Raw genomic sequence first — 144179 nt, 5'->3', positions numbered from 1 at the left:
CCCCTTGATTTAAAGGCTGTTTAATACTGAACCCGTTTTAATGTGCAAATATATGGGCAGAGGATCGTTGCAAATATATTTGTTGAATCTATCAATTGACAGACATATCCCTTGATTAGCACCATGTTGCATAGCTATATGGACAATGAGTCTGTCAGTCTGTTCTCTATGATATTTGTCGGTCTGTATGTCAAGCACAACCTGCTGCCCATCTGTCAATCTTCCTGCCATGATTTCAGGCAGCGGTGAGGAGAAGAGGTCATATCATAGCAAAAGCCCGAAAAGGCAATCCAGCCCATTTTAAATATTTTACACTATTTTAAATGAGGGTTATGAATGATAGATCACAGGGCAGAGAGAAACTATGAACCTGAAGATTCTCTAATGACCTCAAGCTGTCCATCTCAGAACTCATCCAACCAGTCCAGCCTTCTGATTCTGATTTAGAATCTCACAGTGTTCTGTGTGTACACCAGAAAGATCACCCATTAGACTGATAGAGCAACCCTTTCAATTAGCAGAGAAAATCACTGCACAAACAGGAGAGCTTAAAATGGAGTTCGTTTTCATTAGTTTCATTACAATTTCATTGCTTTGCCCTTGGTTACAATTTGTATATTTCGGTCAAAGTTATGAAACTCTCCTTGCATTATTCACAACCATCAAGGAAAATTGCACATACGCATAAAACATGAACCTATAACTATCAGGGCCGACTCCAGGCATAAGCGACATAAGTATTTATTTTTTATTATAACTCAGTCGGGGTCTCAACTTACTGTTGAGTGTTAGAATAGTAGAAAATGTGGTTGTGCATCAGCAGTTTTTCTATTGTTATGTCAGTCACCGATAGTCACTCAATTACCCATGTCAAGGTAACCATTTTTAGATTGGTAAATTAGTCGATCTGTAATAATCATGGCCAAATACCGACCGGGCACGCAGATATCATTACCATGACATAAGTCGTGGCAAAAAAAGCGTAGAATTGCAGGAAATTAGCTTTAAAACCAAATCTCACTTACGGGCCCCCAAAACTCAGACCAGAGTTACGTGCACGTAAATGGAACTTTATTCCCTTTTTATGCTGTTCTCTCTCTACCTGTATTCTGACCGTGAATTTGAGGTAACGCATGTGACAGGCAGCTATTCATTTCTTTGGGGTGGAGATCATAGAAATGTAGGTGTGGCAGAGTTGTGTCTACAGACATGCCATATTCTGACCTTTACTTGATCCCCTCATAATTCCTCCACCTTTACGTACAAGGAAACCATGAATAAAGTCGAACACCTGTCGGTTTCAAGTGGAAAAACAGCTACTTTTTCCGATAGAAATAACACAATTTTCAATGCGCTGGAATCTATAAATTGATAGGAGCTAGGTAAATGAGTAATCTGTTTGGAAAAGGAAATTGTAAATACAAATAGAAATGATTTTAGATGATTTTTCCTTATGATCGCTAGAGATGAATGTGAAACCAGTCATATGGAAGCAAACTGAAAATCATATCAACATGGCAATCATTTCAGCCCCTTTTACACAGTGATGTAGGCTATAAATAGCTCTGCCGTTATTCCACATTTTAATTGAATGTCCTGAATTTGGAACCCCAAGCTTCTGTTGCCCCGAACCTGGCTACCGAGTTTATTTATGCGCTGTTTTACCCACTTTATATGTATAACAAAGAAATAAACGCAACATGCAACACTTTCAACGACTTTACTGAGTTACAGTTCATATAAGGAAATCAGTCAATTGAAATAAATTCATTAGACCCTAATCTATGGATTAGGTTTCACATGACTGGTCAGTTTCACATGACTGGGCAGGGACGCAACCATGGGTGGGCCTGGGAGGGCATAGGCCCACCCACTGGGGAGCCAGGTCCAGCAAATCAGAATAAGTTTTTCCCCACAAAAGGGCTTTATTACAGACAGAAATACTCATTGGTTTCATCAGCTGTCCTGGTGGCTGGTCTCTGACGATCCCGCAGGTGAAGAAGCCGGATGATGAGGACCTGGGATGGCATGTTAACACGTGGTCTGCTGGCTGTGAGGCCGGTTGAACATACTGCAAGATTCTTTAAAACGAAGTTGGAGGCGGCATATGGTAACATGCCAGTTGCACGCTCCCTCATAACTTCTGTGGCATTGTGTGACAAAACTGCACATTTTAGAGTGGCCTTTTATTGTCTCAAGAAAATGTCATATTTTCAGGTTGTAGGTTATAATTAATGTTGATAGAAGGGTGATACCCATTCAGAGATCTTTTTTTCATTTGGAAAAAAGTCCATCCTCTGTCCTCTCTCCTCTGTAAACCCGAAACCAATAAGTGGACGGTCAAATGGTCGAGGAGTGTGTCAATTCGTTAGTAAGTACGAGGAGTGTGTCAATTCGTTAGTAAGTAAACGGAAGACGGTCCTCCCCTCCTCGATAGCCTCCTTTTGGTGAGAAACCACAAGTGTATCCTACTGCAGAATAGTTTTGATATCTGCCACACCCCTTTGAATCAGCTGTTTTCTCTCTTATTTTGGGATCCACCCATTTGAACTGATGCGCGAGTGGGGAAGGAGCTTCTCATTTCATACAAGCTCATTTTCATCCTGTTCAATCTCCCTGCTGCCTCTCCTCAATTACCTTTGACCTTTTTCAAAAGAATGCGAGAGAGGACAGAGTTGAGCAAATCTAATTGAGAACAGGCCACAGTGTCTATAAAATCCTCCAAATCCACCACTGGGTGGCACCAAATTCCAAAAATATAATCTAAGTATAGGGAGGGTAGTTACTTGCCCTTGGGAAAGACAGTATGTTCCCAATGGCCATGTATGTTGGCATATGCAGGTGCAAACCTCTGAGCTTACCCATCTGAGTACCCGAAACCTGCAAGTAATGTTTGGAATCGAAATCATTGTGCATTAATCCCAACTCGAGGAGAGAGGGGATAGCCTCAGCCGGTCTAGGGTCTGGGTATTTTTAGAAGACTTTTCTAATTGCTTTCAGGCCTAACTGTGTCAATGTTGGCATACAATGAATCTTGTCATATGAAAATAAATTATAGATAAAATGTCTCGGTGCTCGTCGTGAACATAACACAACAAGTTGGAAATCGTAAATTCAACAATGAGTGGTTTGGAAGGAATCAGTGGCTAACTGCAAGCATTACAAGGCAATCACTAGCCTGCTATTCAGTGGAGTGGGTGTGTGGTCCAAGTTTGTGTTTAAGGGTCTCTTTTCCAAGCTTAAAGGGATAAATATTCACATGCAACACCATGGGCCAGAAAAGGTTGAATTCAGAATGAGTGAATTAGTTATTTACATCGTTGTTAATTTACCGTAAAAACATTTTTATTCATTGTGGGGAAACTCTTTTGACGCAATGCAGGTGAGCGCCACAGTTATTACCTCAGCTCAAGGACAGAGAAGAAGACAGCTGGCTGTTTCAACCCCGGGCTTTTTGTTAAAAGAGGTGAGCTTGGTTTTGCATTGTAGGCTAAGATAATGTTGGCACAAGCATGTTAAGACAACAACAGAGCTATGACGGTTTGTTTAGGCTATTATTAGCCTAAAAAGTTGAATACATTGTCCATGCTGTCAATCCAGCATGACTTCTGCAACCTTCAAAACAACTGGAAACTCGGAGCTGGGAAATCTCAGACTTCAGTGAGTTAAAAAACTTGCTCCAACTGGGAAATGTTGTTTTGAAAGGTCATCCAACTCGGAATTCCAAGTCGGGAACTCTGGCCTCTTTCTAGAGCGCCGACCTGAAGATCACTGATGTCATTATTCTACCATGGTTTTTTTTTGGAGTTCCCATTTGTCTTGAAAGCACCATCAACCAGAGAATGTCAGACCTTGATGACAACATTTTCCCTCAAGAAGGACCGCCGCGCCATCTTCCTGTTCAAATGCGCACTGCACAACAAGATGAGTCCAAAAATGTATTGCATGCTGTTGCATAAATGATGTAATATGCCAGGGAGATATGTATACTGTAGCTAAGAAAGTAATAGTAAGTGTATGTTGTGTAGTAAGCCCATGAGCCTGATGATAATTTGGTCCCTTTCCCCCTCATAACTTAGCCTACTGTTCTGACTTGGTGGTGCACATGTAGCCTATAAACTGTTTCAGAGAAATGTCCTCATCGAATATTGTAAGAGCTTTCATTGTCTGCTTATATGCCCCCTTCATTTACAATGCATCCGGAAAGTATTCAGACCCCTTTTTTTCCACATTTTGTTACATCGCAGCTTTATTAAAGAAAATGGATTCAAATGGATGCCATTTTTTCCTCATCAATCTACACACAATATCCCATAATGACGCAAAAACAGGTTTGTATCAATTTATTTTATTTTATTTTAAAAAATCAAAGAAACTGAAGTATCACATTTGCATATGTATTCAGACCCTTTACTCAGTACTTTGTTGAAGCTCCTTCAGCAGTGATTACAGTCTTCTTGGATATGACGCTACAAGCTTGGCACAGCTGTATTTGGGGAGTTCTCCTATAATTCTCTGCAGAACCTCTTAAGCTCTGTCAGGTTGGATGGGGAGCCACTCTGTCAGGTTGGCTGGGCCACTCAAGGACTTTGAGAGACTTGTCTCGAAGACACGTTGTCTTGGCTGTGTGCTTAGGGTCATTGTCCTATTGGAAGGTGAACCGTCGCCCCACCTGGAGCTCCTGAGCGCTCTGGAGCAAGTTTCCATCAAGGATCTCTCTGTACTTTGCTCCGTTCATCTTTCCCTCAATCCTGACTAGTCTCCCAGTCCCTGCCGCTGAAAAAGATCCCCACAGCATGATGATGCCACCACCATGCTTCACAGTAGGGATGGTGCCAGGTTTCCTCAATATGTGATGCTTGGCATTTAGGCCAAACAGTTCAATCTTGGTTTCATCAGACCAGAGAATCTTGTTTCTCATGGTCTGATTCCTTTAGGTGCCTTTTGTCAAACTCCTAGCAGGCTGTCATGTGCCTTTTACTGAGGAGTGGCTTCCGTCTGGCCACTCTACCATAAAGGCTTGATTGTTGGAGTGCTGCAGAGATGGTTGTCCTTCTGGAAGGTTCTATCATCTCCACAGAGGAACTCTGGAGCTCGGTAAAAGTGATCATTGAGTTCTTGGTCACCTCCCTGACCAAGGCCATTCCCCTCCCTGACCAAGGCCAGCTCTTCGAAGAATCTTGGTGGTTCCAAACTTCTTCCATTTAAGAATGATGGAGGCCACTGTGTTCTTGGGAACTTCAATGCTGCAGAAATGCTTTGGTACCCTTCCCCAGATCTGTGCCTTGACACAATCCTGTCTCTGAGCTCTACGGACATTTCCTTTGACCTCATGGCTTGGTTTTTGCTCTGACATGCACTGTTAACTGTGGCACCTTATATAGACAGGTGTGCGCCTTTCCAAATCATGTCCAATCAATTGAATTTACCACAGGTGGACTCCAATCAAGTTGAGATCAATGTTGAGTCTCATAGCAAAGGGTCTGAATACTTATGTAAATAAGGTATTTCTGTTTTTTTAAAACCTGTTTTCGCTTTGTCATTATGGGGTATTGTGTGTCGATTGATGAGGGCAAAAATATATTTCATCCATTTTAGAATAAGGCTGTAACATAACAAATATGGAAAAAGTGATGGGGTATACTTTTCAAATGCACTGTATCCTATGGTCCTGACTTGTGTACAGGGAGAATACTGTAAGAATGGCCCATGTTCTGAATTCTGTAGCTGTATATTTCAAAAGTGCTGAATAAATAGTTTTATTCACTATGTCCGTCCTAGCTCGCTCATTAATATCTTAATCTAAATTATGGATTGCCTCTTATCCACTTGTCGTCCCCTTATTCCATAGCTTGTACATCTCAATTGTCAGTAGAAACCACATTTGTTTAAGCAAGTCAGCCATATCTGCTATGTTTTTTTTAAAGGTAGTATATGAGGCTGATGATCTGTTTCGCTGCCAGACAAGGTTCCGCTGACAGCCAGGTGTAGCAGTGGTAAGGATCCACTCTAGTTGGGACAGCTTTATATAGGCCCTAACTGTTTATGGGCACCGTTTGTCATCATTATAGAGCAATTAATGTATTGTTTAGTGTTGTGTAGAGGCTTTGTTGGCATGCATCTAAAAATATATATATATATTTTTTGCCCCACCAAGATTTGCATGCTAAAATCGCCACTGTCTACATCAATAGAGAAAGCATTGCTCCAGGGGTAACTCTAACTCTTTAAAATGAAGGGCCCAAGCCTTTCGTACGCACTTCTCATTAGTTTTTTTTTCAGACTTACACTACCGTTCAAAGGTTTGGGGTCACTTAGAGATGTCCTTGTTTTTGAAAGAAAAGCAAATTTTTTGTCCATTAAAATAATATCAAATTGATCAGAAATACAGTGTAGGCATCGTTGATGTTGTAAATGACTATTGTAGATAGAAAATTGCAGATTTTTCATGGAATATCTACATAGGCGTACAGAGGCCCATTATCAGCAACCATCACTCCTGTGTTCCAATGGTACATTGTGTTAACTAATCCAAGTTTATAATTTTAAAAGGCTAACTGATCATTAGAAAAACCTTTTGCAATTATGTTAGCACAGCTGAAAACTGTTGTTTTGATTAAAGAAGCAATAAAACTGGCCTTCTTTAGACTAGTTGAGTATCTGGAGCATCAGCATTTGTGGATTCGATTACAGGCTCAAAATGTCCAGAAACAAAGAACTTTCTTCTGAAGCTCGTCAGTCTATTCTTGTTCTGAGAAATGAAGGCTATTCCATGCGAGAAATTGCCAAGAAACTGAAGCTCTCGTACAACGCTGTGTACTATTCCCTTCACAGAACAGCACAAACTGGCTCTATCCAGAATAGAAAGAGGAGTGGGAGGCCCCAGCGCACAACTGAGCAAGAGGGCAAGTACATTAAAGGGTCTAGTTTGAGAAACAGACCCCTCACATGTCCTCAATTGGCAGCTTCATTAAATAGTACCCACAAAACACCAGTTTTGAGCAAGACCAACCTGAAGAGAACTGCTGCGACTAACACATCATTGAAGACCGAAACAACTACTCAAACAACGAAAAAATGGCTGCCGCGTCGGAGGCCTTGTCTATGACCACGCTTGTAACTGAGATAGCTAAACAAAGAAGTAGCCTAAAAGAGGATATGGTTCCTCTCATCAGCACTTCGCTGGCACCTCTCCAAACTTCCACTGACGCTTTTTGAGAAACAGTCAACACGTTTGGGCGACGCCTCACTACACTAGAAGGTTTCTCCACTGAAAAGACAGAGTGGATTGCCGAGCTAGAGGCAGCTGTCTCACATATGAAAACGGCCAACACAGCTCTACTTTCCAAGGTAGATTCGTTGGAGAATTATACCAGAAGGGAAAACATCCGGATCGTTGTCGTCATAGAGGGAATTGAGACTGGTGTCAAATTTGTCTCCGACATGCTGGTGGAAGTGATGGGTAACGGTGTCTTTGACAAGCCGCCGGAGCACGACTGAGCACACAGATCCCTGGCCCCCAAACCCAACTCAGGGGAGCGGCCTAGGGCGATCATAGCGTGCTTTCATCCTTACTAAGACAAGGAAAGTGCAATGTGCTGGGCGAGGGAGCATCAACCAAAAATTATGTGGCAAAGATAAACTATTCTTCCCAGACCTGAGTGCCAATCTTGTGAAGAAAATAGCTGAATTCAAGGACATCAAAACCTGTCTCTACAAAAAGGGGATAAAGTTTCAGCTCCTACACCCTGCACATCTTCATGTCTTTTATGAGGGAGATACCCTAACTTTTGAGACACAGGCCAAGGCTAAAGCATTCTATGTCCGGCGCATAGAGTAAAGTTGATAGAGAAAGCAGCTTGCCTGGCTAGCCATGGTGGGAGGAATATGTGACTGGCTACTTTACTAGCTGGCAACGGACTGATTTTCATGACATCCACTTGGATATTACTTTTCACATGAAAGCAATGTTGTTGTTTTTCTCATTCCGGGAGCACATCTTTATTTTGTTTTATTTGACTGAGATTAGTGGCAACGTTAGCTAATACATCACAATCAAATTGGCTGGATAGCGAGAGCTGGCTGGACACACTTGACTGTTTACTATCTGGCTGGCTAGCTAACGACACATTTAAAAATATATATTTTTTTTTACATGGCAACAAGATGAATGCTTAACTCCAGGAGCACACAGGGATATCTGTATTACATCTATACTTGGCTGAGAAGATTTTCAGAACATTGGCCTGACTTGCTAGCTTAGCTAGCTACGCACATCAAAAACCAGAGTGCTCAAGCACTGACTGGGCTACTTGAATCTGGCGGTGGATTTAGATAAGCACTTCTCCACCATTACTAGCGGCTAGCTAGCTGAGATATAGCTTGACATTTGGACAACTACCTAGATAGCTACATTTTGAATCGACTGTAAGTAACATTGGCTGGCTGACTACCTTAGCTGGTACTAGTAACACGTTAAATATCCAACGTGAGTTTGTTTTTGTTTGAACTAAGTTGGCATTAGCTAGTCATTTAACTTTACCTCTCTAAAGACTATTTGCTAATGCTACGATCTCAGGGTTTGACTCTGGTTACTTTCTTGTTTGCATTTGCTTTCATGTGACTGTAATGCCTCTGTTTGATACCGAGATTCATTGACATTGAAGTTGGAATATTTTGACGTTTGTGAGGTGCGTTCCCTGCTGTAGTCTTTGTGGTCATGCTGCTCCTGAGTATCATATTTACTCCCTGTGGTTGTGGACACAGTTGCGTGGTGAGGCTGCGGGAGCGTGGCGTGGAGCATGCCCCTAACACAACCCATGGGCCGAAGTCTTGACCAACAAAAGCATATTATTTGGCTAATTGCGTTTGTTAAAGCCAATGGAGGATGTAACTGATCGACTAGAGGGACACTGTTAATATTTGAGTTTAAACAATTTAAAACTGACGTTCTTAATAATTCTGTTAATAATTGGGAGCCCTCTTGTGTAGGCTAAGTTAAGGAACAGATGGTTAATCGGGAGTTTGACCCTATTTGGGGAAGCCTTAGAGGCGAGCATAGGACAGTAAGTCAGAACAGCAGGCTAAATTATGAGAGGGAAAGGGACCAAATTATTAGGGTGAGGCACATGGGCTACTAACAGCTTACTACACAACATACACTTAGTATTACTTTCTTAGCTACCGTATACATTTCTCCCTGGCATATTACATCATTTATGCAGCAGCATACAATACATTTTTGGACTCACCTTGTTGTGCTATGCTCACTTGAGCAGGAACTTGGTGCGGGGGTCCTTCTTGAGGGCAAATTTGTCATTCTCTGGATTGATGGTGCTTTCAAGATAACTGGGAACTTGGAAAAAACAAGGTTGAATCAGGACGTCAGTCATCTTCAGTTCGGAGCTTCTAGGAAGAGGCTCGAGATCCAGACTTGGAATTCTGAGTTGGATGACCGTTCAAAAACATATTTTCCCAGTCGGAGCTTGTTGAAGTATGAGATTTCCCAGTTCCGAGTTTCATGCTGGATTGACGGCATGGCCAATGTATTCAAGCTTTTAGGCTAATAGTAGCCTTAACAAACCGTTATCCGTTGTCTTTACATGCTTGCGCCAACATTATCTTAGCCTATATTGTTGAGCATTTGACACGAAAGTGCAAAACCCAACCCAAACTAATTTGATCAACATCAACGCCGGCTGCAGTGCTGACCTCCTTTGTCCTGCATTTTCCACGGTGTTGAAACGGCCAGCTGTCTTTTTCCCTGTCCTCGAGCTGACTTAATAACTGCGACACGCATTGGCGGGACATCAGAAGAGTTTCCCCTTTCAAACAGAGAGACCACGTTCATACTGAATAAAAACGGGTTTACGGTAAATTAACAATGATGTAAACAACTCATTCACTCGTGTTGTATTCAACCTTTTCTGGCCCATGGTGTTGCATGTAAATGTTTATCGGTGGGACGGTTGAGCTAACATAGGCTAATGTGATTAGCATGAGGTTGTAAGTAACAAAAACAATTCCCAGGACATAGACATATCTGATATTGGCTGAAAGCTTAAATTCTTGTTAATCTAACTGCACTCTCCAATTTACAGTAGCTATTACGGTGAAAGAATACCGTGCTATTGTTTGAGGAGAGTGCACAGTTCTGAAATTGAAAATGTATTAATAAACCAGTTAGGCACATTTGGGCAGACTTGATGCAAACGTTTGAACAGAAATGCAATGGCTCATTGGATCAGTCTAAAACTTTGCACATACCTGCTGTCATCTAGTGGCCAAAGTCTAAATTGCGCCTTGGCTGGAATAATACATTATGGCCTTTCTATTGCATTTCAAAGATGATGGTACAAAAAAAAGCATGTTTTTTTCTTTGTATTATATTTTACCAGATCTAATGTGTTATATTCTCCTACATTAATTGTAAAAATTAAAAAAATCAAACTTCATATTGTTTCCTTTCAAATGGTATCAAGAATATGCATATCCTTGCTTCAGGTCCTGAGCTACAGGCAGTTAGATTTGGGCATGTCATTTTAGGCAAAAATGGGGGGGGGGGGGATATCCTTTTTAAGCTTGGAAAGAGACCCTTAAACCCAGACTTGGATCACACACCCACTCCATTGAATAGCAGGCTAGTGATTGCTTTGCAACACTTGCAGTTAGCCACTGATTCCTTCCAAACCACTCATTTTTGAATTTGTGATTTCCAAATTGTTGTGTAATGTTTATGTCCAATGGCCGATGAGCACCGATATGTTTTATCTACAATTGATCTTAGATTGTCAACTTGATTCATGATGATGACTGCTTGTCTAGCTTTCTAGCTAAGATTTTGAAAGTATGATGTTGACATGATTAGTCCAATCAAAGCTACGGTAGATACAGTATAACGTGATTTGACATCATTTTATCTGTGGCCAATGACCTTGAGCCTTCTTGGATGGGCACATCTAATGTAACTCCATGGCAGCACCCAAGGGGCTTGAATTTTTGAGCTCTATCCGTAGATTTTCCAATCATGGCATAACTACAGTGCATTACCAACCCCTACGCTCCGTATTTTCGTCTGGCTTCCCTACTTCCATAGAAAACACTGAGCTACTGTAGGCTGAAACAGCGGCATTTTGGTGCTGCCTTAATCATTTTTGTATGTGGTTTTATTAACTTAATTATACTTTTTTTTACATTCTTTGCAAACTGATGTGTGACACGTATTAATGCCAAAATAACATGCAAAACCCGCAAAAACAGTATGCAGTACCAGTCAAAAGTTTGGACACACCTACTCATTCAAGGGTTTTTCTTTATTTTTTACATTGTAGAATAATAGTGAAGACATCAAAACTATGAAATAACACATATGGAATCATATGTCTTCAGCAATCTACACACACTACACCATAATGACAAAGTCAAAACAGGTTTTTATACATTTTTGCAAATGTATAAAACCAAAAAACAGAAATACCTTATCTACATACAGTGAGGGAAAAAAGTATTTGATCCCCTGCTGATTTTGTATGTTTGCCCACTGACAAAGAAATTATCAGTCTATAATTTTAATGGTAGGTTTATTTGAACAGTGAGAGACAGAATAACAACAAATAAATCCAGAAAAACGCATGTCGAAAACGTTATAAATTGATTTGCATTTTAATGAGGGAAATAAGTATTTGACCCCCTCTCAATCAGAACGATTTCTGGCTCCCAGGTGTCCCTAAGCATACAGCCAAGACAACGCAGGACTGGCTGCGGGACAAGTCTTTGAATGTCCTTGAGTGGCCCAGCCAGAGCCTGTACTTGAACGCGATCTAAAATCTCTTGAAAATAGCTGTGCAGCCATGCTCCCCATCCAACCTGAAAGAGCTTGAGAGGATCTGTACAGAAAAATGGGAGAAACTCTCCAAATACAGGTGTGCAAAGCTTGTAGCGTCATACCCAAGAATACTTGAGGCTGTAATCGCAGCTAAAGGTGCTTCAGCAAAGTACCGAGTAAAGGGTCTGAATACTTATGTAAATGTGATATCAGTTTTTTATTTTTAATACATTTGCAAAACAATTTGAAGCACAGCGAAGAGCTGCTGGCAAACGCACAAAGTGCTGTTTGAATGAATGCTTACTAGCCTGCTGCTGCCTACCACCGCTCAGTCAGACTGCTCTATCAAATCATAGACTTAATTAACACATAACAACACACAGAAATACGAGCCTTAGGTCATTAATATGGTAAAATCCGGAAACTATCATTTAGAAAACAAAACGTTTATCTTTCAGGGAAATACGGAACCGTTCTGTATTTTATCTAACGGGTGGCATCCATAAGTCTAAATATTCCTGTTACATTGCACAACCTTCAATGCTATGTCATAATTACGTAAAATTCTGGCAAATTAGTTCGCAATGAGCCAGGCGGCCCAAACTGTTGCATATAACGTTACCCTGACTCTGCGTGCAATGAACGCAAGAGAAGTGACACAATTTCCCTAGTTTAATATTGCCTGGTAACCTGGATTTCTTTTAACTAAATTGGAAGGTTTAAAAAAAATTACTTCTGTGTATTGATTTTAAGAAAGGCATTGATGTTTATGGTTAGGTACATTCGTGCAACGATTGTGATTTTTTCGCAAATGCGCTTTTGTTAAATCATCCCCCATTTGGCGAAGTTACATGTCTTTGTTAGGAAGAAATAGTCTTCACACAGTTCGCAACGAGCCAGGCGGCCCAAACTGCTGCATATACCCTGACTCAAGAGAAGAATGCAAGAGAAGTGACACAATTTTTCTAGTTAAAAGAAATTCATGTTAGCAGGCAATATTAACTAAATATGTAGGTTTAAAAATATATACTTGTGTATTGATTTTAAGAAAGGTGTTGATGTTTATGGTTAGGTACACATTGGTGCAACGATGGCGCTTTTTTCGCGAATGCACTTATAAAATCACCCGTTTGGCGAGGAGGCTATGATTCAATGATAAATTAACAGGCACCACATCAATTACATGCAATGCAGGACAAGCTAGATAAACTAGTAATATCATCAACCATGTGTAGTTAACTAGTGATTATGTTAAGATTGATTGTTTTTTTATAAGATACGTTTAATGCTAGCTAGCACCTTACCTTGGCTCCTTGCTGCACTGTCATAACAGCTGGTCAGCCTGCCACACAGTCTCCTCGTGGAGTGCAATGTAATCGGCCATGATCGGTGTCCAAAAATGCCGATTACTGATTGTTATGAAAACTTGAAATTGGCTCTAATTAATCAGCCATTCCGATTAATCGGTCGACCTCTAGTATTCTGACCTTGACTTAATCTGTTGGCCAGCAAGTAGGAGGATTTTCATTAGTTGAATTATATTTATTCAGCAAGCGCAAGGGAACCACAAACCTGTTATGCTCCTTCATAAGGTACGTCTGATGACCAACTACTGAGAAGTGCATAGGAAAGGTGTGTATAAGAAGGGCGTAATGTCCTAAACCGGAATCGGGCCCATTGTTAAATTATAGGTCAGAATAGGCATAGAGAGAAAAGTGCACAAAACAGGAATAACATTTCATTTAGGCGTGCTTACGTCTTCGTCGGGTCAGAATCGGGGCCTAAATTTGTTTACAAACTCATAGGCGTCTGACATAATTGTGAGATTGGGATTTTGAAAGGAGTCAATATACTCTGCCTCTCAACATGACTCACTTCCACAATCTGAAACAATTGGTCGACTGGTGGGAACTTCAAGAGGGGCCGTCCGTATACTGTATTTTACATAACAGATAAATCTTTCTGGCTCTGGGAGGGTCAGGACAATAAAGATACATTTTTTGTTTAGAGGATATGTACTTTTCTTCATATAATTTCTTGGAATCCTTCTCTGGGTTTTCAGCTGTAAGGAATGTGGCAAAGGCATATAGGGGCCGATTCCGACTTCGAAATGAACGCCTTTCCTACACACGCTTTCCTATGCATTTCTCAGTATTTGGTATTCAGACTAACCTTAATCAATTGTTAGCTCTGCTGCTGAAAACCCTCCCACTTGCTGGCCGACAGATTTTCTCATGGAGTTTTCATCATTCAATATGGTTTTCAGTAAAGACATCTTCAGCCATACCTTTAAATACGGTGTACCTTTTAGAGTGAATTTTGGCGACAGACTCGAGAGAACGGGTTCAGAATGTTAGGGAACAATGAAAGAACAATAAATACGTGCATATTCATCGCTGTTACAGCACCAAAAATATTCAGATTTTGTAGATTATTTAGGTTTAGGAAAGTATTTATGAATCACAAAAACTAGTTTGGAGAGCCTCTACACACGAAAGAAAGAAAACGTTGGATTCATTCTAAAATTTGCCACATTCAGTTCTTCAACCCATGGTAATGTTGGAATATTAGTGTACATAGAATTGTAATAGGGAGGATAGTCTATTCGTCTATTCCCGGCACTAACCATGGAACTGTATTTCTATTTATTATGTATCTCCATTAGTTCCTGCCAAGGCAGCAGCTACTCTTCCTGGGGTCCAGCAAAATTAAGGCAGTTTATACTATTTTAAAAACAGATTTCCCAACACACTGTGTGCCCTCAGGCCCCTATTCCACCACTACCACATATCTACAGTACAAAATCCATGTGTACGTGTGTGTATAGTGCGTGTGTTATCGTGCATGTGTCTGTGCCCATGTTTGTGTTGCCTCACAGTCCCCGCAGTTCCATAAGGTGTATTTGTATCTGGGGTTTTTTTGTCTAATTTTACTGCTGGCATGAGTTACTTGACGTGGAGATCCATGTAGTCATGGCTCTATGTAGTGCTGTGCACCTCCCATAGTCTGTTATGGACTTAGGTACTGTGAAGAGACCTCTTGTGGCATGTGGGGTATGCATGGCTGTCCGAGCTGTGCGCCAGTAGATCAAACAGACAGCTCGGTGCATTCAACATGTCAATACCTCTCATAAATACAAGTAGTGATGAAGTTAATCTCTCCTCCATTTTGAGCCAGGAGAGATTGCCATGCATATTATTAATATTAGCTCTCTGTGTACATCCTATTTTTGCCATTTTTGTGGCATCTGACCACACAACTGAACATTAGACCAGGTTCGACAAAACTAGGGCCTGTAGGACCTGCCTTGTTGATAGTGCTGTTAAGAAGGTAGAAACTAGGGCCTGTAGGACCTGCCTTGTTGATAGTGCTGTTAAGAAGGTAGAAACTAGGGCCTGTAGGACCTGCCTTGTTGACAGTGCTGTTAAGAAGGTAGAAACTAGGGCCTGTAGGACCTGCCTTGTTGATAGTGCTGTTAAGAAGGTAGAAACTAGGGCCTGTAGGACCTGCCTTGTTGATAGTGCTGTTAAGAAGGTAGAAACTAGGGCCTGTAGGACCTGCCTTGTTGATAGTGCTGTTAGGAAGGTAGGAACTAGGGCCTGTAGGACCTGCCTTGTTGACAATGCTGTTAAGAAGGTAGAGCAGCGCTTTACTATGGACAGACTTTTCCCCATCATAGCTACTGTTGTATCAATATATTTTGACCACGACAGTTTACAATCCAGGGTTACTCCAAGCAGTTTAGTCACCTCAACTTGCTCAATTTCCATATGATTTATTACAAGATTTTGTTTAGGTTTAGGGTTTAGTGAATGATTTGTCCCAAATACAATGCTTTAAGTTTTATAAATATTTAGGACTAACTTATTCCTTGCCACCCACTCTGAAACTAACTGCAGCTCAACTGTGTAATGACACGGCTAAGTATTACACCATGTGTGAGGTTCAAACTGTTATGGCTTGGTCTGTGCTCCGCTCTGCTCTATAACCATTTAATTAGCCTACATGTATTTTTTTATTTTATCAACAGTTACTAATGATCCTCAGCAACAACCACACAGCCGTGACAGTGTTTACAGGGGAAGCAAATGAAGGTAAACTAAACAATGTAATTAAATGGAATGATAATGTAGGCTATACCAACCGAAGGAGACGGTGGTTGTTAGGATTACTGAGGGTTGATACTGAGAGTGCCTAATATTTAACGTGATAGAAATAGGAGACAGAGAAAGTCGGGGGTAGCCTATAATTGAGACATTCGAGAGTGCCCATCCCTGCAAAGGAAAAGGCTGTGCAATTTAAAATCTGCATAATGGCACAGCATTTTATATACTTTACTGTGGGAAAGTTGATATGTTGATACGTTTCAGTTTGCTGCCATATGACTGGTTTCACATTTGTCTGTAGTGATTATGAGGTCAAATATAGCTTTAAAGGTCCTGCTCTTTCTCAAGACTCCTCCTCTTTCTCAATTTCCAAACAGCAATGGACTGGTTTCACATTCGTTTCCAGGGATCATAAGGAAAAACCATCTAAAACTATTTCTATTTGTATTTACAATTTCCTTTTCCAAACGGTTTTACTAATCTAGTAAAACTAGTTTTACTAAGCTCCTATCAATTTATAGATTCCAGCGCATGGAAAATTGTGTTATTTCTATCGGAAATAGATGTTTTTCCACTTGAAACCGACAGGCGCTATGTGTATTTACAATCCCGATCTCATTTATCTAGGTTTTATCAATAGCTATCAATTTATAAATTACAGTGTGAAAAAATTAAGTTGATGCTTTTACCTCTTGGAACCGGCAGTTGTTTAGCACCATAACCCGTGGTGTAAAGTACTTAAGTAAAATACTTTTAAGTATTACTTAATACTTATCTGTACTTTTCTTTATTACTTATATTTTTGACTACTTTTACTTCACTACATTCCTGTCACGCCCTGATCAGTTTCACCTGTCCTTGTGATTGTCTCCACCCCCTCCAGGTGTCGCTTATTTTCCCCAGTGTATTTTTACCTGTGTTTCCTGTCTCCCTGTACCAGTTTGTCTTGTATGTTTAGTCAAGTTAACCAGTGTGGTTTTCCTCTAACTCCTTTTCTATTCTCTTTTGCTAGTCCTCCTGGTTTTGATCACTGCCTGACCCTGGACTACTTTCCCACCTGCCTGATCATCCTGCCTGCGCTGACATTGAATCTGCCTGCCCTTCGGTACCTATTGGACTCTGAACTGGTTTTTACTTTTTGCCTGTACACAACCATTCTCTTGCCTACCCATTTTGGATTAATAAACATGGTAAGACTCCATCTGCCTCCTGTGTCTGGGTCTTGCCTTGTGCCTTGATACATTCCTTAAGAAAATTTACTTTTTACTCCATACATTTTCCCTGTCACCCAAAAGTCCTTGTTACATTTTGAATGCTTAACAGGACTGGAAAATTGTCCAATTCACGCATCCCTACTGCCTCTGATCTGGGGGAACTCACTAAACACAAATGCTTAGTTTGTAAATTGTTTGAGTGTCCCCCTGGCCATCGATAAATAAAACAAATACAATTGGCACAATTGGCCTAGCGTCGTCCGGGTTAGTTAGGGCTTGGCCGGTAGGGATGTCCTTGTCTCATCATGCACCAGCAACTCCTGTGGCGGGCCAGGCACAGTGCGCGCTAACCAAGGTTGCCAGGTGCACGTTGTTTCCTCTGACACATGGCTGGCTTCCGGGTTGGAAGCGCGCTGTGTTAAGCAGTGCGGCTTGGTTGGATTGTGTATCGGAGGACGCGTGACTTTCAACCGTCGTCTCTCCCGAGCCCGTACGGGAGTTGTAGCAATGAGAATTGGGAAAAATTTAGACTTACTGAAGTGACTAACTTTCTATTACGGTCTCTACTTTTACTCAAGTATGACTATTGGGAACTTTTACCACTGACCATACCCCACATACGTCACACAATATTCCAAATGAAATCAGTGCTCATGAGTGGGGCATCCTGTAGTGGAAATTTCCTGTATTACCAAATCACAAGAGCAAAACCCACACACAAGTCAGTTATCATAAAGTCCATCTTTAATGAGCTCCATCACAACCCTCTCAGATCAATTCAGTGTCCATAAATGAATTCTGAGTGCTTACACATTGCAACTGAGATCCTTTATAGCAACATGACAAATAACAGATCCCATCGCCAGACAGTATTTAGCTATAAATTATCGTTCAGTTTGGTCTCCTAAACTAAGCTCTTATCTCGTTCTTGGTACAAAAATAGTACCAAGACATTACCTCACCCAATAGTATATATATATATATATATCTCTCGTCAATTGTCATTTTAGACACTCCCAGCCCAAATACAACCCATCCTGGACAAGCTCACGGAGAGGAGAGTGAGCCTCTAGGTCAAGATAAGGGCAACCTCAGAGGGAACATAGAATGGTTCCAGACACTGCCATCCTCTCCCCGATGGGAAAAGTAGGGAGTGACTGGCACAGACATTGTGAAGCCAAGAGAATTGGTTCCCCCTCAAGCGTCCCTTCACATGGTTTAAAAGATATGTTTACATATGAAGACAAGCTTGACCTCTCCTTTTTCTGTGGCCCAAGTAACAACCTTGACAGAGAACAGATAACTGCAAACGGTCAACACTATAGTACAACAAAATATATTCTAAATAACAAGTATCGCACAAGCATATTATGAAAATAAAACATCTTATCTATGTTACCCAACTAATTCTGATTCTGCCACAACAGTCCACAGCTACAGTTGTAGTTTACATACTGTCACGACCATCTTTCTGGAAATGACTGGACCAAAGCGCAGCATGATGAGCGTACATTTATTTTTATTTGTAAAAAATGTCACCAACAAAACGACCGTGAAGCTTAACTTGGGCAATCATGCCACTAACAAAGTCAGCTACCCACAAATGCAAAAGGAAAAAAGGCTGCTTAAGTATGACTCCCAATCAGACTCCCGGACTGGGGACCATCGCTGGAGGCCCCCCGACTGGCCTGTGTAGCAGTCACAGGACTCACCAGGCTGGGGAGGCCTACTGGAGGCCTGGTCCTTGGAGGAGGCACAGGATGAACCAGGCTGGAGAGACCTACTGGAGGGCTGGTCCTTGGAGGCACAGGACTCCGCCAATCTCCCCATGTGACTGCGTCGATGACTTGCCTCCTCATACCGTCGCCGCTCCTCCTTTGCTGCCTTTAATTCCTCCTTTGGACAGCGATATTCCCCAGCCTGCCTCCAGGTTCCTTTACCATCCAGGATTTCTTCCCAAGTCCATGAGTCCAGAAAACACTGCTCCTCCTTCCCATGCTGCTTGGTCCATTTGTGGTGGGTAGTTCTGTCACGACCATCTTCCTGGAAATGACTGGACCAAAGTGCAGCGTACATTTTCCTTTGTTTTTAAATGTCACCAAAAAAACCAAATATGACGCTTACTAGGGCTATACAGGCCACTAACAAAGTCAGCTAGCCACAAATGCAAAAGGAAAAAAGGCTGCCTAAGTATGACTCTCAATCAGAGACAACGATAGACAGCTGCCTCTGATTGAGAACCACACCCGGCCAAACACAAAGAAATAGAAAACATAGAAATAAAGCAACTAGAATGCCCACCCTAGTCACACCATGGCCTAACCAACATAGAGAATAAAAGCCTCTCTATGGCCAGGGCGTGACACATACACTTAGGTTGGAGTCATTAAAACTTGTTTTTCAACCACTCCACAATTTTTTTTGTTAACAAACTATAGTTTTGGCAAGTCGGTTAGGACATCTACTTTATACATGACACAGGTCATTTTTTCCAACAACTTGTTACAGACAGATTATTTCACTTATAATTCACTGTATCACAATTCCAGTGTGTCAGAAATGTACATACACTAAAATGACAGTGCCTTTAAACAGCTTGGAAAATAACAGAAAATTATTTCATGGCTTTAGGAGCTTCTGATAGAGTAATTGACATAATTTGAGTCAAACATTACTTGACATCACGGGAAAATCAAATGAAATCAGCCAAGACCTCAGAAAATAATTGTAAACCTCCACAAGTCTGGTTCATCCTATGGAGCAATTTCCAAACGCCTGAAGGTACCACGTTCATCTGTACAAACAATAGTATGCAACTATAAACACCATGGAACCACGCAGCCATCATACCTGTACGCCAAGGCTGAGAAATGTCTGTTCTTCCAACAGTCTGTCTCTTTCCTAGGGTACCGCATTTCCACTTCAGGGGTGGAGATGGAGAGTGACCATTTCAGCCGTGCGTAATTGGCCAACTCCCACCATGGTAAAGGAAGTGCAGCGGTTTCTAGGGTTTGCCAACTTCTACCAGGGGTTTATCCAGGGTTTTGGTCAGGTAGCAGTTCCCATTACCTCACTGCTGAAGGGGGGACCATACTTCCGGCCTCCTGCCTGGTGGCACCGGGGGTGTTGGAGCTGGATGCGGACATCGAGCGGGCGTTACGCACAGAGCCCACTCCCCCCCAGTGTCCAGCTGGGCGCCTGTACGTTCCGTCTGCTGTCCGCGACCGTTTGATCTATTGGGCCCACACGTCACCCTCCTCTGGTCATCCTGGCATCGGTCATCCTGGCATCGGTTGCCTTAGTGGGATGTACTGGTGGGCCACCTTGGCCAAGGACGTGAGGGTTTATGTTTCCTCCCAGTGCAAGGCTCCTAGGCACCAGCCCAGAGGGAAATTACAACCCCTACCCGTTCCACAACGGCCGTGGTCGCACCTGTCGATGGACTTCCTGATGGATCTTCCTCCCTCACAGGGCAACACCCCGATCCTGGTTGTTGTGGATCAGTCCTGCTGTCTCCCTTTCCCCGGTCTGCCTACAGCCCTACAGACTGTGGAGGCCCTGTTCACTCACATCTTCCGGCACTATGGGGTGCCTGAGGACATAGTCTCTGATCGGGGTCCCCAGTGCACGTCCAGGGTCTGGAGAGCGTTCATGGAACGTCTGGGGGTCTAAGTAAGCCTCACCTCAGGTTTTCACCCCAAGAGTAACGGGCAGGTGGAGAGAGTAAACCAGGATGTGGGTAGGTTTCTGCGGTCATATTGCCAGGCCCGACCGGGGGAGTGTGCGGTGTTCATCTCCTAGGCAGAGATGGCCCAAAACTCACTCCGCCACTCCTCCACTAACCTTTCCCCCTTCCAGTGCGTACTGGGGTATCAGCCAGTTCTGGCACGCGGAGGAGACATGGAAAGCTGCCTATGTTCACCTTCAGCGGGTCGTGCTGCATCAGAAAGAGAACGCTTACCGTCGCCGCAGTGAGGCCCCGGTGTTCGCACCGGGGGACCAGGTCTGGCTCTCGACCCGAAACCTCTCCCGAAACCTGCCCTGCTGGAAGCTGTGTCCTCGGTTTGTGTGGCCATTCAAAATCCTGAGGAGACTGAGGTATGCTACAGGTTACAGCTTCCCCTAGATTACCGTATTAATCCCTCGTCCCATGTGTCTCCCCTCAGGCGGCTGGTCCACTCCAGGAGTCTGAGGTGCAGGAGGTTCCTCCGCCCCCTCTGAACATCGAGGGGGCCCCGACGTATGCTGTTCGAGCCATCCTAGACTCGAGGCATCGGGCAAGGGGCCTTCAGTACCTCGTAGAGTGGGATGGGTACAGTCTGGAGGAGAGATGCTGGGTGCCGGTGGAGGACGTCTTGGACCCTTCGTTGCTGCGGGAGTTCCACCGTCTCCATCCGGATCGCCCTGCACCTCGTCCTCTGGGTCGTCCCCGAGTGTTGGTGCGCTGCTGGAGCCGTGTGTCAAGGGGGGGGTTTCAATGTTCTCTACATACGGTATATAGTACTCTGTGGCTGCCTATATAGTCCCAAGCTCTCAATTTACTCACAGGTGGTATGGGCACTAAATGGATCTGGTCTAAACCCTACATTGGGGGTCGAGCTTTACATGGGGTCGAGTGAGGCGGGGTGTCTTCCAAGTCAACATTTTCCAAAGAGCCCATGGCTGGAGCGCAAGGAGTTGTTAAGAGGCTAGAGCCAAGACTAGAGTTAGAGTCAACATACTTGCTGCAACTATCTGGAGGGTTAGGGTTAGCATTAAGGGTCTGGAGTGAGCTAGTTTCCCCTGAGTGGTAAAGGTTATGATTAGGGTGAAGTGATGGCGCCGTAGGGGAAGGTTTCCGTTTTATCGGCTCTTAACCAACCATGCTATTTTATTTGTTCTTTCATGTTGTTTGCAACTTGTTTTGTACATAATGTTGCTGCTACCGTCTCTTATGACCGAAAATAACTTCTGGACATCAGAACTGCGATTGCTCACATCAAATTGGACAAGGAGTTCTTCTTCAATGAGACGGGAGACGGGAGGGATTTAATACAGACACCCGACCAGGACTGTTATTCGCTGGAGAAGGAAACAGAGATTTTGCGGAAAGATATCAGGGAGAATCAGGCGATGAGTGGCTAATCTGCCCTTGCCTTCCGTCCTGCTAGCTAACATTCAATCGCTGTAAAATAAACGGAACAAACTGAAAGCACGTTTATCCTACCAACGGGACATTATAAACTGTAGTATCTTATGTTTTACGGAATCATGGCTGAACGACGACATTAGGAACATATTATAGGTTATAGGCAGGTTATACACTCTATCGGCCTGACAGAACAGCAGCCTCTGGTAAGACACGGGGCAGGGGGCCTATGCATTTATGTAAACAACATCTGGTGCACGATATCTAAGGAGTCTCAAGCTATTGCTCGCCTGAGGTAGAGTATCTCATGATAACCTGTAGACCACACTATCTACCTAGAGATTTTTCATCTGTATTTTTTGTAGCTGTCTACATACCACCACAGACCGATGCTGGCACTAAAACTGCACTCAATGAGCTGTATACCGCCATAAGCAAACAGGAAAACTCTCATCCACAGGCAGCGCTCCTAGTGGCCGGGGAGTTTAATGCAGGGAAACTTAAATCAGTTTTACCTAACTTCTATCAGCATGTTAAATGTGCAACCAGAGGGAAAAAAAACTCTGGACCAAATTTACGCCACACACAGAGACACATACAAAGCTCTCCCTCACCCTCCATTTGGTAAATCTGACCATAATTCTAATGTCCTGATTCCTGTTTACAAGCAAAAATTTAATCAGGAGGCACCAGTGACTCGGCCTATAAAAAAGTGGTCAGATGAAGCAGATGCTAAACTATAGGACTGTTTTGCTAGCACAGACTAGAATATTTTCCGGGATTCTTCCGATGGCATTGAGGAGTATACCACATCAGCCATTGGCTTTATCAAGAAGTGTATTGAGGACGTCGTCCCCACAGTGATTGTACATACCCCAACCAGAAGCCATGGATTACAGGCAACATTCGCACTGAGCTAAAGGGTAGAGCTACCGCTTTCAAGTAGCGGGACTCTAACCCGGAAGCTTATGAGAAATCTTGCTATGCCCTCCGATGAACCATCAAACAGGCAAAGCGTCAATACAGGACTAAGATCGAATCATACTACACCGGCTCCAACGCTCGTTGGATGTGGCAGGGTCTGCAAACTATTACAGACTACAAAGGGAGGCACAGCTAAGAGCTGACCAGTGACACGAGCCTACTAGAAAAGCTAAATAACTTTGATGTTCGCTTCAAGGCAAGTAACACTGAAACATGCATGAGAGCATCAGCTGTTCCGGACGACTGTGTGATCACGCTCTCCGCAGCCGATGTGAGTAAGACCTTTAAACAGGCCGCAGGGCCAGACGGATTACCAGGACGTGTACTCCGAGCATGTGCTGACCAACTGGCAAGTGTCTTCACTGACATTTTCAATCTCTCCCTGTCTGAGTCTGTAATACCAACATGTTTCAAGCAGTCCACCATAGTCCCTGTGCCCAAGAACATTAAGGTATCCTGCCTAAATTACTACCGACCCATAGCACTCATGTCTGTAGACATGAAATGCTTTGAAATCAACACCATTATCCCATTAACCCACTCTAATTTGCATACCGCCCCAACAAATCCACAGATGTTGCAATCTCCATTGCACTCCACACTGCCTTTTCACACCTGGACAAAAGAAACACCTATGTGAGAACGCTATTAATTGAATACAGATCAGCGTTCAACACCATAGTGCACTCAAAGCTCATCACTAAGCTAAGGACCCTGGGACTAAACACCTCCCTCTACAACTGGATCCTGGACTTCCTGACGGGCCGCCCCCAGGTGGTAAGGGTAGGTAACAACACATCCGCAACACGGGGGCCCCTCAGGGGTGCGTGCTCAGTCCCCTCTTGTACTCTCTGTTCACTCATGACTGCATGGCCAGGCACGACTCCAACACCATCATTAAATTTGATGATGGCACAAGTGGTAGGCCTGATCACCGACAACGATGAGACAGCCTATAGGTAGGAGGTCAGAGACCTGACTGTGTGGTGCAAGGACAACAACCTCTCCCTCAACGTGATCAAGACAAAGGAGATGATTGTGGACTACAGGAAAAGGAGGACCGAGCACAATCACATTCTCATCGACGGGGCTGCAGTGGAGCAGGTTGAGAGCTTCAAGTTCCTTGGTGCACACCATGACAGTCGTGAAGAGGTCACGACAAAACCTATTCCCCCTCAGGAGACTGAAAAGATTTGGGTTAGGGCATAACCCTAACCCATTGAGAGCATCCCGACTGGCTGCATCACTGCCTGGTATGGCAACTGCTCGGCCTCCAACCGCAAGGCACTACAGAGGGTAGTGCGAACGGCAGTACATCACTGGGGCCAAGCGTCCTGCCATGCAGAACCTCTATACCAGGCGGTGTCAGAGGAAGGCCCTAAAAATTGTCAAAGACTCTAGCCACCTTAGTCAGACTGTTCTCTCTGCTACCACACGGCAAGTGGTACTGGAGTGCCACCAAGTCTAGGTCCAAGAGGCTTCTAAACAGCCTCTACCCCCAAGCCATAAGACTCCTGAACATCTAGTCAAATGGCTACCCAGACTATTCACATTGCCCCACCCCCCTCTAGTCTCTTTAATTACTTGTTACTTTTATTGCTGATTCATATCTGTAGTTTTTGAAACTGCACTGTCAGTTAGGGGCTCGTAAGTAAGTATTTCACCTGTTGTATTCAGGGCATGTGACTAATGAAATTTGACTTGAAAGCACCTTTTGAGTGTAACCTTAAGATACAAATATAGAACAAACAGTGACAATAGTCAGGTTAAAAAAATATTTTATTTAGTTTGAAACAAACATTTTACAAAACCACTCTTATTCACCATACTGTAGGCTATATCCACCAGCATACAAGCCGATTTTAAGCACTAAAATTGTTTACAGCCAACAATACAAGTGCTGTATATCTGTGAAGCTTTGAAAGTTGCAATCAATCATTGATTTCTTCTCACAAGGTGTATACAGAAGCTTCTCAAACAACCTGCAGTTACTGTCGAAGACATCTGCTCAGAGCGATCAATAACGACAGAAGTGCTGGGAGTCACTCATAACTACTCAACTAGTTATAACGATTGTTGACATGTAATAAATTCGTAAGGACTTGGATGATCTAAAACTCTGTCAAAAGGGCCTGTGGTCAAAAGTAGTGTACCACATAGGAAGTAGGTCACCGTTTGAGATGCACCCTTGAATACTCCAGATGTTATTACCAACTTAAAACAAGATATACGATGTGACAATGTCTTTGAGCCACAACAGGTGTCCATTTTGGTTTTGTGCTTTTCAACATGACATTGTCAGCTCAATTCATCTTTATATGCACACATTTTAATTACAGCTTAGCCAAATTGTACAATAAAAACTTGAGTAATACATTTGATTTTATTTGCAACAAGAACCATAACTAATCTAGGGGGAAAATACATTAGAACCGTGCCTGTAAAAGAAGTGGCCTATTTTAGAATGTTGGGCGTTGTCTGAAGCCTCTACAGTAGGTAAAAAACATTTTGAAAATACAACAAGAAAACGTTAAAAAGTCCCACCCCCAAACATGTGATATCATTGAAAAGCCCAGAATGTCCTCTCAAAGTTACAACAGGACTTAACACAGTGGCATGTACGGCCTCAGAGATACGGATCAACAATTACTGTCCATTAGAGTGGACAAAAATGAATTGCTGGGTCTCAGGAGGATGAAGACATTACAAGAAGTAGTACAGTGTTATTTGGGTTGATCCAGGACACTTGGGTTTAAAAACAGTAATGAGTACCCTGGTTATTGAAAGAGCAGCAAATAATTTAATAGAAAAATAATGTACAAAGCCATCAAGCACACATCTTTGTAGCTTTTAGAAGAGATACCAAAATCCAAACAGTGATTAGATCAAAGTGTGAAAACTCTCAGTCAGCACAAAGGATTTGGGATTCATTGTTCTATTGTGTCACACAAGATGGAGTCTCTAAAGGTCACAGTTCACAGGGTTCTTCTGTCCTGGTCCTGAGTGGAGGCTGAAACAGACAGATGAATGCCATTAATGATTAGGATAAAGGTTGTAACCGAATGTCAGTACTATAGAACTGCAATTTATTACTGCGCAGGAATAAGAGCAACTTAATGTAAAACGTTAGCGGAGGTTTTTTTTTTACACATAGATGTAACGTAGTTAATTGATCCAGTGGAGAAATGTACCTGTTAAGTCTCTGAACCGTCTCTTCGCCTCTGCTCTTTCTTCTGAATCAAAATACCACACTGTTACAGCATATCTGGAACAAAGCAAAATTCTAAATGATTAATACATAATTACACTGCATCTTTATCACATTATTATTATACAGATTTTCATAACAACAGTGTGATGCATCATACAGACCTTGTTGCATATGACGGCAGCACCTCGTGTGGATTCCTTCTATCTGACCAGAAGAACAACAGTCTGTCAAACAGGGGCTCAACATCTGCAACGTAGGATTTGCCCTCAGGAAAAATCCTAAGAATTCCTCCATGCTCCTGCAACATAACAATTACATATGGTTGACTTCAGCTTCACAGAACAAGAAGTTAAGCTAGAAAAGGCTTGGTATGCATTTTACAAAGATCAGAAGCCAAAGATGGTTTTCAAACAAGCGGTGGGCGTACTATTTTTATGGCAACATCTCACATTTTCATAGTCTAAAAATAAACCATGCTTAAATATAATGACGTTAATTATGTTATAGCGGGAACTAAACAATCGAAAAATACAAAAGTGACTTTCTTGGAAATGTAACTGTAATTTAAAAGGATTGGCGTTGATTGCACCTAAATTATTTTAGAATAGGTGACAATAAATATATGTAATAAGAATGTATACATGTAATAATGTTTAATATATATTCAATAAATATGTAAAAATAATAATACTTGTGTAGTTAATTTAATGATTATGGAATGCATGTGTAATGAATCTACCACTCCACCTCTGCGTTCCAGTTCTTGTTCAGGTAGTAGATACAGGTGACACAGCGACCGTCAGCGTTGGGATTGTCCACATGTTTAACATATCCCGTCCCATTTCCTGGATAGCACGCCACCATCGCCTGAAATAGACAAACACAAAACATCAATTCTGAGTCCATTCCACATTATATTTAGTATACTCGCTAATAATCATTAGATAATATGTAACAAACAACTGTAGTGTACCCAATTACAGAAGCCTTCGTGTGGGAAAGTATTGTGTATTTTTCAGTGGCCTTGGAATATTCTAAAAATACAGAAATAGCTTCTGCATTTCAGAGACAAAAATAGAACAAGACCAGATTTATGGGTAAATACCTTGGCTGCAAAAATGTCCTGTAAGCATTGCGTTGCGAGGGTGCGTTGTGGTTTCAGAAGGACTGGCCTACATGCATTCAGTTAGCAGTCCAAGGAAACACAATTAACCAAACTCGTCATTTATCTTGTGATAAGAAAGCCAAGAAAAGCCATCAAAGCCATGCTAATGAAAACGCTTGTGGTCAAGGGGCCAAGAGTAGACACATTGGATCAGATAGGTTTGCTAGAGGCCCAGTCAATGCAACATTTTGTCAAATGATATTTGATTTGGGCAACGTGCGATAGATATTTTGCATGTGTGATACAGTGCAGATGCAAAGGAACAGGATTGGACCCAAATATTTTGTTGAAACGTGATCAGATATTGGGATTCCACAATATGTGGCAGGTAGCTTAGCGGTTAGAGCATTGGGCCAGTTACCGAAAGGTTGCTAGTTTGAATCCCAGAGGCAAAAAAAAATGGAACTTAACCCTAACATTTCCATTTCACCAAACACTTGTACAGAATGTGTGCAACAGGACAAATATAAGCAACTCCTATTTGACCTTGTGGTTGTACAGCCCTATTCTTTCAGCTGTACCTTCCTAACCCTTAGGAAACAGGAGGTCCTGTTCGTGCCTATAGAGGTTTGACCTTCGACCCTCACATTACAGAAAAAGGTCACTGGACTCAGACTGCTTACACATTGAATTCAGCCACTGCGTTGCCTAATAAGTGACTTCCCTGAAGGTAGTGTGACAAGCACAGCGGTAGCTAAAAAAACTATGCATTTCCTTTCCAGTTGCTAGGATACAATGCAAAGGGACAAATCTGTGGTCTTATGTCAGGGAAAATTACATTTACAATTTAACAGCAACCTTTAGACATGCATCATATAAATCAAACTTTTCTCTCTCCTTTGATTACTGATCGATTGATGCATGCATACACCTACATAATAAATCTGCAATAAAATCACTCTTCAGAAGCAACATCACAAGGGCCTTATCTGGTCAAGTGATCCTTTAGTTCATTTGCACAGCATCATATCTCAGCACGTGCTGAGGAAAGGAGTATGACGACACACCCAGTGTTTACGGTCTACAGTCGGGGAACATATGCATGTACGCACAGTGTTGTCAAAGAACAGTGAAAACACGTGAAACAAGAGAGAAAGGAAGACAGCGAGGAAGGGGAAGTCCACACACAGAGCAAAGCTGGCAGGCTGCCAGGATGTTGAAGGTTTAATGACAGAGCTACGTGTGGAGCGTGAGCCAGCAGACTCCACATGTAGTACTGCTAGGTCTACCGACCTCTCCCCCCCCCCCCCCCGTTCTTCCCCTCCCTCTCACTCACTCTATACATCCATTGACTTAGATCTGTAAATTCTTTTAGAGATAACAGATTTATTTTTGCTCTTCTTAATTTCAAATCAAGGTAAACAACAGCTAGCTTTTGTTGTTACTTCTTATAATCAGTCCATCTGATCAATGGGTTGTCTACATAAGATTGGGAGCAGGATCCAGGCATGTGGGAAAGAGAGAAGGGCGTGATGGGATGTAAAGTGTGTGTCCCCCCCTTCCGTCTCAGTACTCAGCATCTATCCTGCAATAGTCTATGTGCTGGGGGGCTAGGGTCAGTCTGTCCTATCTGGTGTAATTATCTTGTATTATATGTGGGGTCATGTGTGAACTTAGAAATTAGAAGTAACATACCTCTCTCTGTGTCTGTCTGATTGACTAGGTCCGCTACGCTATGAAACCACACATTACCGGCCGCAATTGATATGGTGAAAACAATGTGTGGGGAATCAGAGGCACAGACACTCACATTAATACCTTTATCAGATAACACGGTTAAACAAATAATGCATGATATTGCTAGCAATCAAGAGGAAACGGACTGATCACCTCAAACTCCCCAGCTTATGCTCTCCAAATGGACGTTAGCTGTGAGGACCGAGATTGCCATGCATCGACTTTTGTTCGCTATACATGTCAGGGGATGCTATTCACAAGGACATATTGTTATTTCTCACGATTCCCAAGAATGAAACGGCCTATGGGATGTTCAGTGTGTTGCGTTATATCGTCGAAAAACTGATTCCATATGGGATCGAACGGTGGGCTTTTGCACAGATGGGCTCCGTCATGAGGACGGTGTGTAGGCCAAAGGGACTAAAAGATAATACCCTGCAGTCTCCCTCTGAGCATTAATGCCTGCGTTCAAAACAGCTGGAAACTCTGACATGGGAACTCTGAAATCTCTGACTTCAGTGCGTTCAATACAACTGGGAGTTCAGAAAGAAACGAGCTCCGACTGGGAAAGATTGGTATGAACCGTCATCTAACTCAGAATTCCAACTTGGGAACTGATTTTCCGACCTAAAGATCACTGACGGAAAAATAAGATATCAAATCACGACATCTTATTTTTCCAAGTTCCCAGTTGTCTTGAAAGCACCATAAAACGTATGGCAGGCTACCCTTCGTCAGCTCATATCTGTGTGAACCTGGATTCAGTACGCTCGTCTGCATTAAAACCAAATATCAACGTGACATGCATCAAGCACACCCATCTCATTAGTGGTGGTGAGATAAGATCCATTATGTCAGACTAATTAGCAATTGACTGGCCCCACATTAAAAGTATGTGATTGTGAGTTGAGAAGACAATCAGAAATACTGTTGGAATGTTTTTAAATTCACTGCCATAGCCCCAAATAAAAAAAACTATTTTCACATGGGTGGGGTTGCGAGAATTTTCAAATATCAAAATGGGGTCTTGGCCCCAAAAATTTTGCGAACTCTGTCTTGGAGACACACAATTATTATAAATGCATGAGGATAAAAATGAGAGTAATAAATACACAAAATTGTGGTTATCCAAAGTTCACTGACATTTAAATCAAAGACAGTACAGTATGAAGAGGGGCTAAAACTGCTTCTCCGATAGAAATCCCAGATCACACTTGTAGGGGATGTCAGCTAAGCTCATGCGTAGTAGAAACACATCGGGTCTAATGGTCGTCTCATGCCGAACTGTGCAGGCCGTAAAAATCAAAAGGGCCTCCATCGATATAGTTATTTTTGTACGAAAATGAAAGTGTCAATTTGTCACTTTCACAAGTTTGGAGTAATAAGATGTTCAACCACTTATGACATTGGCTCAAATCTAGGTTTTGCCTTTAGATTTAAAGAATGAATAACTAAGGAAGAATGTATCAATTCTCTCATTTACTTCTCAAACCCAGGCCTGGCCTGTTTTACAAAAGTTCCTGGAAGTCTTGCGATGTTGTGCCTCTGAGTTTAGAAACTCTGATAACGTTCTAGCCAGCCAACTTCAGCTAACTCAGATACATCAAACATTAATTTTCGTCAAAAACAACTAATATATATAAAAGATTTAATTAATTGTTATTTTAGAATGTAGGTAACAGCTGTATCCTGAATACAGTCACAGGTAAATGGCCTCGGGCCACACAACGCCATTTACCTGCGACTGTATTCGTGATACAGCACTACCTTGTGCCTTGATGCTTAATTATACCATGGCATTGTTGAATACCCGTTTCTGATTGACTTGAAGGGCATTCCAGAGCGTGCATTATTTCCCTATAATGCATGGTAATATTCAATGGTTATGAAGTTCATTCTTACATGTTCTTTGTTTGAGCTGCTTTTGAAAGCAAAAGTCAAATTGAAAACATTATTGGGGTTGTTGAATTCGACTTTCATAATAACAAGCTATGAGGATGGTTTCTTAGCTAGCAAGTCTGGTCAATGGTTATGTCCAAAGCAACTAACGTTACTGTAGCTATCTAGTAAACTTGCTAACTAGCTACTTCAGTTGGTGTTAAACACATTTCTAGCAGCAAATGTGTTCAATCATAGCCGTGTTAAAAGCGGGATAGTCTCGGTGCTCCATGCGTTCTCTGTTAAACAAAGCAATTCGGACGAAGGTTAGTGCCACTCCGCTACTCGTCGTGGAACACACCTTCCACAGTGTGCATTATTTTCCATTTAATGCATAACACCTCGATGATTATCCCTTAAATATCGTTCAACATTCATAGCTCTATATACAATATTAACATAATCAAATAGAATATAAGGACAAAGTGATCACATTTTTTTCCACCTTCAAACCAAGGAAATACACGTAATTTATGCACAATTGTCGCACAATTTACCTTTGATCTTTCTCGAATAATACTTTTCCCAAGTCGGCCGATGCAATGAGTAACCAACTTATCGATTAAAGTAAGGAGGATGTTAATAGCCTCGCACCCTCTTTCAACTCCACTGACCCAGGCTATCTTGTCACCCCGAATGTTCCTTTTGGAAATCCCACAACTCCGGTCAGGACCAGCTAGCTGTCCGTCCTGCAGAACTCCCGAGCTGTGCAGCTCTTTCACTTGGTCCAAAACAAAGTGTCCAACCAATTCTCCTAGGAAGTTATCCACGTAAAAGAATCCTTGGTCAAGTAGGGACGGGACAATCAGGTCCAGGGCTAACCGCTCCAAGTCTGTGTCCAATGCATGTTGCAGAAGAGGCATTTTCGCGATTTATGAAGAATTTAACTAAGCTTCTAAAGTTATGTTACTGAAACTGCCACGATAGTGTCAGTGCGTTAGGCTCACTGATACATATGTTTCAATAATTCAGCCCTTCTCGCTCTGCAGAAACGAGTACAATCTATTCTTAAGAGACGCAATTTCACAAGAGTTCTGTTCTGCAACAAAGTGTAAAGAAGCAGCGAATGAGAGGCACCTGCATATAAATACGGAACGTGCTGGATGTGTTGTAGAGGGGCGGAGGCAAGGACTTTCATTAATTGAAATAACTTTCTGCATAGTTCACGCTTTCAATTTGTCGTTTTCGTTAGGGATGATAAAATACAGATATTTATAAGTATTTTGGGGCTAATTGGCCTATGCAATTTATTTTTAAAATAATACATGTTTATTTCTGTGCAAGTGTGATGCCGCCATTGACGATTCCACCAGGCGCATGTAGCCCTCGAAGCCGCTTGATCGCTGCACTTTCTCTCCGCAGACAAAGATTTTTCTAACTAATCCAAGATAGACCACAGCCTGTAGCTTCCAAGAGGAGCAAATGAATCATTGCCGGCAGAGCAAGCGAAGAGATGGCAGAGCCATGCACGAGCTAGCGAGATCCTATTGGCGAGTTCTAATTTCAATTTGCATATTTCCGTTAGGGAACGCCTACTCTGTGAAGTGCGTGCAATAACTCAATTCGCCCTTGTACTCCTTTTAAACAACGCATTTAAAAAAAAACTTTGGCAAAGGGTAAAGTCTACAAAACTTTGTCCTGTTCCTAATATATTCTAGTTTTGGGAACAGGAAAATGTGTTGAGTGCAAATGTTGGGCTTCCTCTCATCACCATATATGGTAGTGAGTAGAAACGCCAAGAGGATGCTTCAGATTTATACATCCTGTGAAACATCTGACTGATTGTTCTAGCTGTGCTACAGAAGTTAAATTAACATGACCATAGTTCATGAGCCAGGGGGTCGGTCGGGCGGGCTCACTCGGGTAGACGATGTCTCATGGTAACCTATTTAAATGTTTATGTCCCTAGAGTTGGAAAATGTGTGATAGCAGTGCAGCAATAGTAACTTTCTGTGTATAACTCTTCTTTCATCCCTCCATCCATAAAATGTTACATGACAAACAATATCAGTATACAACAAGTTATTGCTTACTTATACCCTTTAATCATATATCAATGGAAAGCTTAGATTCACAGCTATCCATCAGACACATTTTCAGAATGTTCAGGTCAACAGAATTCTGACCTCTAGGGTAGGCTACATATCAGAATAATCTGTATTAATTGCTTTAAAACGGACACCCTGATACATTTTAAACTTTGTTTGACAAGTGGTTCTAAAAGGTAATTAAATTAGCTTTCAAATGATATTTAATATAACCAACTTTGAAAGCACCAGCTACAAACGTTGTTTAAAAAATCTCAAATGTTGTGCCTTGACATTAGAATGTTGGAAGTTTAGCCATAGAATTCCATGTAATGGGGCAGCTATGTTTTTGGATTGTAACTTTGGTGATAGAGGCACCAATTTGCACACACACACAGCTAGAACAGGGTTTTAAAAAGATTTGTAGATACAGGGCCATAACAGAATTCACGCATTAACCCCACAGAAGACTTTTTCCAATATGGCCACCAAACAACTCAATGGGGTCTTGTTGGACAATTTCACATTGTAATGGAATGTAGGCTACGGGCAAGTTTATAGTCCTCATAATGAAAACAGCTATTAGGATAACATTGTATATTATTTTAATCGGCTCACATCCATGACTATTCACCTGTCCATTTGACATGTTTGAAGATTAATATTGCAATTATTGATCATACATCTTTAGAAATCAGAAAAACTGACAGCTTTTTTGGCACATTCTTACCACAATTTGGTGATAATTTAACACCTGTATATATCTGGCTCATGTGAATGTGTATTCTACATTACTATGAACGTTTCAAGATATTTTGGGGCATACTACAATTTAGAGCTGGGATGATAAACCAAAAATGACTGACTACAACATTGCCTTCCTCTAACCGAGGCATTTTGCTTATGTCGGTAATTTCCGGTGATTTGGTCCCCTTTGTTCCTGATTATTTGGTCAACAGTAGCAGCCTATGCATTATGCTGATTCCTGCTATGAAAGTATCTGCCTGTCCCTGTTTCGCTAACGGCTACTGACACTCTCTCCCTCTCCCCACTGTGTGCAAGGAGGAGGGAGAGATGCATTCTGAGCACAAGCATGACCATTGCTCAAAATGCTATTGAGGGAAAAATACAGTTTTAAAAGCAAATACTGTCTTTCTAGTTACAGAGAGGAGAGTCACAGCTTTAAGTGAGTACAGTTGAAGTCGGAAGTTTACATACACTTAGGTTGGAGTCATTAAAAGACGTTTTTCAACCACTTCACACATTTCTTGTTAACAAACTATAGTTTTGGCAAGATGGTTAGGACTACTACTTTGTGCATGACACAAGTAATTTTTCCAACAATTGTTTACAGACAAATTATTTCACTTATAATTCACTGTATCACAATTCCAGTGGGTCAGAAGTTTACATACACTAAGTTGACTGTGCTTTTAAACAGCTTGGAAAATTCCAGAAAATTATGACATAGCTTTAGAAGCTTCTGATAGGCTAATTGACATAATTTGAGTCATTTGGAGGTGTACCTGTGTATGTATTTCAAGGTCTACCTTCAAACTCAGTGCCTCTTTGCTTGTCATCATGGGAAAATCAAAAGAAATCAGCCAAGACCTCAGAAAAAAAATTGTAGACCTCCACAAGTCTGGTTCATCCTTGGGAGCAATTTCCAAATAACTGAAGGTACCATGTTCATCTGTACAAACAATAGTACGCACTGGGGTTGCAGCATCATGTTGTGGGGGTGCTTTGCTGCAGCAGGGACTGGTGAACTTCACAAAATAGATGACATCATAAGGACGGAAAATTACGTGGATATATTAAAGCAACATCCCAAGACATCAGTCAGTCAGTCAGTCAAGTTAAAGCTTGGTTGCAAATGGGTCTTCCAAATGGACAATGACCCCAAGCATACTTCCAAAGTTGTGGCAAAATGGCATAAAGACAACAAAGTGAAGGTATTGGAGTTGCCATCACAAAGCCCTGACCTCAATCCTATAGAAAATTTGTGGGCAGAACTTAAAAGCGTTTACGAGCAAGGAGGCCTACAAACCTGACTCAGTTACACCAGCTCTGTCAGGAGGAATGAGCCTAAATTCACCCAACTTATTGTGGGAAGCTTGTGGAAGGCTACCTGAAACATTAGACCCAAGTTAAACAATTTAAAGACAATACTACCAAATACTAATTGAGTGTATGTAAACTTCTGACCCACTGGGAATGTGATGAAAGAAATAAAAGCTGAAAGAAATCATTCTCTCTACCACTATTCTGACATTTCACATTCTTATTATAAAGTGGTGATCCTAACTGACCTAAGACAGGGAATTTTTACTAGGATTAAATGTCAGGAACTGTGAAAAGCTGAGTTTAAATGTATTTGGTTAAGGTGTATGTAAACCTCCGACTTCAACTATATATAATGTATTTCTCACCTCTTAATATTGAGTTCATGGCACCACTTTACAACCGGAGTAGTTGTAGCCTAGGCCCATCACTGGAATGTTTGTGTAGGACATTAGCTTACATTTACTGATACATTTACAAATTAGCCTACATGGCTATCTAGCATCAATATCATATTTGGAGTTAGCAATCTAGCTAAATGTTTTGAGTTTCCACTTCCTCAGGTGGTGAATAGCCTATAGGCCAATATGCATAAAGATGCCTGCAAATTCTCTGAAGAGTCACAAATACATCTGATAATTCTGGATCCTATTTTGACAGATTGCACATCAAAATATCAATCATGCATTTCCTGGATATGATACAGTAGATTAAATAACTTACTTTTTGAATCATACGCTACCATCTCAGTTGTCTTACTTGGCACTGGAAAAAATGTGTCTAGAGCCCTGCCGCTAATGTAAGGTATTTGTCCATTACATTTTTTGTTGTTGCTATCGAGCAACATAGTTACATTTATCGCAATATGGCCATAACCCTGAGCTGCACACTCCACCCATTACCTACGACCTGAGCCTGAGAGGCTAGGGAGTACCATAAACCTGCCTCTCAAACTCTTTCTGACCTGCGTGACCTGCCGGACATCTGCCAAACCTCTTGACTATACAGGTCACCCAATACTTGCAGTCTCCCTCAGGCAGTGGCAGAGAGCAACATCTCTGTCTCTGCCCATCAACAACTGATCTCATTTATATCCCTGGACTTGTGGGATGGTGTGCATGCCCAAAAACCACTACCTTTCCAACTTTTATGTGTGTTAACTCTTGGACTGCTTTATTCCCCTCTAACCAGGGGCGGTGTCAGTGGGTCAAAAAACAGTCAAATACGTTGAGCTGGGTCGCTCTCTTTCAACCTCCCCCAAAATCATTTATTGTAATTTGTTGCTGATTTATCTTTATCGCAATAAAATGGGTCAATTTATCGCAATATGCATTTTTGTCCATATTACCCATTTCTACTACAATGTATTTCATACTGTATTAGCCATGCGAAATTGCCCAATATGGAGACCATATATGGGCATATGGATATATGGAGACCATATATGGGCATATATGTATCTACACATAAAACCCTGCTCTGGCTAGGTGTGCAATTTGGTGCCTCTGGTTACAATCCCAAATCATAACTGCCCCATGGCTAAGCTCCCAACATTATAATGTCAATGGCACAATACGGGCGATTGTTTTTATAATAGTGCTGGTTCTTTCAAAGTTGGTTATATTATATGTCATTTGAAAGGGAATGTCATGACCTTTTAGAACAACTTGTCAAACAAAGCTTAAAAAGCTTCAGGGTTTCCTTTTTAAAGCCATTCATACAGGTCATTCTGATATGTACCCTAGAGGAGACAGGTCAAAGTTCTGTTGACCTGAACATTCCCGAAAATGTGTCTGATGGATAGCTGTGAATCTAAGCTTTCCAATTATATATGATTAAAGGGTATAAGGGAGCAAGAACTTGTTGTATACGGACACTGTTTGTCATAGGGAAATATGAATTGGATGGAGGGATGAAAGAGTGACAACACACAGAAATGTGCCATTCCTGCACTGCTATCACACATTTTCCAACTCTAGACCTTCAAAAAATCGCTATGAGACATCGTTGGCCCAAGTGAGCCTGACAGCCCAGATTTTGGAGTCTGGCTCATGTCAACGTGATAGACAAACTCTGACTGTTTCAATGATGTATATAAATCATTGGACTGTTCCCATTCCCATGAAATAATAAATAATAATAATGCATGTATTATTAGGCATATTATTAATTATTACTATAGAACTATCAATATGAGACCAAAGACAGTGCAGGTCAATTGAATCAAATATGAATAGATGAAAATAATAGATTATTGTTTTTTTTCACCCGTTGCCCTTGTAGGGAATAGGTTCCCTTTCAGTCAGTCAATCGATATAACATACTATGGGGAGTCAACGAATAATCACATTCACTTGAAGAAAACTGAAATCACGTCCAACCGGCCAATGGATGCCGAGCCCACCCTCAGAAGCCCTGCCTTCCTGGCTATAATACCAGGGCTCGCATTCATTTCCTAAATTCTTTACTCTTCAACTCGCCTGAAGGAAGAACGTGTCATGCAATTTAAAAACTTTTCAAGAACACGAAGACTACGATATTTGGCTTGGACTTGGGTGTCTTATTGGGAGAGTGTGCACGTCTCCCTACATGTTGCGAGTTTTGGGACTTGGTATCTACATTAATGGGATACTGTATTAGTGTTTTGCTATATATTTACTGTAAATCACCATGCACTTGGTTAGGCTACTTTTTGGCCAGTCCTGCAAATTAACTTTGCATGCCTCACTTCCATTTAAACTTATAGGATACTTGAGATGTGCTTATTATTTTATAGCAAGTTACCGGCTACTGAGTTGCGTTGAAAATAGTGGAAACAACTTTTAATATGTTTCTAGAGCTGAACTGTATTTTGTCAGCAAATATATAACAACGAACCATATTCAGGAAGTACAAAGAAATTCCAATTCTAATTCAATTAATTTTCAATACTTTTGAATACCGGAAAATTACGAAGTGGAATTTGGTTTACTTTCTGAATTGACTAGAATTTAAATGAAATTGACCTCCACAGTGGTTAGCACACTTGGGACACAACCACACCTGGGATTTGAACTCACCACAGGAGGTTGGTGGCACTTTAATTTGGGAGGACAGGCTCCTGGTAATGGTTAAAGTCCGGTTGATAATGCGTCATAGATTATCCATTATATTGACCAGATACCCCAGTAGCAGCGCCAACAATGAAAATAAATGTCTTCAAAAATTAAAGTCTGTCGGGAGGAGGCAAGATCAGGTGGGATCATTCTAGCCAATGTTAGGGCAGATTAGAGCTTTGAAGGCCCGACGTACATTGGGTTAGGGCCGAGTAGGGCCTGTTTTTTCACCAATAACTAGGTTACGGTTAGGGCTTAGGTATCACTAAATTGATCACTAATATTTTGAAGCTGTGTCATTTGCTTGTGCTCTGCTGCGCTGCTCAGTCATATCTGTCTATGATCATAGCATGGTGTCAGAAGTGCTTCAACCTTGTCAAATATAAAACAGGAGAGATTATTTCACAGTTTGTGCACTCAGCACAAGTTTGTTGGAGTTTAGAGTGATGAAAAGTGTAACAGCTCACTGCTTTCTCATGCCTCTTCATTGAGCAGAGCAGCCCAAGCAGAGCCATTGATATGAATGCTCACCAATTCAGAGCTCCCATGACCAGAGTGCATGCAGAGCGAGCTCCCTGCACACAGCGAGTGAGTGACTGACAGAGGAGCAATTTATGGATTTACTAGTGGAGGAAGTGGTTTCGGGCAGGGCTGGGCTTTCATTTTGGCAGAAGCAATCGGGTCTGGGTAGGGTAGGGACTGAATTGTGTGGGCATGTGTAGGGCTCGGGTTTAAAATTCATCCCAGTGAAGAGAAATTGTAGAAAATGGCAGAGTTTATGATTTTGTGGCTGTGGTAACTAGTGATGACCTGGCACAATTCCGGTATCAAGAGTTTTTTCTCAAAGTTGCAGGGATGTCACGTGTCCTACTTATATCAGTACACTCGTAACACAGGCATTTGATTTCCATAAGGGGGCAATTTCTTTCACCGGAATCATATGTTGGGCTCCCGAGTGGCGCAGCGGTCTAAAGCACTGCATCTCAGTGCTAGAGGTGTCACTACAGACAACCTGGTTCAAATCCAGATTGTATCACAGCCAGCTGTGATTGGGAGTCCCATTGGGCAGTGCACAGTTGTCTGGGTTTAGCTGGTGTAGGCTGTCATTGTAAATAAGAATTTGTTCTTAACTGACTTGCCTAAAAATGTATATATCATGCAAATTTGTAACACAAAATGGATGATGGACATCCACAAATTAATATGTAACATATCTTACTAATTTGCATTTCACAGATTTACATTTACTATGTTATGTTTACCCCTGAGTCCAGGTTGGCCTAATGTGCATGACTAAGAAAGTCCCAGCACAACCTTACAGGTTACAGTCACATTTGAAGGCTCTGGCCAACAGTTGTGTCAGTGAAGCGTGTAGGTATGGATTCTGCTGAGAAGCAACAGAACAGGGTTGTGTTCAGTAGGACACCCCGTGGCAAAACGTTTTGCAACAAAAACTGTGTTCCATTGAATAGCAGTAACTATGTTAAAAAATGGGTTTCTTCTGCCTACTGAACATGACCTTACACAACCCAAGACAGGGATGTAATGTGAAGGGTGAACAGGTTTTGTTTTACATCAGCCTCCCTCCCTGTCCCTCCCTCGCCAACAGCTGAACTGCTGCTTTAGCTCACAGGGAGCTTAATTCTAATTGCAACACTGTCGGGCTGAGCACTCTATTTACACTAGACCTGAGAGTTATGGTACAAACTCCATGTACCGTGCAGAGTGTGTACGTGAGAACATCCTCATCCCCCAAGTTTAAAAAGTAACCAGCTGCTATTTTCATTTGGAGCCTGTGTCAGTGTTGAATGTGGTCATTGGTTATTCATTATTATAGCCACTCCCACCAACCTTTTGATTGATGACTGAGTGGACAACACAATATGCTGTAGGCATAGAAGACAGAAACTAAATACTGTTATCTTATTGCCTTCAAATCATTTATGAGGAATTATCTTTCGGATAAATCAAATGACAGAGACACAGGTAAATGCTCAATGGAATCGTGAATGAATGCCAAGAACTGTATTCATTCTCCTAACTTCACTAATTTCATACTCCAGACTTTTCTAGATGCACAGGAAATGACTAAGCAAAAATTCCCCACACTAAATACAGATTTATTTTAGAGTATGTGTCCACCGAAATGACACTTCTGAAACATTAACGTAAAAAAAAATGGTTTATGAGATTTAGGACTTAGAACACAGACATTTGGTCATTTTTGTTACATATATTACAGGAAAGAGAATATCACAGTAAGCTTCAGTAGTGCTCCCAAAATGTGGTTTTCCAGTCTGAGACTGCTCAGTTGCAAAACAAATATAACATTTTCGCTACCCAACATATCAACTCGAAAACTCTACAGATATGTATACAATCTCATACAATCTTATATACACATACGTGAGAAAATATGCCATCTGGGGCACAATTGCAGGAGAGAATAGATTTATAAAAAGGTACAGTTAATAATAAGGATATCTGTGCAATAGGAAACAAAACCATTACATTTGCTGAACAAACCCGCAAGGCAACTCAGAAGACAACAATGGTTTCATGTCCTAGAACATCAGATGTGCCACTGCACTCCTCTCTGTACTCCCCTCACCCCCTTCTGTCCAAGAACACTGTTCATGATGACCAGCACAGAATAAATAGTGCCAGGGAATGGAATGAGATCCTCTCTCTCTCTCTCTCGGTCTGTCCTCCAGGTCCACATGACATCCATAATTGGAATGATCATTCATTATAATTCCATGGGGACAGCAGTCACAGGCACACTCAGGCGTGGGTACGACTTGTGTCATTGAACCATCTCAAAGTAATGTAGTATAGCCATGATGTGCTGAGGCATGAACACGTACGTAACCCGCGTTCACTGCCATCCCTGCTACAGATATCAGGATGGAGTCTGAGAAACAAGGAAAGGAAACTGACCAATACTTATAACTATTATAGGCTAATCATATGGAATGAATAGGACCAGCAGGCTACAGTTTAGCACATTCAAATAGAAGGTAAATGTTATTAAACATTATACCGTCTATTCACGAAGCAGTCTGCCTCCCGAGGGGATTTTGCCCATGCTCCGACGCTGGCCAAATGCTTTGTCTAAAACCCAAATACACCTCGGACCTGATAGTCATTTTTGAAATTTTCCTGTTGAAAAGTGACATCCCAAGTAGCCTATAAATACAGTAAATTACTCACACTAAAAGGTAAACAAATATGTTTGAGCAATATGTTTTTGGGGATTTTTTGGCCCATCGATATTGCTGTAATTTTTTTGTCATTCAAATATCACATGAATACACATTAGATGAAAATTTGCTTTAAAACTGCAAAAAATTTCTTTGCAGCCCATGGCAAAATGTTTAGAATTGCAGGAAATAAGCTTTAAGCCTGCTAAATTCTCTCCACCAATAAGAGGGGTGTGAACAATTTGTCATGAACAATGCTTGTGCCCATAGAAGCAGATGTTGCTCGCAGGGCGGTGGGGGTTTCTGCTGCTCCAAATGAAATCAATAGTTGGTTATTTTGTTCATTAAACAGACAAGACACACTCCATCAGTCAACACCACAGGAGGTTGGTGGCCCCTTAATTGGGGAGGATAGGCTCATGGTAATATCTGGAGTGGAAATAGTGGAATGGTATCAAATACATCAAACACCTGGTGCATGCACAGACCAGCTGGCTGGTGTGTTTACGGACATATTCAATCTCTCACTATCCCAGTCTGCCGTCCCCACTTGCTTCAAGATGTCCAGGATTGTTCCTGTACCCTAAAAAGCTAAGATAACTGAACTAAATGACTATCGCCCAGTAGCACTCACGTCTGTCATCATGAAGTGCATTGAGAGGCTAGTTAAGGATCATATCACCTCTACCTTACCTCAAATCAAATCAAATCAAATGTATTTATATAGCCCTTCGTACATCAGCTGATATCTCAAAGTGCTGTACATTAACCCAGCCTAAAACCCCAAACAGCAAGCAATGCAGGTGTAGAAAAACTCCCTAGAAAGGCCAAAACCTGGGAAGAAACCTAGAGAGGAACCAGGCTATGTGGGGTGGCCAGTCCTCTTCTGGCTGTGCCGGGTGGAGATTATAACAGAACATGGCCAAGATGTTAAAATATGACCAGCACGGTCGAATAATAATAAGGCAGAACAGTTGAAACTGGAGCAGCAGCACGGCCAGGTGGACTGGGGACAGCAAGGAGTCATCATGTCAGGTAGTCCTGGGGCATGGTCCTAGGGCTCAGGTCCTCCGAGAGAGGACACCCTAGACCCATTTCAATTTGCTTTCCGCCTCAATTTTCAATTTGCTTTCCACAGACAATGCAATCACCATCGCACTGCCCTATCCCATCTGGACAAGAGGAATATCTATGTAAGAATGCTGTTCATTGACTATAGCTCAACATTCAACACCATATTACCCTCCAAGCTCATCATTAAGCTTGAGGCCCTGGGTCTGAACCCCACCCTGGGTCTGAACCCCACCCTGGGTCTGAACCCCGCCCTGGGTCTGAACCCCGCCCTGTGCAACTGGGTTCTGGACCTCCTGACGGACCGCCTCTAAGTAGTGAAGATAGGAAACAACACCTCCACTTCGTTGATCCTCAACACTGGGGCCCCACAAGGATGCGTGCTCAGCCCCTTCCTGTACTCCCTGTTCACCTGTGACTGCATGGTCATGCACGCCTCCAACTCAATCATCAAGTTTGCAGACGACACAACAGTAGTAGGCCTGATTACCAACAATGAAGAGACAGCGTACAGGGAGGAAGTTAAGGCCCTGGGAGTGTGGTGCCTGGAAAATAACCTCTCACTCATCATCAACAAAACAAAGGATCTGATCGTGGACTTCAGGAAACAGCAGAGGGAGCACCCCTCTATCCATTTCGACAGGACCGCAATGGAGAAGGAGGAAAAACCTCAAGTTCCTCGGCGTACACATCCCTGACAAACTGAAATGGTCTACCCACACAGACAGTGTGGTGAAGAAGGCACAACAGCGCCTCTTCAACATCAGGAGACTGAAGAAATTTGGCTTGGCACCTAAAACACTCGCAAACTTTTACAGATGCACAATTGAGAGCATCCTGTTGGGCTGTATCACCGCCTGTAACAGCAACTGCACCGACCTCAACCACAGGGCTCTCCAGAGGGTGGTGCGTTCTGCCAAACACATCACCGGGGGCAAACTACCTGCCCTCCAGGACACCTACAGCACCTGATGTCACAGGAAGGCCAAAAAGATCATCAAGGACAACAACCACCCAAGCCACTGCCTGTTCTCCCCCCTATCATCCAGAAGGCAAATTCAGTACAGGTGCATCAAATATGGGACCGAGCGACTGAAAAACAGCTTCTACAGTGCCTTGCGAAAGTATTCGGCCCCCTTGAACTTTGCGACCTTTTGCCACATTTCAGGCTTCAAACATAAAGATATAAAACTGTATTTTTTTGTGAAGAATCAACAGCAAGTGGGACACAATCATGATGTGGAACGACATTTATTGGATATTTCAAACTTTTTTAACAAATCAAAAACTGAAAAATTGAGCGTGCAAAATTATTCAGCCCCCTTAAGTTAATACTTTGTAGCGCCACCTTTTGCTGCGATTACAGCTGTAAGTCGCTTGGGGTATGTCTCTATCAGTTTTGCACATCGAGAGACTGAAATTTTTTCCCATTCCTCCTTGCAAAACAGCTCGAGCTCAGTGAGGTTGGATGGAGAGCATTTGTGAATAGCAGTTTTCAGTTCTTTCCACAGATTCTCGATTGGATTCAGGTCTGGACTTTGACTTGGCCATTCTAACACCTGGATATGTTTATTTTTTAACCATTCCATTGTAGATTTTGTCCCAGTCTCAGGTCTTTTGCAGACTCCATTCAGGTTTTCTTCCAGAATGGTCCTGTATTTGGCTCCATCCATCTTCCCATCAATTTTAACCATCTTCCCTGTCCCTGCTGAAGAAAAGCAGGCCCAAACCATGATGCTGCCACCACCATGTTTGACAGTGGGGATGGTGTGTTCAGCTGTGTTGCTTTTACGCCAAACATAACGTTTTGTATTGTTGCCAAAAAGTTCAATTTTGGTTTCATCTTACCAGAGCACCTTCTTCCACATGTTTGGTGTGTCTCCCAGGTGGCTTGTGGCAAACTTTAAACGACACTTTTTATGGATATCTTTAAGAAATGGCTTTCTTCTTGCCACTCTTCCATAAAGGCCAGATTTGTGCAATATACGACTGATTGTTCTCCTATGGACAGAGTCTCCCACCTCAGCTGTAGATCTCTGCAGTTCATCCAGAGTGATCATGGGCCTCTTGGCTGCATCTCTGATCAGTCTTCTCCTTGTATGAGCTGAAAGTTTAGAGGGACAGCCAGGTCTTGGTAGATTTGCAGTGGTCTGATACTCCTTCCATTTCAATATTATCGCTTGCACAGTGCTCCTTGGGATGTTTAAAGCTTGGGAAATCTTTTTGTATCCAAATCCGGCTTTAAACTTCTTCACAACAGTATCTCGGACCTGCCTGGGGTGTTCCTTGTTCTTCATGATGCTCTCTGCGCTTTTAACGGACCTCTGAGACTATCACAGTGCAGGTGCATTTATACGGAGACTTGATTACACACAGGTGGATTGTATTTATCATCATTAGTCATTTAGGTCAACATTGGATCATTCAGAGATCCTCACTGAACTTCTGGCGAGAGTTTGCTGCACTGAAAGTAAAAGGGGCTGAATAATTTTGCACGCCCAATTTTTCAGTTTTTGATTTGTTAAAAAAGTTTGAAATATCCAATAAATGTTGTTCCACTTCATGATTGTGTCCCACTTGTTGTTGATTCTTCACAAAAAAATACAGTTTTATATATTTATGTTTGAAGCCTGAAATGTGGCAAAAGGTCGCAAAGTTCAATGGGGCCGAATACTTTCGCATACTGTCGAATACTGTATCTCAAGGCCATCAGACTGTTAAATAGCCACCACTAGCACATTAGAGGCTGCTACCCTATATACATAGACTTGAAATCACTGGCCACTTTAATAATGTTTACATATTTTGCATTACTCCTCTCATGGTATCTTAGTCTATGCCGCTCTGACATTGCTCGCCCAAATATTAATATTTTCTTAATTCCAAATCAAATGTTCTTAATTCGCTACACACACAATAACATCTGCTGAACACGTGTATGTGACCAATAACATTTGATTTGAAATACATGCTTGTACACAATGTGAAGAAAAAAATACATCACTGCCCTGTATACCCATTCTTGTAAATTGGAGCTACTGTACATGATTGTCTGGGGCTGCTGTACAGAGAAGTCGGTCAGCTCACGGTCAGCTCCTCCAAGCTCATGTAATCTTTCTGGGGGTTTATCCCTAAGGCCCGGGTTCGAGCATGTGACAAGACGTTGACATTTCTGGATATGTCTCGTCTGTAACATGATAATAATACAAATCTGTCAATCAACCAAATGTATTTCTTAAAACCCATTTTTGCATCAGCAGTTGTCACAAAGTGTTTTACAGATACCCAGTCTAAAAACCTAAGAACAGTCAATGCATTTGCCGAAGCACAGCATCTAGGAAACACTCCATAAATGCCATGAAACTAGGATTAAAATGAGAGAGGAACCATATTCCGAGGACTGTGCAGAGTGCACATTTAAGAGTGCACGTGCCCCTTATTGTTATTCAAGATGTTCCGACCAGCAGGGTGGCTATAGAGTGGGCAAAAGTTCAACACTCAGGGGTCAATGTCATGTCATAGGTTCAGAGAGAGAGAGAGAGAGAGAGAGAGAGAGAGAGAGAGAGGATCTATTACATAAAGTTATGTAACACATTACAGTGGGAAGGTAAATAATGTGAACCCTTTAGAATTACCTGGATTTCTGCATAAAATTTGATCTGATCTTCATCTAAGTCACAACAATAGACAAATACAGTCTGCTTAAACTAATAATACACAAACAATTATAAGTTTTCATCTCTCTTTCATCTCTTTATTGATCACACTGTGTAAACATGAACCCTTGGATTTAATAACAGGTTGACCCTCCTTTGGCAGCAATAACCTCAAACAAACGTTTTCTGTAGTTGCAGATCAGACTGGCACGACGGTCAGGAGGAATTTTGGACCATTCCTCTTTAGAAAACTGTTTCAGTTCCACAATATTCTTGGGATGTCTGGTGTGAACTGCTCTCGAGGTCATGCCACAGCATCTCAATCGGGTTGAGGTCAGGACTGACTGGGCCACTCCAGAAGGCGTATTTTCTTCTGTTCAAGCCATCCTCTTGATTTTCATCTAAATAATGGGTTGTTTTCCTGATGCATCACCTAACTTCTGTTGAGCTTCAATTGGTGGACAGATACATTATCCTGCAAAATGTCTTGATAAACTTGGGAATTCATTTTTGCGTCGATGATAGCAAGCTGTCCAGGCCCTGAGGCACCAAAGCCGCCCCAAACCATGACGCTACCTCCACCATAGTTTACAGTTGGGAGGAGGTTTTGATGTTGGTGTGTTGTGCCTTTTTTTCTCCACATAGTGTTGTGTGTTCCTTCCAAACAACACAACTTTAGTTTAATCTGTCACAGAATATTTTGCCAGTAGCGCTGTGGAACATCCACATGCTCTTTTGCGAACTTCAGACGTGCAGCAATGTTGGACAGCAGTGGCTTCTTCCATGGTGTCCTCCCATGAACACCAATTTTGTGTAGTGTTTTACGTATAGTAGACTCGTCAACAAAGATGTTAGCATCTTCCAGAGATTTCTGTAAGTCTTTAGCTAACACTCTAGGATTCTTCTTAACCTCATTGAGCATTCTGCGCTGTGCTCTTGCAGTCATCTTTGCAGGACGACCACTCCTAGGGAGAGTTGCAACAGTGCTAAACTTTCTCCATTTACGGTGCCTTGCAAAAGTATTCATCCCCCTTGGCGTTTTTCCTATTTAGTTGCATTGCAACCTGTAATTTAAATGGATTTTTATTTGGATTTCATGTAATGGACATACACAAAATAGTCCAAATTGATGAAGTGAAATGAAGAAAAGAACAATAATTAATAATTTGTAAAAGAAAATGAAACGGAAAAGTGGTGCGTGCATATGTATTCATCCCCGTTGCTATGAAGCCCCTAAATAAGATCTGGTGCAACCAATTACCATCAGAAGTCACATAATTAGTTAAATAAAGTCCACCTGTGTGCAATCTAAGTGTCACATGTTCTGTCACATGATCTCAGTTGGGTTATAAAAAAATATCAGAAACTTTGAACATCTCACGGAGTACCATTAAATCCATTATTAAAAAATGGAAGAAGTGGCCGTCCGGGTGGAGCAGTGGTCAAAGGCCACTCCACAGAGCTGGGCTTTACGGACAGAAAAAAAGCAATTGCTTAAAGAAACGAATAAGCAAACATGTTTGGTGTTCGCCAAAAGGCATGTGGGAGACTACCCAAACATATGGAAGAAGGTATTCTGGTCAGATGAGACTAAAAGGAAAATATGATCCCTTTTTGGGGCACATGTTGACAAGGTGTTGGGGAATCACTGGAGGGGAATATTGACCAGCTGAGCATCTCAGTGTACAGCTCAATAAACACAATAGGCGTTTGTTATATTTCAGTCTTCTGTGATGTATTTAAAGTGTCATATTGGGATGCAAACTCAAAAATGAATACATTTAAATTATATCTGACATGTTAATGGTGTCTTCTTTTTTAAGTCCAAACCATGTGTGGTGTATACAGTTGAAGTCGGAAGTTTACATACACTTAGGTTGGAGTCATTAAAACTCGTTTTTCAACCACTCAACAAATGTGTTGTTAACAAACTATAGTTTTGGAAAGTCAGTTAGGACATCTACTTTGTGCATGACACAAGTCATTTTTCCAACAATTGTTTACAGACAGATTATTTCACTGTATCACAATTCCAGTGGGGCAGAAGTTTACATACACTAAATTGACTGTGCCTTTTAACAGCTTGGAAAATTACAGAAAATTATGTAATGGCTTCTGATAGGCTAATTGACATCATTTAAGTCAATTGGAGGTATACCTTTGGATGTATTTCAAGGCCTACCTTCAAACTCATTGCCTCTTTGCTTGACATCACTGGAAAATCAAAATAAATCAGCCAAGACCTCAGAAAAACAACTGTAGACCTCCACAAGTCTGGTTCATCCTTGGGAGCAATTTCCAAATGCCTGCAGGTACCACGTTCATCTATACAAACAATAGTACTCAAGTATTAAAACCATGGGAACACAGCCGTCATACCGCTCAGGAAGGAGACGCGTTCGGTCTCCTAGAGATTAACGTACTTTGGTGCAACAAGTGCAAATCAATCCCAGAACAACAGCAGAGGACCTTGTGAAGATGCTGGAGGAAACAGGTACAAAAGTATCTATATCCACAGTAAAACGAGTCCTATATCGGCATACCCTGAAAGGCCGCTCAGCAAGGAAGAAGCCACTGCTCCAAAACCACCATAAAAAGACAGACTACGTTTTGCAATTGCACATGGGGACAAAGATTATACTATTTGGAGAAATGTCCTCTGGTCTGAGGAAACAGAAATAGAACTGTTTGGCCATAACGACTATTGTTATGTTTGGAGGAAAAAGGGGGAGGCTTGCATGCTGAAGACTACCAAGAAACACTCTGCAAGCCCCTGATTAAGCCCACTGCTTTAAAAGGTTATTAAGGGAGCATAATTATCTGTTTAAGAAGTCAAGTAAAGGGCCCATCTTAAAGAGTATAATGACCTTTTCAAAGAGGAGGGAGCTAGGCGTCTGGAGTTATTATTTTTTTGATTGACTGAGACATCCACTGGCATCCCCCCGGACATCCACTGGCATCCCCCCAGACATCCACTGGCATCCCCCCAGACATCCACTGGCATCCCCCCGGACGCCCTTCTGGGAACTATTTTTAAAAGGGTAAAGGTGAAACAGTTGTAAAGCAGTTGTTTGAAAGACACCTGGGGATACACTTGTGTACATATAGTTCCCTTGTGTGTAAGGGACCCCCTAGATTAGCAACCTATTGACCATTAAATCTGGATAAACGAGGTGCATGAAAGACTTTCAACACCCAAACACGCACACACACACATCCCAAGAACCCAATGGCTCTTGTGTAGAGAGAGCGAGAGAGAGAAGCAGATCGGGGAGACATACAGAGACAGAGATTTCATTAAAGGTAAATTACATTTTCTTTAAAACTACAGATACCCTGGTTCGAATGCAGGCTGTATCACAACTGGTCGTGATTTGAGTTCCATAGGGCGGTCCACTATTGGCCCCGCATCATCTGGGTTTGGCCGGTGTAGGCCGACATTGTAAATAAGAATTTGTTCTTAACTGACTTGCCTAGTTAAATAAAGGTTATATGTACTTAAAAAATGTAAACCCATAGCTTGCAACCTGACACTACACCTGCAACCAAGCCCCACACACTAACATGCAAGAAGAAAGATGGGAGAGAGAGATTTATGTAATTGAAGGTAAATGCAATTTTCCTTCAAACCTTTTCATTTTCTTCTAAAACTTTAGTACAGACATTTAAACATACATATTACAATGATTAAAGTTTATTAAAAGTTACTTTGCAATATTTAACTATATCACAATTTTTTAAAATCTAAACCTTTATATAAATCATATATATTATTACACAATACCCTATAAATGTTTGTATAATAATTTTTTGTAGGAAAGACTTATTTTTCTAAATGTATTTTTCTTTGAAAATAATGCCTTGAGCTCGGCCCTCGTCTACTTGTAACACCCACAGCTTGACATCACCCCATGCAACCAGGCCCCACACACACACACCCAACGGGAAAGACTGTAATTCATTGAAGGTAAATAACATTTCCTTCCAAACCTTTAGTACAGACATTTAAACATACATATTACAATGATTAAAGTTTACTATGCAATATCAAATAATAAACTATGACACTGTGTATTACTAAACCTTTATATAGACCATACATGTTATACACATACACATTACATGTTAATTTTGTTGAAAAAAAAAAATTGTTTTTAAAGTAGAATGAGCATTTTCCTCCTTTTCGGGGGACTATCATAACCTGACACCAACCCCATCAGTCTCCAAATCCCTGTCTTCAAGCGGTGAGGACATCAGACATCGTCTCTTCCATGCAGGCTCTCCATGGTCTCCTATGGAGATATGTTCTATTGTTGATGACAGATCAACCTTCTTGCCTTTAAACCCAAGTTTTGTTTTCATGACAGAAGGGACCATCTTCGTAAATGTTCACGATGGTGGAAAAATTGTTGCACTCATTTAATCATATCAAACACTTTAAACCAATCTTGCCACCTGAAGCTAAAGACAGGCACAGAGTAGTGCAAGCATTTGAAAATACATACGAACTAACAGATTTGGTGGCATATGCGCTATTAAATTCAGAACAACCTAAAACTGTCACTGGAGTCTGGACTATACGCTACTGATTGCCTTCACTCATATCAATCACACCATTAAAACAATCAGGTGCATCACAAAGAATGTCATCAATAGTTTTGTTATTGTGGCCCAGACATGAAGGACACAATACACCTGTTTTCTGTAGTTTTCTGTGGTTTATCTCTCTTCAGGCTTCTTCTCTGTCATAGTGTTCACAGGACAAGTCTAAGACTTACTTATAACTCAGGCAGACCTACCGGGAAATTACTTTTTCCTGTTCATTCTACAAGGGGTCACAAGATCACTACACAGCAGCGCCGTAAATTCACTACAACAATTCCCAACTGTTTCAAATGTTCAACAAGGTCACTACACATCAATCACCAAGTCATTACTTTTTCTTTCAAACATGTGCTTTACTTCAAAGAAACAGCTGCACTATCAAGTTACATAAGCACACACTAAATGTCGTGAGAACATCCGGACAGGATGTAATAAACAGCCCAAACACAGGACACAGGAACAACTCACTCATTTTTTGACAGCAACCATCTACTATAGTCTCTCTGGCACCTGTTAGCTAGTTAACATTAGCCTTTTACATCTAGCTACATATTGAACTTCCATCCTCTCAGGCCAGGGGCACAACAAAGTAGGAATGAATGGCTGGATCAGAATCGCCGTTATAATTATTGGCCAGTACGCATGATTAAGTGAAACCACAATTCTAAATCCTTATCTCCATCCATGGCTAATTTACCTAGCTGGCTAGCTAGCCACCGGAGGACAACACAACAAGAGTTTGTCAATGACATATCATCTCAAGGGGATTTGATAGGAGTGACGCCAAAATCCAAGGTGGCTTCCCTTTTTTTGGTGCGCCAGGACCATTCAGTTGAGCTCGCTCAGTTCACCTCAATGCTGGTTGGCAAATTTGTTATACTTTAAAAAAAAAAAAAAATTTAATCAAGGGAGGCCAGATGCTCACTGGCAACAATGTCAGACAGCATCAGATAGATGGCCTACAGATACAGAGGGGCGCTGTTTCGCACGCGCTGATGTTTTCTCCTGTGAGATACATTCAGCCTCGGGAATTAAAGGAAAATTATGAAACACATGAAAGATTAAACTATTTATGTTTTGAATTTTTATTGGTACATTTTTGGGGGGAGCCTGGCTTCTCTTGGCATCCATGAATACACACCACTGAAAAAAAAACACTGCTTATCAGGCCTATGAAAGGGATAAAATCATTCTTCAGTCATAATTGTTCAGTGTTGTGATCAACAGTAGCCTAATTTGATAGTCATATCTTCCTCACCTCTTTTTGAGCAGTTTCCAACTTACTTGAGTAGCCTAACATATCAAATCAGTCTACACCAATGACTGCAGGCTACACGAGGTCTACACATGCACTTTTTATGCCAGATAAAGCTGATTAAAATAATCTTTGAAATCCATGAGATCGGAGTTCTACAATTCTCAATAGTTGCGCATGCACACGTTTAGGCCTGCAGGTGCGACAGATGCCGCATTCAAAACAACTGGGAACTCGGAAAAAACGAGCCACGACTGAAGAAAAAAAAACGTTTGGAAAGGTCATCCAACTTGGAAACTCTGGCATCTTTCTAGAGCTCCCCTTTACAACCTGATCACTGATGTCGGGATTTGACCAAGTGGAAAACCCTGGCCTCATCTTTCTACAAGTTTTTATGTCAGATATTACCGAGTTGTCTTGAATGCACCAACAGTAGGCTACACTGTGACCACCTAAGCTAGTAGCTACTAATAGCCTACTGTTATCGTTTCATAGTCTACTGTTCAGCAATAAAATGTTAACCAACAAATAGGCTACTTGCTAACTATTCGAAATTACAAGGCAAGGGGTTGTAGTTAGTTATCTATCCGGCTAAAATACCTAGTTGCCTAGTTATTTTCAAACTATTCTGGAACCAAAAAGGATACTGAAGATGGTTCTCACCCAGGGCTTCAACATGTATAAAGCCGTTACGAGAATATACTGGTAACACAACCAGGATATTTTCTTCCAGATAACTTCAAAACGCCGTAACTTGAAGTTGTATTTATTCTGTCTTTTTTGTGATTGCCGATTATTTCTTGGTAGATAAAGCAATCACTTTTGCATGTGAAATCACAGAATCGACTCTATCCTCAACATGCCAATTAAGTCCCTTTTGTTTTGAGCCAAATATCTGTGGGCTTCGAACAGGGCACCTAGCTCACATCCAGGAGGCAGCCCGGTTCCAAAACGAATGCAATCAACCGTCAACCGGTGCAGATTAATCCCCCCAGTGATGTTTAGCGGCTTTCTTTCTCAACCAATCTCGAAGCACATGAAAAAGCGACTCTAATCAGATTTACAAACGGTTATTGCGATCCGGAATCCTTGGGACGTCCATACTCTAACCAAAGACAGTACAGTGTGAAGATATACAAATCTTTGGTTCTACCTATAAAAAAAACAGAATAAATACCATAGGGGTAAACTTAATAAAATGTTGGAGGCCAATGCTTGTACATCAAATCTTTACATGATCTTTACACCCCTGTCTAATACCATAAAATGATGTACATTCAGACACCAAAAGTCTTATCAGGGATATCGCAACAGTGTATCTTCAGCAGTGGCTGGCGAGGATGTTAAAAAAGTGGTAGACCTCGTCCTTATCGAGCACTGCCACCTCAGTGGAGCACTCCGTACACTGAACAGGATGGTAGATCTCTTCTCCGCCCATCCCCAACACTGCTCCTGAATCTGTGGCTTCCATTGTGGTTGACGCTGTTGGCTCTGGTTGACGCCCTTTCCTCCTCTTTCTGCTCCTCAGATTTTTCTCATTGAGCGTTTTGTACCGTAAAATCTCCTCTTTGTTTACTGTACAATTCATGACAAACATGGCTCTGTATTGGGTCCTGTATTTGTCATGCCTGTAGACAAAAACAAACAAGAGGTCAATTGAGACAAATCCTTTCCAGAATTGCTCAACCTTTACAATTGTAGTGGGTGTAATGTTTGGCTGTGTAAAATGCTGTGAGTTCAGTTCAAGATGATATTCACAGCCAAATGAACTCTTTATTTCCTACCTTTGACAGTCGAGGCACAGCGTGGTCATGCATGCTGGGCAGTTAAGGACAGCATCGCTGCTTGGAAGCCCCTGGGACTGCCCTCTTCTGTTTCGTGAAGATTGCAATCTTCTCTTTTCATTGTACCTAATCAAATAGGCAATAGGGGAACATAATTGACATACAGTGCATTCAGTATTCAGACCCCTTGACTTTTTCCACATTTTGTTAGGTTAGATATTCTAAAATGATTTAAACTGTTTTTTTTCTCACCAATCTACACACAATACCCCATAATGACAAAGCAAAAACAGTTTTGTATACATTTTTGCAAATGTATAAAAAAATTAAATGAAATGTACATTTACATAAGTATTTAGACCCTTTACTCAGTACTTTGTTGAAGCACCTTTGGCAGTGATTATAGCTTTGAGTCTTCTTGGATATGACGCTCCAAGCTTGGCACAAGTGTATTTCGGAAGTTTCTCCCATTCTTCTCTGAAGATCCTCCCAAGGTCTGTCAGGTTGGATGGGGAGCATTTCTACACAGCTATTTTCAGGTCCCTCCAGGGATGTTCGATGAGGTTCAAGTCCAGGCTCTGGCTGGGCCACTCAAGGACATTCAGAGACTTGTCCCGAAGCCCCTCCTGCGTTGTTTTGGCTGTGTGGCTAGGGTCGTTGTCCTGTTGGAAGGTGAACCGTTGCCTCAGTCGGAGGTCCTGAGCACTCTGGAGCAGGTTTTCATCAAGGATCTCTCTGTACTTTGCTCCGTTCATCTTTGCCTCGATCCTGACTAGTCTCCCAGTCCCTGCCGCTAAAAAACATCCCCACAGCATGCTGCCACCCCCATGCTTCACCGTAGGGATGGTGCCAGGTTTACTCCAGTTTACTCTTTGGCATTCAGGCCAAAGAGTTCAATCTTGGTTTCATCAGACAAGAGAATATTGTTTCTCATGGTCTGAGAGTCTTTAGGTGCCTTTTGGCCAACTCCAAGAGGGCTGTCATGTGCCTTTTACTGAGGAGTGACTTCCGTCTGACCACTCTATCATAAAGGCTTGATTGGTGGAGTGCTGCAGAGATGGTTGTCCTTCTGGAAGGTTATCCCATCTCAACAGAGGAACTCTAGAGCTCTGTTTGAGTTTATTTTTTACAGGGACAGTGCACATTAATCAACGTTTCAGTAAAAGTGCCGGTTTTAGCCAGCCGGCTCATTTTCAACCGCAGTCCTTGGGCAGGTTATTAAAAACAATTACAATACAGACAATAAATGAGCAGTGAGCACACACAGAGCAACATAGGACAAGCAAGACATAGCATACAGACAGAGCAACATAGGACAAGCAAGACATAGCATACAGACAGAGCAACATAGGACAAGCAAGACATAGCATACAGACAGAGCAACATAGGACAAGCAAGACATAGCATACAGACAGAGCAACATAGGACAAGCAAGACATAGCATACAGACAGAGCAACATAGGACAAGCAAGACATAGCATACAGACAGAGCAACATAGGACAAGCAAGACATAGCATACAGACAGAGCAACATAGGACAAGCAAGACATAGCATACAGACAGAGCAACATAGGACAAGCAAGACATAGCATACAGACAGAGCAACATAGGACAAGCAAGACATAGCATACAGATAGAACAAAAACAAAATCCATTAAAGCAACAAAGTGTTTCCACACCTCACAAGCTACAGACAACAGACAACATGGAAAGCGGCAATGTCAGAGTGACTATCAGGTTCTTGCTCACCTCCCTGACCAAGGTCCTTCTCCCCCGATTGCTCAGTTTGCCCAGCTCTAGGAAGAGTTTTGATGGTTCCAAACTTCTTCCATTCAAGAACAATGGAGGACACTGTTCTTGGGGACCTTCAACGCTGCCAAAATGTTTTGGTACCCTTCCCCAGATCTGTGCCTCGACACAATCCTGTCTCTGAGCTCTACGGACAATTCCTTCGATTTCATGGCTTGGCTTTTGCTCTGACATGCACTGTCAACTTTGGGACCTTATATAAACAGGTAAGTGCCTTTCCAAATCATGTCCAATCAATAGAATTTTCCACAGGTGGACTCCAGTCAAGTTGTAGAAACATCAAGTAAGATCAATGGAAACAGTTCAATTTCGAGTCTCATAGCAAAGGGTCGGAATACTTATGTTAATAAGGTAATTCTATTTTTGGTTTGAATAAATCTGCTAAAATTTCTATGAACCTGTTTTCGTTTTTGTCATTATGGAGTATTGTCTGTAGATTTATTTATTCCATTTTAGAATAAGGCTGTAACGTAACAAAATTTAGAAAAACTCAAGGGTTCTGAATACCTCCTGAAGGCACTGTATGTGACTACAACCAACCCCACTCGTGGACTAAAAAGCACTATCAATGGAAATTCTCCACTGAGCATGCTTTACTAATCTGGGTCCGAGAAACCGACCTTAAATATTTGGATATTCTTTCAAACTTCACCCTGTTATTACACACAAAAACACTTTTGTAACATTTTGTATGATGGATGCATTGCTTACCTCCTCCTCTTGGCGTCCACCCATGCCTGATCCCGGTCATCCTCATCCGGGTCGTACAGTAGTTCATCGTTGGTGGGGATGGATCGCTGTTTCCTGCGTCTCTGACCCGAGGAACTGCCTGCAGAAGAGGATCAAACAATCGTATCGCATCATCTGTACAACAATAGGACTCTGTCCTTTTAAATCCAAGGTTAAGGCTTAATCTGTGCCCTCATAGTCAATGTTTGGTTTACAGATTAATTCTAGCTACACACTTACTTGGAGCAGTTTCCTCCTCGTCGGAATCAGAGTCAAAATAAACATTGTCATAAAGCTCTGGCTGTGGTAACCCAGGTGTTGCAGCATTGTCATTGGTACCCAAAGCCTCTCCTGGGATGGACAAATGGACACTGTTATTAGCAGTACAATATTATTATTATTAATTATTTATTTTTTATGAATTTTACCCCTTTTTCTCCCCAATTTTGTGGTATCCAATTGTTTAGTAGCTACTATCTTGTCTCATCGCTACAACTCACGTACGGGCTCGGGAGAGACGAAGGTTGAAAGTCATGCGTCCTCCGATACACAACCCAACCAAGCCGCACTGCTTCTTAACACAGCGCCATCCAATGTGTCGGAGGAAACACTGTGCACCTGGCAACCTTGGTTAGCGCGCACTGCGCCCGGCCCGCCACAGGAGTCGCTGGTGCGCAATGAGACAAGGATTTCCCTAGCGGCCAAACCCTCCCTAACCTGGACGACGCTAGGCCAATTGTACCTCCCGGTCGCGGCCGGTTACGACAGAGCCTGGGCGTGAACCCAGAGTCTCTGGTGGCGCACCTTAACCACTGCGCCACACGGGAGGCCCTAGCAGTACAATATTATTGATAGACAGGGGCGCAACTTTCACTGGGAACATGACCCCCCACATTCTGAAATATAATTTTTGTCCCTCCCAGTTTTATCATTGCATTGTGATACAAAAACAGGCATTGGTGTGCTGTGCTTTAGGACCATGCGCGGTAGGGTAGGTTGTTTGGTGGTTTCAGCCGGTTTGATTTAGGAATGCGTGGACACCACAGTGTGCGCGAACAGAGGCAGCTATTGTCTGTGTGTTGTGCTTCCCCCCCCCCCCAAATTGTAAAAGCAAGCTGAGCAGAAACTGGCTACTCTTTATTTGACTGAATGAGCTGGAAAGGTAACTGCTCTTTGACTTAACAGAAAAATAGTTATTTATTCCCAGTGCTGAGCTAGTAGTGTAACTGACATTTAACATTAGCTAATGTTCCATCTCGAATCGACTGACGTGTCTGAAGTGAATGAACTAACAGCCAGTTCAGCTCTAGCAATCTGTCATCTAACAGATGTTGTGTTTATGGAAATGTTCTGTAACCTTTGTTTCTTCCCGTTTCACCGGAAGTACATTAACTTGGCTCGTTTTCGCCAGTTGATGTACCGTTATGGCTGCCAAAAGTTGGCTAATGTTAGATATTATTTCCACCCCAATCATAGTCAGCATAGCAATGTAACGTTATAGATCTGTCATGGTGCACTGTTTGTATATAACACTATGCTCATGATATTTGTGCGTCTATCTCATCGTTATTCACGATTCATTCAGGATTATCCATAATCTTGGTGGCATCCACATTCATGTAGAAGTATTTAGAAACACATTCTATTCTTATGTAGAATACAAGTGACCCCCAAAGGGTCATAGATTGTGTAGAAATGCAGGAAATTAGCTTTAGATGCCCCCAGACCCCCGGCCAGTAATTGCAGCTGAAGTGTTCTCTCTATTCACAACAGAACAACAGTGTGCATTGCTGCCGCTGCCAGCCAAAAAGACACAAAAAAACAATTGATGCTAGAAGAAAACTCCCACCTGCTGGTGCTGTAGGTGGCGCCCATTTGCACTCCATAGTCTTGATGGTGGTGCTGAGCTCTGCCTCCATCTCTTTCTCAAACTCATCCCCACTGGAGGACTCACTCTCCCCAGTCAAGTATTCTCGGATGAGCTTCCTCTTCTGATCCGGGGTCCCGTTCAAGAGCACATCCAGTTCATCCTCAGAGCTAGAAATACAGCAACAAATTAGGAGGGTCTTGATGTCATACAGTTTTCATATTGAACAGTCATTGGTCAGATCCTGTTTGAACAACACTCACAACTTTGCGCCCTAATAATAAAATACTTCTTTATAACAGGACTGGGTTCAATTACATTTAAATCCAGTCAATTGTTGAAATGGAATTGACCCCAACCCTGCTTCACAGATCCAACCCCTACTTCACAGTGCCCAAGTAACGTTAATATTGAACGTTATGGGCCTTCAAGCGAATCAAGCTATAGAATATGGAAACAATACTGTACCCAAACATTTAACATTGAAATCGGTTTGCATGTTACTGTTCGGCTACTAACGTTAAGTAGATAGCATCACCAGCAACCATGCTTGCATTGGACGACCCGCTTGCGTTCTTAGTGTGCTAGCTAGCCAAACGCTACCTAACGTCAAACCATGCAACCACAATTACCTGTCCTCAGCTCTTTCTTCATCACTTGGCTCCTCTATCTCATATGAATCATACTCTATTTGTCTGTTCATTTTGTATTTTATGAATTCTAGCTAGCAAATGAAGTTACGAGAACGTTCGAAGTAAAGGTAAACAAAGGTGGAAACTTTATAAAGCTTCGTCGCCAGGACCTTGTAGCTTACTTCCTGATATTTCACATTACTTCCGATTTGCGCTTTTCAAAGTAAAAGTCCCAGGCGTTCAAAACTAGCAGGCAACTGTAGATTTTAGAAAAGGGAATTGCTCAAATACAGAGCCTTGTGTAAGTATTCACCCCCTTCCATTTATGAAATGGAGATTCCCCCCACACTGATCTACACAACATAATCCACACTTTCAAGATGAAAGAAACAACCTAGTACAAGCAGTTTAAAAAGTGTCAATCATCTTTTTATTCAACCTTAATATGAACAGTCGAAATGGAGTTTAATATGATATTGAAGGTACTTTTCCATTGGCTTCCCCTGGCTTTTCTTCCATGTTTCTCGGAGTCATAAAATATACAAAATTAAAAATGTTTACAACTAGATAGATGGACAACAAATAGCCTAGTCAAAACATTTCATGAAATATGTTCAGGACGGTTCTAAGGTAAACAGTATAATTTATTATTAATATTTTCATAATCATTTTAATCATCATCATCATCAGTACAACCATTTGTTTCAGCATTTCTCCATCTAAATAAATGGAAGCTTTGGTCACAGAAGGAAAAAAACATTCATATACAGTGCACTTAAAAAAAAAAACTGGGGAAAAACAAAAAACGTATAATTTTTTTATTTTTTACAATACTTGATAGGCTTACTCTACATTAAGGCAAACATACTGAAACATTACTTGTCTGTAATGAAAAAAAGAACATAACTTGTATGAAGTTACTGAAAAACAAAAGTATTAGTAAAAATTTAAACAATCATTAGCAGTACAGTGAGAACGAATACAACATGTACAAGGCTTTTAGTGACAATACACTTCAATAATAGTAAGAATGAGCTCATCTTGAACAAAGTAACTGAGCAGCATCACAGAAAAAAGTTTTACTGAAACTATTGGCCTCAAAGATTACACTAAACAAAATAATAACAAATCATCAATCTAGATTGGGAGAAGATTGGGAGAAGATTCCCATGGAAAATTATGATTGCTGTTAACAATGAAAAAGTTGACGTGATTTAACAAAGTTATAGGTTCTTGTGCTGTGTGGATATTGCAGGTATTCCACCGCGGCTTCCTCACGTTTTAGGGGGGTTGTGGGTGGAGTTCGGTGTCTCTGGTGATGACTACGAACAGACATCCTGAAAACAAACGGACACCAGATATGCTCTCTCTTCCATCTTCTCAGTGAAGACCAGACCAAAGCGGGGAAAGCTCTGTACAGTGAACCTTCAGTAAAGACCTAAGTGTCTCCTTTGAGGACCCCGACACAGCTTTGCAATAATTGTAAATTACCCTGTGGAGAAGTAGCGAGAAAGAGGATTAGCCTAAACCTGGGGAAAAATCAGTTTTGGAAGTCTTAATTATTGTATTTTTTTTTTTTTTTAACTAGGCAAGTCAGTTAAAAACAAATTCTTATTTAAAATGACGGCCTACACCGGCCAAACCCGGAAGACACTGGGCCAATTGTGCGCCACCCTATGGGACTCCCAATCACGGCCGGTTGTGATACAGACTTGATAGAATCGCTAATAGACAACCATGTATAATAAAAAATGACCTTAGCATGTTTGAGTTCCAGTTCGGCAAGTTCCACCAAGTTCTTTCTGAAGGCTGCTACTCGTCTCGTCTTGAAGTCTATAAGCTCTATTCCGGAATTGCAGAACATTATCAGATTTACCCCTCTACATCACTAATCTGGTTAAACTTCTCTTACATGCAAAACTTGGGAGTCTGATTTAATTTTCAACAGGGAGGGATACTTTTTGGAAAAGTATGAAATGCCTTGAATTATTAATACTGCTAAAAAGGTCCAATGCAGCGGTTTTTATCTCAATATCAAATCATTTCTGGGTAACAATTAAGTACCTTACTGTAACGGTTTTAAAATTAAAATTGTCAAAAAGAAACAAAAATAGCTTCTTAGCAAAGAGCAATTTCTCATGCAATAATTTAGCCAGGACTGTCAAAAAAAATAATATATATGAAGAAAGTGGATAAAGTACCTTGCTTTGCGGACTCTGAGATTTTCTCAAACTTCTGACAGCACACCTGCTGGCTGGTCTCTGCCTGAAGCACATCTTTGTTCTTTGCCCTGGCTTTGTCCAGAGCTTTGTTTGCATTCTCGTAATCTACCAGGGCCCTCCCTCGTCTATACAATAGATCCTGAAGAACAGCAGATTCCATAGAGCACATTAATACTAACACTACAACACTGTCTGATGAAAATGGTCAGAGAATACCTCTGATAACTGACCAGGGTATCTAATAACTGACCAGGGTAACTGACCAGGGTATCTAATCATAATTGATTGATGATTAAGAAAAGCAGGGTCATGTTAGGTACCTTAGCAGCTTGTGACTCCCTGAGATAATACTTCAGTAAGTCGGCAAGTTTCAGGTCCTCATCTGCAGCCACTCGAGCCTCTATTTTCTGTAGAGGAAGGGACACCAGCAGAAACTTGTGAACTTTAGACAAGATCTACTTTGTGACCAATCACCACCGGCCACCACAGGTCTAGTTTTTGGCTATAATGTATATAGTTATTGATCATAGCCTATGCTTCGGTGTTCATAGCTGGTACACAACAAATTGACAAAATTGCGTCACACATAGAACACAATATTAAAGAGAAATCCTCGTACCCGTGTTTTCTCAAACAGCTCAGAGACTTTCAAGAAAAATCTGGAAAACAGTAGGTTGCATTTGAGTTACTATAGTTTCTAGATTATATTTTTGAGTTATTGTAGATTGTTGGCAGCAGACAATGTATGGAGAGAAAATGGGAAACTCTTTGCATACTTGCACACATCTGTGGAGTCCTGGGTTCCTAAAGTGTACAGTGTGGAGGCGATTCTATTGATATCATCTGCAGCACCTTCAACAGAGGAACTTGCATTAGATCACATTACATTTCAAATAACAGCTCAACCCCCATACTCACACACACACACACACACACAGATGGTCGGTCAATCATGTACAAAATATATCAATAAAATGCAAGCAAACATATTTCAGAAAATAACCTACAATGATAAAACATCTGCAGCAGGACAATTTCAAATACGCAGGGAGTCACTTTTCAAACACAGTATCATTTTTTAATGCTGTGGAAATTAGGTTACATACATACATAGTTCCTACACAAAGCTGCGGACATGACAGATGTATTGTCTGATTCTTGGGAATGACAGAGGACTAGATTTCTGAGGGGAATTTGTTTCCTGAAGCTGTCAAAGCAGGATTTAGGTGTGAAAAAACTGGCAGAATATTATTTTTTTCAAAAGACTAAAGGGAACCTCATGGCTCTTACCTATTAAGATATAAAAATGTGGACAAAAAATATGGCTACAAAAAACCCAGGTAATTTGTGCTCAGCCAAAACATTTTTTAGGAATATGACAAAGTTTAGAATCGAGTCGGCTGTCATCCCCAACATTTTAAGACCGACTGACCGAACTACAAATAACCAAACAACTTACCCATTTCCATATTTGTCAGCGAATTAATATAAAACAGAAAATAGACTTAAAATACAAACGCACACCACAAGCACAAACAGGCTGATTTCCACAAACATTAAAACATGATACCAAAGTGACTCACCAACAGTTCACAGCAAAAAACGGCATTTCAAAACTTTCAATAGGAATGACTCTAATCAATCTCATTCTCAATAACTGATTAAAATCCATTTATATAGCAGAAAGCTTACCTAGCACGTGGAGATTATGAGATTGTGAGGAGACTTACTTTTGTGAGACCTGATCATTCTATCAGATTTGGAGGAGGCATCTTTGACACGATTATGGTACTCTAAAAGGAATATCTTCTCATGCTCATAGAAATCATCTACATCCTGAAATCCAAAAGACAATTATGTCAAAGTATGTACACATACTAACTGTTAAAGACTAAATACAAATCTGAAGATAGATTTTGACAACTGCATTTATACAAAATGTGAGCACCATTCATGATGCTAAACAATGTTTTTCAACCATTGCGTAAGTCGCAAAATACTTATGTTGTGATTTCATTCAAATATAAAACTCAAAGCAAGTTCAATCCCCATTGACTTGGCTGAATGGATTTACATAGAAAAGAGTGGAGGAATGGTTTACACAGAAAAGCAAACCCAACTCACCTTCACCCCTGCCACTAACACGCCGTCTGCTGACTTCACCACATTCTTGAAGAAATCTTCCATCTTCTCCCTCTTGTTTTTGCCTCGGACACTCAGCTGTGAACAAAAGAGGTCAAGTAAGGACAAACTGACAATGATAAAACTAAGACAAGGTAAGGAAATGACATATGTTTTCAGGCACATTCGACTAGCTTTTTGAGTTATCTAAAGTTAAAAGAAACGAGAGAGAGCGAGAGAGAGAACACAAGAGAGAGAGAGAGAGAGAGAGAGAGCGAGAGCTTGTCTAATAACATTTCCACAGCTACAATCGTCACCAAAATACAGTCAGGTTAAAAATGATTGCCACCCTTCATAAAGATGAGTAAATAATCTTTCCAGATCCTTGATATCCTTATTCTGAGCATATGGACTGCCCTCCTCAGTTCAAACCACTGTTTTCAATGGGATTCAAGTCCAGAGACAGATACCCATTGCAAAATGTTGATTTGTGAATTTTGCTGTGTGTTTGGGGTTTTTGGCTTGCTGGAAGATCCATTTTCTGCCTACTAGCAGAGACAGATTTTTGGCTAAAATGTCCTGGTACTGGGTGTTCTCCAAACGGCTTCTATCTTCAAGGCCACCAGACTGTTAAATAGCCATCACTAGCCGGCTACCACCCGGTTGCTCAACCCTGCATCTTAGAGTCTTGCTTCCCTATATACATAGAATCACTGGTCACTTTAATAATGTTTACATACTGCTTTACTCATCTCTTATGTACTATTGAAGTCGGAAGTTTACATACACCTTAGCCAAATACATTTAAACCCAGTTTCACAATTCTGACATTTAATACTAGTAAAAATTCCCTGTCTTAGGTCCGTTAGGATCACCACTTTATTTTAAGAATGTGAAATGTCAGAATAATAGTAGAGAGATTTATTTCACCTTTTCTGTCATCACATTTCCAGTGGGTCAGAAGTTTACATACACTCAATTAGTATTTGGTAGCATTGCTTTTAAATTGTTGAACTTTGGTCAAACATTTCAGGTAGCCTTCCACAAGCTTCCCACAATAAGTTGGGTGAATTTTGGCCCATTCCTCCTGACAGAGCTGGTGTAATGGAGTCAGGTTTGTAGGCTTCCTTGCTCGCACATGCTTTTTCAGTTCTGCCCACAAATTTTCTATGGGATTGAGGTCATGGCTTTGTGATGGCCACTCCAATACCTTTACTTTGTTGTCCTTAAGCCATGTTGCCACAACTTTAGAAGTATGCTTGGGTCATTGTCCATTTGGAAGACCCATTTGCGACGTTCCTGACTGATGTCTTGAGATGTTGCTTCAATATATCCACATAATTTTCCGTCTTCATGATGCCATCTATTTTGTGAAGTGCACCAGTCCTCCTGCAGCAAAGCACCCCCACAACATGATGCTGCCACCCCCGTGCTTCACAGTTGGGATGGTGTTCTTCAGCTTGCAAGCATCCCCCTTTTTCCTCCAAACATAACAATGGTCATTATGGCAAAACAGTTCTATTTTTGTTTCATCAGACTAGAGGACATTTCTCCAAAAAGTGCAATTGTCCCCATGTGCAGTTGCAAACCGAAGTCTGTCTTTTTTATGGTGGTTTGGGAGCAGTGGCTTTTTCCTTGCTGAGCGGCCTTTCAGGTTATGTCGATATAGGACTCGTTTTACTGGATATAGATACTTTTGTACCCGTTTCCTTCAGCATCTTCACAAGGTCCTTTGCTGTTGTTCTGGGATTGATTTGCACTTTTCGCACCCAAGCACGTTCATCTCTAGGAGACAGAACGCATCTCCTTCCTGAGCGGTATGACAGCTGCGTGGTACCATGGTGTTTATACTTGCGTGCTATTGTTTGTACAGATGAACGTGGTACCTACAGGGGTTTGGAAACTGCTCCCAAGGATGAACCAGACTTGTGGAGGTCTACAAATGTTTTACTAAGGTCTTGGCTGATTTCTTTTGATTTTCCCATGATGTCAAGTAAAGAAGCACTGAGTTTGAAGGTAGGCCTTGAAATACATCCACAGGTACACCTTCAATTGACTCAAATTACGTCAATTACCCGATCAGAAGCTTCTAAAGCCATGACATAATTTTCTGGAATTTTCCAAGCTGTTTAAATGCACAGTCAACTTAGTGTATGTAATCTTCTGACCCACTGGAACTGTGATACAGTCAATTATAAGTGAAATGTTCTGTCTGTAACAAGTTGTTGGAAAAATTACTTGGGTCATGCACAAAGTAGATGTCCTAACCGACTTGTCAAAACTATAGTTAGTTAACAAGACATCTGTGGAGTGGTTGAAAAACGAGTTTTAATGACTCCAACCTAAGTGTATGTAAACTTACGACTTCAACTGTATATACTATTCTATTCTACTATATTTTAGTCAATGCCACTCCGACATTGCCCGTCCTAATATTTATAAATTCCATTCCATTATTTTACTTTTAGATGTGTGTATTGTTGTGAACTGTTAAGATACTACTGCACTGTTGGAGCTAGGAACACAAGCATTTCGCTACACCCGCAATACCATCCGCTAAATATGTGTTTGCAACCAATAAAATTGGTTTTGAATTAATGATGTCGTTGACCTTAAAAAGCGCTCCATGACCAGTGGAAGCAAAATAGCCCCATAAAATAAAAGATCCACCACCATATTGTGCAGTTGGTATGGGGTTCTTTTCCGCATATGCATCCTTCTTTCAACACCAAACCCACCCCTGGTGTGCATGGCCATAGAGCTCTATTTTCATGTCATCTGATCATAGCACTGGTTTTAATCCAAGTGCCAATGCTGTTTAGAAAACTCCAGGCGTTTTACATTTGTTGGATGAATTGAAAATAGAGCTCTTGGGCCACGCCCACTGGGGGTGGGTTTGGTGTTCACAAACCGCTCGCCCATATGACAACATACATGTGGTCTGCGGCTGTGAGGCCGGTTGGATGTACCGCCAAAATCTCAAACAATGTTGATTGTTTGATGTTGATGGCGGCGTATGGTAAAGAAATTAACATTCAATTCTCTGGCAACAGCTCTGGTGGACATTTCTGCAGTCAACATGCCAATTGCATGCTCCGTAAAAACTTGAAACATCTGTGCATGGTGTTGTGTGACAAAACGACACATTTGATTGTCTCTAGCACAAGGTGCACCTGTGTAATGACCATGCTGTTTAATCAGCTTGTTAATCATGCCACACCTGTCAGGTGGATGGATTATCTTGGCAAAGGATAAATGCTTACTAACAGGGATGTAAACAAATGTGTGTTTTATTGTTTTTGAGAAATAAGCTTTTTGTGAGTATGGCACATTTCTGTGATCTTTTATTTCAGTTCATGAAACATGGGACCAACGCTTTACATGTTGTGTTTCCATTTTTGTTCATTGTACATGCTTTTACTGGTTGGTTCTCCTCTGGGTCTTTCCCACTTAAACACCCACACGCTCAGCAACACACAGCCCCCGAATGCCACCCCCTTCCATTTTAACTGTTGGATTTTCAAATACAAACAACCAGAGATCTCAACAAAATAAACACTTGAGAGAACCAATCAATGCACACATCAAAACCACAAAGAAATGGTTAATTGACCACAAAATCAACATTTTGCAATGGCCATCTTAGTCTCCAGACTTGAATCCCTTTCAAAACCGGTGGTTTAAATTGAAGAGGGCAGTCCATAAGCACAGATAAAATATCAAGGATCTGTATGGAGGAATGATCTAAGATCCCTTCCAATGTGTTCTCCAATCACATCAAACATGTCAGAAAAAGGCTCAGTGCAGTTATCCTCGCAAGGGGAGGGTGCCAGAGTATTGAAAACAGGCGTGCCAATAATTTTGACCCATATCTTCTTTAGAAAAAAAAGATTACTTGTTAAACAGAATCTCTTTCTCTGAGCAATTTAGGATTTACCGAATGTCGCAGGAGGGGATGGCTGCCGTTTTACGGGCTCCTAACCAACTGTGCTATTTTGTTTGTTTTGAAGTTATTTTGTACATGATGTTGCTGCTACCGTCTCTTATGACCGAAAAGAGCTTCTGGATATCAGAACATTGATTACGCACCTCGAACTGGACAAAGATTTGTTATTTAATAAGTCAGATGAGAAGGATATACTGCTTCTCTGAGACCAGGCCCAAATCCCCGTTATTCGCGTGAAGAAAAGACAGAAATACAGGGGGCGGAGATTGTGGTGCCTTGTGAGAAATCGTCGGTGAGTGGGCAACCCGCCTCTACCATCCGTTCTACCGACCAACGTGCAATCACTGGAAAATAAACTGGAGGATCTCCGCTCGAGATCATCCTACCAACGGGACATTAAAAACTGTAATATCTTATGTTTCACCAAGTCGTAGATGAACGACGACACTGATAATATAGAGCTGACTGGGTTTTCCGTGCATCAGCAGGACAGAACAGCTAAGTCTGGTAAGATAAGGGGTGGAGGTGTGTGTCCATTTGTCAATAACACCTGGTGCGCGATGTCTAATATTAAAGAAGTCTCAAGGTATTGCACGCCTGAGGTAGAGTATCTCATGATAAACTGTAGACCACACTATCTACCAAGAGAGTTTCCACCTATATTATTTGTAGCCATCCCTTTTACACCAAACCGATGCTGGCACTAAGACCAAACTCAATGAGCTGTATAAGGCTTTAAGCAATCAAGACAATGCTCATCCAGAAGCGGTGCTCCTAGTGGCCGGGGACTTCAATGCAGGTAAACTTTAATCTGTTCTACCTCATTTCTACCAGCATGTCACATGTGCAATCAGAGGGAAAAAATAACTCTAGACCACCTTTACTGCACACACAGAGACGTATACAAAGCTCTCCCTCGCCCTCTATTTGGCAAATCTGACCATAATTATATTCTCCTGATTCATGCTTACAAGCAAAAACTAAAGCAGGAAGTACCAGTGACCCGCTCTATACAGAAGTGGTCAGATGACACGGATGCTACACTACAGGACTGTTTTGCAAGCACAGACTGGAATAAGTTCTGGGATTCATCCTAAGGCATTGAGGAGTATACCACCTCAAATCACCAGCTTCGTCAATAAGTGCATCGACGACGTCGTCCCCACAGTGACCGTACGTACATATCCAAACCAGAAGCCATGGACTACAGGCAACATCCGCACCTACCTAAAGGCTAAAGCTGCTGCTTTCAAGCAGCGGAACACTAATCCGGACGCTTTTAAGAAATCCTGCTATGCCCTCAAACAGGCAAAGCGTCAATACAGGACTAAGATTGAATCCTATTACACCGGCTCTGATGCTTGTCAGATGTGACAGGGCTGGCAAACGATTATGGACTAGAAAGGGAAACCCAGCCGCGAGCTGCCCAGTGACGCGAGCCTACCAGATGAGCTAAATGCTTTTTATATTTAAGCAACACTGAAGCATGCATGAGCACCAGCTGTTCCAGACTACTGTGTGATCACGCTCTCCGATGTGAGCAAGACCTTTAAACAAGACCTTTAAATTCACAAGGCCGCGGGGCCAGACGGATTACTAAGATGTGTACTCAGAGCATGCGCAAACCAACTGGCAAGTGTCTTCACTGACATTTTCAACCTCTCCCTGACCAAGTCTGTAATACCTACATGTTTCAAGCAGACCACCATAGTCACTGTGCCCAAGAAAGTGAAGGTAACCGCCCCGTAGCACTCACATCGGTAGCCATGAAGTGCTTTGAAAGGCTGGTCATCAACACCCTCATCCAGGAAACTCTAGAACAACTCACATACCGCCCCAACAGATCCATAGATGACGCAATCTCAATCGCACTCCACACTGCCCTTTCCCACCTGGACAAAGGGAACACCTACAGTATCAGTCAAATGTTTGGACACGCCTACTCATTCTAGGGTTTTCTTTATTTTTTTACATTGTAGAATAATAGTGAAGACATCAACAATCCTTCAAGACGATTGGAAAAGCATTCCAGGTGAAGCTGGTTGAGAGAATGCCAAGTGTGCAAAGCTGTCATCGAGGCAAAGGGTGCCTGCTTTGAAGAATCTCAAATATAAAATATATTTTGATTTGTTTAACACTTTTTTTGTTACTACATGATTCCATGTGTTATTTCATAGTTTTGATGCCTTCTCTATTATTCTACAATGTAGGGAAAACAACTTGAATGAGTAGATGTGTCCAAACTTTAGACTGGTACTGTATGTGAGAATGCTTTTATTGACTACAGCTCAACATTCAACACCATAGTGCCCACAAAGTTCATCACTAAGCTAAGGATCCTGGGACAAAACACCTCCCTCTGAAACTGGATCCTGGACTTCCTGACGGGCTGCCCCCAGGTGGTAAGGGTAGGCAACAACATCTGCCACACTGATCCTCAACACTGGGGATCCTTAGGGGTGCGTGCTTAGTCCCATCCTGTTCAAACACGACTGCGTGGCCAAGCACGACTCCAACACCATCAGTAAGTTTGCTGACAACACAAAAGCTCACCACACAACAATCACTGACAACGATAAGACAGCCTATAGGGAGGTCAGACACCTGACAGTGTGGTGAGCAAGACAAAGGAGCTAATTGTGGACTACAGGAAAAGGAGGGCTGAACAGGCCCCCATTAACATCGACAAGGCTGTAGTGGAGCGGGTCCGGAGCTTCAAGTTCCTTGGTGTCCACATCACCAACAAACTATCATGGTCCAAACACACCAAGACAGTCGTGAAGTGGGCACGGCAACACCATTTCCCCCTCAGGAGACTGAAAAGATTTGGCATAGGTCCCCAGATCCTTAAAAAGTTCTACATCTGCACCATCGAGAGCATCCTGACCAGTTGCATCACCACCTGGTATGGCAACTGCTCGGCATCCGACCGTAAGGCGCTACACATGGTAGGGCGTACGGCCCAGTACATCACTGGGGCCAAGCTACCTGCCATCCAGGACCTATATACTAGGCGGTGTCAGAGGAAGGCCAGAAAAATTGTCCAGTCACCAAGTCATAGTTCTCTCTGCTACTGCATGGTAAGCGGTACCGAAGCTCCAAGTCTAGGTCCAAAAGGCTCCTTAACAGCTTCTAACCCCAAGGTACCGAAGCTCCAAGTCTAGGTCCAAAAGGCTCCTTAACAGCTTCTAACCCCATGCCATAAGTCTGCTGAACAATTAATGAAATGGCCACCCGGACTATTTACATTGACACCCCCCCACCCCTTGTTTTACACTGCTGCTACGTGCTGTTTATTATCTATGCATAGTCACTTTACCCCTACCTACATGTACAAATGACCTCGACTAACCCGTACCCCTGCACATTGACTCGGTACCGGTACCCCCTGTATATAGCCTCATTATTGTTATTTTATTGTGTTACTTTTTATTTAAAAAATGTACTTTATTTTTAAGTAAATATTGTCTGAACTATTTATTGAGTTAAGGGCTTGTAAGTAAGCATTTCACATTAACCTCTTGCACTTAGCCATCCCGGATCCGGGATCGTGAATACAGCCTCAAGCTCATTACCATAACGCAACGTTAACAAAAGGCTAAGCTTGAGAGCTAGCATATTTATTTCATTTCATTTGCGATTTTCAGGAATAGTTAAGGTTGTATTCGGCTCATGTGACAAATACAATTTAATTTGATTTGTATTAGTTTAAAATAACAATTTCAAAATCATTGGAGCATATAATATAGCTCAGTATTTTAAACAGTCTTTTTGACTCATCTTTATCAAGGGAGACAATACTTTTGGACCTGACTGGAAATCTAAATCCTAAATTGGTAATCTCAACCCCACTTACGTCTTGGTTGTACTCTAAAAAGACATGGAAGTTCATGTCTTTCCTTAAGACAGGATGGGCAGCCACACGGCAAAGAAACACTTCATGCATCGCCACGGTCTTCTTGAAGATAGCCAAGTATTCGCTGAAACACAGAAATATCGCCAAGATATGAACCAATGGCATTCAGTGCATCCAAGTATCCCAACCAAACCACTATACTGAAACACAAAAACAATGTACGCGCAACATGGGTCGTGTCAAGTAGGCACGGAAGGTTATAAAACACAGAGAGCATGAAATGAGGTTGTACTATCCTAACTTTTTGTTTTATGTGACCTAATGAACACGAACTCACGCTTCAAGTTCCTGTTTCATTTTGGTGAACTCTTCCTTGGTCATGGAACCTTCACCTTCCCCCAGTTTCTGTAACTTCTCTCTGGAGGCATCGAAGTCAGGTCTTGGTGGGGCAGGGGGAATCTACAATTCAACAAATCACAGTTAACTCAGCAATTTCTTGGAAATGAACATCAAGCTAATAAGTTCATTACTCCATGACACCAGACAGTTTTAATGAGAAAGGGAATTGACAATTGTTTTCTAAAACCCTGAAGTTTATAAGCCAAACCTAAAAGCCAAAACAGTCATCCCCAAATCGCACCCTATTCCCATACAGTGCACAACTTGTCAAAAGTAGTGCACTATATAGGTAATAGAGTACCCTGGATGGGGCTCAGTACTTACAATGTAGCCTGCATACTCCTCATTCTCCACGAAAGAGTCATGGAGCCAGATGAACTCCTCATGCTGCCTCACCACTGAAAACTCATTCTGCTTGAAGTTAGGAAGAGTGCTCTGGAAGGTAAAACAAAATAATAGGAATCAGACGTCAGTCATAGAACACATTATACTGAAAAACAGAGCCAAATACAGAATAGAGCATTTCTCTATGGCTCTACTGAAAAGATCTTTCTGCCAATTAGAATGTGCAGCACAACTTTTTTTTTTTTTTAAAGGGGAAAAACTTAGATGATCTGGACACAATGATGATCACAATGATCATCTAAAGACAGTGACTAAACCCTTTGAATCATAAATGAATTCCTTCCTTCACAAGAGTCCTTGAAACATTATAAAAGCAGCTGTAAAAACAAATAAACCCATGACATGAGGTTACACTTTGACAGTGACAGGAAATGAATGACTATTGGACTTCTCTCTGCATAGAAAATGAAGTGGAATGCCACCATGCAGTTTCTAAACCTTAGATCTTCATTTGCGTTCCGTGAAATCAACAAAGTTGATTTTGCATACACGCACACTTATTTTCAGAAGACAACATGAATGTGGAGATAAGATGACTGCCGAGGAGGAACATAATTGCAAGTCATGTGACATGAGTCTTGATTCATACAGCCATAAAAATGCACATGATTGGCCTTTCATTTGCCAAGTGCCAGGGCAAACAGGAATAAATAGACAGGTAGCTAAACTCACTTACCTTAGTATGGACAGTAAACTTAACCTTGTCCCGCTCACTCAACGCATCAGAAATGTCCACTTGAAGTGTTGCATCAGTTTGGAGGTCAACATTGACTGCCCTAGGCTGCAAAATATTGTAACGGATATTGTATTGTATTTAGTGATGAGCAAATGACAAAAATCACCATTCCCCAATAGCTGGCTCTGTCAAATAACATCTTGGCTAGTCTGATTAATCAGGCTGTAAAACAAAAGTATTTGGTATATACAGCCTGACACGAATGCCTGCAAAATCATGTAAATATTCCTTACAAGCCAGAATGTTAAATAAAATGTTATATAAATTTACTCTACCGGTTGTCTGTGCGCCTTGTGTGTAGATTGCTGCTCAAAATTTTAGACAGAATATCCACAGGAAAGTATTGTTTACACAACTTTATAGAGAGCCGGTAGGTATATGGTTCAGAATGCCAAATGAAACCAGGCAACGCTCATCACCTGGCCAATACCATCCCTATAGTGAAGCATGGTGGTGGCAGCATCATCATGCTGTGGAGATGTTTTTCAGAGGCAGGGACTGGGAGACTAGTCAAGGTCAAGATTACCGAGGGAAAGATCCTTGATGAAAACCTGCTCCAGAGCGGGGCGAAGGTTCACCTTCCAACAGGACAACGACCCTAAGCACACAGCCAAAAACAACACAGGAGTGGCTTCGGGACAAGTCTCAATGTCCTTGAGTGGCCCAGCCAGAGCCCAGACTTGAACCCGATTTAATATCTATGGAGAGACCTGAAAATAGCTGTGCAGCAATGCTCCCCATCCAACCTGACAGAGCTTGAGACGATCTGCAGAGAAGAATGGGAGAAGCTCCCCAAATACAGGTGTGCCAAGCACATACCCAAGAAGACTCGAGGCTGTAATCGCTGTCAAAGGTGCTTTTACAAAGTACTGAGTAAAGGGTCTGAATACTTATGTAAATGTGATATTTCAAAAACCTGTTTTTGCTTTGTCATTATGGGGTATTGTGTGTAGACTAGTGAGGTAAAAAAAAACGATTGAATATATTTTAGAATAAGGCTGTAACGTAACTAAATGTGAAAAAGATCAAGGGATCTGAATACTTTCCAAATGCACTGTAAAAAGGTAGAAATATGCAATATCTTTCTTATGCATATTTTGGTATTATTCTACACATGGACTATTATTGTAATGAGCTCTGCCTCTAAACAAGACCATATTTGGTTGGTCCGGACCAGACCAGATCTGAAATAATAATCCATGGACGTACGGTGTTGGTCGGTGCTCAGTGGGTCAGGATACCTGTTACAGTAGATGGAAAGAGGGTTGGTGGTAGGTGCAGTTGGAGCAGGGAGAGGTGACATTAACGAGAGAGGGAGGGGTTGTCCAGAATGTTTTCACTGTCCTTCTTTGACCACCAGATTACAGAAAGAGAATGAAAAAAACTTGAGCTGAACATAACAGGATGCCAGTGGAAGGGAGGACAGCAGCAGTTCACCCAACTGTGGTTTGTAACTACTATGATTTTTCCATTGTAGCCAATTCAGTTGCAGCAATTCTGTTCAGTTTAAATCACTTAATAATTCATGATCAAACGTGACATCAGTAAAAACACTAAATTGGTAGATCTAACTTGAATTGTTATTTCTGTGAACTTTCATTATCCTCCCTCATGAGGAAGAGAAATTAGAAAATATCTTAAAGATGTGGGTTTTGGTAACGGAATTACAAAGTAGAAGGCAATTTTTCTTACACTACTGTTCAAAGGTTTGGGGTCGCTTAGAAATGTTCTTGTTTTTGAAAGAAAAGCACATTTTTTGTCCATTAAAACAACATAAAATTGATCAGAAATACAGTGTAGACATTGTTAATGTTGTAAATGACTTGTAGCTGGAAACGGCAGATTTTTCACAGAATATCTACATAGGCGTACAGAGGCCCATTATCAGCAACCATCACTCCTGTGTTCTAATGGCACATTGTGTTAGCTAATCCAAGTTTATCATTTTAAAAGGTTAATTGATCATTAGAAAACCCTTTTGCAATTATGTTAGCACAGCTGAAAACTGTTGTCCTGGTTAAAGAAGCAATAAAACTGGCCTTCTTTAGAAAAGTTGAGTATCTGGACCATCAGCATTTGTGGGTTCGATTACAGGCTCAAAATGGCCAGGAACAAATAACTTTCTTCTGAACCTAGTCAGTCTATTCTTGTTCTGAGAAAAGAAGGCTATTCCATGCAAGAAATTGCTGAAGATCTCGTACAACGCTGTGTACTACTCCCTTCACAGAACAGCGCAAACTGGCCCTAACCAGAATAGAAAGAGGAGTGGGAGGTCCCGGTGCACAACTGAGCAAGAGGACAAGTACATTAGAGTGTCTAGTTTGAGAAACAGACGCCTCACAAGTACTCAACTTGCAGCTTCATGAAATAGCATCCGCAAAACACCAGTCTCAACGTCAACAGTGAAGAGGCGACTCCGGGATGCTGGCCTTCTAGGCAGAGTTGCAAAGAAAAAGCCATATCTGACTGGCCAATAAAAAGAAAAGATTAAGATGGGCAAAATAACACAGACACTGGACAGAGGAACTCTGCCTTGAAGGCCAGCAACCCGGAGTCGTCTCTTCACCGTGTTTTACTTTTCTTTCAAAAACAAGGACATTTCTAAGTGACCCCAAACTATTGAACGGTAGTGTACATTAAGAAAAGTAATTCTCCAAAACGAAATATAAGTGTTCATAAGAGTAGGCAGGGGTCTTAACTTTAACATGATTGTGTTTTTAATATCGTTTAAGACTTTCTGTTAGACGTTTTTTCTAAGACCCTTTCCGATCTGTTTGACCAGAAATCAAAGCCTTTGCTTATTCCTAATTTTTAGGATGTAAAAAGGTTTACAGATTTATACATGCCTTAATATCTCAAAAATATAGTCTCTTGACTTTCATTTGACATCCTCCTATGAACTTAACATGTTGGAGATCATACGTCTTTTTAGATGGAAATTACTATTTATATTGGATATTCGGTCTCCTCTTGTCAATAGCTATTGAACCAAGCAAGCCATGACAATATAAATATGCACTGAGTGTAGAAAACATTATGAACACCTGCTCTTTCCATGACATAGACTGACCAGGCGAATCCAGGTGAAAGCTATGATGCCTTATTGATGTCACTTGTTAAATCCACTTCAATCAGTGTAGATGAAGGGGAGGAGACAGGTTTTAAGCCGTGAGACAATTGAGACATGGATTGTGTATGTGTGCCATTTAGAGGGTGAATGGGCAAGAAAAGATTTAAGTGCCTTTGAACGGGTTATGGTGGTAGGTGCCAGATGCACCGGTTTGTGTCAAGAAATGTAAAGCTGCTGGGTTTCTCACACTCAACAGATTCCTGTGTGTATCAAGAATGGACCACCACTCAAAGGTCATCCAGCCAACTTGACAACTGTGGAAAGCACTGGAGTCAACATGGGCCAGCATCCTTGTTTAACACTTTTGACACCTTGTAGAGTCCATGCCCTGACAACTTGAGGCTGTTTTTCCATATGAATAAGGTGTTATATGATTTTTATGACTTAATGATTTGTAGACTCCAAGACAGACCCCTTGACTTTTTCCACATTTTGTTAAGTTAAAGCCTTATTCTAAAATGGATTAAATATGCAATTTTCCTCAGCAATCTACACAAAATACCCCATAATGACAAAGTGAAAACAGTTTAGGAATTTTAGCAAATGTATTAAAAACAGAAATGGCTTATTTACACAAGTATCAGACCCTTTGCTGTGAGACTGGGAATTGAGCGCAGGTGTCCTGTTTCCATTGATCATCCTTGAGATGTTTCTACAACTTGATTAGAGTCCACCTGTGGTAAATTCAATTAATTGGACATGATTTGGAAAGGCCCACATATGTTTATACAAGGTCCCACAGTTGACAGTGCATGTCAGAGCAAAAAGCAAGCCATGAGGTAAAAGGAATTGTTCGTAGAGGTCCGAGACAGGATTGTGTCGAGGCACAGATCTGGGGAAGGGTACCAAAACATTTCTGCAGCATTGAAGTTCCCGAAAAACACAGTGGCCTCCATCATTCTTAAATTAAAGAAGTTTGGAACCACTAAGACTCTTCCTAGAGCTGGCCGCCTGGCCAAAATGAGCAATCGGAGGAGAAGGGCCTTGGTCAGGGAGGTGACCAAGAAACTGATGGTCACTCTGACAGAGCTCTAGAGTTCCTCTGTGGAGATGGGAGACACTTTCAGAAGGACAACCATCTCCGCACCACTCCACCAATCAGGCCTTTATGGTAGAGTGGCCAGACGGAATCCACTCCTCAGTAAAAGGCACATGACAGCCCGCTTGGAGTTTGCCAAAAGACACAAAGACTCTCAGGCCATGAAAAACAAGATTCTCTGATCTGATGAAACCAAGATTGCCCTCTTCGGCCAGAATGCCAAGTGTCACGTCTGGAAGAAACCTGGCACCATCCCTACAGTGAAGCATGGTGGTGACAGCATCATGCTGTGTGGATGTTTTTCAGCGGCAGGGACTGGGAGACTAGTCAGGATCGAGGCAAAGATGAACGGAGCAAAGTACAGGGAGGCACTCTGGAGCAGGTTCTCAGACTAGGGCGAAGGTTCACCTTCCAGCAGGACAACAACCCTAAGCACAAAGCCAAGACAATACAGGAGTTGCTTCGGGACAAGTCTCTGAATGTCCTTGAGTGGCCCAGCCAGAGCCCGGACTTGAACCCGATCTAACATCTATGGAGAGACCTGAAAATAGCTGTGCAGCAACACTCCCAATCCAACATGACAGAGCTTGTGAGGATCTGTAGAGAAGAATGGGAGAAACTCCCCAAATAGAGGTGTGCCGAGCTTGTAGCGTCATACCCAAGAAGACTCGTTGCTGTAAATCGCTGCCAAAGGTGCTTCAACAAAGTACTGAGCAAAGGGTCTGAATACTTATGTAAATGAGTATTTAGTTTTGTATTTGTAGCTAACGGTAGCTAGCTATTCAACAAATTTGACGTCTGTTGTTAGCCACGGATGTCACCTGTCTAACAGCTGATCAGATCATGCAATAAGGAATTACTGCAGTATTCCAATAATACAAATAGCTACCAAAGGTGCTTTAACAAAGTACTGAGTAAAGGGTCTGAATACTTCCAGTACCAGTCAAAAGTTGACACACCTTCTCATTCAAGGGGTTTTCTTTATTTTTACATTGTAGAATAATAGTGAAGACATCAAAACTATGAAATAACACATAAAATCATGTAGTAACCAAAAAGTGTTAAATCAAAATATATTTATATTTTAGAATCTTCAAAGTAGCCACCCTTTGCCTTGATGACAGCTGAAGAAACTCAAAAAATCTATTTTGATTTGTTTAACACTTTTTTGGTTACTACATGATTCCATGTGTTATTTCCTAGTTTTGATATCTTCACTGTTATTCTACAATGTAGAAAATAGTAAAAATAAAGAAAAACTCTTCAATGAGTAGGTGTGTTCAAACTTTTGACTGGTACTGTATGTAAATGTGATATTTCAGTTTTGCATTTGTAATAAATGTGAAAACATTTTTAAAAAACGATTGTTTTTTCATTATGGGGTATTGTGTGTAGATTGATGAGGGGGGAAAACAATTCAATACATTTTTAGAATAAGCCTATAACGTAACAAAATGTGTAAAAAGTCAAGGGGTCTGAATACTTTCCGAAGGCACTGTATATGAATTGGATTTCAATCGTAAGAAAAATCTAAAATTCACACAAAAAAAAGGTATCGCTTGTTCTTCATCCTCCCCTGGTTAAGAACAAACAAATTTAATGTCATGGCACGCTTGGGTCAATAGCTATTGACGAGAGAAAACCGAATATCCAATAAAACGAACTTTACCTCCGTGCCAAACCAAACCATATACCTACCGGCTCTCTAAGAAATTGGGTACACAATACTTTATTCGTCTTAACTTTTGAGCAGCTGAAGGACAAACCGCACAGACAACCGGTAAGTTTCAATGTGATTTTATTCAACATTCTGGCTTATAAGGAACATTTACATGATTTTCTAGGCATTAGTGTCGAGCTGTATACAAATTAATTGTGTATTACAGCCTGATTAATCAGACTATGTATTGGCTTACTAGCCAACTCAGAAGCTGTGCACGTCCTAACCCATTCATAGATGCTAACTACCTTTAGTGCCTATGGATGAAGGTATCTTCTTCCCGGGGACTTTTGTTAAGAGCCCCCGAGGCATGTTCTAAACATGAACACGTATCGCTTGCGGTATGGTTTTGGAAACATATCTTTCATATCAGCAAGAACTAATAATAAAAAAAATAAACAAAAAGTTCAATTACTACACACCTTTAATAGGGTTGGGATTAGTGTCCCCACACGGCCATATCTCCATGTTTACAGCGCATGTTTAAGGAAAGACAGGCGGGAGCAGGCGACCACCTCTGCTAGTTAGCTATCTAGCATGCTCCGAACACCTGTGTGAAACGGAAGAAGGCGGCCAGAAACTTGTTGTAGCTGAAAAATACTGTCGGCTGCAATTGTGATAAAGCCGGCTAAAACAGTGTACACAGTTAGTGTAGATTTTGCATGTGTGAAAATACCATTATGAAAAAGAGTGCAGTCAGTATAACGGCAGTATGCTTCAATTACTGCATCCAAAATACCACAGTTGACTGCACTTTCAAAACGGCAATATATATATATATATTTTGGTAAGGGTTTGATGTGATATGAAAGTAAAGGGCTTTATGTTTCTAGAACCGTATCGCAATTGATAATTGATTCACGTTTAGATGGAGTATTTAGCTGTTTTGGCTGCCAGAGCCGGTCTACCTTTGAAAATAACATAAGGTGTGACTAACAAAGTATGAGTAACTTTACATTATTGGGCTATGCACTTCCTAGCTTAGCTAGCAAGCTAGCGTGCAAAACAATAGCAGAAATCTAATAAATGTGCATAGGTATATGGGTCTGTTACTAGTTAGCAATGGCAATATAGTTATTCATACAGTGAGCAGTTAAAATAAGCGTATGTTCATTGTTAACAAACGGTAACTAACGTTAGTTAGCTAGCTAATGGATTGTAACAGTTGCCAGCTAGCTGGCCAGCTAGTAGGAAGTCAACTGACTCCTGATGTGGTCAAGCTGACTAGCTTAGCTAACAGTAGCTAGCTATTCAACAAATTTGACGTCTGTTTTAGCCACGGCTTTCACTTGTCTAACAGCTGATCAAATCGTGCAATAAGGAATTACTGCAGAATACAAATAATATAAATAGCTGATCGAACTGTTAAGATCAAAATACAAATAAGATAAATATTTGTATTTAAAATCAAAGAAAAAAACAAACTTACTCCTCTGTCCTCCTCGGAGAGGAAATCGGGACCATCGTCCAGCCCTTCTTGCTAGGTAAACAAAATACGGCGTCACAGGACATGCATTAGCCACATTAACTTTCAATGGACAAATCATCGTTTATTGATGAATGTGTCAGATGATTGCACATATAAAACAACAAGGTGCGCTAGCTAGCTAGAGTAAATTGTGTATAACACCTACCATCATGGCTGCTGCGAGTGGAATAGTGAGGAAGTCGTGTGACGGTGGGATCTGAGAAGGTGGAGCCAAAGTCAGTAAATAGTGTGGTGGAGCTTTCAATTCAAACTTTCAAGTGGGGCCAAGAGTAGTCACTTCACTAGTACTACTAGGCTAGGCCCTTCCAAATATTTTTACTCTCACAATTTCATCCCAACACATTCACAAAACGATTAAAAAGGTTTAAACATTGTCTATACCCTTCATGGATAGATCCATCGAAGTGGGTTATTTGTCCTTTGGGGATTAGATTTGCATTTGCAGCACAAACCACCAATTTGTGACCTTGGTTAACTCTCTGAATCTGTAGGTAAGCTATCATGTGATCTAGATGAGCCCATTGATTAAGAATCAACAGCAAAAGGCTTTCCATAATTATTTGAATTGCATTACTTTTTCCCTAATTTAATTGTGTGTGTGTTTCTCCTCCATTCAACCAGGTCGTCAGGTGTATTAAGAGGGTTTATTGTAGTCTTTCGTCAGTGTGGTACATTACCATAGCTCATATATATCAATTGACCTAATATGCTGTACTGTATTTTGTAAAAATAGAATTGAATAGACATAAATCTTCTAGCTACTGATCTGCCTCTCTACCTACCACCCCGCAGAATATGAACTGAACAATGTGTGTTGGTTAGAAACATCAATCTGACAGTCCAGAACAACTGACCCCAAATTATATCAGTTCTGTTGTGTTTGTTATAGAAGAAGCTGGGTGTGGGAAGGGGGAAAACAGAATCAAAGAGCTATACTCTGTCTTAAGCGAAGGGGGAAAGAGGCTTGTACTGGACCCTGTCCGCACACTTGAAGGCCGCGTTGAGACAATGAATTATCCGTGACCCAAGCCCTGCTCAGATAATCCCTACCATTGTGTCGCTGAGTTGTCGTAGTGCTGCTGCAAATGTACATTGTCCCAGGGGTGTCAGCAGTCAATGTAAGTAACCTAATTTATGTTCCTCAAACTCCCTTGAATGCCTCTTTCAATCCAACATTCATATACAGACTATCTCTGAAACTCACTTATATAATACCTTTGATGATACACTGGTACATGGTACATGGTTATACCATCTCTAGAAGAGACAGGAATGCCAATGGAGGAAGTGTTTCTGTTTATATTCAGAGTCATAGAGTATCTCATACCAAATGCTGTTGAAGTAATATGGCTACAGGTTCAACTGCCTCACCTAAAGCCTATTCTTGTGGGTAGTTGCTATAAACTAACAATCAGTATCTGGATAATATGTGTGAAATGCTTCATAATGTATCTGATATCAAGAGCGAGGTATATTTTGTGGGTGACCAAAATATTGATTGGCTTTCATCAAGCTGTCCACTCAAGAAAAAGCTTCAAACTATAACCGGTGCCTGCAACCTGGTTCAGGTTATCAGTCAACCTACCAGGGTATTTACACACAGCACAGGAATGAAATAGAGGTCTACCGATTATGATTGTTCAACTCCGATACCGATTATTGGAGGACCAAAAAAGCTGATGCCGATTAATTGGCCGATTTATTTGTAGTAATGACAATTACAACAATACTGAATGAACACTTATTTTAACTTAATATAATACATCAATAAAATCAATTTTGCCCCAAATAAATAATGAAACATGTTCAAATTTGGTTTAAATAATGCAAAAACAAAGTGTTGGAGAAGAAAGTAATAGTGCAATATGTGCTATGTAAGAAAGCTAACGTTTCAGTTCCTTGCTCAGAACATGAGAACATATGAAAGCTGGTAGCTCCTTTTAACATGAGTCTTCAATATTCCCAGGTAAGAAGTTTTAGGTTGTATTTATTATAGGAATTATAGGACTATTTCCCTCTATAAAATTTGTATTTCATTAACCTTTGACTATTGGATGTTCTTATAGGCACTTTAGTATTGCCAGTGTAACAGTATAGCTTCCGTCCCGCTCCTCGCTCCTCCCTGGGATCGAACCAGCAACACAACGACAACAGCCACCATCGAAGCAGGTTACCCATGCAGAGCAAGGGGAACAACTTCTAGAAGGCTCAGAGCGAGTGACGTTTGAAACGCTATTAGCGTGCGCTAACTAGCTAGCCATTTCACTTCGGTTACACCAGCCTCATCGAGAGTTGATAGGTTTGAAGTCATAAACAGCGCAATGCTTGACGCACAACGAAGAGCTGCTGGCAAAAGGCCCGAAAGTGCTGTTTGAATGAATGTTTACGTGCCTGCTTCTGCCTACCACCACTCAGTCAGATACTTAGATACTTGTATGCTCAGTCAGATTATATGCAACGCAGGACACGCTAGATAATATCTAGTAATATCATCAACCATGTGTAGTTAACTAGTGATGATTGATTGTTTTTTATAAGATAAGTTTAATGCTAGCTAGCAACTTACCTTGGCTTACTGCATTCGTGTAACAGGCAGCCTCCTTGTGGAGTGCAACGAGAGAGAGGCAGGTCGTTATTGCGTTGGACGAGTTAACTGTATGGTTGCAAGATTGGATCCCCCCGAACTGACAAGGTGAAAATCTGTCGTTCTGCCCCTGAACAAGGCAGTTAACCCACCGTACCTAGCCCGTCATTGAAACTGACTTGCCTAGTTAAATAAAGGTACACTGCTCAAAAAATAAATAAAGGGAACAGTAAAATAACACATCCTAGATCTGAATGAATGAAATATTCTTATTAAATACTTTTTTCTTTACATAGTTGAATGTGCTGACAACAAAATCACACAAAAATTATCAATGGAAATCAAATTTATCAACCCATGGAGGTCTGGATTTGGAGTCACACCCAAAATTAAAGTGGAAAAGTGGAAAAGGCTGATCCAACTTTGATGTAATGTCCTTAAAACAAGTTAAAATTAGGCTCAGTAGTGTGTGTGGCCTCCACATGCCTGTATGACCTCCCTACAACGCCTGGGCATGCTCCTGATGAGGTGGCGGATGGTCTCCTGATCTCCTCCCAGACCTGGACTAAAGCATCCGCCAACTCCTGGACAGTCTGTGGTGCAACGTGGCGTTGGTGGATGGAGCGAGACATGATGTCCCAGATGTGCTCAATTGGATTCAGGTCTTGGGAACGGGCTGGCCAGTCCATAGCATCAATGCCTTCCTCTTGCAGGAACTGCTGACACACTCCAGCCACATGAGGTCTAGCATTAGGAGGAACCCAGGGCCAACATATATGGTCAGCATATGGTCTCACAAGGGGTCTGAGGATCTCATCTCGGTACCTAATGGCAGTCAGGCTACCTCTGGCGAGCACATGGAGGGCTGTGCGGCCCCCCAAAGAAATGCATTGGCTACCTCTGGCGAGCACATGGAGGGCTGTGCGGCCCCCCAAAGAAATGCATTGGGGTGGCATTTCTTTGGGGGGCCGCACAGCCCTCCATGTGCTCGCCAGAGGTAGCCTGACTGCCATTAGGTACCGAGATGAGATCCTCAGACCCCTTGTGAGACCATATGCTGACCATATATGTTGGCCCTGGGTTAATTGGTCGACCTCTAGAATGAAATCATCCACATGTATTGATCACAACTTCACTAATGCTGCAGAAATCGGCTCTAAAGTGGTATCCAGATGCAGTGATCACAATATAGTATCCATATCTAGGAAAACCAAAGTTCTAAAGGCTGGGCCTAATATAGTGTATAAGAGGTCATACAAGAGGTTTTGTAGTGATTCCTATGTTGAAGATGATGAGAAACCAAAAAATTATATGGCTGTGCAGGATGAGGCAAAAGGAATGGCAAATAAGTCTGGCTGAACGGCAAACATACTGTAAATTGAGTAAACATGTGTCTAAACTAAACAAAAATAAGAAACTGTACTATGAAACAAATAAATTATATAAAGAATGATAGTAAAAAGCTTTGGAGCACCTGAAATAACATTTTTGGGAAAAAGGCAAACTCAGCTCCAATATTCATTGAATCAGATGATTCATTAATCACAAAACCCACTGATATTGACAACTGCTTTAATGATGTTTTCCCTTTGTAAGATTAACAAATTTAGGGATGACATTCCAACAACAAATTATTAAACTTCACACCATGCATAACTGACCAAATTATGAAAGACAAGCATTGTTATTTAGATTTCCGTAAAGTGAGTGTGGAAGAGCTGAAATAATTATTGTTGTATATCAACTTGGATGTAAAATGACTGAGGATGATAGCAGACAATATTGCCACTCCTATTAGCCATCTCTTCAATCTAAGCCTACAGGAAGGTGTGTATCCTCAGGCCTAGAGGGAAGCAAACGTCATTCTGCTTCCCAATAATAGAAAAGCAACCTTTACTGGCTTAAAAAGCCCACCAAACAGCCTGCTAGCAACCCGTAGTAAACTTTTGGAAAAAATGGTGTTTGACCAGATACAATGCTATTTCACAGTAAACAAATTATCAAATTATTTTCATCATGATTATAGGGAAGGGCACTCAACATGTACGGACGGCACTTGCACAAATGACTGATGATTGGCTCAATATTATACACGTCCGCTACCACAGAAAGTGAAATCACTGCAACACTTAAAGAGCTGCAGTCAGTTTTAGAATGGGTGGCAAGTAGTAAGCTACTCCTAAGTATTTCAAAAACTAAAAGCATTGTTTTCATACAAATCATTCACAAAATCCTAAACCTCAACTAAATCTTGAAATGAATAATGTGGAAAATGAGAAGGTAAACTAAACTGCTTGGTGTAACCCTGGATTATAAAATGTAATGGTCAAAACATATTGACACAACGGTAGCTAAGATGGGGAGAGGTCTGTCTGTAATAAAAAGCTGCTCTGCTTTCTTCACATTGCTATCAACAAAACAAGTCCTACAGGCCCTAGTTTTATCGCACCTGGACTACTGCCCAGTCATATGGTCAAGGGCCACAAAGAGAGACATAGGCAATAAAGCAGCATGACTGGCCCTTAAATGTACTCTGAGAGCTATCAATGGCATGCATCTCAACCTCTCCTGGCTCAAAGTAGAGGAGAGATTGACTGCATCACTACTTTGTGAGAGGTATTGACATGCTGAAAGCACTGAGCTGTCTGTTCAAATGACTAGCACACAGCTCAGACACCCATGCATAACCCACAAGACATGCCACCGGGGGTCTCTTCACATTCCCCATGTCCAAAACGGACTGGAAAACATAGAGTATTACATGGAACTCATGCAGTAAAATCAGATTGAAAAAAGCGGATAAAACTACACCTTATTTAATAATGCAGACTGTGAGGAGACACACACACACAGGCATATGCATACAGACACACGTCAGCAAACACACTCTACACATGTATGTATGGTGGTATTATAAATGTTGTATGGTGTAATGTTATATGAGGCGGCAGGGTAGCCTAGTGGTTAGAGCGTTGGACTAGTAACCGGAAGTTCAAACCCCCGAGCTGACAAGATACAAACCTGTCGTTCTGCCCCTGAACAGGCAGTTAACCCACTGTTCCTAGGCTGTCATTGTAAATAAGAATTTGTTCTTAACTGACTTGCGTGGTTAAATAAAGGTAAAATAATGTATTTTTATTACATTTTTGCCTTATTTGTTTGGACTCTACTCTTAATTAATAAATACAAATACTCCTTGTCTCGGAGCTATATCGTTGTGGTATGATCTTTGGTCTGTGTGCTGTTTACAATTAGATTCAAATACATAAAGCCTGGCTTATATATAACGAACACTAGACGGCACTAAACTCACACAATTATAATAATCTTTGATCAACAGTCTGTGTGCAAATTATGGTTTGGTGACACCATGGTATTAACATGTAATAAACTACAAAAGTATTTTTTCTTTCTTACCTTAAAAGTAATATTTTAAATATTCATTATATTAAAGGGGCAATCAGCAGTTTCTACATCCATTGATTCTTAAAGAAAATAGCTTCTAAATGCCTCATCAGCTTAGTTTAACTGTCGTAGTCCAAAATATGAGCTTGTTTTACTCCAATCTTTTTCAAAATAAAGTAAATGTAAACAAACACTGTTTAGCCTTAAAAATATATTAAACTATAATATGTATATCATGGATGGTTAGTCCTTGCATCCATAGCTCTATCTTTAACTTTCTGTGATGTGATGCAATTATACAAAACAACCCCAATGTAATGAATCAAATCAATTCTAGACTTGAGTGTAACTTAATCACAGCATCAACATGGCTTGTTTTATTTTGCTATTTCAAATTGAGAAATATGTTTTGACATAGTGCAGAACTGTGACAACACGAATTGTTGCTTCATAACGATACATAACAGTTTGATCTCCACAACTAGTTTTATATTACTATTATTACTACTTTTTATTACTTCGTAATATTTAGATTTTGTCATCTGACTTTGATATTTGTCATTTAGATTGTACACATGTACTGACTGCACTGTTAAGGAGAGCTTGCAAGTAAGCATGTCACTGTACTGTTTACACCTGCAAGATCCTTTGCAGGTGACAAATACACTTTGATTTGATCCACACACCTAGATACTGTAGGCCCTTTCATCATTACATCCCTGATGTTGTTTGACTATAATGATGTATGACTGTATCATATGATGAAAACTCTGAATGACAAGCTACATGCGCTGGCTGGCTGTGCTCATCTTGTTAGCATGGAGAATCTTGTGGAGAGCAAGGAGAGGTCACTTGTTTATTTTCATCTTTCTTGTCCAGACACATATTCTGAGTTGACATGAATAACAGGCACTTTGTTTAACATATGCATGAGGGTATAAGGGCTTACATGTACTGTAGGTGTCTACATGAAGTGCTCTGAGAGAGACCACATTCTAAATTCAACACAGTATCTTTCATATAGAGACACAGTAGGGAAAAGTTCATGGAATTTTCCACTGAAGAGGAAAATAGTTATGATTTAATCTTTAATTGGCTCGTTGACAAATGTATTGGATATTTTGATTAGACTATTTAAAACTATTTTTAGACTAGTTAAGACCAACATAAATGATATGCCTGAGCAAAGGATGCAGGCAGGGCTGGTTCCACCAGGCTATAGGATGCACTTGATGTGGCAGTGTCTAGAAGATGAAAGTTCAACAAAAAAAGTATGAAAATGAATAACCTCTATTGACCTTCCTAAAAATATCCTCATACATTTTTATTTGATCAATCGGCCCATCCACCACCCTCCCTCTTCGGAGGACAAAAGTAACTTCCTTACTCAATAGGCATGTTTGTGTGACTTGAGATAAGATACGTAATACAGCAGTAGCCTTCAGACCAGTTTCATAACATTATTAAATGTTTAGTCCTTTAGCAGACGCTCTTATCCAGAGCGACTTACAGAAGAAATTAGGGTTGCCTTGCTCAAGGGCATATGAACAGATTTAACCTAGTCGGCTCGGGGATTCAAACCAGCGACCTTTTGGTTTACTGGCCCAACGCTCTTAACCACTAGGTTACCTAACCATGACTAGTAGACTACAACGTTCTAGACACTGGGGACACCATTGGATAATACTTGTTGCTCACTAAGTTGTAGCGTAGTCAGTCCAGACAGAGATACAATCAAGAGTTTGTTCGAAGTCTATTTGGTGTGACACCAACGCCAACCTACACCATATATTTCAGCTGTCACAGGACTGGGCCATCTGTTGCGTTAGATACTTCCCATAAGCAGGGGTTTACAACATCTTATATTAATACACCAAGGATTTTTTTCCTATGTGATTTTTCCATCCCCTTCTTTCCTATTCTGTTCCTTGAGTGTGAAAAGCATTCTTGGTAGTGGGCGGCAAGCGTGTGTACTTTAACGTGCTACTCTTCTCCTCTACCAGGGCTTCCCTTTCGTTGCTCTTTGGAAGCATATCCAGTTTTGCCATTTGTGGACAACGATGACAAGACACAAAAGCATGTGTTGGCCATAAATAGCTCTGACCAGCAGAGGATTGCTCACTGCCTGCAGATCAAATTCTCTACAGGCAGAAGGCAGCAGGCCTGGCCCCCAACCCAGTTGCAGTAAAAGACGCACCACTCGCTCTTTCCTAGAAACATTTGGCCCTGTTCAAATGAAGGGACAGGGGCAGACTGGCCTGGCTGTTCATTGAAACTTAGATGGAGAGTATAAAAAAGGTACTTTGATTAATTTGGGAAACTGCAGTTCTCTAAGGTTGAAAGAGCATTACATAAAAATATGATTCAATATATAAATATTTCAATGACATAAGTTGACAGTTCTCCAATTCACAATGACATACAGTATGATCGGAGGTTGGTCAGTAATGATTTGCTGTACTATAACAGAAATAGCCTTACTAGCTTGGCTTCACGCACAACAGTGTAGATATTAGATATAAGCAGCATCAAGGAAACCACCTTATTTCCATTTGGAGTTTCACACAGAAAATATAATGTATAGAGCTGAAATTATTCCCAATTATACACAATATATTTATACCAGAATGTTCCGTTAAATTGTAGCTGCCCTCCTGAACAGAGCCCATTAGATTGTCACTCACTCACTGCATCTGGTTTAATTGAATAAAAAACTAACCAAGGCAATATAGCATAGCATATAGACCAGATCTTTCTATTTCCTGTTAGAGGAAATCATTAATGTATCTCTTTATTGCTTCTCAGGCCTCCTAATGAACAGATACACTCAGAGACAAACCAGAACAGAAGACACTTCTTTCTGTTATCTGCCACAAGGTTTTATTGCAAAGTGGCAACCTCCTCGCCTGATCTCAAAAACAATGTTCCACTTAATGCTCCAAATGCACATATTGCCATCTTTACTGATATTTTTGAATTATTTTGTTTAGTGTTAAAAAAAAAACTGCAACCACAACCCCTCCTTTTTACGGTGGTGTACTATACATTCAAATGAAAGTAAGGTGGCAATTGAACAGTCAAAAACTCATCTGTTCTTGTCCATATGCATAACAGGAATGAAAACTGAGGTAACATCTCTAGTTGACATAAATATAGATATTCTTTATAGTTATTCGAAACTTTTTTGTCTCAACTTGTAGTGTATAAACAAAAAAGTGCTTCATATATGCATAGTCTATTACGTGTTTTGCCAGGTCGAATAACATATTGGATACGATAGAACACTTCAAATAAATACGTCAGTCATATGAAAAACCTAATTAGTGCAAAATACTTGCTTTTAGCTGTAACCTGGGCAGTGAATATGACTGTCAAGGCATTATAGAAAGCGTTCACATTTTCCTACTCTACTGAGCATCTAGTCACTGTTTAGGCGGCAAAGAATGCAAAAACAGCGCTAAACTTTTTGTTTTGGGAGTGTTATTAATCTCAGGTAGTGTGGCGCTGCTGTACATATTTGTTTGGCAAAACACCTGATGAGTGAACACTCCTCGAAGGTAAAAAAATTAAATAAAACAAATACCAGGATTTTTTTTTTTTAAGTCAGCTGGCAAAATAACTTGTAGGCTTTTGCATATGTTAATGAGATCTCCTTTGTGCGAAAAAAAAAATAAGATAATAAAACTGAACAAAATAAAAGCCTACAGCTATTCCTTTAGGACCAAATTATATAGACACAACTGCTAAGGTGAAAGCGTCTGGAATCCAGATGGCACGTAGTATTTTCCGTTTACAATGGTAACCCTTCGAGTGACACCACCACGTTTCCCCCCAACTTGTCTGCCAGGGTGGCGCGGTCCTGGATGTCGTCTAATCCGTTGACTTGCCATTCGTGTTTGATACCTGAAAGAAAGGGATGTATAGAGCTGATTTCCATCCATTTTATACTGTCATGTTGAATACTAACAAGGCCCTTTCAATCATTTGCAGGGGTGTCGGAGGGAATTTTGTTTGACACCACATTTTAAAAACTTTCTATGGGGTTCGAATTGAATGGTGTTTTGAATAACTTCAATAGCTACAGCCATGAAACTTTTATAGAACATAGATAGGGAAAGAAAATAACTTATGTCGGTAAAAAAAAAAAAATCTAAATTGTTCTAACAAGATAGTTAACTAGAAGTTAACCGTTTAGACTATGCAAATTCACCTGAACAAATTACTGAGCACGATCATACGATATCAGGTCAAACATACAGGAATAGCAGTTTGATATAGCCATTGTCACTCACCTGTGAACTTCTTTTTAATGGCATCTTTAGAGCTAGCGTAGATCATCTTGCTTTTCAAGGGAGCACCCTCAGGTGCCCTGGAATGAGAGAAACAATTTAATAAGACTAACGTCCTTATTCCATACCACACAAATGAAAGTATCAGTTATTTTACCCAAAGTCGAAGACTGTGTTTCTCAAACTTTTTTATACTTGGGGCCACCAAGCTATGGTTCTCCTTACATTACAACACCCAAACGTACCAAAATATAAATACCAGGTCTTCTTTCTTGGATTCTTTTGTTTCGTATGTGGCATCATATAAGCCGTATCTGCAATCGTTGAGAGGTAGAAGTTTGACGAAGCAGGCGTATGGGTCGTCCACCGACTCCCCAATGTCACCAACCAGAATCCACTTGCCCTCTTCCACAACAATCTTCTTCTTGTCATCGCTGAGGCAAAACAGCACAGCCTTTTTACGCTTTTTTACATCTTCGGTAGAGGATGACTTCCTGACTTTCATGTCATTGAAGACCTTGATGACTTCATCATTGACAGTGACACCAGAGGCCTGCGGAAAGAGGGGGGAATGAAATGGCAGCCTTCAATATGGTTGTGCCCTGTTCAATAGCTAGTAAACACAGGGAGCAATGCTGCTAAGACACTATAGTTATTATCATGTCCCTTTATTATGTGGACATTGAATCTAGACCCATAGCTAAACAGCATGGAAATGGGAAATGCTTTCCCTGTGGTCACTATTAGAAGGCATAAGAAACGCAAACATTTACACATACAGTATGTAGCTATAGATTAGCTACCGATACGAGTCATGCAGACAGAATAACAAGTGACTGCAGCATTGATCATAACCTTCCTTTCCTTTGACACTCATTTACAATGAATCAACACTTTCACTCTGACACTACCTGCCAGCACACCTGCTGAGTCATTTTGCATGCCACATAGGCTATGTCAGCTGGCCAAAGTGTTCCATCAATAGCGATGACAATTCGACCAGGAAACCAATCCATGGCAATTGGACATTCCAACACTGTGGTGGTGTACTGGCTAACAACCCTTTATCACAAAAGTACTCGCTGACCACTGAGTGACCACCACACTAGCAACTGTCAGAGAATAAGACCAGAAACTAGCTAGCACTGTGTCCAGCAACCTTTTGCATGTGTCAAGGACCACTGCAGCAAACTAGCTAGTATGGGAACAAGCGTGGAAATCCGCATGGGCGCGTTATTAGCTTGACTCGAGTGCAATCAAACAGCACAGGAGACCTGTAAGACCATTTCAAGTAATCTAGTCTATCCTCTATAACCAGCTAGCTACAGAAGCTTATAGCGTAGAAAATGTGATTGCCAGCAGGATTGGTTTTAACGTTAGCTAGAAGCCAACTTGTCTTCATGAGCTGAAAGTTTAGCGATTACCGTTAGACAGAGGACTGCGCTATAATTAAATTAAAATGGCCGCCTTAGGCTGCAGGCCTTGCAGCAATCCTAAACTGGAACTGATTTTAGAAATTTACAACAGTATATTATTTAACTTGAAACAAACTTCGTAGCTACAGCTAATCACGATGGAATGTCCAAAGCAACTATAACCAGCAATCAAACATTGGTATGCAAGCAAGCAACGTTTTTCGAAAACAGCCCAGTGTAACAAAGTTACAAAAAGTTCCATCTACACCGAACTAGAAACTACCTAACATCTAGCTAGAAAAGTAAAGCCGTTTACCATGTTGTCCGATCGTCCTGTGTGATTTGCGATTATGTGGGTAAATAGATATGGTAATGTTTGGACGAGCCGACCGGGTGTGTGGGACTGGGAGAGAGCGGGGGAGAAAGGTGGTGGTAAGGGGCGCGCCAGTATGAGCCACTGCACTTGCAGCGGGCGGGATCAGGAATGGGATAGGAGGAATTTATCCTATGACATACTGATGACAATAAAGCTAAGCAAGGACTTCCACTTCTACATTCAACTCAGGCATGCCGGCAGACAGCGGTAAGTTATTTTTCTAACCCTACTAAAAATGGACACCTACCCTAAAAACAATACGCCTCACAATTATTTAGAAGACATTGGCAACAAAAGTGAGAGATGACCAAGAAATATTAAACAGTCAATTTATTTTTATATATAGGAAAATGTACACGATAGCAAATACAAAGCAAAGGTGACAGTTAGGGGGACAACACTCAGTATTTAGACCCTATCCCAAACAGTTTCTAAAGACTGAACTCAAAACTAGGCCAATAATTCTTTACAAAAACATGTTCTATAGAAATATAAATAAAGTTATTGCATTCAAAACTAAATAAATAACCAATGAATGATAGGAAATAAGAGACATAAGAAATAATATCGGTTTCCAGTGTAGTGTTTCACTGAAAGATGGGAACCTGAAACAGTTGATGTAAAATATGTTCAATATTATGAAACAAATTAAACTGTCCTTATTAAGTTCCAATACTTAATTCAGCTAAATCAACTGAAGTACAAAAAGTATGTGCACAAAAATAGTAGTCTAGGAATTCTGCCAATATACAAAATATAAATGCACTGTTGAAACCTGGTTTCAAACAACAATTTGTTTACCCTGAGTGAATGCGAATAGAAAGGCTTTTTGAAATATTCAGTGCAAATACTTTCACAACGATATAGTTGTTCCTGCCTTATCTTGAGAGGGTATGATATTTACACTTCCAAAATGGTTTGGGAATGTTCAGACTTTTACAATGCACGGTCATATTCACTAGAAACAAAAAGGAAGAAAAGAGAAGGACTACCTGAATTATGACCGTGTCATTCAGGGCTCATCTGTAAAAGAGACCTTGGTCTCAGCATGACTCCCTGATAAAATAAAGGTAACAAAAAAAAAAAAAAAGTCTCCAATAACAAACGTTGTTTCTGTCGCAAAACCAATGAAATTCTTGCAACGGTGTGCATGAATACGACCCAGTAGTTTCAGTCAGTCAGCTTTACATCCGGGGCCGCTTCTGTGGAGGAGTGGTCCGGTCTGCCAGCCCCAGATTAGAGACTTCTGAGTTGAAGAAGGCTTGGAGCCTTGCTCCTGCTTTAGCTTCATTCGTGTGCCGAGGGTTGTATTGTAAACAGTTGGCAAACATGAGCTCCACGTCCTCAATGTACTCCGCTGTGAGATAGGAGGGGGAAAAAGATGATCAGAAATAATTTCAAATCTGGTGTGCAGAACCATGACCGCATAAAACAAGTTTTTCATGCTGATAAATGTAATCCAATATACAAGGAAATGGTTCAAGTCTTAATTTGTGTTGGTTTAGGTAAAAGCAAAAAATCAACTTACTAGCTGTTTTATATTCACAGTTGTTGACCTTTTCTCTGATAGTGCTCAGAGCTATGGGTCTTTTGATAATGTCGAAGTAGTCTGGAACCTGCAGAAGTGAGGACAGATAAATCAGAGGGTATACAAGTAACCGCACGACTAATCAAAAACATTGATTTGTCACATGCCCGCAAATATAGAAAACGCGTTGTAGTTAATTTTTTTGTGTGTCTTTTTCGCCTCAGTGGATCAACGTGAACTTTCTGTCCAAGTTACCAAAAGCATTTGGAGATTGATGTGCATTTGCTGCCCGTACAGTTAATTCCAGTGTCTACCTTCCAGCGGAAAATCTTGGCCACTGTGTGCACGCGCGTAGGCTACCTGCCCCTCCCGAAGCATAGTCTACTAGCCTACTACTGACGTTAAACGTGATTCATTTTTAATTAAACAATGGATTAACTTTTTCAACACTAGTTAAGGATACTATAGTTATGTTTCACATAAGATTTATTAACTACAAAAAAAGGTAAGACATGTTTAAAAGGTGTACTATGTAGAAATCGCCCTGCCATTTCCTGGCTGATAAAATTCTAACTCCAGTTTGTGACAAAACAAACAAGTATAATATAGAGTAATTGTACCATAACCAAAAATATGATATTTTCTGCTGTTTGAAGCTGGTGTAGAAAAACGTGTCACCAAAAAAAAAAAAAAAAAAAAAAAAAAGTGATTGCAGCTTTAGTTCTGGTGTCGCTCTGCACACACAAGCCTGTTAGCTTTCTAGTTTTGGTCCAGCATTGAACCAACTCTCTAAAGACATTCAAAGTTCCTTCATAGAAGCCGGTCCTCCGTAGGTATAATTCTATGGGCCTAGTTCAGATAATGCATGTCATAACAATAAGATGCCCGGCGCTTCAAAGCAGGCCTTCTCCCTCAGCCCTCTCTCACTTTCTCCCCACCTGCTTTATTGTCAGTCACCTCTTCTGCCCCATACTAGCAGGTAAACTAACTTTTGCCCACTGCACAAAAAAAAAACTGCTCTATTCACAGTACTTGGTGAAGTAATTTAATGTCAAGCTAAATGTGGTTTAAAAAGGAACTTCATAAACCATTACTTTATTTTGCTGGTTGGAAAAGTGGAATGAAAATATATATATATATTCTGAACGAAACGACTGGAAAATACATTTGGTTCCAACACCTGTTACATAGTAAGATCAATGCCAGCCAGCTAACTTACACAAATATAGTCAAATAACTAAATGTTTTAGATAGATGAGCATGAAATTGTCTAATTGACCCAACAACCAGGACCTTCCCTGATTTGAGGGAAAAAAGAAAAAAAAAACACTTAAAAAATATATATATACATTTGCGATTGTTTATACAGATCTATAATGATGCATAAATAGAAACATGAGGTAAAATGCCAGAAGACGAAACTGATACATATGGGGATATTTTTGATTTCTCTCTGACATTCAGAAGCTGAGCTAAGACCTATAGTCGAGGAGTCAAAGAAATTGGACTTTGCTTAGGGAGTAATCTTACACAATGTGTGACTCTCGCCATTAATTGATCTATTCACTTTTAGTAAAAGACCATATGAATCATTAAATTGAGAGTAAATTAAATTGAGGGGTCTTGATTTATTTTCCTTATCCATTATTATATCATTGAATAGCCTACCTATAAGATGTCATGATTCTTGTTAAACTACATAGAATTGTAGAAATTCAATTTAAAAACAAAAAATTACAATGTGAAAAAAGGGGGGCCCTGGGAAAAAAAGATGGGAAACCCTTGAGTTAGATAGTAGGCGTCCCTAGTGAGGTAGCTAGTTGTATTCAAAGTGTATTCATAGGAGTGCTGCCTGTGTGTGTGTGTCTTTAAGTGCATGCGCGCATATGTGTTTCTCTGTGAGCCAGGCTGGAACAGAAAGAAATGTACCTTTAAAAAAGTCATGTATTACCTGTATCCTGGACACGAGCTTCATGAAGGGCCAGCTGTCTTCATGTCTGACAAGCTCTACGGTCAGGTGCTCGCAGGCAGACAATTCATGGACTCCCAGGTTCCTCCCTGAGCTGCGGCGACTGGACGAAGAACCTGAGACCGAGGGAGTCAGGACCAGCTTGGGCTTGGGGGAGACCTCTGCTGGAGGAACAGAGAAGATGTAGCCAGCCGATTGTGAATATCAAAGATGTGCACTGTCTGAGAAAAACGAAAAATGACTCAACTAGAAGGAAGTTGTGTAACTGAAGACACCCCCTGAGGATTTTCAAGCGCTACAGAGCCTTCAGAAAGTATTCACACTCCTTAATTTTCACATTTTGTGTTAGCCTGAATTTGTTAAATGGAGATTATGTGTAAGCATAAGGCCAGGGAGGTTTTCCAAAGCCTCGCAAAGAGCACCTATTGGTAGATTGGACACACAATATCCCATAACGTAAAATTAATAAAAAATTAAAAGCTGAAGTTGATAAGTATTCAACCTCCTATGGCACATATGTCAGAGTCAAGGCCCGCGGGCCACATCCGGCCCGCAAGAAGGTTTTTTACGGCCCCTGGGATGATCTTGATTTATTATTAGAACCGGCCCGCAGCAAGCCGGCAGCCCGCAGATCTTTTACACGCACCAATACTACATTTCCCACAATGCAAAGGTGACGCACCGAGCAGTAGGCTGCTTCATTTCAATATTTATTGGCACAGCAGTCGTCAGCATCACAGTAAAATTAACTTTCAGATACCCATCAAAACTGGCAAAACGGAAGGTGGATACTGAGAACCGGGGGTTTCAAACAAGGTGGGAGTCGGAGTATATGTTCACGAAGGTAGCTGGAAAACCTGTGTGTCTTCTGTGTGGAGAAAGTGTGGCGGTACTGAAAGAGTATAATCTGAGACGACATTATGAAACGAAACACGCGGACACACACGCGGACGCAACTGTCAAGGCCAGTTTTATTTTGGCAGAAGAGATCGCTAAATCAGCCCGGCCATTTACGGAGGGGGATTTCATCAAAAACTGCATGATTAAAGTTTGTGACGAAGTTTGCCCAGAAAAAAGGCAACTCTTTTTAAATGTGAGTCTGAGCAGAAACACCATTGCCGAGAGAGTAGACCAGTTGTCCATCAATCTAAAAGAGCAGCTTGTGAAAAAGGGAAAAGATTTTATTGCATATTCCTTGGCTGTGGATGAGAGCACCGACATTTCTGACATTGCCCAGTTGTCAATTTTCATCCGCGGAGTGGACTCCAACCTAAGCGTGACAGAGGAGTTTTTGGCTTTACGTCCTATGCATGGCACAACTACGGGGCATGATTTGTATGAAGAGGTGTCAAGATGTGTAAATGAGATGGAGCTGCCTTGGGAAAAACTCGTGGGTTTGACAACCGACGGAGCACCTGCGATGTGTGGACACAGGAGCGGACTGGTGGCGAAGATACGGGAAAAGATGCAAGAGGAAAACGCGACAGGTGAGCTGACAGCTTATCATTGTATCATACACCAGGAAGCGTTGTGCGGTAAAGCCTTGAAAATGGAGCATGTAATGAGCATCATCACGCGCACAGTTAACTTTATCAGAGCCAAAGGTTTGAATCACCGCCAGTTCAAGGCATTTCTGACGGAGTTAGAAACGGAGCATGGTGATTTGCCTTATCACACAGAGGTGCGATGGCTAAGCCAGGGAAAGGTGCTTCAAAGATGTTTCGAGCTTCGTGAGGAGATTTGTCTGTTCTTGGACAGCAAAGGGAAAGACACAACACAACTCCGAGACGAAATGTTTCTGTGTGAAATGGCTTTTCTGTGTGACATTACGAGTCATCTGAATGCAATAAACTTGCAGCTGCAGGGTCGGGATCGTGTCATCTCTGATATGTACAGTACAGTGAAGGCATTTAAAACCAAACTGACTCTGTGGGAGACGCAGATGCGGAAAGAAAATTTGAGCCACTTTCCCAGCTGCCAGACCATGAAAGAGAAGCTCTCTACCAGTGCGTTCCCGAGCACACAGTTGGCTGATAAAATAGGTATGCTTGCCGCTGACTTTCGACGCCGATTTGCTGACTTTGAAGCACAAAAAAGCAGGTTGGAACTGCTCGGTAACCCATTTGCTGTTGACGTGGAAAGCTCACCACCAAACCTCCAAATGGAGTTGATTGACCTCCAATGCAATGATGCACTGAGGGCAAAATATGCGGCAGTGGGTGCTGCGGAGTTCGCCCGTTTCCTCCCCGGCACAATGCCCCAGCTGCGCATCCAGGCTGCTCAAACGTTGTCTATGTTTGGCAGCACATACCTGTGTGAACAACTGTTTTCTTTGATGAACCTGAACAAAACATCACACAGAAGTCGACTTACTGCTGAACACCTCCACTCAATTCTGAGGATTTCTTCAGCTCAGAGCCTTACCCCGAACATTGATGAACTTGTGGAAAAGATGGGACACCACCAAGTATCACCCTCAACCTCAAACAAGTGAACATTACTGTGCAATCACATATTTAGAGTTTTTACTCAGTTCAAGTTTAAAAGTTAAAATTTAATATTTGTTTTCACTGCATGTTACTTCTCCTTAAACAAAGTGTTGTTTTTGATTAATAGATTTTTGCACTTTATTTTTTTGTATTTCAATCCAATTATATTTTAAAAATATTTCAGTTGAGTGGATGATAGAAAATTGCTATTATTGTTTTTTCTTTGAAGTAAATTTAGCCCACTTTTGCTAAAATAGAAAATATAGTCTACTGATGGTGCCTTGAATACCGGTTTCTTTCATTTAATGTTCATGTTATGGGGATATTTATATAAAGGAAATTTGTCTTTTGTGTCTGTTGAAAATTAAAGATTACTGACAGAGCCATAAGAAAATATTGCTTTATTTATCTGATCATATTGTAATATATTTGTTAGGTTTTCAGTAGGTTCAATTAGGTTCACTAGACTATATGCGTCATTTAAAAATTTTTCAATGAACATTCGAACAGTCCGGCCCTCGTCTTGTAGCTGATTTTTTTATTTGGCCCTCCGTCCATTTGACTTTGACACCCCTGTCCTATGGCAAGCCTAAATAAGTCCAGGAGTGAAAACATAATAAGTTGCATGGACTCACTAGCACGTGGGCTTGTTCTTAAGAGACTGTTTATGAGACCTGTGTTCATTTTCTATGATGCCTGCTACAAGAAGTGAATGTGCATTATGCATGGTTCTGGTTAAATCTAACAAAAATGACATTTTCATAGCTATGAAAGCCTGATTGATCAGTGATTGCAAAAAAGCAGGTTAAACTATTTTGATAAAATAATTAGTTGGTCTCGACTGTGGAAGGCTTATATTAAGCACAAGTATAATTTCACAAGCCCCGTATTCATTACACTGCATTTCAATCAGAAATAATGTATCTGACCTTTAACTGTACAAAGCTTACTCGGAGAAAAAAAACTAGAAAGTGAAAATCGACCGTAAGTTTAAAAATAATTAAATTAATATGATTTTTAGGCCACTTCGGCAGCCCTATTGTGAATACTTATGTAACAGATCTCTGAACTTCATTTTAATACATTTTGCAATTATTTATAAAAACACATTCACTTAGTCATTGTGGGGTAATTTGTGTAGAGGTGAGACATTTTTTAAATATTTAATCAATTTGGAATTCAGGCTGTAAAACCACAAAATATGGAATAAGTCAAGGGGTATGAATACTTTCTGAAGGCACTATACATTACAAAATTAACATTCAACACTTCTGTACAGAAACATTTCGCAGAACTGGTCTTACCGGAGATGGGTCTTCTACGGGAGTCTGCCTGAGAGGGAGATGGAGTAGTCTGGCTGCTTGTCCTGCTGGAGGTACCGCTGGAGGCCAGTATCTCGTGACTGATCCGAGAGCTGACTCTGCTGCCTGGCCGTGGTGGGCGTCTGCCGTTGGAGACTGGGGTGGGCTTGTTGGAGATTGGGGTGGGCTTGTTGGAGATTGGGGTGGGCTTCTTCCCCGAGGACTTCGCGGAGGCTCCCTTCCCGGCCGAGAGGGCCTGCTTGGGGGTAGTGTGCTGGCTCCGGGGAGTGGAATGACTTGAGCTGCTGGTGGTCCTGCCATTTGACCGACTGCCTTTGGTAGTAGGCACAGGAGGTTTCACAGCAGTCCGGCCCTTTTTAGTGACACTATAGGAGAAGAGGGAGGCTGAATTGAGGAAGGGAAACTTCGGATATATGAATACAATGTTTTGGTTTTAAGATAATTTACTATCAACACAATTACAAGTATAGTGACGCTCAAAACACACCTCTTCTCTTCTTCCTCGGTCTCCTCCTCTGATTCCTCTTCCTCCGATTCTTCTTCCACTTCATCCTCTGACGACTCCTCTTCCTCCACTTCTTCCTCAGAGTCGACAGAGGAGCGTTGGCGGGAGGTGAGGCGGTTGGCTCGCCGTTTGGGACGGCACTCCGGGCAGAACCAGTCCCCTTCTGGGACAGCCTGGACACAACATGGATAGAGCAAGGGAGAGGTTTAGATAGTTACATATCAGGACATATATTGACAATATATCGTATAGACAATGGCACAATATTATTTTGCCGCTAGTTGGCTGTACCTGCACCAAAACTCAACTATTTTTACTTCATAGCTTGTTTTCCATCTTTTTAAAAAGAGACAATTTGTTTGGCACTTATTTCCATGATGACTGACCAAAATGTAACGTTATGACTACTGTTGCCTTTCAGTCAGTCAACTTCGGTAAAACATACTATGGGGAGCCGAACTCACGCGACTTCGGTTGAAGGCTCTACAATCACGCCTGACAAGGCCGATGAAACCCGTGCCTCACTGGAAGTGCCGCCTTCCACGGGCGAAAAGCGCTCGGCTTCATTCCTTAAATGAAAAGGCCCTTCACCGAGCCCAGGAATGGGTGGTGCGGGACCTTGTTTCCCTCCTTCAGGGAACTGTAGTTATAGTCATAACATTACATTCTCTCTCAGTCAGTCAACTTCGGTACCATATTCTATGGGGAAGTAGTCACCCCCCAAGCCAACCCCAATTGATATTAAATTAAACGGTCCATGGCAGACAACCCAGACCTGACCATGCGAGATGCGGGTATTGTGATTATGGAGCGCTGCCTTGTGACTTTCCCCTGACCCAGCTGTAAGCACACTTGTGCTTTACTGGGAGCAGTGACATTCAAGCGACAAAACCTCACAAAATTGTGCAGTGATGCTCAAAATTATCTCCAATAGTCAACCCTTTAAACAACGACCACGACGCTGCCAGACCCATGGTGGAGCGGGCGCGTACACCACTAGGTAACGTTTGCCTATATATGCCATCGAGATAGTTGCCACAATCTAGCTGGAGACACACTGCTTAGAGAACAAGCTGAGTACAGGAAGGGTGTACGGATAAGAGGTTCCCAATATTTTTGGCCGAGACCAAAGCCATGAGCAGGTAGGTTTTGTTGTAGAGGATCTTCAGATCCACCGACTCCGAAGGCTCAAAGGGGGCCGCACAATGCTTTAAACCAGCTCCAAGTCTCATGTGGGCACAATAGGTTTAGAGACAGGTCTGAGACCGCACACACCTTTCAGGAACCGTACCGTCAGGAAGTGAGCACCCACCCGTGAGGTTCCGTCAATTCCCACATGACACTCAGACAGCGGCCATGCACACTTAAAGCAGAGAATGCTTGAAAAGCTCATGTAGAAACATAAGGATGCCCCTTATAAAGCAGCGAAAAGGAAGAAGTCCTTGATCTTGGCAAGTGTGGTCAAATGCAGGCCACTTATACCCATACAGTCCTCTTGTGGAGGGGGCCCTTGTAGATGGAATGGTAGCAATAATCTTCGGAGGTAAACCTCTAGCCCATAAGAACAAAATCTCTTGCCTCGCTTGCTAATTCTGCCCGGGACAACAGGCGGGGGAGCATTAAACATGGACAAGCTTCCAACATGTGTTGTGCTGCCATGAGACTATAGCCTGCATGAAGCCCGGCCCCTTTACGGGCACAGGGGGCTCTGGCAATGGCTGATGTAGTATCCCATTGGCCAAACGTGGGGAACTTGTCAAAGTAGTGTTTTTGCGGAGGGTCAATCAGATATGTGCCACAGTAATAGCTAACTCGCCTCGGCAAATTAGCCAACCTGGCTAGCATGCTTTGCGGCACTTGTTTAGCTAGCCCGATCTCGAAAGTCAACGTAGGACCAGATCACCGAGGTGGGAACGGACCCTTCAACAAGTCTGGGAAGAGAAACAAGTTGTGCTTGACCGAGGCAGACTCTCGGCGGGGGTTACCCACCGAACCTGGCCGCTCTCGCTGTTCAAAAAGCCTCCCGTAACCGGTGACAGAGCACACATTGCCAGTGTTGGGCGCAGGCAGCCACACCATGCACCACACGCAGGCACACAAGACATTTGCGCTGACCACCCTATCTCTGGTCCCTGGAAAGGAAAGCCGAAGAATTCTACAAGTCTTTCCAGGGAGTTTGTACACAGTACGTGGCAATGTGCACACGGACCGGTTTCGAGCGATAGCCGCCCGAGCGTCCTCCAAGCAGAGAAACTACACAGAGAGCGAGTATCTTTCAGAAAATGGGACGGTTTAGTTGCAGCAATGCAAGACAGTCTCGCGTTCGAATTGTTTGTTTTAGTATCGTGAATCATTACTGTAAATGAAGTGAAGAGCTAAATAATTGAAGGAATGAATCTGAGCCTCACGCTTATCACCTGTGGAAGGCTTCCAACGAGGAGTGAATTTTATTGTCCTTGTCAGGCGTAATTGTAAGATCCTTCAACCGAGGTCTCGAGAGTGCCACTCCCCATAGCATGTTGTACCGAAGTTGACTGAGTTAAAGAGAACTCATTTTCTCATGGCTCGCTTGTCTCTCCGCAACAGACATTTGATGCTACTGTTCATTATCTATCCTGTTACCTAGTCATTTTATCCCTACCTACAGTGGGGAGAACAAGTATTTGATAACCTGCAAAATCGGCAGTGTTTCCTAATTACAAAGCATGTGGAGGTCTGTAATTTCTATCATAGGTACACTTCAACTGTGAGAGACGGAATCTAAAACAAAAATCCAGAAAATCACATGATTTTTAAGTAATTCATTTGCATTTTATTGCATGACATAAGTATTTGATACATCAGAAAAGCAGAGCTTAATATTTGGTACAGAAACCTTTGTTTGCAATTACAGAGATCATATGTTTCCTGTAGTTCTTGACCAGGTTTGCACACACTGCAGCAGGGATTTTGGCCCACTCCTCCATACAGACCTTCTCCAGATCCTTCAGGTTTCAGGGCTGTCGCTGGGCAATACGGACTTTCAGCTCCCTCCAAAGATTTTCTATTGGGTTCAGGTCTGGATACTGGCTAGGCCACTCCAGGACCTTGAGATGCTTCTTACGGAGCCACACTCCTTAGTTGCCCTGGCTGTGTGTTTCGGCTCGTTGTCATGCTGGAAGACCCAGCCACGACCCATCTTCAATGCTCTTACTGAGGGAAGGAGGTTGTTGGCCAACATCTCGCGATACATGGCCCCATCATCCTCCCCTCAATACAGTGCAGTCGTCCTGTCCCCTTTGCAGAAAAGCATCCCCAAAGAATGATGTTTCCACCTCCATGCTTCACGGTTGGGATGGTGTTCTTGGGGTTGTACTCATCCTTCTTCCTCCAAACACGGCGAGTGGAGTTTAGACGAAAAAGCTCTATTTTTGTCTCATCAGACCACATGACCTTCTCCCATTCCTCCTCTGGATCATCCAGATGGTCTTTGGCAAACTTCAGACGGGCCTGGATATGCGCTGGCTTGAGCAGGGGGACCTTGCGTGCGCTGCAGGATTTTAATCCATGACGTAGTGTGTTAATGGTTTTCTTTGAGACTGTGGTCCCAGCTCTCTTCAGGTCATTGACCAGGTCCTGCTGTGTAGTTCTGGGCTGATCCCTCACCTTCCTCATGATCATTGATGCCCCACGAGGTGAGATCTTGCATGGAGCCTCAGACCGAGGGTGATTGACCGTCATCTTTAACTTCTTCCATTTTCTAATAATTCAATAATAAAATCATACAATGTGATTTTCTGGATTTTTGTTTTAGATTCCATCTCTCACAGTTGTAGTGTACCTATGATAAAAATGACAGACCTCTACATGCTAGAGGTAGGAAAACCTGCAAAATCGGCAGTGTATCAAATACTTGTTCTCCCCACTGTATATGTAACTCAATAGCATAACCCTGCACAACTCAGAAATGGTAGCCCTGTGCATATAGCCAAGATATAATTTCTCATTGTGTATTTACACCTTATATTATTTCTCTACATTGTTGGGATGGGCCCCTAAGTAAGCATTTCACTGATAGTCTACACCTGTTGTTACAAAGTATGTGACAAATAAATTTTGATTCAATGGTGAGTAATACATTTGGAACATTTGAAACCCAATAAAAATTTATTGAATTGCAATACACATGTATCGGCATCCAAGTATCGTGATATCATATAGTGAGGTCCTGGCAATTCCCAGCCCGAGTGACGACGACGACGTAATATGACTGATGTATAGCTGATTTCAAATTGACTGGAACCCCACAGTAAAGCGATGACCGGGCAAGCCCACAGCAGGTGGCCTATTCCTATAGCCTGCATATCCTACTTCAATAAATATATGTTACAATTTACAGAATGGTATTTTATTAGGATTCCCATTAGAGGTCCAAAAGCCGTTACTCTTCCTGGGGTCCACACATCTGGAAACATGATATAATACAGATCATTAACAGATAACAGCTCAAGAACAGAACTACATACATTTAAAAAGAAATGACAAAAAGGCACACAGCCTAAATATCAATACATACTGGTGGTGTAAAGGACCGTAGTTGAGCCGTGATCCGTACTTATCACCCCCCCACGGTCGCCATGCATGTGAACCGCAGATCAATTGTTTAACCATCATAGTGTGAAATACAGTTTTACTGCCACTGTTACTTTTTAAAGTAATAATTCCCTACATCTCGACGCAGAGTTGCAGTGAAAAGATAAAGACAAGACAGATGCTGTGTTTTACTCTGAAGCCTGAAGGTTGATTCGATAATTTTTTTAAAAACAGTTGTGTGTACTGTTCACGAGAACGGGGCATGTTGAATCCCAAAGAATCAATCCTGGATGCTCACATTGCAAAAAGCAAAGAAAAAAAAGAGCTGTGACAGCCATGGCTAGTGGGAGGAGCTGAAGAACGGGAAAAGCCTCCCGCTTCATTAAGTCTCATGTATGGGAGCATGTTGGCTTCCCTGTTAAATATGATGACAGAAGGGTGGTGGACAACACCATTACGGTGTGAAGGCATTGTGCCACAAGAAAGTCGTATGATCATGGAAATACATCGAGCATAGCCACACATTTAAAGTGTCATCACCCTGGTGTGTCAGTGACGGGAGTCAACTCAGCCAAGAGACAATAACTTGTCACTGCGGCATTTAAGCCCTTTGCTGACGAATCAGACTGGACTAAAGCCATCACCAAATCTATTGGGATGTTTATTGCTGCAGACATGAGGCCATACTCTGTTGTGAAAAACAAAGGGTTTAAAAATATGGTGAAAGTGCTTGAGCCATGCTACAAAATCCCCTCTCACTTCAGTATGAAGATCGTGCCAGATATTTATGAACAGGAAAATATCAAAATTGTCAATGAATTATCAAAGGCATCCTCTGTTGCCCTCACCACAGACTGATGGAACTCCAGGGCAACGGAAAGCTACTTGACTGTGACTGCTCACTACACCATAGAGGAGTGGACCTCCAGGGTAACAGAAAGCTACATGACTGTGACTGCTCACTACACCACAGAGGAGTGGACCTCCAGGGTAACAGAAAGCTACATGACTGTGACTGCTCACTACACCACAGAGGAGTGGACCTCCAGGGTAACAGAAAGCTACATGACTATGACTACACCACAGAGGAGTGGACCTCCAGGGTAACAGAAAGCTACATGACTGTGACTACTCACTACACCACAGAGGAGTGGACCTCCAGGGTAACAGAAAGCTACATGACTGTGACTGCTCACTACACCACAGAGGAGTGGACCTCCAGGGTAACAGAAAGCTACATGACTGTGACTACTCCACAGAGGAGTGGGAGATGCGAAGTCCGGTGCTACAGACACGCCTACTCTATGAGAGTGACAAATCTGGCGCAGGTACTGCTAGGAGCAGTAGCAGAGTGGAAGCTAGAGGCCCAATAGCAATAACCCAACCACCACAGATAATGCCAGAACCAAGTAAATGCAGTGATAGAGGCTGGGGCCACAGATAGCTTGCTTTGCACTTGTGATCAATTTAGCATCTCAAAGGGGAATCGCATGTAACCAGATGGACCGTGTGCTTCGGTTTCCTTTTTCCACCGAAGCACAGCCGCCACTCATGTGCTTAATACCAAGACAGAAATATTACAGCTACCGACCCACAAGCTCATACACCATGTCACAACAACATGGAACTCCAATTATGACATGTTGGAGAGCTATCTTGAGCAGCAGGCAGTTGAATACTCTGCACTGACAGACAAGACACTGAAAAAATTAAGACACCGTCACCTTGTCTGATGATGACGTGAAAAGTGACAGAGGTCGTCCTCCAGGTGCTCAAACGCCTCAACAGTTAAACCCGGCTGAGCACTGAAACTGCACCATCTGTAAATTGCAAGATGGCGCCAACAGAGATGGTCGCTTCGAGTTCTTAGGAAACTGTGCAGTATTTTGTTTTTTTAAATGTATTATTTCTTACATTGCTACCCCAGGAAATCTTAAGTCTTATTACATACAGCCCGGAAGAACTATTGGATATAAGAGTAACATTAACTTACCAACATTACGACCAGGAATACGACTTTCCCGAAGCGGATCCTCTGTTCGGACCAGCACCCAGAACAATGGAGCGGATCCCAGTAGGTGACCCAAAACCACAGCGCCGCAGACATGCACATCGCTCACCACTCCCGAGTATACTACTCGCCAATGTCCAGTCTCTTGACAACAAAGCAGACAAAATTCGAGCAAGGGTTGTCTTCCACAGAGACATCAGCGATTGTAACACTGTTTCATGGAAACATGAATCACTGGATACGTTAGTCGGTACAGCCACTCGGTTTCTTCACACATTGCACCAACAGAAACAAACATCTTTCTGGTAAGAAGGTGGGGGTGTATGCCTTATGATTAACGCATTGTGATGTGATCATAACAAAGGAACTCAAGTCCTATTGTTCACTTGAAATAGAATTCCATACAATCAAATGCCGGCCGCATTATCTACCAAGAGAATTTTCTCAGATTATAATCACAGCCGTGTATATCCCCCCCCAAGCAAACACCGACCGTCCTGAAAGAACTTTATTTGATTCTATGTAAACCATATATCCTGAGGCTGCATTTATTGTAGCTGGGGATTTTAACAAAGCTAATCTGAAAACAAGGCTCCCTAAATTTTATCAGCATATCGAATGCGCGACCTGGGCTGGCAGCATTCTGGATCATTGCTACTCTAACTTCTATGACACATAAGAAAAAAAAACTTGCCCTCCATTCGGCAAATCTGACCACGACTCCATTTTGTTGCTCCCAGCCTAGACAGAAAGTAAAACAGGACCTGCTCAGGTCAGTTCAACGCTTGTCCGACCAATCGGATTCCACACTTCAAGATTGCTTCGATCACGTGGACTGGGAAATGTTCCGGAAAGCATCAGACAACAATATTGATGTATACGCTGATTCGATGAGCGAGTTTATTAGCAAGTGCATCGGTGATGTTGTTCCCACGGTGACTATTATAACCTTTCCCAACCAGAAACCGTGGATTGATGGCAGCATTCGCGCAAAACTGAAAGCGCGAACCACTGATTTTAATCATGACAAGGTGACTGGAAACATGACCGAATACAAACAGTGTAGCTATTCCCTCTGCAAGGCAATCAAACAAGCTAAGCGTCAGTATAGGGACAAAGTAGAGTCGCAATTCAACGGCTCAGACATGAGACGTATGTGGCAGGGTCTACAGTCAATCACGGATTACACAAAGAAAACCAGCCCGTCGAGGACACCGACGTCTTGCAGACCTGAGCTTATAACTTCAAATTATTTTTCAAAAAGATGAGGATGTCTACATTGTTTGGGGAGAGGGTAGACCTCTTTGCAGTCACTATGCCCCCTGCCGTGGATAACACCCTCTCGCTAGGAACTGAAGTGCCAGACAAATTAAACTTCTTTGCTCGCTTTGAGGACAATACAGTGCCACCGACCAAAACCAGCGGGCTCTCCTCCTCTGTGGCCAATGTGAGTCAAACATTTAAACGTGTTAACCCTCGCAAGGCTGCCGGCCTATACAGAATCCCTAGCATGCGCAGACCAGCTGGCTGGTGTGTTTACGGACATATTCAATCAATCCCTATCCCAGTCTGCTGTTCCCACATGCTTCAGGAGGGCCACCATTGTTCCTGTTCCCAAAAAAGCTAAGGTAATTGTTACAGGAATTAAATTCCTGTTTTAATACCCAATTAAAATTAAACACTGCCAATTCATAAGAATTTGTAAGACTCTTATTTGTATAAAATGGACAGAGACCAGTTTTTAAAATCAACCAGCAGCGTTTATTCTCGAGAGTACTGCCCATGATCCTTTTTACCACAGGTTATAAACAAAAAAATGACGGAACAGTTAGAAAACGCTGACGTCTCTTCTTGACACTGGTACAAAGGCTTTATAGTTCAAGCCTTCCACATCGTCTATCCTAATTTAGATAATTTACGACCGAGCCAAGGTCTGCCTGTGTAGATAAGCCTTCTAGCCAGCCTGGCTATAAGTTCATTCATTTCTACCAAGGAACAGACAGTCATTGTTCTAATTCTTGATTATATTTACACACAATATATTCAGTACTAGGATTATAAAGAAAATTCATACATATACAGTAATATAATAGTATTCTGATTCGTCAGTCCTGATTGAAATGTATACATAGTCATTATTGATACAAATTCCCTTAACAGTAACGGAGCTAAACGACTATCATCCCGTAGCCCTCACTTCCGTCATCATGAACTGCTTTGAGACCCTAGTCAAGGATCATATCTTCTCCACCCTACCTGACACCCTAGACCCACCCCAATAGGTCCACAGACAGCGCAATCACACTGCCCTAACCCACCTGGACAAGAGGAATACCTATATAAGAATGCTGTTCATCGATTACAGCTCAGAATTTATCCACCATAGTACTATCCAAACTCGTCATTAAGCTCGAGACCCTGGGTCTCGACCCCGCCCTGTGCAACTGGGTCCTGGACTTCCTGACGGGCTGCCCCTAGGTGGTGAGGGTAGGAAACAAGATCTCCACCCCGCTGATCCTCAACACTCAGCCCCCTCCTGTACTCCCTGTTCCCCCACGACTGCGTGGCCATGCACACCTCCAACTCAATCATCAAGTTAGCAGACGACACTACAGTGGTAGGCTTGATTACCAACAACGACGAGACAGCCTACAGGGAGGGGGTGAGGGCCCTCGGAGTGTGGTGTCAGGAAAATAACCTCACACTCAACGTCAACAAAACGAGATGATCGTGGACTTCAGGAAACAGCAGAGGGAGCACCCCCCTATCCACATCGATGGGGCAGTAGTGGAGAGGGTAGTAAGTTAAGTTCCTCGGCGTACACATCACAGACAAACTGAAATGGTCCACCCACACAGACAGCGTGGTGAAGGCGCAACAGCGTCTCTTCAACCTCAGAAGGCTGAAGAAATGTGTCTCCGAATACAAACTTTTACAGATGCACAATCGAGAGTATCCAGGGGGCTGTATCACCGCCTGGTACGGCAACTGCTCCGCCCACAACCGTAAGGCTCTCCAGAGGGGAGTGAGGTCTGCACAACGCATCACCGGGGGAAAACTACCTGCCCTCCAGGACACCTACACCACCCGATGTCACAGGAAGGCCAAAAAGATCATCAAGGACAACAACCATACTGAGCCACTGCCTGTTCACCCCGCTATCATCCAGAAGGCGAGGTCAGTACAGGTGCATCAAAGATGGGACCGAAAGACTGAAAAACAGCTTCTATCTCAAGGCCATCAGACTGTTAAAAACAGCCTTCACTAACATTGAGTGGCTGCTGCCAACATACTGACTCAACTCTCTAGCCACTTAATATTAAAAATGGGATGTAATAAATGTATCACTAGTCACTTTAAACAATGCAACTTGATGTTTACATACCCTACATTACTCATCTCATATGTATATACTGTACTCTATACCATCTACTGCATCTTGCCTATGCCGCACGGCCACCGCTCATCTATATATTTATATGTACATTTTCTTATTCATTCCTTCACACTAGTGTGTGCAAGGTAGTTGTGAAATTGTTAGATATTACTGCACGGTCGGAACTAGAAGCACAAGCATTTCGCTACACTCAAATTAACATCTGCTAACCATGTGTAAGTGACCAATAAAATTTGATTTTGATCCTACCTCTGAAAACAAGGATTCTACAATTCATGGCCCCAAGTGAGGAAGACAGCACCATCACTTGAGATGTCAAGGCTGCCATTAGAGAGGACCTGAACCCCAGATAACCCCCTAATTTACAGGACTACCTTCATAGATCTACTGCACTGGATCCAAGGTTCCAAGTCCCTGTCTCACCTAGACCATGCCCTACACCGGCAGACATACAGTGAGCTCACCACTGAGATTGTGGCCACTGAAGAGGTAAGAACAAAAAAAAAGTGATTACTTAATAAATATACTGATGTCTAATGTTAGTCTATGCTATTGCTATTAGAATCATCAATTTTTTTATTTGGAATAATGGTATTGCCACAATTCTAGTTCTACAAAATATGAAAATAAATAAGTTAGTTAGCCTTCCAATGCATTAAGACAAGTTATGAAGAGTATTTCCCAAATAGGCTATTCTAATAAAGTGTTTAACATCCTAAAGTTGCAGCTTTCAAAATGGAACAATTGTGAAAGTCTGTCTCTATAGGCGATTCGCTAGCACAGCTTGATTTTGAATGACATTTCAGGCAACAAGTGAAATTAACTAAACAATATCGAAATGGAAAAATCTAATTAGAAAAATGACAACATTAAGTACACCTGAGCCAATCTTAAGAAAGAAATGTGTAGAGTAGGGCCCTTTCCATAGCTACCTATATATACCTACAATATATAGCCTAGGCTGAATAAGAGAGGAAGATGCAAACCATTGAATATTATCTAGTTCTGGGGACAGCAGAGTTGCATGCTCTGCAGCTGGCCCCTTCATAACTGTACAACCCATCACGCTACAGTCAGACACCAACCTCATTCATGCCACAGCTCCAACAGAGGAAAATGCTACAAAAAAAATTAAAGGATCCAAAATATATTTTGCCATGATTCCCCTCGTCCTTCCTGTAGCATGCTAGTTCACGCTAGCTGTCCATTTTTTTTTTTTTTTAAACAAAAAAAAAGCAGAACTGGTTGATACCATCATATCAAAATGTTTTATGGGTACCTAAGCACCATAGCACTAAGGTTGACGTCATCCAGGTCTTTGTGGGCTATACTCAGCCTTGTCTCAGGATGGTAAGTTGGTGGTTGAAGATATCCCTCTAGTGGTGTGGGGGCTGTGCTTTGGCAAAGTGGGTGGGGTTATATCCTTCCTGTTTGGCCCTGTCCGGGGGTGTCCTCGGAGTGGGCCACAGTGTCTCCTGACCCCTCCTGTCTCAGCCTCCAGTATTTATGCTGCAGTAGTTTATTTGTCGGGGGGCTAGGGTCAGTTTGTTATATCTGGAGTACTTCTCCTGTCCTATTCGGTGTCCTGTGTGAATCTAAGTGTGCGTTCTCTAATTCTCTCCTTCTCTCTTTCTCTCTCTCGGAGGACCTGAGCCCTAGGACCATGCCCCAGGACTACCTGACATGATGACTCCTTGCTGTCCCCAGTCCACCTGGCTGTGCTGCTGCTCCAGTTTCAACTGTTCTGCCTTATTATTATTCGACCATGCTGGTCATTTATGAACATTTGAACATCTTGGCCATGTTCTGTTATAATCTCCACCCGGCACAGCCAGAAGAGGACTGGCCACCCCACATAGCCTGGTTCCTCTCTAGGTTTCTTCCTAGATTTTGGCCTTTCTAGGGAGTTTTTCCTAGCCACCGTGCTTCTACACCTGCATTGCTTGCTGTTTGGGGTTTTAGGCTGGGTTTCTGTACAGCACTTTGAGATATCAGCTGATGTACGAAGGGCTATATAAATAAATTTGATTTGATTTGATCCAACCCTTTAGGCCATGTGTGAAGAAAATCATCATCCAGCCTACCTTGAGTTTGGGGCGGACACAGTGGATGTGGTGTCCTCTGTCGCAACTGTCACACAGCAGCATGTTTTCTGCATCTCCCTTCCTGCGACAGACCTTACAACGGGCGTTGAGCAGAGACTTGGCCCAGATGACACTGCGCTCCAGGGTGGAGAGGTGGAGGAAGACCTGAGACAGGCTGGAACAGCCCAGCAGAGACTCCCTCCAACGCTCCTGGACCGTCTTCACCACCCGACCACTGTCACTACCTCCTGAGGGGCAGAAACATACATTCAGACATATCATAGGATGGAGCAGTCCTCCATTCCTCGCCATCATCTACAACACAAGTCAACAGTCTTCACCACCCGACCACTGTCACTACCTCCTGAGGGGCAGAAACATACATTCAGACATATCATAGGATGGAGCAGTCCTCCATTCCTCGCCATCATCTACAACACAAGTCAACAGTCTTCACCACCCGACCACTGTCACTACCTCCTGAGGGGCAGAAACATACATTCAGACATATCATAGGATGGAGCAGTCCTCCATTCCTCGCCATCATCTACAACACAAGTCAACAGTCTTCACCACCCGACCACTGTCACTACCTCCTGAGGGGCAGAAACATACATTCAGACATATCAAAAGATGGAGCAGTCCTCCATTCCTCGCCATCATCTACAACACAAGTCAACAGTCTTCACCACCCGACCACTGGCAAAGCCACCTGAGGGGACGGGAGACAAACATAGTCAGAACAGCAGCATGCAATTATACACCAACCCACACTGAGTGTACAAAACATTAGGAACACCGGCTCTTTCCATGACAGACTGTCCAGGTGAAAGCTATGATCCCTTATTGATGTCACTTGTTAAATCCTCTTCAAACTCAGTGAAGATGACGGGGAGGAGACAGGTAAAAATAAGGATTTAAGCCTTTAGACAATTGACAAATGGGTTGTGTACGTGCTCCATTCAGAAGGTGAATAAGCAAGACAAACGGAGTATGGTAGTAGATGCCAGGCACACCGGTTTGAGTGCGTTAAGAACTACATCGCTGCTGGGTTTTCCCATTTCCAACAGTTTCCCTTGTGTATCAAGAATGGTACACCACCCACAGGAAGCATAAAATATATATATAGTCAGTTAAAAACAAATTCTTATTTACAATGATGGCCTATACCAGCCAAACCCGGACGACGCTCAGCCAATTTTGAGCCGCCCTATGGAATAACCAATCACGGCTGGTTGTGATCGAGCCTGGATTGGAGTCAACATAGGCCAGCATCCCTGTGGTACGCTTTCGCCACCTTGTAGAGTCCATGCCCTGACAAATTTAGGCTTTTCTGAGGGCAAAATGGGGTGCAACTCAATATTAGAAAGGTGTTCCTAATGTTTTGTACATATTTTATTGTTATCTTATTTCAGATTGGTATCATTAAGATACTTTTACAGTACCAGTCAAGTTGACATACTCATTCAAGGGTTTCTTCATTTTTACTATTTTCTACATTGTAGAATAATAGTGAAGACATCAAAACTGTGAAATAACACCTATGGAATCATACAGTAACCAAAAAACAAATATTTTATGTTTGAGATTCTGCAAAGTAGCCTTGATTGCAGCTTTGCACTCTTGGTATTCTCTCAATCAGCTTCACCTGTAATGCTTTCCCTACAGTCTTCATGTCTAAAAGTAATGATGGACTGTTGTTTCTCTTTGCTTATTTGAGCTGTTCTTGCCATAATATGGACTTGGTCTTTTAAACAAATAGGTCTCTCTTCTGTATACCACCCATACCTTGTCACAACGCAACTGATTGGCTCAAACGCATTAAAAGGTAAGAAACTCCACAAATTTACTTTTAACCAGGCACACCTGTTAAATGAAATGCATTCCAGGTGACTACCTCATGAAGCTAGTTGAGAGAATGCTAAGAGTATGCAACGCTGTCAAGGCAAAGGGTGGCAACTTTGAAGAATCTCAAATAAATATATTTTGATTTGTTTAACACTTTTTTTGGTTACCACGTGTTATTTCATAGTTTTGATATTTTGATATCATCACTATTACTCTACAATGTAGAAAATAGTAAAAATAAACCTTGGTACTGGGTGTGTATGTATGTGTGTATAGATATAATCCAGTGCTGATTTTGCCTTCCTTGCTTGCTATCAAACTTACCTTCACTGTTTTGATCCTCATCTTTCTTCTTGTCTCTCTTCTTTGCCTTCTGGTCCTTCTTAGAGTCTTCATCTCCTGTTGAGGGGACAACATAAGATGAGGCACTGGTTTGCCATGACCATCCACAAGATACATTTGAACATCAAACATATCATTAACAGCTCTAAACACTAAAATGTAATAAGCATGGACATTTTTAATGACCAGTTTAGTGTGTGAAACATACAGGTCTGAGCAGACATTAAATCACAGGTGGCACTTATTCCCTGCCAGTCTGGCAGTTATGGTCTGTTATGAGATGCTCTGATTAAAGGTCTCGGTGACCAAAAGCTTGACCTAAACAGCATTTTAATAGAGATTCTCAATTTACATTTTTTAATCCAGGAAATGCCTTAATCTGCAGCTCAAAGTTAATACAATGCACACTGTGCCCAAAATGGCACCCTATTCTCTATGGGCTCCGGTCAAAAGTAGTGCACTTTAAAGGGAATAGGATGCAATAAGGACAATACCGCTTCTCTACAGAAAGTTCTGTGAGTTTTGCTGGCCTACCCAGTGGAGCCTTGAGGAACTTCCTCTCGATGCCCTGTTGGATGTGGGCCAGGGCCTGAGCCAGGTAGTGGACTGTGTTGTTGACCAGCTGAGGGGTACTGGGGCTGGAGGCAGCAGTCATACTCTCCCCCTTTAGCTCCTGTATCCTGAACAATGACACCTGTAAACTGGAACATGGAGCAGACAGAGAGACTGTTCAACTGTGGGTGTCCTCTGGGTGTCAACAAAGATCTTCCTCTGGGTGTCAAAGATACAGTGGGGATGAAATAATGAGTAAAGAAAATACAGAAAGCTATGTGGAATTTGGAACTCTTATTGAACCAGCTGTTGCCATTTGAGGACATGAGCTTCTTTATTCAAACCATATGAAAAACAAGTTCAACATCACATTTTTACTTGTCTGGTACCTATGCCTTTTCTTAATTAACTCACTGTAACCATATTTCTATCTAGCTAACCTCTTGGTCTCTCCCTTCAGCTCCTGGAACCTGCCCAATGAAATATTCAACCTGCACATGCTTTTTTACTGATCCTATGCTTTCTCGTCTCTGGGAGTCAATAAAATATATACACTACATGAAGAAAAGTACGTGGACACCTGCTCGTCAAACATCTCATTCCAAAATCATGGGCATTAATATGGAGTTGGTCTCCCCCTTTGATGCTATAACAGCCTCCACTCTTCTGGGAAGGCTTTCCACTAGATGTCGGAACATTGGAAGCAAGTCCACGAAGCATTCAGTCACAAGAGATTAGTGAGGTCGGGCACTGATGTTGGGCGATTAGGCCTGGCTCGCAGTCTGCTTTCCAATTCATCCCAAAGGTGTTTGATGGGGTTGAGGTCAGGGCTTTGTGCAGGCCAGCAAGTTCTTCCACACCAATCTTGACAAACCATATCTCTATGGGCCTTGTGTTGTGCGTAGGGGAATTGTCATGCTGAAACAGGAAAGGTCCTTTCCTAAACTGTTGCCACAAAGTTGGAAGCACAGAAGTGTCTATAATGTCATTGCATGCTGTAGCGTTAAGATTTCCCTTCACGGGAACAAAGGAACCTAGCCCAAACCATGAAAAACAGCCCCGGGCAAGTATTCCTCCAAAGTCTACAGTTCGCACTACGCATTGGGGCAAGTAGCGTTCTCCTGGCATCCGCCAAACCCAGATTAGTCCATTTAACTGTCAGATTGTTAAGCGTGAGCCACAATAACAGCACTTACAGTTGACAGGGGAGGCTCCATGAGGGCAGAAATTTGACTTGTTGGAAAGATGGAATCCTATGATGGTGCCACGTTGAAAGTCGTTGAGCTCAGTAAGACCATTCTACTGCCAATGTTTGTCTATGGAGATTGCATGGCTGTGTGCTTGATTTTACACACCTTTCAGCAACAAGTGTGGCTAAAATTGCCGAATCCACTAACTTGAAGGGGTGTCCACATACTTTTTTTAATACAGTACATTTGGATAGAATTCAGACACCTAGACCTTTTCTACATTGTGTTACCTTACAACCTGTTAAATGTTTTTTTCCCTCAATCTACACAATACCACATAATGACAAAGCGAAAACCAGTTCAGACATTGTTAATTTATTGTGTGGTGCAGAGGTCTAAGGCACTACATCGGTGTCACAACAGCCTGGTGTTCGATCCCAAGCTGTGTCACAAACGGCCATGACCAGGAGTCCCAAAGGGCGGCGCACGATTGGCACAGCACCGTCTGGGTTAGGGGAGGGTTTGGCCAGGGGGGCTTTACTTCGCTCATTGTGCTCTAGTGACTCATTGTGATGGGCCGGGAGCCTGCAGGCTGAATTCAGTCGTCAGTTGAACTGTGTTTGGTGCAGCTGGATTTCGGGATAAGCGAGCGGGTGTTAAGAAGCACGGCGGGTCATGTTTCGGGGGACGTATGTCTCAACCGTTGCCTCTCTTGAGCCCGTTGGTGAGTTGCGACAAGATTGTAATCACGAAATTTGGAAGAAAAAGGGGGATAAAAAATATAAATATCTAATTTACGTAAGTATTCAGACCCTTCACTATCAGACTCGAAATTGCGCTCCAGTGCATCCTGATCTAACATCTCTGGAGACCTTAAAATAGCTGTGCAGCGACGCTCCCCATCCAACCTGACAGAGCTTGAGAGGATCTGCAGATAAGAATGGGAGAACCCCCTCCCCCCTCCAACATAGGTGTGACAAGCTTGTAGCGTCATACCCAAGAAGACTCGAGGCTGTAATTGCTGCCCAAGGTGCATAAACAAAGTACTGAGTAAAGGGTCTGAATACTAATGCAAATGTGATATTTCAGTGCATTTATAAATTGCAAAAAATGTCTAAAAATCTTTTTTTGCTTTGCCATTATTGGGTATTGTGTGTAGATTGATGGAAAAAAACAAATAATTACTTTTAGAATAAGGCTGTAATGTAAAAAACTAAAAAGTCAAGGGGTCTGAATACTTTCCGAATGTACTGTATAGTGTACTTTGCAGATAAAATATATAGTATGAAAAAACATCTAACTCATTTAAGGATATATTAGCTGTCTTTTTATCAGACATAAGGACAACTCATCAATATAACCATTAATTATATCTAGTTAACCTCTTGGTGCACAATTTGAGACAGTAGTACATAATTCAGACCATAATGTGGTGGATGTACAGCATTTACCCGTCTTTTTTCACGTTAAAATTGATGTCCATTTTCTCCACGTCACCGTTCTCTCCTTTCCCAAAACCATTCTCCTTCAACTCTGGGCTCAGTAGTTCATAGTGGCCTTCCTCCAGTGCTTTCCTCCACTCACTCCTCTCCATCACCTACAATACATGACCAACCAGAGATGTCATCAAATAGTCACCAATGTTTTCATTTCCTGAAAATTACATGTTCATTTTCCAAGTTTGGGAGGAAAATTGGAAAGCATTCCGATTCAATTCATAACTCTGCCTACCACTGTATATAAGTCCCTCATAACAGCTCATTCATTTTGTCGTCAAATACCGTGTAAATACCTAATCATTACTAACAATGAAGAACTGATTTTTTTGCTGCATCTCATATCAAATTTGGTGTAGACCTTACCTTGAAATGCTTAATTACAAGCCCTTAACCAACAATGCAGTCCAATAAAGTAAAAAATTATAAAAAAGTAACAATAACGAGGCTATATACAGGAGGTACCGGTACAGAGTCAATGTGCATGGGGTACGGGTTAGTCGAGGTCATTTGTACATGTAGGTAGGGGTAAAGTGACTATGCATAGTTAATAAACAGCGAGTAGCAGCAGTGTAAAACAAGGGGTGGGGGGGGGGTGTCAATGTAAATGGTGGCCATTTCATTAATTGTTCAGCAGTCTCCTGGCTTGGGGGTAGAAGCTGTTAAGAAGCCTTTTGGACCTAGACTTTGCGCTTCGGTATCGCTTACCATGCAGTAGCAGAGAGAACTATGACTTGGGTGACTGGACAAATTTTCTGGCCTTCCTCTGACACCACCTAGTATATAGGTCCTGGATGGCAGGAAGCTTGGCCCCAGTGATGTAATGGGCCGTACGCCCTACCATGTGTCGCGCCTTTTTGTCAGATGCCGAGCAGTTGCCATACCAGGCGGTGAAGCAACTGGTCAGGATGGTCTCGATGGTGCAGCGGTATTACTTTGTGAAATAAAGCAATTAATCAGAGAAAGAACTATTGACCAACCAGAGCCAGTGTACCATAAAAATGCCCCTTTGCACCATGGTACACATACAGATTATACACAGGGGGTTTTACAGTTCATTAAGAGGATAGGAAGAGGGCTCTCTGGCAAGAACAAAGATGGAAGGGCTCTACTTTATGACCAATAACAACGGGTGTGACGGGGGAAATGTACAGGAATTTCTGCTCACCCGACTTGGAATACAGGGTCATCAAATTTCGTCCTTTTTACCTCCCGATAGTAATCTCAGTGATTATCGCCACAGCTGTGTATATCCAGCCCCAAGCAGACACCAAAAATATATAAAAATATCTTCATTGGACCCTGAACAAGCTGGAGACCACATACCCGGGAGGCAGCATTCATTGTTATGGGGGACTTCAACAAAAGTATAAACGCAACATACACCAATTACAAAAGTTCCACTTCATATAAGGATATCAGTCAATTTAAATAAATTCTTTCGAATTTATTCTATGGATTTCACATGACTGGGAAAAAAGATATGCATCTGTTGGTCACAGATACCTTAAAACAAAATCGGCCTCAGGATCTCGTCATAGTATTTCTGTGCATTCAAATTACCATCGATAAAATGCAATTTTGTTGTTTGTCTGTAGCTTATGCATGCCCCTACCATTACCCCACCACCGCCATGGGGCACGCTCTTCACAACGTTGACATCAGCAAACAGCTCACCCACACAACACCATACATGTGGTCTGCAGTTGTGAGGTCAGTTGGACATACTATCGAATTCTCTCAAGCGATGTTGAGGAGGCTTATGGTAAATAAAATAGAAATAATTCATATGCAATTCTCTGGCAACAGCTCTGGTAGACATTCCGGCAGGCTCCCTCAAAACTTGAGACATCTGTGGCATTGTGTTAAGTGACAAATTGCACATTTTATAGTGGCCTTTTATTGTCCCCAGCACAAGGTGCTTCCTTCCTGTTTGGCCCTGTCCGGGGGTGTCCTCGGATGGGGCCACAGTGTCTCCTGACCCCTCCTGTCTCAGCCTCCAGTATTTATGCTGCAGTAGTTTGTGTCGGGGGGCTAGGGTCAGTTTGTTATATCTGGAGTACTTCTCCTGTCCTATTCGGTGTCCTGTGTGAATTTAAGTGTGCTCTCTTTCTCTCTTTCTCGGAGGACCTGAGCCCTAGGACCATGCCCCAGGACTACCTGACATGATGACTCCTTGCTGTCCCCAGTCCACCTGGCCGTGCTGCTGCTCCAGTTTCAACTGTTCTGCCTTATTATTATTGGACCATGCTGGTCATTTATGAACATTTGAACATCTTGGCCATGTTCTGTTATAATCTCCACCCGGCACAGCCAGAAGAGGACTGGCCACCCCACATAGCCTGGTTCCTCTCTAGGTTTCTTCCTAGGTTTTGGCCTTTCTAAGGAGTTTTTCCTAGCCACCGTGCTTCTACACCTGCATTGCTTGCTGTTTGGGGTTTTAGGCTGGGTTAATGTACAGCACTTTGAGATATCAGCTGATGTACGAAGGGCTATATAAAATACATTTGATTTGAAGGTGCACCTGTGTAATGATCATGCTGTTTCATCAGCTTCTTGATATACCACACCAGTCAGGTGGATGGATTATCTTGGCAAAGTTGAAATGCTCACTAACAGGGATGTAAACAAATTTGTGCACAAAATTTGAGAGAAATAATCTTTGTGTGTGTATGCAACATTTCTGAGATCTTTTATTTCAGCTCATGAAACATGGGACCAACACTTCACGTTTATACACAAAAGTATGTGGTCACCCCTTCAAATTACTGGATTTGGTTATTTCAGCCACACCCGTTGCTTACAGGTGTAGAGAATAGAGCACAGCCATGCAATCTCTATAGACAAACATTGGCAGTAGAATGGCCTTACTGAAGAGGTCAGTAACTTTGAACGTAGAAGTACTGTTATTGTGAAGTGGAAACACCTAGGAGCAACAACGGCTCAGCCGCAAAGTGGTAGGCCACACAAGCTCAGAACGGAAACGCCAAGTTCTGAAATGCATAAAAATGGTCTGTCATCTGTTGCAACACTCACTACCAAGTTCCAAACTGCCTGAAAGCAACGTCAGTACAAGAACTGTTCATTGGGAGCTTCATGAAACGGGTTTCCATGGCAGAGCAGCCGCACACAAGCCTAATATCACCATGCGCAATGCCAAGCGTCGGCTGTAGTGGTGTAAAGCTTGCCTCAATTAGACTCTGGAGCAGTAGAAACGGGTTCTCTGGAGTGATGAATCACGCTTCACCGTCTGGCAGTCCGACAGACAAATATGGGTTTGGAGGATGCCAGGAGAACACTACCTGCCCAAATACATAGTGCCAACTGTAAAGTTTGGTGGAAGAGGAATAATGGTCTGGGGCTGTTTTTCATGGTTTGGGCTGGGCCCCTTAGTTCCAGTGAAGGGAAATCTTAACGCTACAGCATACAATGACATTTTATACAACTCTGTGCTTCCAATTTTGTGGCAACAGTTTGGAAAAGGCCCTTTCCTGTTTCAGCAAGACAATGCACCTGTGCACAAAGCGAGGTCCATACGGAAATTGTTTGTCGAGATCGGTGTGGAAGAACTTGACTGGCCCGCACAGAGCTCTGACCTCAACCCCATCGAACATCTTTGGGATGAATTGGAACACCGACTGCGAGCCAGGCCTAATTGCCAAACATCAGTGCCCAACCTCAGTAATGCTCTTGTGGCTGAATGGAAGCAAGTCCATTACATAATTTTGCTCCATACCAAGTAAAAACAAAGACTCAAGAGGGAAGTTCTGGTGGTCAGGTCTGCACAGTGCTGGTCTGACCAACCAGAATCCATTATCCATGGATGTTTTGATCACATGGAATATGTTCCAGGTCACCTATGGGGAGAACATCAATAAATATGCAGACTCAGTCACCAGACTCGTAAAAAAATGCATTGATGTATATGTGGCAGGGCCTTTTTTGATCACGGATTACAAAAAGAAAGCCAGTCAAGTTGCGGATACCAAAGCCGCCCATACCACACGAGCTAAACACCTTTTTCCTCACGCTTCACGACTGAGCTGCAGAGGAGAGTCCCCTGAGGACTACATGCTTGTTAAACATCGCAAGGCTGCGAGCCCTAACGACATCCCTAACCGCACCCTCAGAGCACATGCAGACCAGCTACCTGTTGTGTTTTCCGACATTTACAATCTCTCAAACTCAGGCCGTTATCCGCACCTGCTTCAAGATGTCCACCATCATCCCTATGCCCAAGAAAAGGAAAGCAACTGAACTATTACCGACCCGTAGCCATCACCTCCGTCATCATGTAGTGCTTCGAGAGGCTAGTCAGACTACATCACCTCCTCAACACACTCGACCCTCTCCAAATCACCTATCGCCCTGACATTCCATAGACATACTACAGGCAGGAGGTGTGCACTGACGGTGTGGTGACCGGTAAACAACCTCTCCCACAATGTCAGCAAAACAAAAAAAGGAGTGAATTTTGGTCTTCAGGAGTAACCAGGCTGGGCACGCCCCCATCTTCATCAACGGGCGTCAAACCACATGGCCACTGGTGAAAGCACGACAGCGACACTAACCTCAAGAGGCTGAAGAAATTTGGTCTGTCCCCAAGAAAACCTCAGTGTTCTACAGGAGAGACATCGAGACCATACTGTCCAGCTGCATCACAGCCTGGTACGGCAACTACACCGCCGCTGACCACAGGGTACTACAGAAGGTGGTATGCTCAGACGAACGTACCATTGGGAGCACACTGCCTGCCTTCCAGAACACCTACAAAACCAGGTGTCACAGGAAGGCCAAGAAGATCAGGGACCTCAGCCACCCGAGCCATAGCCTGTTCTCCCCGCTTCCATCACTCAGACACAGCAGTAAAGGCGCATCATGGCTAAAAGGAACAGATTGACCAATAGCTTCTACCCCCAGACCATCAGCCTGCTGAATAGCCACTACAAGTTAGGTACCTGCCCCCCACCCCCATGACATTGTCACCCCCTCAGACATCTACCCTGCCCCCACCCCATTGGACATTTATCATGCCGAATAGCCGCCACTACTGCTAACCTTGATTTGACCCAGTGTACCCTGGTAGATGCGGTCCTCTATATCTAGCAGCAGGTCTCTCAGCCTGTTGCCCATGAACTTCTCAGCAGGAGCCGCTGTGCCTTCTAGTAGAGCAGGGGCAGCCTTGGACCTGGCCGAGACCACTTTGCTACCAGCAGCCTCTGCTTTAATATCTGCAAACAAAAAAAACATACAGGCAAAACAGTGAATATACCAAACATACAGTAGGAACACTTGAATTGAAAACCATCACTCACTCATTCAGTCAATCAATCATTCAGTGATTCTCTGCTGAAGTGCAGTGAAACAAACCAGTGGACCAGAGTCCACATGGAGTCAGTGACAACTGGGCTGTGTTTACACAGGCAGCCCAATTCTGATATTTTTCCAACTACAGCCTTGTTCACATTGGCAGTTTGAAGTGACTCAAATCCCAATTTTTTGCATATCCGATTCAAAACGGGTTCTTTTTTTCATTCAGTCTGAACAGCCAAAAAGGACATGGAATCTGATATTTCAAGCTACATTTGTAGTGGTTTAAAAATCAGATATAAATCAGATTCCTGGAAACCCGACTGGCCTTGCTAGCTACTCTGTTGACAATTTGAGAAGAACATGTGGTAGCTAACTAGCTTACTAATTGCCAGAAAGCTAAACAGCTACCTAGATAGCTACTTGATCTTTCCCAGATCTGATTGGCCAAAGGAAACATTAGGGGGGGAAAATATCAGAATTGGGCTGCCTGTGTAAACGCAGCCTGTTGATGTTAGAAAGAGATTGGCCATTTGGATCAAGTTGCTATAGTCAGAGGCCTCTCCTCTACAGACTGGTGGACTGTAGTAGTCAGTACCTGTGCGGTGGTAGCGATCAGCTGCTGCAGCGGTACCGAGGAGCTGCGCAATACGTTCTTTCTCCTGCACCAGGGCCTCCTTCAAGCTGCTCTCCCTGTGGCCCCGTGGGTTCAGGGCCTCAATCAGCATTTCCACCTCCTGGGGACTGCTGTAGAAGGCCCACCGGTTAGGACGGTTCACTGGGGGAGCAGAGCTGCTCTGGACAAGGGCTGGGAGGACAGGTTTAGAGACAGGGCCTGGGGTACAGCCTGTCTGGGAGAGGTCCTCTGGTTCTCTGGCCTTGTTCGGAGACACCTCCATCCCCTCAGCCTTGGCTGGCTCCTGGGTTGGTTCCTGGGGTTCCAACATGTCCTCTGTCAGGCCGAAGTAGTCGTCCTCCACGAAGAGGGCTGGTGTGGAGGGGAAGAGCCAGTAGCGGCGGTAGAGGCGGTCGCGCCCCAGGGGGAGGATATAGGTGCAGGCTGCAGCCTTCTGAATCTTCTCCTGGAGCTCCTTCTCCCTCTGCTGCTGCTGAGCAAGCTCCTCTTGGCTCACCTCTTTAGGCTCGTCTTTAGGCTGCCTCTCCTTGGGATTGCATTCTTTCTCTATGGGTGAAATCAAATGTCGATGTTAGAATGGCAATAATGAGACTAACCAGAGTGGAAAATAGTTAACAGCATATAGACCTGGACCACAGAACTGTTGAACATTCCAGTTCCAAAACATTTGCATTAATTTTACTGTTCACCACAACAATTGATCGAGTCACACTACATGAAAGCCTTCTAGGATTGGAATGGCCGATTAATTAGGGCCGATTTCAGGTTCATAACAATGGTAAAATCTGTATTTATGGGGTCCGATTTGCCGATTTGTAAATGTTTTTTTTTTTACACCTTTATTTAATCTTTATTTAACTAGGCAAGTCAGTTAAGAACACATTATTATTTTCAATGACGGCCTAGGAACGTTGGGTTAACTGCCTCGTTCAGGGGCAGAAAGACAGATTTTCACCTTGTCAGCTCGGGGGATCCAATCTTGCAGCCTTACAGTTGACTAGTCCAACGCAATAACGACCTGCCTCTCTCTCGTTGCACTCCACAAGGAGACTGCATGTTACGCAAATGCAGTAAGCCAAGGTAAGTTGCTAGCTAGCATTAAACTTATCTTATAAAAAACAATCAATCATCACTAGTTAACTACACATGGTTGATGATATTACAAGATATTATCTAGCGTGTCCTGCGTTGCATATAATCTGACTGAGCATACAAGCATACAAGTATCTAAGTATCTGAATGAGCGGTGGTAGGCAGAAGCAGGCGCGTAAACATTCATTCAAACAGCACTTTCGTGCGTTTTGCCAGCAGCTCTTCGTTGTACGTCAAGCATTGCGCTGTTTATGACTTCAAACCTATCAACTCTCGAGATGAGGCTGGTGTGACCGAAAATGGCTGGCTAGTTAGCGCATGCTAATAGCGTTTCAAACGTCACTCGCTCTGAGCCTTGGGGTGGTTGTTTCCCTTGCTCTGCATGGGTAACACTGCTTCGATGTGGTGGCTGTGGTCGTTGTGTTACTGGTTCGAGCCCAGGGAGGAACGAGGAGAGGGGAGAGGGACAGACGCTATACTGTTACACTGGCAATATTAAAGTGCCTATAAGAACATCCAATAGTCAAAGGTTAATTAAATACAAATGGTATAGAGGGAAATAGTCCTATAATAACTACAACCTAAAACTTCTTACCTGGGAATATTGAACACTCATGTTAAAAGGAACCACCAGCTTTCATATGTTCTCATGTTCTGAGCAAGGTACTGAAACGTTAGCTTTCTTACATAGCACATATTGCACTTTTACGTTTTTCTCCAACTTTGTTTTTGCATTATTTAAACCAAATTGAACATGTTTCATTATCTACTTGAGGCTAAATTGATTTTATTGATGTATTATATTAAGTTAAAATAAGTGTTAATTCAGTATTGTTGTAATTGTCATTATTACAAATACATTACATTTTTTTCTTTTTTAAATAAATTGGCCGATTAGTCGGTATCGGCTTTTTTTTTCTTTTCCTCCAATAAATCGGTACCGGCGTTAAAATCATCGGTCGACCTCTAATTGCTAGTAGTATGTACATCTAGGCTAAGAGGACTGAAAGCTATTACTTACGCTTCTTAGTCTTGCTGTTGGTTGTCTGCTCCTCTTCATCCTCGGTTTTCTCTTCCCCATGGCTCTCAGTGCTGGTGTTCATCTCTTCCGTCTTCATGTAGCCATTTCTTCCTTCGTCTTCCATCAGCTTCTCATGTTTGTCTTTCAGCTCTTTCAGTTTCATCTCCTGTTCTTTCAACTTCTCCTCCTTCCTCTTGCGGACTCTGAAGGCAGCCTCCTCCCTCTCTCTGCGGTGCTGCTCAGCCTTCAGTTCCCTGAGCTCCTGCTTGGCCTGTCTCTGCTCGTCAGCGCTGTCCTCTATGAAGTCCCTGGTAGACACCAGAGTCAGCAGCTTACCACACAACGCATGGAGGATCTTCAGCTTCTCACCTGGGACAGAACATCACAGATCCATTAAACTCATGCTACACTCAAGGCGTTAACCCTGTACGATCACTCCAGTGTTACCCCAAGTCATGTGGCTTCAATCGGTGTGTCTCTCTCAGTCTCACCTGGCAGCAGGTCATAGACAGCAGTGCAGGAAAGCCTCTTGATCAGAGCCGGGTTGGCCAGTCTCAGCTCAACACAGGGGTCGTCTGTAGAGCCGAAGCCTCCCTGTTTCTGGTAGCGGAACTTGGAGTTTGCGGAGTTACAGTCGGCCCCCGATGCCAGGATGTGCAGCCTCAGGATCTCTGACAGAGTACAGCTGTCCAGGTCCAACTGCTTCAGACTGCAGCCTACAGACACCGACAGAGTCATGTACTGTATAGTTATTGTTTATACTACTTTATAAGGTTAAAGACTGCATCCTATGGAGACCCAAGTCATATGCAGTAGAGCAGGGGCTCCCAAACTTTATCACTCGGCTCCCCCTCACAGCATTGGGGAACATCCTGCGCGCGCCATGTCTATTTCTATGGGCACAAACACGGTTCATAACAAACTGTTCACACCCCTCTTGTTGGTGGAGAGAATCTTGCATGTTTCAAGCTTATTTTCATGCAATACATTTGCAATGTCTAATGTGTATTCACGTGATATTTCAGAATTAAAAATTACATTATCTATGGGCTAAAAAAAATCTAAAACAAAGGCTGACATGGGCTAGTTGATCTGGACATTTCTGGCAAGTTATAAATAGCTCTAAGACAAGAGGAACTGATACACTACCCAATTGAGAAATTGCACTTTCTGCATTCTACTATTACAACTTCCAAGAGTAAGTTTAAAGCCAGACAGTTATCGTTGTCCCCTCCCAGTTTGGGAGCCACTGCAGTAGTCAGGCTCTCAGTACAAAATAAAAAAAATGCTCAAATAGTTATATGAACATTGACTATATTAAAGACTGTTGTCCTTCTCTCACCTTGGTGCAGCTGAGGCCAGGCAGCAGCCAGAGAAGCCACAGCACTGATGGCTGACTGGGTGGGGTCCGCATCATCATCCAGGGCCTCACTCAGATCTGCCAACAAGGAAGACGATTTCCCTCAATGAAAACTAAGATTTCACCCTGATGCTAAAAGTCAGTCAATCCTACATCCTGGATGAAATGTCACCATTGATAACATCCAAAGTCTATTTGGTGAACAATCACAATGGGCTTACTAGTTGATAATAAACAAGCGTTGTCGAGGTCCGTTTCTATCCCTACCTTTGGCGTCCGCCTCAGCCACCTGGTCGCGGGCCACCTCCTCCTGCTCCTCAGCCAGGGCCTGGAATATGGCCGACAGGAAGAAGAAGAGCAGCTCACACAGCGGCCCCTCAGGGTCCGACCCTACTAGGGCCTCCTCCAGCACCTCTGGAACACAGAGACAAGAGCCCCACAGTCAGAAAACTCTTCACACACAACCAGACGGTCACTGTACCAGTGTACTTTCACACAAGCATTGACAAACTATACTCAAAAAGCAAACATGGGTGATAAAACTAAAAGGTGCAGGACCGGTGACTAAAAATAGGTTTTGCCAGTGTTTCTCACCGAGTGTGATGCCTTCTGGAAACTCATCCTTCAAGTCAAAGAGCTCTCCAAAAGCTTTGAGGAATTCCAGTACCATGAGGGCGTCTCCAAATAGCTCTGCATGCAGACGGGTCTTCACTGGGACCGGGGCTGGGAGATTCTGGACATGAAGCCATAAAGGAGAGTGAGTCAGAAGCCTAAATATTCTTTACTTAACTAGTAATTCATTGAGAACAAGTCATTTGACAATAATGGTTATACCATTCAGTCAATCCCACATACCAATTTAGAGAACATTTAGGACAATGTTTCCCAAACTTGATTGTGTCCCAACCCCCTAATAACTAGCATGGTCCCAGACAATGTTCCCACTAAGCAGTGTGCGTATCTCCCCAGGACTGCCATGCAGAATAAATATCAGCCCGCGCAGAAAAGCACGAGATTGATAGTGTTAACTAACAGGGGAAACTCAGTCTCTTTACTGTGGGAATTGTGATCAAATCGATGCAATATTAGCCACTTTTAATGCAACGTACAGTACTTGGTATGCAAAACGAACTACGCAAGACAGCAGAACGAGCAGGAGCAGGATTCTATTGCAATGACATGCAAGACTCAGCCTGTACTCTACACAGACCGGTACGGCATAACCAATCAGAGCTGTAGTAGGCCTATATGCAAATAGACTATTGCCATTTGGTATTGTATTAGGATCCCATTAGTTATTGCAAAAGCAATACTCTTCCTGGGGTCCACACAAAACAGGTGTTGCTTTATCCGTTTTTTGAAACCAGGTTTGCTGATTATTTGAGCAATATGAGATGGAAGGAAGCTCCATGCAATAAGGGCTCTAAAAAATACAGTACACCTTGAATTGGTTCTGGATTTGGGGACTGTAAAAAAGACCCCTGGTGGAATGTAAGGTGGGATGAGTGTGTGTGTCAGAGCTGTGTGTAAGTTGACTACGCAAACAATTTGGGATTGTCAACACATTGTTTCTTATAAAAAGCAGCGATGCAGTTAGTCTCTCCTCAACTCTTAGCCAAGAGAGACTGGCATGCATAGTATTTATATCAGCCCTCTGATTACAATGAAGAGCAAAACGTGCCGCTCTGTTCTGGGTCTGCTGCAGCTTAACTAGGTATTTCCTTGCAGCACTTGACCACAGGCCTGGACAATAATCAAGATTAGACAAAACTAGAGCCTGCAGCAATTGCTTTTTGGAGCAGAGAAGGAAAAAAAGCTGAGAATCTCTTTATTACAGCCAGATCTCTCAGTGAAGAGATGACTACGGGATGCTGCCCTTCAAGGCAGAGCTGCAAAGAAAAAGCCATATCTCAGACTGGCCAATAAAAATAAAAGATTAAGATGGGCAAAGGGACACAGACACTGGACAGAGGAACTCTGCCTAGAAGGCCAGCATCCCAGAGTGGCCTCTTCACTGTTGATTTTGAGACTGGTGTTTTGCGGATGCTATTTAATGAAGCTGCCAGTTGAGGACTTGTGAGGCATCTGTTTCTCAAACTAGACACTAATGTTGATGGTAGGCCACTGGTCCTCTTGCTCAGTTGTGCACCGGGGCCTCCCACTCTTTCTATTCTGGTTAGAGACAGTTTGAGCTGTTCTGTGAAGGGAGCAGTACACAGCGTTGTACGAGATCTTCAACAATTTCTTGCATGGAATAGCCTTCATTTCTCAGAACAAGAATAGACTGACGAATTTCAGAAGGTCTTTGTTTCTGGCCATTTTGAGCTTGAAATCGAACCCACAAATGCTGATGCTCCAGATACTCAACTAGTCTAAAGGCCAGTTTTATGGCTTCTTTAATCAGAACAATAATTTTCAGCTGTGCTAACAATTGCAAAAGGGTTTTCTAATGATCAGCCCTTTAAAATGAGAAACTTATTAGCTAACAAAGTGCCACTGGAACATAGGAGTGATGGTTGCTGATAATGGGCCTCTGTACGCCTATGTAGATATTCCATTAGAAATCAGCTGTTCCCAGCTACAATAGTCAATTACAACATTAACAATGTCTACACTGTCTACACTCTACACTTTCTGATCAATGATGTTATTGTAAATGGAAGAAAAATGTGCTTTTCTTTAAAAAACAAGAACATTTCTAAGTGACCCCAAACTTTTGAACGGTAGTGCGCATTCAGCAGTCCATTAATCAATTGGTGTTTGTGGGTGTGCACGCTACGGGGATGAAGCTACAAACCCATAAGCTTCTAACAAGCTATTTCAACTGGACTGTGTTTAAAGCATGAGTGGTCAGTAGATGCGCTTGGTTTGAGATCAAAGCGAGAGTAGTCATATGCGCACATTTGTTCATATCCTTTGCTAGTTAGTGACTTCTTAGCCCAGTTATATATTTTTTGTAGTCAGCAATGGGGGGAGTGATTGCTTCCAACAAGAGCACAAAACATGTACATTTCTAGAAGTCTTGGAAAAGCGAGTCAGGTTAAGAGTTTTTTGTCTTAAAGGGGCAGTATTGTATTTTGAGACAGGCTTGAATAAGCCAAGTTACCAATATGCAAAGGGTAGCATAATTAGTCTGATTCTCTGTAATAATGCATTGTATTTTGTAAAGTAGTTTCTTACATAAAACATTGTCACCTGCTTGTCTGAAGGACAAGTGGATAAACAGGTCAAGCTCTGCATGTTTTGTTCAAAATTCTCATGGAATGTAGGCCTACATTGAACATCACACATTGACTGCTACTGTAGGCTGAATGATAGAACAGCTATTTCCATGTTAAAATGTTAAGGGATGCCTTTTCTATATTGTTTTTTATGGTAGGCCACTGGTAGGCCTACATTACAATCAAATTGCCACAGTAGCCTACTGGACCACTGTCTGAAACTAATTTCAAACGGGTACAGCCTCAGTGTTCACAGTAACGGCGCGCTGGCAGTTGCACCAAAATCTGAATTTGCACTCAGCAGAGCTGAAATTTGCTCAGTGCTGAAAAATTGAGGGAACATTGGTCCCAGGTGCGTTTGTGCTGTATAGCTAACTCATACTGCCGATATGAACTGGATATACAGCACAAACAGCTCTGGGCCCAGGAAAATAAAACTATTGTATTTAATAGAAAATGTAAACATGTTTCAACTATAGAGGATGAGGACAAATAAAGACAAGCTAAGGATGTTCTGGGGCTGCTCACCTTCAGGTCTTCACACTCCAAGTCTTCTCTGGGTTTGCTCCATATCTTCAGTCGCTCTGCATATTGCTTCTTTTCCTCCTTCAGCTTCTCCCTCTCCTGCAATACAGTATAATGATATATACAGTATAACCTATATTAAGTAAAATGAGACATGAGAAGTTGTGTGGTGTTCAAATCAAATGTAAATAAACAATGAAATTGATCCAAAGAAAAGTTCCTCATATCAACTCACTTTTTCCTTCTCCACTTTCCTCCTCTGCTTCTCCTCTTCAAACATCTTCTTCATCTCTTCCCTCTTCTTTTCTTTGTCCTCCTTCTCTTTCTTTTTGGCTTCCAGATTATCTTCTTTCTCCCTCTTCAGCTTGGCCTTTTCATGTGCTGAGCAAAATAGATATTGTTGTAACTAAAACATATTGATTTAATGTGACGGTTCTGGACTATTCTGGATATATAGATACAGTGCATTCGGAAAGTATTCAGAACCCAGTATTCATTGTTACATTAGCCTTATTCTAAAACAGATTAAATCTGTTTCCCCCCTAATCAAGCTACACACAACACCCCAAAATGACAAAGCAAAAACAGGTTCTGATGTTTTTGTAAATGTATAAAAAATAAATAAACGGAAATATCACATTTACATAAGTATTCAGACCCTTTACTCAGTACTTTGTTGAAGCACCTTTGACAGCGACTACAGCCTCAAGTCTTCTTTGGTATTACGCTATAAGCTTAGCAAACATGTATTTGGGGAGTTTCTCCCATTCTTCTCTGCAGATCCTGTCAAGCTCTGTCAGGTTGGATGGGGAGTGTCAGGTACCTTTCAGTAAAATCCAAGCAGGCGGTCATGTGCCTTTTAATGAGGAGTGGCTTCCGGCTGACCACTAGCATAAAGGCCTAATTGGTGCAGTGCTGCAGAGATGGTTGTCCTTCTGCAAGGTTCTCCCATCTCCACAGAGAAACACTGGAGCTCTGTCAGAGTGACCATCGGGTTCTTGGGGTTCACCTCCCTGACCAAGGACCTTCTCCCCGATTGCCGAGTTTGGCTGAGCAGCCAGCTCTAGAAAGAGTCTTGGTGGTTCCAAACTTCTTCCATTTAAGAAAAATAGAGGCCACTGTGTTCTTGGAGACCTTCAATGCGGCAGAAATGTTTTGGTACCCTTCCCCAGATCTGTGCCACGACACAAAACTGTCTCGGAGCTCTATGGACAATTCTTTCGACCTTGTGGCTTGGTTGTGCTTTGCCATGCAATGTCAACTGTGGGATCTTAAAAACACAGGTGTGCCTTTCCATATCATGTCGAATCAATTGAATTTACCACAGGTGGACTACAATCAAGTTGTAGAAACATCTCAATGATGATCAATAGACACAGCATGCACCTGAGCTCAAGTTTGAGTCTCATAGCAAAGGGTCTGAATACTTATGTAAATAAGGTATTTTTAAAAAGAAACAAATACATTACCAAAAATTTCTAAAAACCTGTCTTTGCTTTGTCATTATGGGTTATTGTGAGTAGATCTATCTTGGGACGGTCTCATTAGAACTTACATGACAACAGTGCACCAATTTTTGCACTTACATGCTAACTATTATCTACTATAATATACTGGACTCACCCGTAGCCATTTCCTCTTTCTGCTGCATCAGACGAAGCTTCTCTGCTGCTTTCAGTAAGTTGTATCCCATCTAAAGGAAATTATGAAAATGCTATTGAGTCTTGAGAAGCTTTACAAATCATAGAGGTCTTTACGAACAAGTCTCCTGGAGAAAACCATTATGGAAGTCCAAAATGTATAACAGTTATCATTACAATGTAATAAAATGGTTATATCTTCACTGAGTAATGCTTGACAACAGTTCTACATATGGCATGTGTCCCAAACGGCACCCTATTCCCTATACAGTGCAGAACTTTTGACCAAGGCCTGCCCATAGGGCCATTTGGGATGAAGACATTGTCAATCCTCACCTCTCCAGGAGAAGAAACATTCTTGGGTTTGCCCCGCCCTTTAGGAGGGGGACTAAAGACAAACACAGGGGGCTCGTCAGGGAAGAACTGGGAGAAGTGCTGTTCTGACAACTTGTACTTAGAAACAGTTGATGCCTAAGGGTGAAACAAACAAGAAACAGTAAGCAACACTATAGAGAAAAATGACAGTTACTGGATTCAAATTAACGTGACAAGACAATCCTGTTTTCCACATTTTAAATGGTTTTTGCTTTAAAAGGAACACCAACTGGCATTTCATTAAAACTCTAGAGTTAAATCATACCTTGAGCATGATGACTCCATTCTGTGGTTCACAGTGCTGTTTGAGCAGCAACTTTAATCTGTCCCGTGAAAACGTGTTCTTCTTACGGCTAAAATAAGTGCGAAGAGAAGGTATAACGCTTAGTTATATTTAAAAAGAACGGGGGGATTGACTGTTGAATAACAATATAAGCTGCTTAGCAGGAAGGCAAATGTATTGTCTCACGACTCACCTCATCTGACTAGCCTTTGTGAATATGGCCTCACTGCCTTCCTTGATGGGCTGCACTTTGTACTTGAACACAGAAGGGTTGACAGATTTCTTCTTCTTCCTTTAGACATAAGGGGAGAAGAGCCAAAAAGGTTTTTATCAAAGCCAAAATGGACATGGATAAAGACTGTGTGCATTCACAACGGCGCCCTAATCCCTACATAGTGCACTACTTTTGACCAGGGTTGGGGGTCTCTGGTCAGAAGTAGTGCACTATATGGGGAATAGGTGACATTTCAGAGGCAGCTTTGAATTGCGAATCTTACGGACTGACCCATTGGCCTTTGATTTGGGGATATCCTCGTCACTGTCACTGATGACTATGGAGTCCCCGTCCATCTGAAGTTTGGAGTGCCCATTGGCCGGCTTGTTGGAATGGTGGGGAGACTGTACATCCAGGATTTCACACGGCTGCCTGTAGGAAAGATCCCAAACACATTTAATGGAATGGAAAACACTAGAGCCGAACCAATATGGGATTTTGGGGTTTGATAACAGCTTTTGGGGAGGCAAAAGTCACTGATTACCGATATACAGCACATATTCAGACCCAGACTTATCCACAGTCTAATTCTAAAATAGATAGTCCCCCCCCCCCAATCTACACACAACACCCCACAATGACAAAGCAAAACCAGTTTGGAATTTAACATTTATTCAAAATATAACACTGAAATACATTTACATAAGTATTCAGACCCTTCACTCAGTACTTCGTTGAAGCACCTGTGACAGCGATTACAGCCTCAAATCAAATTTTATTAGTCACATGCACCAAATACAGTGAAATGCTTACTTACAAGCCCCTAACCAACAATGCAGTTTTAAAAAATACAGATAAGAATAAGAGGTAAAAGTAACAAGTAATTAAGGAGCAGCAGTAAAATAACAATAGCGAGACTATATACAGTGGGGGTACCGATACAGTCAATGTGAGGGGGCACCAGTTATTTGAGGTAGTATGTACATGTAGGTAGAGTTATTACAGTGACTATGCATAGAATAAAACAGAGAGAAGCAGTGGTGTAAAGAGGGGGTGAGGGGGCACTGCAAATAGTCTGGGTAACCATTTGACTAGATGTTCAGGAATCTTATGGCTTTGGGGTACTAGCTGTTTAGAAGCCTCTTGGACCTTGACTTAGCGCTACTGTAGCGCTTGCCGCGCGGTAGCAGAGAGAACACTATGGCTGGGGGCAGCTAGAGTCTTCAACAACTTTTAGAACCTTCCTCTGAAATCGCCTGGTATAGAGGACCTGGATGGCAGGAAGCTTGGCCATAGTGATGTACTGGACCGTTCGCACGACCCTCTGTAGAGTCTTGCGGTCGGAGGCCGAGCAGTTGCCATACCAGGCAGCGACGCAATCAGTTAGGATGCTCTCGATGGTGCAGCTGTAGAACCTTTTGAGGATCTGAGGACCCATGCCAATTCTTTTCAGTCTCCTGAGGGGGAAAGGTGTTTGAGGCCTCTTCACAACTGTCTTGGTGTGCTTGGACCATGTCAGTTTGTTGGTGATGTGGACACCAAGGAACTTGAAGCTCTCAACCTGCTCCACTGCAGCCCCGTCGATGAGAATGAGGCGTGCTCAGTCCTCTTTTTCCTTTAGACCACAATCACCTCCTTTGTCTTGATCACGTTGAGGGAGAGGTTGTTGTCCTGGCACCACATGGCCAGGTCTCTGACCTCCCTACAGGCAGTCTTGTCATTGTCGGTGATCAGGCCTACCAATTGTGAAATCTGCTAAATGAATGGTGTTGGAGTCATGCAGTCATGAGTGAACAGGGAGTACAGTAGGGGACTGATCACGCACCCGAGGGGCCCCTGCGTTGAGGATCAGTGTGGCGGATGTGTTGTTACCTACCCTTAACACCTGGGGGCGGCCCTTCAGGAAGTCCAGGATCCAGTTTTCATTAGGGAGGTGTTAGGTCTCAGGGTCCTTAGCTTAGTGATGAGCTTAGAGGGCACTATGGTGTCGAACGCTGAGCTGTAGTCAATGAACAGCATTCTCACATAGGTGTTCCTTTTGTCCAGATGGGAAAGGGCAGTGTGGAGTGCAATGGAGATTGCATCATCTGTAGATCTGCTGGGGAGGTAAAACATTGGAGTAGGTCTAGGGTTTCTGGGATGATGGTGTTGATGTGAGCCATGACCAGCCTTTCAAAGCACTTCATGGCTACAGACGTGAGTGCTACGTGTCGGTAGTCATTTAGGCAGGTTACCTTAGTGTTCTTGGGCACAGGGACTATGGTGGTCTGCTTAACACATGTTGGTATTACAAACTCGGACAGGGAGAGGATGAAAATGTCAGTGAAGACACTTCCAGTTGTGTACTGCGAGCATGCCCTGACAGTCCTGGTAATCCGTCTGGCCCTGCGGCATTGTGAATGCTGATGTCTTATTCTGTGGAGATCGTGATCACACAGTCGTCCGGAACAGCTGGTACTCTCATGCATGTTTCAGTGTTATTTGCCTCAAAGCGAGCATAGAAGTAGTAATTAATGGCTTCTGTTTGGGGTATGTACATACGGTCACTGTGGGGACGACGTCAACGCACTTATTGATGAGGCCAATGACTGATTTGGTCTACTCCTCAAAGCCATTGGAGGAATCCCGGAACATATTCCAGTCTGTGCTAGCAAAACAGTCCTGTAGCTTAGCATCTGACCACTTTTTTATTGATCTAGTCACTTGTGTCCTGCTTTAATTTTTTGCTTGTAAGCAGGAAGATTGACCATAATTCTGACTTGACAAATTTAAGAGCATTGCCATGTGTGTGGAGTAGATGTGGTCTGGAGTTTTTTTCCCCTCTGGTTACACGCATAACATGCTGCTAGAAATGAGGTAAAACGGATTTAAGTTTTCCTGCATTAAAGTCCCTGTCTACTAGGCACGCTGCCTCTGGGTGAACGTTTTCTTGTTTGCTTATGGCGGAATACAGCTCATTCAATGCTGTCTTAGTGCCAGCCTCTGACTGTGGTGGTATGTAAACAGCTACGAAGAAAACAGATAAACTCTTAGCAGGTAGTGTGGTCTATAGTTTATCATGAGATACTCTACCTCAGGCGAGCAATAGCTTGAGACTTCCTTAGATATCGTGCATAAGCTGCTATTTACAAAAATACATAGAACACCACCCCTTGTGTTACCAAACGCTGCTGTTTTATCCTGCTGGTACATCGTATTACCAGCCAGCTGTATGTTGATATTGTCGTCGTCCAGCCACAACTCCGTGATGCATAAGATGTTCAAGTTTTTAGTGTCCCGTTGGTAGTTCAATCTTCCGCATAACTCGTTTATTTTATTGTCCAAAGATTGCACATTTGCTAGCAGAATGGAGGGAAGTAGTAGTTTATTTGATCACCTGTGAATTCTCAGAAGGCAGCCAGACCTTCGGCCTCTCTTTCTCCGCAGATCACAGGGACCGGGGCTTGTTCCCGAGGAAGCAGCGTATCCTTCGCGTCAGAGTTGTGAAAGGAAGAAAAATGAGGATTCTGCTAGTCCGTGGTGAGTAATTGCAGTCCTAATGTCTAGAAGTTATTTTCGGTCATAAGAGACGGTAGTGGCAACATCATGTACAAAATAAGTAAAAAAATAAGTTTAATGCAAATAAGCCAACATAAAAAAATTAGCGGCTGGGGGCAAGTAAAACATTGCCATCTTCTCCGGCACCATTTTATTCAGTCTTTGCCCCAGTCTGAGGTTTTCATCAAGGATCTCTCTGAACTTTGCCCTGTTTATCTTTCCCTTAATCCTGACTAGTCTCCCAGTCTCTGAAAAACATCCCCACAGCATGATGCTGCCCCCACCATGCGTCAACATAGGGTTGGCGCCAGGTTTCTTCCAGATGAGACGCTTGGCATTCAGGCCAAAGAGTTCAATCTTGGTTTCATCGGACCAGAGAATCTTGTTTCTTTCGGTCTGAGAGTCTTTTATGTGCCTTTAAGCAAACTTCAAGCGTGCTGAGGAGTGGCTTCCCACCTAACAAGTCTACCATCAAGGCCTGATTGGTGGCATGCTGCAGAGATGAGAGATGAGAACCTTCCAGAAGGACAACATTCTCCACAGAGGAACTCTAGAGCTCTGACAGAGTGACCATCGGGTTTCCCTGACCAAGGCCCTTCTCCCATGACTGCTCAGTTTGGCCGGATGGCCAGCTCTAGGAAGAGTCTTCGTGGTTCCAAACTTCTTTCATTTAATAATGATGGAGGCCACTGGGACCTTCAATGCTGCAAAACATTTTTGGTACCCATCCCCAGATATGTGCCTTGACAATCCTGTCTGGGAGATCTACGGACAATTCCTATGCCCTCACGGCTTGGTTTTTGCTCTGACATGCACGGTCAACTGTGGGACCTTACATAGACAGGTGCGTGCCTTTCCAAATCATGTCCAATCAATTGAATTCACAGGAGAACTAGAAACGTCTCAAGGATGATCAATGGAAACCGGATGCACCTGAAGTCTGAGTCTGATAGCAAAGGGTCTGAATACTTAGTTTTTTGCAACAACAAAAAATGCTTAACTTTGTCATTATGGGGTATTGTGTGTAGATTGACCATGAAAACTTTTAATCTAATCCATTTTAGAGTAAGGCTGTAACGTAACAAAATGCAGAAAAAAGCTACACAAGAAATGTTTGTTTTGTTCGATAAAGTCCCTCTTTATATCCCAAAAACTCTTGTTGGCTCATTTTGTTCAGTAATCCACTGGCTCAAAGGCGGTCAAAACATGCAAACGAATACAGCCTAATAGTACCGGTAAAGTTTGTCGAAACATGTCAAACGATGTTTATAATTAATCTTCAGGTTGTCATTGTCTAAATAATTTATCATATTTAAACCGGACAATAGCGTATTCAATAGAAAGAGAAAACAACAAAGGGCACGCACTCGGTCACGCACGCAAACCAGCACTGCATTATTCTACAGTCCACTGACAGAAAGGTCTAATTCTTCAGAAAACAAGCCTGAACAATGTCTAAAGACTGTTGACATCTAGTGGAAGCCATAGGAACTGCAATCTGGGTCCTAACCCATTAGATACTTGAGGCATTCAATTGAAAACTACCCACATCAAAAAAAATCCCACTTCCTGGATGGATTTTCCTTAGGTTTTCGCCTGCCATATCAGTTATGTTATACTCACAGACATTATTCTAACAGTTTTGGAAAAGTTTGAATGTTTTCTATTTAAATCTACCAATTATATGCATATCCTTGCTTCTGGGCCTGAGTAACAGGCAGTTTACTTTGGGCACGCTTCTCATCCAGATGTCAAAATACTGCCCCCGAGCCATAAGAAGTTATTAAGAACAAATTCTTATTTTCAATGATGGCCTAGGAACAGTTGGTTAACTGCCTTGTTCAGGGACAGAACGACAGATGTTTACCTTGTCAGCTCGGGGATTCGATCTCGCAACCTTTCGGTTACTGGACCAACGCTCTAACCACTAGGCTACCATAGAAACACTATAGTAATCTCGCAAGAAGAGGTTGTTCAGAGATACTTTTGAGGAGATGGGGAAACGTCACTGGAATCGTATTAACACCCAATGTGTACGTTTCTAATGCATCGTCAATGGACCATGCAGTGCATTCTGGGCAACTCTGACAAGGAGAGCTCTTCTTCACAGAGTGTAATTTGGGATCAAATATGCTCTGAAAGCAAACATGTTGACATGAGTACCCTGATATCGGGGAATTTGTGCCATTCTGAAAAAAAATTTAGATAGTAAATGGGGCGCTAGCTCAAAAAAACATTACCTTGAATTTCATTAACAAGTACAACTTTACAAATATTTTCAGAAATGTCAGATAATTAGCTTGTTCTGTCATATTGTATAGCTCTGGAATCGCCGCAGATGAAAATGGGCAGGTTGTGACTCACCCATGACTTCAAGAAGAGATTGCATGACGATTACCGTAGCAACCGCATGACGCAACATGATAATGTGAGCGCGATTGGTCAACAATCTCTGACTTGTGATCACAATGCACTGTCTGATATGACAAGCACACGCTAGCTGTTAATTACGAAAATGTTCTTACTTAAACCATAATGTAAACTACACTTACTCAATACAAAACATATCGGCTATACATTTCAACTGCAAATGGCATGCGCTGATGACAAAACATTAAAGAAATGCTCGCCGCACTGGTTTTAGTCACACTTTCCAATTTAGCTAATCTTCTCATCATGAATAAAACACATGGCCCGAACGGTAATATCTGCATCAACTAAATAAGCCCACTAAAATAATACTGTTACTGTCTGGGCCTATTGTTTGTATGAAGGATGAGTCAATGTTGACTTTGGCGCCAGTCCAGGGTCACACATAAGCAGCACAGATTGCTTGCTAGCTACGCTAACTACCTTGCTGGCTAAATAGAGCCTACTACGGTTAGCTAGCCTGCTAACGTTAACCAATTGAGCATGTGTTGAGGACAGGGCTGCTTGCTTGAGCGTACTTTTGATGAATTACTTATTCAAATATAATGTCGCTGGCAAGCTGCTCACAGTCAAATCACTATGCCCACTCTCTTACGTTGTGACTTACAGAATGAATGATGTTCAATGAGGAGCTCGTTGAGCGCCGTCTTCAGGCAACCATTGAACATTTAAAAAATGACAAATTAGCACACGTATTTGTTCATTCTATGTACATAATATTGGTGCTTTACCGGTGGAATAAAGCCTGATACAAATATTTCTGTTGACAGATTTATTATCGGCCGATAATAAATCTGTCAACCGATTTATCAGTGGTGATCAAAAAAAAAAATCCAATCTTGAATGAAATAAGTATAGTAACTATTAGTAACTGTACTTATAACAATAATCATGGTATTAGAATTGAAAGAATAGTCATTGGTAGATGCCCAAATACAAGAGTATTTGTAACTTGAGACATGCCCTCACTAATACCTAATCCACTGGCCTAACTGAAAAACGAGGCCAGAAACACTGAACCTGCTTACAGGCATTTAACTTAAGCACATCAGGCTAAGCACTCAAGTCAGAAACAACTGACAAGAGCACGTTGGCTGAGTAAATCCCTCAGAGCCCAGCCCAGCCAGAAGCCACATGGCAATTGTCCCTGCATGCGCCTGCTTCCCCTACGCCTTCTCCCTCCCTCCTCCCCTGCTGTGGGTCCATGTTTCTTCTTGTCTGGCTGGCTCTCTGCGTTGCCTACAGCCAAGCCGTGATGAGGTGATGTCTGGGACAACTCCTTGTGCTGGCTTAGCCAACCACAGCACTCGCCTTAACTCCACAGTAGTGAGTGGGTGGAGCTATCTCCAAATAGCAAGGTCAGCTCATGATGGCTGACTGATCTCCTCTCAGAATACAGAAGAGGGCCCTTTATAGTGATTTAATCCATATGCTCAGTAGATTCTATAACCCAACAGCCAAAGGATTACAGACTGGTGGTATGAGGGTTAATGGTTAGAGTTTTGGGAGCCTTGCTAAATAAGCATGACCTGTGGGTATTGTACAGACAACGCTGGCAGATATGACTGAGGGACACAGAAGTCATTGGACCACACCCAGTCATCAGTTCTCCTCTGGTGCCCATCTCCAAACAGCTCATGGCCAACTCAACCATGTTGACAAAACAATGTATCTGTTTATTACAGAGCACATGATTCCACTGTCAAAGAGCTGGAATCTACTGGCACAGAGGTAATACTAGTGAACATAAAACATTTAGTGAATACTCCTTCGGCTAAATAGGGAAATCATCAGTGGCTCGTAAGGAGAGACAGTAAAAGGCATTGAACTCTTTCAAGAAGATGATTTAAAACCAAATGGAGAAAAGTGAAACTGATGACACTGGATGAGGTCATATGTGTAAAATAAAGTAAAACTGAAGATGCTAGGTGAGGTCATATGGATAAAACCAACAACACTTGTGATGAGGGTAGGTAAGATCATCATATGGATAAAATCACTACCTGACACTGGTGTGACTAAGAACACACAGAGTACAGTAAAGTAAAGCTGATGATGCTAGGTGAGGTCATATGGATAAATCAACACTTTACCTGGTACCGGAACGGTTCACAACATCCACGATCTCCCCAGGAAAAAACCTCTCCCTGGCATAAGAATACACATCATCACAGATCTCGTGGAGCCGAGTACGGTATGTGAGTGCTGTGAGGTGCAGCAAGGGGACCACCAGGGCTGAGGGGAAGCTCTGCAGGCTACGACGGCCCCTCTTCTCACTCTCCAAGGCTTCCAGGTAGGTCAGGCCAGGCTTGCCTGTCACCGCACAGCTCCACACCAAGCTGTTGCACAAGATGGTCCTCTCAAAGAACTCACTGTGGGGAGACAGGGTGGTTCAGGTCATTGCATATTCCCTAATGTGTACTACTGTGGAGGCTGGTGGGAGGAGCTATAGGAGGACAGGCTCACTGTAATGGCTGGAATGGTATTAATGGAACAAAGTCAACATCTGGTTTCCTTCAGTGCAATGTGTTTGATACCGTTCCATTGATTCCATTCCAGCCATTACAATGAGCCTGTCCTCTTATAGCTCCTCCCACCAGCCTCCACTGGGGTACTACTTTCAACCAGGGCCCTAATGTGTGACAGCATGAAATGAAAGTGTTAACTTGCAAAATTGGTGTTCTGGACAGAGGCAAAATATTGTTGCCCACACAATCACTGGAGACCAGGAAAACCCATGCGCCCCAGATCACCGTTGTTGCATACAATTTATGCCTTGCTTATCCCTCTCTGTATACTGTAAACTTGAGGCTTTTCCAAGGTCTCTGCACAAAGATAGGAACTTGAAAAACCTGAAGTTTCTTTAGTCATGTTGATAAATCTGTCACATGAGTAAACACAATTCCAAAGACACCATACCTCAAAAATACTTTAAACAAAAAACAATATAAAATACTCCATCTTCTAAATAGTTTTTAAATAATGAACAAAACTAAGATGTCCATCACTGTGCTAAATCTGCAATAAAATCCACCATGGCCAATATATGGATCTGGGTGCCATTGTTTACCTTTTTTTGTCTGGGTTTGTTATTCGTTGGTAAGTCAAAAATGTGTCGTCGTCAATGGGTAACAATTTGCCCCCCAAAATATTCACTATCAACTATATAACAGTTAGCATTTTGATTCCTAGTTAGCTAGCTACAATAAACAATCACACAACAATAGCCCCGACCACGTTTCTCACGCTAACTGAGACAGAGAAGTTGCGAGGAGCAGATTGGCTCTCATCCTTCGACTTATGTGAGCAGAGAACCGTCCCATAACTTTCAACAAGATTGGTTAACTACATCAACATGTTATTCGACAGATATTACAATACATTGTGGCAATAACAACCTGAACTCAAATTAAAGTCGACTCAAGTTTAATAGTTTGCAGCGCTAGCTTCCAGCCGGCTAGCAGGCCCAACTAAATACTTGGTTAGCTCGGCTGGTAGAGGTAACGTTAGCTACTCGCTTCAACACTAGTAGCCGCTTGGCTAGCTAGTTAGCAATGATTTAGTTAGCTAGCTAACGTTACGCTTAACAAATAACAACCGAACTGGATATAAATTGCAGTTCTGACCCATTTCATCTGATGGCTAGTTGAGTAGGTGCCAGTCAGACAATACATTAAAGATATTCAAACTAGTTTATAATAGTAAGTACTTTGTCGCGCTTCCAACATTGCAGTTGACTTTAGCTAAGTAACGTTACCTAACGTTTGCTGTCACTTCGGTGTAACTTTTCTCACTCGAGTTGAGACAATATTTGATAGTGCTTTTCTATAATGATTCTGAAATTGTAATTAAGTTACTCGTTTGGACTTCACGTACTCATAAGTCCTGAAGATTTCATGCGTGACTTTGCAAAGGAATACTTCTTCATCTGGTTTTAGGTCCGCTGGGGACTTCTGTCTGACGAAAGGCTTTCTGTGGAGAAGCGGCATCTTTATCTTCGTCTTCTCTTGATCGGTCCTCTTGACTTTCAAAAAAAAGAGGGAAAAAGGCCAGAAAGACTTATTACATAAAAGTTAACAGCAAACATAGCCAATAAACAAAGGGCAATGACCCGAATATTGTAAAAATTGACGACAATTTAAGAGGAACTCCAGCCTTTGTTAATGACACATGCTTCCCAGTCAGTCTCACACACAAAAGTGAAGCTATTCTAACCACATGAAAATGTGCTCAATGACTGACAATCTATTTCTGATATTATCAATAAAAACGCCAATGTTCAAACCACCGGATAACAATATTGCAAACAAGAGGAAGAATTCAAGAGAGGTTTACCGGTTCGGTTGTGTATCGTTGAAACGATAATACGCGGGAGAAATATACAAAAAGTCCGCGGACTGCCCCACTTCTCCGGCGGACCGACACGGTGTTGACGACAAGTTTGATCAGCTCTAGTTGTTCACAGACAAGGAAACGTTTGGGGTGGGGGTGGGGGCGGGGGGGGGGGGGGTGGCCTGAGTGAATAATCTTTTATTGGTTGTTTGTCCCGCCACTCGCATCATCACCACCAATCACGTTTATGTTCATTGAACATCAAAAGAGTGAAGAAGCCATATTTTGTACAACTGAACTAGAGCATACAGCATTTTTACAGATCTAAGTGAAAGTCATCATAATCAGTTCCAACATTATAGCAGATAAACAGAATATTGAGGGTTATTGAAGGCCTATATTCAAGGTGGTGTCGATTACTTGTTTGCACAACATGGTGACTGCTTGATGCCTGTCTGATGTAGGTACAGAGCTTTATAACCAAGGTGCCAAATCCTCCAAAGTTGTTGTAATTACAATGGCCACAGAGTCCAAATGAAGCACTATTAAATCGCTGCAAAAATAATGGGTTTCAGTGATTGAGAGGCAAGGCCATGCTGTTGGAAGGCAAAACAGAATTTCCTTACAGCTGGTGCCAGTTAATAGCCAATTTCTGCACAATTATGCTACCCTCCCATGAATTCACTGAATTGTAAAGTACATTACATTATCCCAGTGATAG

At 42.1% G+C, this 144179-nt stretch overlaps 5 protein-coding genes across 7 annotated transcripts; all 5 read right to left on the bottom strand.

Annotated features, from left to right (window-relative positions):
• Nucleotides 1-25019: 25019 nt before the first annotated feature.
• LOC139374212 (prolyl hydroxylase EGLN3-like) lies at nt 25020-32585 on the bottom strand. Its single transcript, XM_071115234.1, has 5 exons — nt 31745-32585; nt 27215-27334; nt 26629-26765; nt 26448-26521; nt 25020-26266 (listed from the first exon to the last, which is right to left on the bottom strand). The coding sequence occupies exons 1-5, from the start codon at nt 32108-32110 to the stop codon at nt 26232-26234; spliced, it is 732 nt and encodes a 243-aa protein (XP_070971335.1). The 5' UTR covers nt 32111-32585; the 3' UTR covers nt 25020-26231.
• Nucleotides 32586-52037: 19452 nt separating this feature from the next.
• Nucleotides 52038-59255, bottom strand: LOC139375049 (E2F-associated phosphoprotein-like). Its single transcript, XM_071116429.1, has 6 exons — nt 59045-59255; nt 58395-58582; nt 56786-56896; nt 56528-56645; nt 54008-54133; nt 52038-53851 (listed from the first exon to the last, which is right to left on the bottom strand). Exons 1-6 carry the CDS (start codon nt 59113-59115, stop codon nt 53545-53547), a joined length of 921 nt encoding a protein of 306 aa, XP_070972530.1. The 5' UTR covers nt 59116-59255; the 3' UTR covers nt 52038-53544.
• A 196-nt stretch (nt 59256-59451) lies between these two features.
• On the bottom strand, nt 59452-80297 carry LOC139375048 (sorting nexin-6-like). The gene is made up of 14 exons (XM_071116428.1): nt 80253-80297; nt 80048-80098; nt 72670-72774; nt 71913-72023; nt 71527-71648; nt 71190-71313; nt 63391-63486; nt 62997-63102; nt 62043-62118; nt 61886-61925; nt 61587-61673; nt 61246-61405; nt 60801-60886; nt 59452-60536 (listed from the first exon to the last, which is right to left on the bottom strand). Exons 1-14 carry the CDS (start codon nt 80256-80258, stop codon nt 60483-60485), a joined length of 1224 nt encoding a protein of 407 aa, XP_070972529.1. The 5' UTR covers nt 80259-80297; the 3' UTR covers nt 59452-60482.
• A 6641-nt stretch (nt 80298-86938) lies between these two features.
• Nucleotides 86939-92259, bottom strand: LOC139375047 (cofilin-2-like). The gene is made up of 4 exons (XM_071116427.1): nt 92117-92259; nt 90631-90938; nt 90389-90465; nt 86939-89999 (listed from the first exon to the last, which is right to left on the bottom strand). The coding sequence occupies exons 1-4, from the start codon at nt 92117-92119 to the stop codon at nt 89887-89889; spliced, it is 501 nt and encodes a 166-aa protein (XP_070972528.1). The 5' UTR covers nt 92120-92259; the 3' UTR covers nt 86939-89886.
• Nucleotides 92260-92491: 232 nt separating this feature from the next.
• On the bottom strand, nt 92492-143601 carry LOC139375046 (bromodomain adjacent to zinc finger domain, 1A). Of its 3 annotated transcripts, none has more exons than XM_071116423.1 (26): nt 143462-143601; nt 143003-143150; nt 141220-141498; nt 133451-133591; nt 133139-133237; nt 132928-133015; nt 132624-132758; nt 132271-132340; nt 130883-131028; nt 130651-130746; nt 127496-127634; nt 127169-127315; nt 126884-126979; nt 126033-126257; nt 125542-125910; nt 123390-123974; nt 122540-122712; nt 117437-117582; nt 114778-114944; nt 114226-114300; nt 112054-112301; nt 99972-100162; nt 99467-99849; nt 95656-95837; nt 93705-93792; nt 92492-93533 (listed from the first exon to the last, which is right to left on the bottom strand). In XM_071116423.1, exons 2-26 carry the CDS (start codon nt 143113-143115, stop codon nt 93361-93363), a joined length of 4554 nt encoding a protein of 1517 aa, XP_070972524.1. In that variant the 5' UTR covers nt 143116-143150; nt 143462-143601; the 3' UTR covers nt 92492-93360. The 3 variants fall into 3 exon arrangements, with proteins under 3 accessions (XP_070972524.1, XP_070972526.1, XP_070972527.1); XM_071116425.1 differs by having other exon boundaries at nt 95656-95834; XM_071116426.1 differs by lacking the exons at nt 141220-141498; nt 143003-143150; nt 143462-143601 and having other exon boundaries at nt 133443-133565.
• Nucleotides 143602-144179: the final 578 nt, after the last annotated feature.

This window comes from Oncorhynchus clarkii, chromosome 19, assembly GCF_045791955.1.
Source record: "Oncorhynchus clarkii lewisi isolate Uvic-CL-2024 chromosome 19, UVic_Ocla_1.0, whole genome shotgun sequence".
Lineage (NCBI taxonomy): Eukaryota > Metazoa > Chordata > Actinopteri > Salmoniformes > Salmonidae > Oncorhynchus > Oncorhynchus clarkii.
Note: the sequence above shows the minus strand (reverse complement) of the source record. Positions and strands in the feature narration are given on the sequence as shown.

Bases quoted from the DNA above. Each gene is read 5' to 3' on its own strand.
- LOC139374212 (XM_071115234.1), bottom strand. From the start codon at position 32,110: ATGCCTCTTCTGCAACATGCATTGGACACAGACTTGGAGCGGTTAGCC. The intron at 26,766-27,214 runs GTGGAGTGGTAG...GTTATGTTGCAG, and splicing joins ACAAGAACTGGAACGCAGAG to GAGCATGGAGGAATTCTTAG. The intron at 26,522-26,628 runs GTCTGTATGATG...GCTTTGTTCCAG, and splicing joins CTGCCGTCATATGCAACAAG to ATATGCTGTAACAGTGTGGT.
- LOC139375049 (XM_071116429.1), bottom strand. From the start codon at position 59,115: ATGAACAGACAAATAGAGTATGATTCATATGAGATAGAGGAGCCAAGT. The intron at 56,897-58,394 runs GTGGGAGTTTTC...TGTCCATCCCAG, and splicing joins GCCACCTACAGCACCAGCAG to GAGAGGCTTTGGGTACCAAT. The intron at 56,646-56,785 runs GTAAGTGTGTAG...CCTCTTCTGCAG, and splicing joins CGAGGAGGAAACTGCTCCAA to GCAGTTCCTCGGGTCAGAGA.
- LOC139375048 (XM_071116428.1), bottom strand. The intron at 71,314-71,526 runs GTGAGTTCGTGT...TCTGTGTTTCAG, and splicing joins ATGAAACAGGAACTTGAAGC to CGAATACTTGGCTATCTTCA. The intron at 60,887-61,245 runs GTACTTTATCCA...ATTCCGGAATAG, and splicing joins CTCAGAGTCCGCAAAGCAAG to AGCTTATAGACTTCAAGACG.
- LOC139375047 (XM_071116427.1), bottom strand. The intron at 90,466-90,630 runs GTACGTTTGGGT...CTCTCATTCCAG, and splicing joins GACCTGGTATTTATATTTTG to GGCACCTGAGGGTGCTCCCT. The intron at 90,000-90,388 runs GTGAGTGACAAT...CCTTTCTTTCAG, and splicing joins CATTAAAAAGAAGTTCACAG to GTATCAAACACGAATGGCAA.
- LOC139375046 (XM_071116423.1), bottom strand. From the start codon at position 143,115: ATGCCGCTTCTCCACAGAAAGCCTTTCGTCAGACAGAAGTCCCCAGCG. The intron at 132,759-132,927 runs GTATGATTTAAC...TTTCACCCTTAG, and splicing joins ATGGAGTCATCATGCTCAAG to GCATCAACTGTTTCTAAGTA. The intron at 122,713-123,389 runs GTACTGACTACT...TTTTGTTTGCAG, and splicing joins TGATCGCTACCACCGCACAG to ATATTAAAGCAGAGGCTGCT.